Below are 144,179 nucleotides of genomic sequence, written 5' to 3'. Positions count from 1 at the left end.
TGAAGCCAACCTGCTTACACTTGCTTCTGCAGTGCTAAAAACAGTCTATGAGGGTGAAGAGTGGAAAGATGCTCCACGACACCGAGAGGAATTAAAATTTATAAAGAGGAGCCACAGCTAAGCCAAGTCAGTCAGTCATTATCCATCCATCCATTATGCAACCCACTATATCCTAACTACAGGGTCACGGATGTCTGCTGGAACTAATCCCAGCCAACATCGGGCACAAGGCAGGAACAAACCTTGGGCAGGGTGCCAGCCCACTGTAGGGCAAACACACACCCACCAAACACAATTTAGGATCACCAATGCACCTAACCTGCATGTCTTTGGACTGTGGGAAACTGGAGCACTCAGAGGAAACCCACACAGACACAGGGAGAACATGCAAACTCCACGCAGGAGGACCTTGGAAGTGAACCCAGGTCTCCTTACTGCCAGGCAACAGCTCTACCACTGCGCCACCCTGCTAAGCAAAGTACAAATAAATATTAGTATATAAAACATTTACTGAAGCTGTCAAATAAACAAATAAACTGGGAATCAAAAATAGCTTAAATACCTAAGCTGAGGCACAAGACAAACATTGCAAAATATGCATAAACAGGAACAAAAAAAAGAAGAGAAAAAACTCAATATCTTCATCAAAAAGCTAAAAAGACAATAATAAAGCAGTTAGTTAAGCCAGTGGTCGGTGTTTGTTGCTGTACCCATCGCATCATATGCCGTGACATTTTTGGAATTAAAATTGTGGAGGGGCCATAGTAGAATTTTTCTTCATGTGTGTAGACTTCTCTAATGTAAACATTGACTTACTTAACTTAACATATCTGTCATGCAAGTCCAAAAAAAAACAATACACCAAATAGTGGAAACTGACATTATCATCTGCTGGTAAAATACAGCCATATAATTTTAAACTATAAATAAGGTGATTGTCTGACAATCACTTGCTGCTCAGGAAAATCTATTGGCTATAAATTTCCTAAATTAAAACAATAACTTAGGGTTAAAATTGAATTGCTGGTTGGGGCTGTGAATCTTGTTTTGTTTGCTTTTTAATTTGTTTCTCTGTTGTCTTCTCTGTATTCATTTTAAAGTAAACATTTATATCAGTCAGACAGTCATTACCCAACAGGGTCAAGGGGGTCTACTGGAGCCAATACCAGCACAGCACCTAACCTGCATGTCTTTGGACTTTGGGAGGAAACCCACGCAGACACGGGGAGAATATACTCTTGAGTTTTGATTTAAAAATCACCACGGGAGTGATAAATTCTGATCCATTGTAAACTGCGTAATTATTTTTGCAGTATTAGATGTTATCATCATTTTAGTTGAAGACCTGTCCAGGGACCTCATGTATAAACGGTGCATACTCACAAAAATTTTGCATTTGCCTGCTTCCTCGCACACATTGAGATGAATAAAACTTAAACTTGGTGTAAAGTCATGCACATTTTCATGGCAGAACCATACCCTGCATACGCAAGTTTCTACTCAGTTTTGAAAACTGCCAGCACCTGGTGTCAAAGCATTGCTACTGTTTCTGTGTCATTTACCTTTCTTTTTTAAATTCATATCAAATACACCAAAATTAATTGCATATCGTTTACAAATTTAATTCACTTGATTGTAATCAAGTGTGGGAGTTGATTCCGTTGATTCATAAGGCATATTGGTAGTTGTTGACAGCCAGAATAAACAGGCTATACTCGGTTCCAATATCCCATCTGAGATAAGCAAATTCTCGTTGCTCGCTTCACTCACAGTATCATTTTCATGTTTGTTGCCGGTTGCAGCTGTTGCTGCAGTGTGAAGTCCTGGTTGATCCTTCCCTTCACCTGTCTTTTCCAACTCTGCGGCAGGCTGTAACATGAATTTGAGATCAGCTTAGACTTTAATGTACCTGTAGGTACCTTTTCTTTCTCTTTCTGACAGTTTTGATCTGTTGTTCATGCTTTTAATATACTTGTAATTCAGTTTTCCTAGGCTGACTAAACACGGGATATCTTGAATAGATAATAAAAAAGCTAAATAATACCACTGCCTGTGAAGCACCATAATAGACATCCATCTCTCTCAATACACTGCTCTTGGTGGTGAATTTCCAGGAGAGGCTGGTTATGTGTGTACCAGAATGATCAATGAAGTGCTGAATATGACACCACAGATGTCATTAACTTGTGAGGAAGAATTGCAGAAATATTTGTAGTGCACCTGATCACCATGTAAGTCACCCACATACAAGAATACTGTAGTATACTTTCCTCCCCTTCTCTGCTTTTGGTTAGTCACCAAAGTCACCAACTGAGTAGGAGAATATCAGGCTGCCTCAAGGATGAATGCATTTGGGTTGCCGACAGCGCACACACTTTATATTGTGCTCTGTGTTCAGACTTTACATAGTTAAGTACAAATAAGACAGTCTGCCGTGTTATAAGCAGCCATCTTTAAAAGCGACACCCAAGTTACAATTATACTTGAAGAATTGGGTCTTTTGTTTTTGTCAATTTATTTCTGATTAGGAAAATATTGCATAAACCAAAGATCTGAAACATATGGTAGTCCTCCAGGCTTTGTGAGTCTGTAGTTTATTTGTAAGAAATTAAAAATTCGTAGTCCCAGGCATCCAGACTATTGATTTGTCCACCCATGCATTAGTGACCATCTATGAATGAGCACTTGCTTTCAAAAGAATTTATATCCCATCTGCATTCAGCTGTTTTTCCTGTTTCCTGTAATTGGGATTAGCAAAGTATGAATTGTGAGGAAAGAGTACACAAACAAAAAAAAAAAAAAAATGAAATCAATAAGGAGATATTCACAGGATATCTCAGGACACTGTTTACACTTGTAAAGGTTACACATAATTTTACCGTAAGGTCCTTCAATAGGAAAGGGCGCCACTGATGTAGCAAGACTCAGATTTGTTAGCACAGTAGTCCTCCTCTAGTTATTTGTTCAAAAAGGGACAGAAAAGATAACAAACAGTGATTTCTGAGCTAAGAGATTGTTTACTTTTCCCTGTTTCTGAGTGTTAGTTTGGTTTTGCCTTCATTAATAATTACTGAAAGAAAAACAAAGCTAGTGGGCTGTATGGTGTGTGAGTTTATAAAAAGAGATGAGATGAGAGGTCTCATTTCCAGCTGAAGCAGTTTCAAAATGAGGAATATTTTTACATCTTTATTAATCCTGGCATTTTGCACTAGATATTGCACATCTGTTACCAGCCCAGGCAAAGGTAAGCTGCTCTGAGCGTTCTGTAGAATGGTGTTGAGGTCAGAGTTTGACATGCTTTTAGTTTTTTGTTAACAGAAGTACTGAGATTAACTGCTACATCTTAAAAGAAGTAGTTTGGGTTGGATATAATTGATAAATGATGGTGTGTAAAACAAAAGTCAATATGGAAACAGAAAACAAGTAAAACTTTTGCAAATAAACTTGTTCAAAGAAAAGATCTGTGAAAGTAAACTTGTTCAAAGATTATGTGAGCATTTATATGACCTCTGCTGGGGTCCACTTGCTTGTTTCATTTTCATTGTTTATAATGTTTTTTGCAACCTTAAAATAATAGTAATTCAGTCATTTTCTAACTTGCATCATCCTGAACAGGGTCACAGGGATCTGCTGGAGCTTATCCCAGCTAGTACAGGGCACAAGGCAGGGAATAAATCCTGGACAGGGCACCAGTCCATCTCAGGGCACACCCATCCACACACCAAGCACACACCTAACCAATAGGATCTCCAATATTCACAATCAGCTTTTTGGGGGGTTTGCTGTATGCTAAATTATTGATCAGTATTAGAGACTTCTGTGAACAGAATAGTCACCTTTAAATGCCACCTCAATTTAGCTACCATCAAATGTCATGATGGAGTATTCCTCTAAACCAACTTTACTTAGATTAAGTTGTTTAAAAGGGAGGGTGGGAAAGTCCTCAAATCATAATTCCCTCAATGATCAATCAATTGTCGTAAAATATAAAATGCTGTATATATATATTGGAGGCACATTACCTGCATTGTGAGGGTGAGTTAGTTACACCACGACAGCCATGTGGAGCAATTTCCCAAGGGTGATCCAGTTCACAGGATCCTCATTTTAGAGGACCTAGACGATTGCACCACCTGGCTGCAGCAGATATACTCATTCACCCCAATTGTTGCATATAGTATCTGTACTTATTTTTCTTGATTTTGTTAATTTCCTTCCATTGAACTGTATATATTTGCAAGAAATTGCTATACATATTTATTGGCACATCTGGAATTATCCAGAATTCTGTTTTTTCAAACAGTCATCATTGTCTCAGTTTCTCCATCCCCTTGTTGTTTGCTTATGGCTCCAGGTGCCTGTAGTCTGAAATTGTGCAATGGTGCCATTTCATGGGGCACCACAAGGATGTTTTGAGTTAATTGGAAACTGAAGAGGAAGAAGTACTGCTCAAATTAAATTGGTTTAAATTACACAAATAAATAAAAATAAGTGCTTAGGCACGTAAGTGAGTACATATATAAACCCTTGATGCATTTTTTTAGGAAGTCACTATGCACAGAGAAAATTACTGAGGGCTAGCAAATATTATCTCGTTATATAAAAAGGGTGATTGGGCAGATCAAGTAACTAAACTCCAGTAAGACTAATGTACACCACTGGTAAATCATTGGAAGGAATTAGTAAGGAGAAGATTGAGCATCACATGGCAAGTATAGGAGTTCTTATGAACAATCAGCATGGGTTCAGAAGAGGGAGTTCATGTTTTAATAATATGTGGTAATTCTATGAGGAAACAACAAAAGGATATGATCAGAGTGGTATTATTTATCTTGGCTTTCAGAAAGCAAGTCCCAAATAAAAGGTTGGGGATCAGACTGAAAGAATTAGTTCATGGGTATGGTGTGTAGATATTTGCAGAATTGGATAAAACACAGAAAGCAGAGGGTGATTGTGCTAGGAGCTGCTGTTTTTCTTCTTTCGGCTGCTCCCATTAGGGGTCGCCACAGTGGATCATCTTCTTCCATATCTTTCTGTCCTCTGCATCTTGCTCTGTCACACCCATCACCTGCATGTCGTCTCTTACCACATCCATAAACCTTCTCTTAGGCCTTCCTCTTTTCCTCTTCCCTGGCAGCTCTATCCTTAGCATCCTTCCCTCCTAATATACTCAGCATCTCTCCTCTGCTGATGTCCAAACCAAAACAATCTCGACTCTCTGACATTGTCTCCCAACTGTCTAACTTGAGCCGACCCTCTAATGTAACTCATTTCTAATCCTATCCATCTTTGTCAGACCCAGTGCAAATCATAACATCTTTAACTCTGCTACCTCCAGTTCCGTTTCCAACCCATATAACATAGCTGATCTCATTACCGTTCTGTAGACCTTCCCTTTCACTCTTGTTGATACCCGTCTGTCACAAATCACTCCTGACACTCTTCTCCAACCATTCCACCTTGCCTGCACTCTCTTTTTCACCTTTTTTTCACAATCCCCATTATTCTGTACTGTTGATCCCAAGTATTTAAACTCATCCACCTTTGCCAACTCTACTCCTTGCATCCTCATAATTCCACTGACCTCCCTCTCATTTACACACATGTATTCTGTCTTGTTCCTACTGACCTTCATTCCTCTCCTCTCTAGAGCATATCTCTAGCTCTCCAGGGTCTCCTCAACCTGCTCCTTACTATCACTACAGATCACAATGTCATCAGCAAACATCATAGTACAAGGGGACTCCTGTCTAATCTCGTCTGTCAACCTGTCCATCACCATTGCAAATAAGAAAGGGCTCAGAGCGGATCCCTGATGTAATCCCACCTCCACCTTGAATGCATCTGTCACTCCTACCGTAGACCTTATCATTGTCACACTTCATTCATACATAACCTGTTCAATTCTTACGTACTTCTCTGCCACTCCCGACTTCTTCATACAATACCACAGCTCCAGTTTATCCGGACATGGGACCGGCATGAAGAAACACACTGGTTTGTGCATCCCCTGTGCTGTTTTTAATACATATAAATGATCTGGATAGGAATATAAACAACAACAACAACAAGCTGGTTAAGTTTGCAGATGATCTCAAGTTAGGTGATCATACTCAAGAATCTGCTCAATCATTACAGAGAAATTTTGACAGCATACAGGCTTGGGCAGATTTGTGGCTGAAGAAATTTAATGCAAATAAATGTAAAGTATTATACATTGGAAGTAAAAATGTTGGAGTTGAATGAGCAATGGGAGGTCTGAAAACTGAAAGTACACCTTATGAGCAGGATTTAGGAGTGCCAAGTGGACTTGTCCTTGTCACCTTCCAGACAGTGTTCAGAAGCTATTTAGAAGGCTAACAGAATGTTAGGTTATATACCATGATGTGTACAATTCAAGTTCAAAGAGGTTATGCTGAAGCTTTATAATACACTAATGTGGCATTGCCTGGATACTGTGTGCAGTTTGGTCTGTAGGCTACAATAAAGCAGTGGTAAAAAATCCAGAGAAGAGTAACTAGGCTGATTCCAGAGCTACAGGAGATGAATAATGAGGAAAGATTAAAAGAGCTGAGCTAAGCAAAGAAGATTAAAAGGAAACATGATTGAAGTGTTTAAAAATTTGGAAAGGATATAGTAGTGTGGACCCAGGCTGTTCCTTTAAAATTAGTTCAACTTGTTAAGTGTAAATTTTGTACAAATGTTAAGGAGTTTTTCTTCACCCAGAGAACTACAGATACATTGAATAAATGATCAAGTTGTGTGGTAGGCAGTAGAACTTTAGGGACCTTCAGAACTCAACTTGATAGTGAAATTAAGCAGACAGGATTGATAAGTTTGCTTTAGCTGAATGGTCAGTTCTCGTCAAAAATGATGTAATGATATGGTGTGGGAGATTTTTCTGTAGACCACTTTGCAGAGATCTGTTTTCATTTTGTCATTTTTTTCTGTTGTTAAATGTCAAAAAAGCAAATTAAAATCACTGTGCTTGAATGTTGTATAAGAATAAAAAGTGAAAACTTCCAAAGGGTGAATACTTTTTATAGGCACTGCATGTTCAATAGTTCAATATTAGAACATTATAAAGTTACTTGTTGACAAAGTAGCCTTTGTGAAGTTTGCACATTTTACGTGTATCAACATGGGTTTTCTCTGGGTACTTTCCTTTTCCACCCACATTGCCATGACAACTGTGCCAGGTTAATTGGCCTGGTATGAGTGACTGTGCCCTTTAATGGTCTTGCAACTTGTCCTGGGATGGTTGCTGACTCACAACTAACGCTACCAGAATAGCCTCCGACTCCCTGAGCTGTGTAAATGGCTTTGTTAACTGATAGAAATTACAAATACTGATGTTTATATTTATTTACTGACTTGCCCCTGACCAGCGTTAAATCACTGTACATGCTGACCACAGATCATTAGGCCGTGAATCCATTACCACTGTGCTGATTCACAATGTTCTTTCAAACTGATGGAGTAATCTGAACTCCTGTTTAATTTTACAAATGGTTCAAGAGAAGTATCAAAGATGACCTTAGAAACTGAGTTTTTAGTAGATATACTGTTATAATTCCAATTTTTCTTAATTTATTATAGTGCACATTGTTTAAAACATGTACGCATAACAGCAAACATCACTGGGACAATGTTACATCTTAGTGGATTTTTTGAAGACTGGTAACGTGAAGCTGGTGAAAGCTGTTAGGGAAAAAATTTTAAAATTAAGAGAAGTTGTGAGTCATTGTTACAAAAACATCCAAAGATGGACACCCTTTATTATAAAGTACCTGGCAATGTGAACAGCTGAGATCTCTAAGGCAAGACTGATTAGTCTTAGCTGAACAGTTCATTTACATATCATATTTTAAATATATTTGAATTAATACCAATTAGCACACAGATAAATGGTAGGTTGTTTAAACATTACAATGCCATGTATTATGTAAAGGTCCCAAAATACAGTGGTGTGAAAAACTATTTGCCCCCTTCCTGATTTCTTATTCTTTTGCATGTTTGTCACACAAAATGTTTCTGATCATCAAACACATTTAACCATTAGTCAAATATAACACAAGTAAACACAAAATGCAGTTTTTAAATGATGGTTTTTATTATTTAGGGAGAAAAAAAAATCCAAACCTACATGGCCCTGTGTGAAAATGTAATTGCCCCCTGAACCTAATAACTGGTTGGGCCACCCTTAGCAGCAATAACTGCAATCAAGCGTTTGCGATAACTTGCAATGAGTCTTTTACAGCGCTCTGGAGGAATTTTGGCCCACTCATATTTGCAGAATTGTTGTAATTCAGCTTTATTTGAGGGTTTTCTAGCATGAACCGCCTTTTTAAGGTCATGCCATAGCATCTCAATTGGATTCAGGTCAGCACTTTGACTACGCCACTCCAAAGTCTTCATTTTGTTTTTCTTCAACCATTCAGAGGTGGATTTGCTGGTGTGTTTTGGGTCATTGTCCTGTTGCAGCACCCAAGATCGCTTCAGCTTGAGTTGACGAACAGATAGCCGGACATTCTCCTTCAGGAATTTTTGGTAGACAGTAGAATTCATGGTTCCATCTATCAAAGCAAGCCTTTCAGGTCCTGAAGCAGCAAAACAACCCCAGACCATCACACTACCACCACCATATTTTACTGTTGGTATGATGTTCTTTTTCTGAAATGCTGTGTTCCTTTTACGCCAGATTTAACGGGACATTTGCCTTCCAAAAAGTTCAACTTTTGTCTCATCAGTCCACAAGGTATTTTCCCAAAAGTCTTGGTAATCATTGAGATGTTTCTTAGCAAAATTGAGACAAGCCCTAATGTTCTTTTTGCTTAACAGTGGTTTGCGTCTTGAAATCTGCCATGCAGGCCGTTTTTGCCCAGTCTCTTTCTTATGGTGGAGTCGTGAACACTGACCTTAATTGAGGCAAGTGAGGCCTGCAGTTCTTTAGATGTTGTCCTGGGGTCTTTTGTGACCTCTCGGATGAGTCGTCTCTGCGCTCTTGGGGTAATTTTGGTCGGCCGGCCGGTCACTCCTGGGAAGGTTCACCACTGTTCCATGTTTTTGCCATTTGTGGATAATGGCTCTCACTGTGGTTCGCTGGAGTCCCAAAGCTTTAGAAATGGCTTTATAACCTTTACCAGACTGATAGATCTCAATTACTTCTGTTCTCATTTGTTCCTGAATTTCTTTGGATCTTGGCATGATGTCTAGCTTTTGAGGTGCTTTTGGTCTACTTCTCTGTGTCAGGCAGCTCCTATTTAAGTGATTTCTTGATTGAAACAGGTGTGGCAGTAATCAGGGCTGTGGGTGGCTACAGAAATTGAACTCAGGTGTGATACACCACAGTTAGGTTATTTTTGAACAAGGGGGCAATTACTTTTTCACACAGGGCCATGTAGGTTTGGATTTTTTTTCTCCCTAAATAATAAAACCATCATTTAAAAACTGCATTTTGTGTTTACTTGTGTTATATTTCACTAATGGTTAAATGTGTTTGATGATCAGAAACATTTTGTGTGACAAACATGCAAAAGAATAAGAAATCAGGAAGGGGGCAAATAGTTTTTCACACCACTGTAGTTAAGCATTTAAAAGTCTAGGATAAATATCTTGTTCATAACATAAGACACTTTATATATAAATTATCAGAGAACAAAAATATAAAGTTAAAATATTATGGGATTTCAGCTATAATGTTATCTACTAGTACAAATGATGTCAGGATTAAACATGGCAGACAGATTCCAGCACTTTAAAAATTCATACAGTAATTTTTTCCCTCAAAGGGCATGAAAAGAAATTGAAAAGTTTCAGGGCATGATAAGTTTCAGCACAAAAGATATTTACACGTGCATTCAAAATACATTCTAATGGCTGGAAGTGTTAAACAATATAAAAACATACTTTGAATCTATTTTACTTCTGTTTTGGTTATTTCATTATCCTGTGCAGTGCTTTCCATGACACAGTATTTTGAAGTGTGATGTTATTTGTGTGTTTCAAAGTGAATACAATTCTTAGTGTTCTTCTTTGTTAATATGATCTCATTGTTAAGGTGCCAAAAAAAAAGTGAAACGAATGCAAAATACAATTTTATTAATGAAATATTAACTAAAATTAAGAAAAAAAAAAACAAAAGATGAAAATCAGTACAGGGGTGGCAGCACGTACCCAGGTGCCAACTAAGCAAACTCTCTGCTAAGGTCTTTGCAGCTCCTATTCAACCGTTACTGACTGTTTGCAGTGAACTATGACTTTTATTATTTCTGGAAAACCAACAGATTGCACTTCACCTGATATTTCACATGCACAAATACTCCCTAATAAGACAAGATATGCTGAAGAAGAAACTTTATTTTATGCTTGTGAGAAGGGGTATAAAACAAGCAAAGGATTTTGGTGGGGTGAGACACAGTGTACATCTGGAAAGTGGCAACCCAACCCAGAATGCATTGGTAAGTGTACCTATTATATTTGAGGTTTTACTGATTTATAAAGCCTGTGCTACTTGTTGATGTCATTTTTTTTTCAACTGATGAAATGTCCTTGCTACTTTAGTGAGCAGGTTGAATTTTGTCCACAGCATTTCCTTTTTTTTTTTGGTTGCCACTAAAGAGTTTTGCAGCACGTCATACAGCCCATTTTTCTCTTAAAAGTTATTTGCTGATTTTTTAAATGAATATGTGCAGTTGAGTGAATGTGTGAAAAATATAAGCTTATATTTGTTGTATAACTTTAAAGCTTATAATTGCAGAAATTGATCTCTGGCTTTACAACAACAGAAAAACAAAAAACTCCAGGGAAGAGATGCTGGAGTAAAGAATAAAATCTGTAGGGGTTTCAAGTTGAAAACACCACCGAGACCCCACTGGGCATTCACCCTAACATAAATTTCTTAAGTAGATCCTATTTGTTTTTATGCTTCGTCCTAAAAGGTTTTGCTATGTCAGTGAACTTACTAGATTCGAAAAATGAACGGGAGAACAGACAAGTAACAGGAAAAACTAGGTAATCAACGACATTAGTGTTTAAGCCAAAACAAGAGACAGAACCTTTGGTCAAAAATACAGAGCAAAAAAAGTCAGAACCAGGAAAAAATATCCAAAATTATTAGAAAGAGCACTTCAAAAAATGGGTTTGGTATTTGCAACTCGAATAAGGACGCAATTCTCCAGTTGACCTTTAATCCCAATACATAATTACCCAAAGGTTGCAAACTCCAAGGACAGGATTTAGCAACATGTAATGCAGTCCTGATGACAGTAACAAAACATAACAGCAATAGTATGAAACAATTAGTTATCTTTTTATATGGTAGGAATTTCCAAAAACAAACATCACAATCATTATCAGAAACCACAAAAAATCTTGCAAAAAATGTATAAAGAAATAAAAACAAACCAAAACCCTAAGATATTCAATGTAGTGAGTTTTGTCAACAGTTGGGGTATCCAATCTCATTCCAGCATCACAGGTGGCTGCATAGGATTTTGATCAGATGGTGGGGTCTCAAAATAACACCACAGAAAAAATGGAAAAGAAAGCAGAGAAAAGTAGAGATTAATAATGATTTCAAACCCATGAAGAATATGACAGTTCTGTGCAGATATCATTAACTAGCTGTGTAAGCCTGTGCTGTAAAAAGCCTGGGCTCCTAGAAACCATGGATTCGGACACTTCAATCAATCAATCGCATTGGTTGTACATTAGTAGATAGGGTTCTCTTTTCTTGGTGGTTTCGTTTGGCCATCATTCTCGCCTCCATTATTATTAGCGGCTAACGAGTTTCTCTCTTTTCTCAGCGATTTCACTTTGGCGACAGAGTCGCTTTCTTTGAGGTTCATGCTGTAGCCTCACACTTCCGGGCCAGACAGGCAGACACACACACACTTCTAAGCGTAGACGTTTATAGATAGATAGATAGATAGATAGATAGATAGATAGATAGATAGATAGATAGATAGATAGATAGATAGATAGATTATACTTTAAAGGAAAGTAGAATTAAAATGCAACAATGAAAAGGCCAAATTTAAAAAGTGTTTGTTTAGAAGTTTATTTCTTTTTAAATATGCCATTGTGTTAGCCTTGTCTATCTCGATTGGTAAAGTATTCCTGATTTTTCGTGCCTCAAACCAAAAGACCAACTCACCACTTTTTAGTTCTTAGCTCCGGGAATAATAAGCAGACCAGTGATTGTGGATCTACTATTATGAGTTGGAATGCAAGGAGACAGACAATCCAAAATATACAAAGGAGCAAGATTATTTAGAGCTTTATATGCCATTAAATGTTTTTTAAAATAAATTCTAAACAGTAAAGGCACTGTGGTCCCCGGCCGGGACTGGAGCCTGGCCGGGACGCCCAGGAGGACCGGAGGAGGGCTTGTGCCTCCTCCAGACCGCAAGGGGGCGATCGCCCTGGTTGTATTGGGGGCCACGGGTAGAGGGCTGGAAGCCCAGCCCTGTAGGGACCCGTGGCCACTGCCAGGCGGCGCCCCGGTGCCTGAGGAACCCTGGAACCCAGCACTTCCACCACACCAGGAAGTGCTGGGGAGAAGAAGACAGGGTGCTTCCGGGTGCATAGCCGGCACTTCCGCCACACAGGGGTGTGTCCAAGAGGGAGTGCCAGGAAGCAGCTGGAGCCCATCCGGGTTCCCATATAAGGGGCCGCCTCCCTTCAGTCGATAGTGGATGTCGGGTGGAAGAGGACAGAGCTGGAGAGAGGACGGGAGTCGGTCGAGAGAAAGGCACAGTGACTGAGAGTGTGGCCTGGACTTTGGGGAATCGGTGCAAGAGGCACTGGGGTTTGTGAGCATGAATTGTATATAATAGTTGTAAATAAATAGTGTGTGGTGGAACTATGTTGTCCGTCTGCCTGTGTCCGGGTCCCAGTTCACAGCACATTTACATGTAACCAATGTAACATGCTAAAATTAGTCAGATGTGCTCAGATTTTCTTTTACTGGTTAAGATTCTTTCAGCTGCATTTTAAACTAACTGTAACAGATTTATTGTATGTCTTTGTTAATTAATGCTGTCACGAGTGCATTACAGTAATCTAGTCAACTAAATACAAAAACATGAATTAGTGTCTCAGCATCTTGCAATGTTAAAGGAGGATGTGGTGAGCTCTGGGGCGGCTACTGTATATAATACTATATTATTTGTGAAGCAGCCCATTATTTCTCCTAGAAAACACTGAGTTTTGAGTCCAGAAGTGTTGCATTTTTTAATTTAAGCAGGAGATTTGTTGAGAATGTGCTGAGATTGGGTCTTCCTTTATGGTTCTTGTAATGTTACAGTGTTATAATGTGGCTGTGCCTCATGAAGATGATGAACATGATGGTGGAAAAATATGTTCAGAAATGTTTCATATTATAAGAATACAGAAAACATGAATTAAACTGCTTTGTAGTTTTTGCCATTTTTTAATATTTTTTTCTTTCAAACAGATGAAAGAATAGCTTGCCCGCAGCCACCACACGTGGAAAATACAGTCATTACAACTAAGCCTAAACTGTTTGTTAATAAGGACAAAATAGAATATATGTGCATATTCACTGGTGAAATGCTAAGCAATGCATGTGAGAAAGGAATGTGGAAAAATAATCATCAATGTTGTGAGTACAATGATATTTCTTTTTTTAATACTGTAGTTATTTTACTAGCATATCCCTATTTACATTGCAATGTAAATGAGGCAAAATCTGCCCATAAATGATACTTTTATATTGTAAATGAACTTTTTAAATAACTTCCATTACACATGGTCCTCCAAGCGAGTGTTGTTCAGCTCCTCTCCCAACTCACCTGTACTGAAGTAGACCTGCTTTCTTTATGCAGTACCCAGGAGCAACTTCTGGTGTCATAAGATTGTCTGTTGGAAGCACTTCAGAGTTAGACAGCAGTCCCATGAAGTAGGGACCATTAATCTCTTCAGTTCCCCCGGCAGCTCCCACAGATCCCAACAGGGCCATTCCATGATGCTACTGTTCTCAACATGTCCTGTGGGTATCCGTTGAGGTACCGTAACCCAGTTATATTGCCATCTGGTGCTTTAGGGGAATAAATAACTCAAATAAGGTGTCTTCCCCTATCCTTCCATTGTACTGGTCTCCAGGCCTGGTGAGGATCCTTGTACAGTTCTGGTTGAGATGCCAGTCTCTACATGCTATCCATTATGGGCTGTAATTTGTGCTGGAGATTTTTTAAACCAAGTTTGGTGATGAGTTTAGCTTCTTCTTTTCTGTTTTAAATTTAAAGTCATCTTCCCAGCAGGCCACTTTCTGTTATGACAATAGTCACCACACTATGCTTTCATAAATACAGTTATATCAGGTCTGTCTGGACAATTTAAAAACTGTATAGATTGATTGGTAACACTGAATATCTACAACTGCAGAATGCTACCTGGTTTACAAATAAAAGACTGGAAATGCATGTTTAATGTTTAATTTCCCATTTCCTTATAAATATCTACTTGGTTTTTTACCCTGAGATTTTTATCTAAGTGTGCTATAAGCCAAGGATCCTGTGGCCTTGAGCCTGCATGTCACATTCAGGAGCCATGAGAGTGTCAGAGATGTTACAGGAATGATGCACTGCTTGTATGTTGACACGTCCCAACAGTGATAGAACAGATGTCAGTTTACCATCTCATGTGATGGAACTGTTTGATCGGGCTAGGAGGATTGAAGAAAGGATGGATCTGATGGCTGACACCTTGATGGCATGGGAGGATTCTCCTCAAGAGTAAACTGACATAACTTTATCCCGGATTGAAGAATATGTGGACATGCGGGCTGAAGATGTCCTAAAAGAAACTACTTCTTGTTGTAAATGGAGAGAAAAGAAGTGGGAGTCAAAGTTGCAGGAAGTAGTATGTCAAAGTGTCCAATCCTGGTGGTGACCATTAAGCTATTTAACTCCAGCAAGGCCACCCATACTGAGATCTGTTGATTTGCATTATCTATCACCGGCAATGCAAATGGACTTCTCGTACTCAAATGATGATATTCTATGATTTATAGAACAGCGAGGATGCATTTATGGAGGTTGACTCTCTGAGCCTTAGTGAGCTAATGGGGGTCCTGAACATCTCTCTGCTGGGGCCAGTAGGATGTTTGTGGCAGGAAGCAAAAGGGCCTTTTTGGATGACTTTCTCCTATCAAGCTATTTTAAAGAGTTGGAAGGAGGATTATGGGTAATGAAATAGCAACATGGGCAATTCATTCAAGACTTTGCAAAAACATTTCAGGTCTTAGGTTTAAAGTGGAAAGTTGATATAACTGATCAGGAGAGTATTGGGAGTATGCAACTTGAAGCTGGCTGGAACACTGAGAAGTATTGTTAGAACAGTTACTGATGTGGTTATGCTGGTTTCAATGTTTAACCAGGACTGGGCAACCAAGAGAGGTTTTGGGTCTTTTAAGGCAAGCTCTGTTAAAACAAGTTACCCAAACACTGACTCCTAAAGAAAAGAAACGACCAGACTAGAGCTTGACTTGCAACTGTGGTAAGGAAGCCAACCATCTTGGTGGTGTCCACCAAGTTGGCTTGTGTGTGAGATGAAGCTGTCATTGATAAAAGGTACTTTTACAGTGATGCACCTCAGTATGTGGAAAAAAGATTAAAACCCTTAGATGATGAATTAACAGGGGACCCGTCTGTCAAGTTTATATTACTAATGGCACAGGGGGTGATGCTTTAGGTAAGGTTCCCATTATCTACCAGCTGCAGCAAACTGTATGGAGAACTGGGACCTTTATTTTAGATGATGCACATCCTGCCATAGCTTTGCTATTAGGGTTGGATTCCTTTTTGAGTGCACAGATGGCCATTAGACCTCACTGTTGGTATTATACCTTGTCACAAGGAGGTGCAGTGTTTCATTTTGAGAGAAAAAGAACTGAAAATTTTGGCCAGCCAACCTCTCAGTTCTTTATGGCCAGTGCCATGGAACTACATATCATTAACCAGCCAGAGGTGTTACAACCATTATTACTCAGATGACTGTTAGTATAGACGGACAAACTGGGGAACACTCACGTGGTCACTTGCAACACCTGTATAACTGATGTTGTGAATTAAACATCATGCATATTGTACAACACCACAGAAGATAAAACATTTCCTGACAGAGCTGTTCAAGACACTCTGAACTGCCCTTATTGTGCCATTTTAATCTTATCCAGGGGCCTCTCTAGCTGTGATAGTACAAAAGTCTGATGTCTACTTTATGCCTCTAATAGATGATATCCTAGAGCAGCAGCATCAAACTCTGGGCCTGGAGGGCCACAGTGGCTGCAGGCTTTCATTCTAACCCTTTTCCTAATCAGTGACCGGTTTTTGCTGCTAATTAACTTCTTTTTCCCTTCATTTTAATAACCTTGTTTTTAAGGATTGAATACTCTGAATTTATTCATTTCTTCATTAAATGACATCCAAACAGAAATGAGATTTGAAATGAACCAAAAGATGACCAGCTAAATCCATCCATCCATTTTCCAACCCGCTGAATCCAAACACAGGGTCACGGGGGTCTGCTGGAGCCAATCCCAGCCAACATATGGCACAAGGCAGGAACCAATCCTGGGCAGGGTGTGACCAGCTAAATTGTGGCTTAAAACTCCAACTAATTTCACTCCAATCAGTTTCTGAATGAGAAACTGATTCTTGCTGTTAATTAACCTCATTATTTAATCCCTTGGCTTGTTGCTGCTCTCATTCTGCCACAGCAGACGTTTTCAAAACTGTTGATTTTCTGTTTATTTCTAAGAACACCGTCCAAACATTTTGGTGACCTGAGAGATCAACCATACCAAGATCATCACCTTTCTTTACTTTCAGATACTCTGTTATCGGCACAGGTGAGCTGGTCATGTGACGGCTTGTTTTGTGTCTCATTATTGTTTGGCTGCTAATTAAGGAAAAAGAAACACTAAGGCAAAAGAAATTAATTAGCAGCAAAAACTGGTCACTAACAAAGATGGTGTAAAAGGATTAGACTCGATACACTCAGAAACGTTTGCCACCTGTATAATAACCTGACTGCAAAAGGTTTTTAAAGGAACAGAGATGTTCATAAGACTGAGTCCAAAACTGAACTGGTGAGGGTTTGCAAAGATGGCGGCTTTAAGGGATCAGACCAGAAGGGATGTGTAGGAACAAGAAGTGACGTAGGGGAAATGATGTTCTTCTAGGCACGGGAAGTGGAAGTGACATTCTTCTGCATGTCGGAACCAGAAGTGACATCTTGCTGCAGCTCTAAATCAGACAGGTATTTTGGCGGCTGGTCTGTAGAGATAACAGGAGAAGGTTTAGTGCACCCCGCCACCCCCTGGCCTGGCATGGAATTATCTTTGCTTGGTTCATACAACGTCCTCCTACTTGCACGTGTGTGACAATGGTTAAAAAGAAAACCTGCAGCCCTCCAGGAGCGGAATTCGACACCCTTGTCCTAGAGTCTCTCTATGGTACAGAAATGTTTTCTGTTTTGGATCTACACTAAGGATATTGGCAAGTGAGAATGGGGAAAAACAGTGTGAGGAAGACACCAGTAGTGATGGACTGTACAAGTTTTGGGGCATGTCCTTTGGCCTGGTCAACACAGAAGACACATTTCAGCAGCTAATGAAACATGGAACAGACGTTGAAGGGGTTACTCATGAAGATTTGTTTTGTCTATAAAGACATTATTGTCTTTTCTCAAAATATATCTCAACAGCTTCAAGATTTGGAAACAGTGTTTCATCATTTTCATCAAGCTAATCTGACTCTAAATGTGAATAAATGTTGGCTCATGCAATCCTAGTTGACCTCTCTGTATGTATGTCTGTATGGCATGTAGTATTCATCAGAGGTTTGGAGGGGTAAAGGTGGATCCTTAGAAAACAAGCTCTCGACTGGATACCCCACCCCTACCAATGTAGAAGGCCTACATCTCTTTTTGTGAACAGTTGATTGGCTTCATAAATGCATACCAAACTTAGAGGACATTGCAGCTCTTTTGCATCATCTTGATGTGGACATCAAAATGGCAGGATGCATTGGGGTGATAGAATAAGACTTTTCAAGAACCTCCTATCTTGGCACAGCCAAATCTACAGCTCTATTTTCATCTGAATATCGTAGCAAGCAATGTTGGGCTCAGGGCGGTAGCTTGGGCCTTGGCGAAGTGGTGCCATTACTTGGAGGAGGTTATATTCGGCATGTATATTGACATCTTCCAGGTTAATCAGATTGGATCTGAAAACTCTACCAAGAGTCTGCCAAGAATCTTGAAGGTGGCATGGTGGCTTGCTATCATAGAATGTCTTGGTGCCATATTGAGATGTGTAGCATATACCGACATTACAAGACCCTACCTTCAAAACAGCCTAGATTTTATCAGTGATAAACCAGAGGAAATATTAGGTGTGAATTTGATGGGATTGTTTCCAAGGTTGAAAAACAAGAAGACTGTCCTGCCAGTGGTCATAGTGGGTGGAACTGCACACCTTGTCCAGTGCTAAGGCAAGGAGGATTTGCTCCATTCTAAGGGAAGACATCGTTACCTGCCAGTTGTACCAAGATACATGTTATCTGATACAGAGCCCCTGTGATATGATGGAAAATCTTGGTTCTAAATGGGGCATGGGGAAGAAACTGACAACAGCATATCACCCCAAAACCCACATGACAGAGCAGGAAAACAAAACTTTTAAAACTTTTAAATCGAACTGATTTATGTGGTGAGATTAATCTATTATATCCTACGCAGAAAGCACAGCAGTTAATTACTTACAGTATTATAAAAGGTAAAGGTAGATGCTGGATTGAATTGGACATTTAAAACATTTTAGGCCTGAAATAAAGACAACTGTCTAAGTCCCTAATAAGGAATTTTCAGTTTTGATATTGTGTGGGTAGAAATAAGGTGTAGGTTTGATTATAATATACTGTATACATGTGAAGTGTGATAATTTAATTCTTGGGCTGGCCAGGAAGTGTTGTGTGTGGGGGTAAAATCACATGTTTGTTTGATCATAAGGGGATAGGCCATCACAAATTCATTGCACAGCAACAGCCAATCAACAATGCTATTTAGAAGTGCTGAAAAGATTACATGATTCTGTTTGAAAGAAAAGATCTGAACTGTGGTCTGATAAGTGAATAATCCATCTTGACAATGTCCCAAACCGTGATGTATTCAGTGCTCATAACTTATTGGCTACAAAATTGGATCATCCACCCTATTCACCTGACTTTGCAACTTGTGACTTTTGGTTCTTTCCAAAAATAAAAAAAACTGCTATGCAAGAAGAAAGATTTTCGGACACATGACTAAGGAACCCAAGGGTATTCTAAAAAGAGTACCAGGTATGCTTCAGGCATTGGCAATGTCTTCTTACTAAATGCATTGAATAATTTGAATAAAATGAATTGTAACTATTTAGCCTCTGGTAGTTTTTTTTTTTTACTTTACCTGTTCTGTTTTTGGAATTATATATGTAATTACTGAGCATTATTCATATTTGGATTATGTTTTTGTTTGCTATATTTAGGTTTATATTGACTTAGGATAAATACATTTTAATTTTTCAAATATAAACACTTTTTTTTTTCATTATTTGAATCTGTTCATGGATGTCATTCTTTTTCTTTCTTACAATCACCAATTTTGGGACAAGAAACCAAATTAGTACTAAGGTTCTATCCTTTTTCCAAACCTATTATGTACATCCCTAATTAGTTTTTGTGAGTGTTGTGGTTCTATCATTTTAATTAAATTGATATTCTATATATTAATTGCCTCATGAAATGTATAGTGATGGCTGTGGAAAAAATTTGAATCTCAAGTGAGACACCTATGGCGCACGCAGGAAGGTAGCCACGCCCACCAACTCCAAGACCATTGGATACAACGACAACTCACAGAGCCACGCCCACCAACTCGGAAGCGACGACACAGAAAAACCGGCGTCATTTATATTCGTCTGTCGTAGAGGTCACATGCAGCTCTGACCCACGTTGACTGTTAATAGAGGCATGTTTCTCGGAGGTGAATCGCCATATGCGGCGTGTAAAACTGTTTGCGAGGGGTATCCCATGGGATCCTTAAAACGTTCCTTTACAACTGAGGTTAAAACACAATGAAATGAGCAGTCTTACGACGCACGACTGCGTGCACTATAGCAAACTGTTTTACACGCTACATACAGCAATTTGCATCCGCGACAAACATGCGTCTTCTTAGATGCTCCTGCACTTTGTACACACCCCCCTCCCACCTCGCTATCACCGTGGTCGGGTGTCTTAGTGGATTATATATAGAAAGGCAGCCAAAACCACACCGAGCAATGAAAAGTCTGCGTGAGTCACAGGTGCATCTGGACTGTTCAAAGACTCGAGTGACGAGTTGGAGGTGGGCACATGAGCAGGCAGTGTATACTGAACGAGAAACCAGCAGACTAGCATGACGAAGGGAGCGGAGTGGATGTCCTTCTCCTCTCCTCCCGTTCCACCCTGAGCGCCGCACGGACGATTGTGTGTTGGTTCATTCCGTGCATTGGTTAAAACCCAATGAAGGAAGCAGTCTTTAAAAACCAATAAGCCCTGTGCCTCTGTTTCATTACCGTCTCACCTGCTTCACCAATGCAGGCCCCGCAATAGGCGATCCAACCAGGTAACCAAAGTCTTTGGGTTCAGGGGGGAGTATGGTTACAAAGCTGAAACTTAAAGGAATGGACGGAAGGGCACCACCAGGTGTGGAGCCTTTCGCTTCATTTGACTCAACACAGGAAACCTCACCCGGACACGGACAGGATTGACAGATTGATAGCTCTTTCTCGATTCTGTGGGTGGTGGTGCATGGCAGTTCTTAGTTGGTGGAGCGATTTGGCTGGTTATTTCCGAAAACGAACGAGACTCCCGCCTGCTAAATACATGTAGTTACACGACCCAACAGCAGTCGGCGTCCAAATTCTTAGAGGGACAAGTGGCTTTCAGTCACGTGAGATTGAGAATTAACAGGTCTGTGATGCACTTGTATGTCCAGTACTGCACGCGCGCTACACTGAATGGATCAACGTGTGTCTACCCGGCGCGGGAAGGCGTGGGTAAGCCGTTGAACCCCATTCGTGATGGAGACCGCGGCTTCCAATTGTTCCCCACGAACGAGAATTCCCAGCATACGTGCGGGTCATACGCTCGCACTGATTACGTCCCTGCCCTTTGTAAAGCCCCCCATAGTCGGGTGACTTGGTGGATTATATATAAAAAAAAAGCAGCCGGAACCGCAAAGAACAATGAAAAATCAACGTGGAAACCGACTGAGGCGGTGTTTGGAAAATTAACAGTCAACGTGACTCACAGGTGCGTGTGGACTGTACACAGACGAAAGCGACTCAGGTAGGGAGTTGGGGGCGGGCACATAAGCGGGCATTGCGTACTTAACGAGCGTCCTTCGCTTTGGAAGGAGAAAGCGCAACGGCGCTCCTCCGGTTTTCAGTCACGGACAATTGTATGTTGGTTTATAGCATGCATTGTTGCAATGTTACTTTTCTTGGTGGTTTATTAAATTATGGATTTTTCAAATGTTTATTTTTTCCCCTGTGCTTAAAAATCATTTAAAAAGCGGCCTGATTATGCGGCGTATGCTACGCCACGGGTTGACTAGTATAATATAATGTAACATTAATATATATAATGTTTTTCCTCAGCCATCACTTCAAGCTACATACACTGAGTAACATATAAAAAACATTATCTTTGGGTGGAGTATTCCTTTAATATAACACGTTTGCCCATTACTGTACATTTCCTCTGTTTCACATGAAGTACTACATTTGTAATATCTGTCTAACTTTTCTGTATTTCTTAATTATTTTAAGCTGAATTTTGTTCTGTGCCACAAATATTCGATGGATTTCCTCACCATCCATCTAAAAGGTATTTCTATGGTGATAAACTGGAATATGAATGTAATAAGGATTACAGGCGTTCTGATGTTGCCTCAGAATGTACCAGACGAGGGTGGAAGCCCACGCCACAATGTACAAGTAAGTCGTTATATCATATTGACATTTTCTGATTAGGTAAGGCAAATTGAAACTATAAGCTGATACATTTCACCATTTGATGCTTTTCTTTTATTGGCATCTCATTCAGGGTGGACTCATGTCTTAACCCTGATGCTGGCAGGTTAGGCAAAAGCACCAGTTATGTTTTAAATCATGACCCTGCACCAGTGAGACAGATTCTAAAATTATTTAATGGATGGATGACTCTCTTTCAGTATACTGCCAGGCACTGGCCCAGATTCTTTATGTAACTTATGAATCCAAGATTACATTTTTTTTATCCAATTTAGTGTCTCTCAATACTGGTATCTCACTTCTGTACCACTCTTTCCCTGTATTAAGTACAGTACATCCAAATTTTTACTGTACAGTTTTAACAAGGGGTAAAATGATGGTTACCTCTATGTCAGTAAACACACTAAAAAAACACTAAAGCTGGTGCATATTAAATTCATGAACTTGGAAGTATCTTAGTATAAATTCTCAAAAACTGTAACAAACAAACCCTTTAAGATGAAGGATCTGTAAAATTTTGCCATGAAGCAAAAAAGGGGCATACAAACAATCTTTATTAATAAAAATATCTATTTCACAAACATTCTCTAAAACAATGAGGCTCCAAAGAGCTCAAAAGGCCCAGAATGAGTTACCAATCCAAAACTAAGTAGTCCCATAAACACAAATACAGAAAGCGAAGTCAAAGCAGACGTGAGATCATAAGAACAAAAGAAATTCCAGAGAATCATTAATCACAATCATATTCACAAGAAAATTCACCAAAACTAATAACCACAATAAATGAACTGCAATGGCTGTGTGTGCCTTCAGCCTTTAAAGAGTTGAGTGCTGTCCCCTGATTGTGATAGACAGGCATGGATACATAGAAATAAATTTATCAATAAAACTAACAAAGATGTGGAATAATGCAAATAATTAATAAAAGTAAAATCAACTCTATATATATAAAATCCTAAGCCTAAAAGTGCAACATTGACGTTTTTATGTCAAGTTTTTTGCCACACTTTAAATCAGGCTTATTTAAAACCTACATATATATGTTTGCTGTCATCAATTATCCTACCCGCTATATCCTAACTACAGGGTCACGGGGGCCTGCTGGAGCCAATCCCTGGGCGTAAGGCAGGAAACAAACTACAGGCAGGGTGCCAACCCACCGCAGGGCACACACCCACACTAGGGACAATTTAGAATCACCAATGCACCTAACCTGCATGTCTTTGGGAGGAAACCCACGCAGACATGGGGAGAACATGCAAACTCCATGAAGGGAGGACCCGGGAAACAAACCCAGGTCTCCTAACTTCAAGGCAGCAGCGATACCCACTGTGCCACCGTGCCGCCCATTGTTTGCTATCGTTCTTTTCAGAATTTATCTAACTTTAATGTGATGTTGTTAGATTATCAGATTTTAATTCTGTTTATAAATTATAAACTAAAAAATATCAAGAACTCACATCTCGCAAGACGGGACTTTGTGCCAAAAGATTTAACCACCCGGGGCCAGAAATAAAAGACAAAGAGTAGGACAGCTGCTGTACCGGCTTTTAAATGTTCGAAGTGCTGCATGAGTTGCAGATCAGCAGCAGCAGCTGACCGAGCAAAGAGGAGGTAAAAAAAAAAAATTGTATTTGTTTCCCATTGTGTCACCGTTTAAGAGGGGGCTTTGGAGGAGCGACTGCACCTCCTTGGGGAGCCTTCAGCCCCCCTCTTCAAAATGTGAGTGGCAAAGACATGAAGTGGCTGGCAAGCAAAGCCAGCAGGGGGGTTGGTGAGTGAAGCAATCGGGGGGAACCCCCTAGTATTAATATAAACATAGGAATAAAAAATAAACAGAAAAGATATTAACCTGGAATATAAACCCCAGCCGCGGGTTGAAATATATAACAGTCAGCATGATAAAGCCTAAAAACATTTCCTTTGATTTACTGGATTCTTGAAAGGCTGAAGCATTTAAATGAGGACTCACACAAGGATGAGCTTGTGACTTAGACGAATATTCAGGATTTCTGTCAGAGTAGCTCTGCTCACAAAGTAAGAACACATTTGTAGAAGCATCACAGAGTAAACATGAATTTTGGAACATTAAAAAATGCAGTTTATGAGCTTTTTATTCTTTCATTTTCTGACCATTTATGCACAATGGTCATAGTGCTGGAGAGTTATTGTGTGCTCATTAGATATCCATCCATCCATCCATTTTCTAACCCGCTGAATCCGAATACAGGGTCACGGGGGTCTGCTGGAGCCAATCCCAGCCAACACAGGGCACAAGGCAGGAACCAATCCTGGGCAGGGTGCCAACCCACCGCAGGACACACACAAACACATCCACACACCAAGCACACACTAGGGCCAATTTAGAATCGCCAATCCACCTAACCTGCATGTCTTTGGATTGTGGGAGGAAACCAGAGTGCCCGGAGGAAACCCACGCAGACACGGGGAGAACATGCAAACTCCACACAGGGAGGACCCGGAAGCGAACCCGGGTCTCCTAACCGCGAGGCAGCAGCGCTACCACTGCGCCACCGTGCCGCCCTGCTCATTAGATATGCAGGTAAAAATTTCACAGTATATGTGACCAGAAACTTAAAATTGACATTTATTTGCTTAGCAAATACTTTTATCCAAAGCACTTATAGAAGAGGTCAACATGATTGAGTAAACATCAGTCTGGATGACTTCCTTGGAACAAGCATTACAGGACAAGGTTATAAAATTGATCATCACAAGTGAAGAGTGCAGAACAAAATATAAGCAAGTTACAATTATTAGGTTACAAGATCTAACAGTTAGACAGAAATTCACCAAACGAGAATCTTCAAACACTTCTTAAACACATTGAGGAAGTCTGAATTTCAAACAGTAGTGGGCAGCTCATTCCATCAGCTACTGTAGGAACTACACATGAAAAGAGTTGGGATTAAGATTTGATGCCATGAAGAGACGGCATCACCAGATGCCATTCATCAGCACACCTAACTGGACAACAAGGAGTACTGGATCTCACAAGAGTCTCCATATAAAGGTATTGAGTACTCTGTAGAAAAGAATCAAGAATGTGAACTTAATACATGTAACTGCAGGAAGGCTATGTAATGATCTGAATAGGTGGGTGACATGGGTCTGCTTTGTCTGATTTAACATCTTATGAACATCTGATACATTTGCGGCTTTTTTAAAAAAGTTGCACTGTGTTTATTATTTGTGCCTGTCATATAATATAAGTTTGGGTAAGAAACAAGTATGCATTATTAAAATTGTAATCCATACTTATAATTACACCTCAAGAATTAAAAATGTCGAGCTGGTACACTGAAGGAAGAAAAACACCTGAATAAATATAGTAAATGTATATTTTAACAGCAAAAAAAAGCTGTAGTGTAATTAATAATTAAAAATAATTACAAATGTATAAGGGCATGTATATTTACATTTAAGCAGTGTTTAATTGCCAATATCAATTAATGGATTATGTGTGTTTATGTGCATGTATATATATATATATATATATATATATATAAATACTTTTTTGCTAGAGAAATGGTGAAAATTACTTTTTTAATTAGACTATATTTCAGGTATGTACATTACAGAAAAAAATAACAATAATACAGCTTGTAATTATAAGAAGTATTTAATTTATTTGGGCCATTTGTATTAGTGTAGTTATTTTTGTGCATATTTTATTAGTTAAAGTATGTATTTTAAGGAAATTGTATTTATTTTAGTATTTTTATGGTCACTGAACAATAAAGCCTGAAGAATTAAATTTTATCAATGAAAAATTAATAGTTAACACCTGTGGCCTATAAATTAATTATAAAAATACCAAAGTTAATACTTTATATAAAATATAAGGGTTCTATGCATCTGATTAGTGTAAAAAGTGTTTTAAATGGAATCGGTATCAGAATTGGACGACATGAAATCAGTGATCAGTATTGGCCTTAAAAAGTCTGATTGGAGCATCCCTATTACATACATAATTTTGGTTTTCTTTGTCAGTTGTAACTTGTTTATTTTCACATTTGTCACATTTTAATTCCTTTTATTCTTCAAGTTTTAACTTGTGAAGTTCCATACATTACAAGTGGCAGAATCTCCAATCCTGTAAAAGAATACAATGTAAATGAAACCTTACAGTATTTTTGCACTGGCAATTTCAAGCGATCTCGAACTGATCCTGTTTGCACTGTTGAAGGCTGGAAACCAAAGCCAGTCTGTAATGGTAAGTAATTTCTTTTAATATTTCCTTGACACCTTTTATGTTTTTCTGGTCTATTAATTAATTCTGTTATTTTCCAAGTTATCATAATATTGTTTAAGTATGTACTTAATTTAGAATGATATATTCCTCATTTCTAAAACGTCATCCTTTAACCATTGTCTCTGTTTGCACATCCTTAGTGTGGTATTAAAGTATATAAATGCTTTCAGAACACATGGATTAACAATCAGCAGCAATTACAAAGAGATTGATTTTAATTATTTTGCGAATATATCACCTGTATTTCCACTTATTGTATCTGAATAAATAAACAAATGTATAGTAGAATTACAATAAATTGTGTGTGTATCTCAAAAGGGGCAAAACAACAAAACAGTGAATTTCAATTCCAGTTAGCAGTGCATATTTTTACTCCACTTCCCTTGTGTGATACACTGCAACAGTCTCCTCTACCCAATGTTGATTGTTCATCTCTCCTAACTCTAACCTTGAATCTTCTAAGCTGTGTGCTCATATGTATCTATGCTGAGATTATGGCTAGAATGCAATCTGAAGACTTTTGATAAAAGAAAGATATAAATTGTTTGCTAAAACCTCACCTGCAGGCACAGACCTTCTATCTCATAAATCTCTCATATTTAACAAGACTTTAACAAAGGCTTCTTTTAGTTTTAAAGACACTTACAAAACATCATTAAAGTGATTATTCATCTGTGCTATGTGGCCTACTAAAATAACTTCACTCTGGAACTGATAGAAGTGTGTTAAGTGAGATATGTTTCCCTTGATGTTACATACTTCAATATACAACCTGTAAATCCATGATCAAGGGTGTCCCCAGATATCTCATTATGTATGTGTAAATACGCCAAAATTGTTATTGATGCCAGCAAAATAACTACTGATTATTTTTATTTATTTATATGGGCCCTGCATTGTAAAATATTTTCATTTAATATCCTCTGGTCACAGTAAGAAAAGTGCATTGGACATTGTGCATGTCCAAAATTCCAAATGTTCAAAGAAATTATATGTTGTGATTGTTGGGCCTACTCAAGGAGATTTCATTATGCATCATTCTCCTTTTGTAACTTTCAATTTAACAGTACTTACTGCTGCTTCCCAATAAAGTGGGTGAGCTTTGTGTGATTTAATATGAAAACCACAGAGTGAGCAAGAGATCTTCAGGGGTTCAGTCTGTATTACTTGTATAAAAGACTTAGGGTATGTACTCCATGCAACCTTATTCCACATTTTTTGTTATAATTTCTCAATCCTGATTACTTCATCTTGGTGAATGCATACCTTATTCTACTGCTCTGCTTTGATTTTCCAGAATACACTAATATTTCATCCAACCTCTTTCAATTAGAAGCTAATTAGTCTCAATTTGTGCAACATATGCATTCATCGTACAACTTGTATATAATACTTTTATATACTGCATTGCATTATTCAGACTCTTTTAGATCTCCTGCATGGTTGAATTTCTGCTTCACTTCTATCATGTATTATTTTGTGCTGTTATAGTAAACAAAGAAAGATACATTTTTGGGATTGTCAAATTTAACTATAAATTGCGCGGACTATGGGCTATATGATCAGTAACCATTATTAGTAAGAAATTAACTTTTCATTGATTTTTTTACTATGGTTCTGTAAAATTGTGTATTTTAAAAAATATTGCAAAATATGGATTTGAACCATTAAGCTTTCAACATTTATGCGTTTGCCAAGTGCATTTGGTGATTTAACAACCCTTCCTACTGTACTTTAAATTTTGGTGCTAAAGGCAAAAATCTTGGGGCCTGGAACTGCACATTTAAAGTCTGATAATAATAATAATAATAATAATAATAATAATGATAATAATAATAAATTTTATGTATATAGCACCTTTCCCATGACAATTTTGCTTCCTGCAACTATGCCGACTACATTGTGTCCTATTTCTCTTCAAATTTCACCTCCTACAAAATCTTTATTAACACAATCCTATAGATTATATATTACACCTTCACTTTAAAATGTTGTTCATTAGAATCAAAGTACTGCTTCCTGACGTGTTTGCTTTAAACAATTTTTTTACTTATTTGGACCGCAGTGCTTTGCAAAAAATTGTGATATTGTGAGATTGGGTTCAGTCTGCATCCTCATACACTTACTTGATCATTTTTTTACATTATACAGGGTGGTCCAGATCTAATTATGCAGATCCAGATCATCTGGATGACTTTGATTTATGTGGGGACGATTCCAGTTTGGTGCAAAGACAATTCTTCATGTCGTCAGTTCGCACACTTACAGTGCATCCGGAAAGTATTCACAGCGCATCACTTTTTCCACATTTTGTTATGTTACAGCCTTATTCCAAAATGGAATAAATTCATTTTTTTCCTCAGAATTCTACACACAACACCCCATAATGACAACGTGAAAAAAGTTTACTTGAGGTTTTTGTAGTACTAGGTTGTTGTACCGTGTTAGCCATTATGAATGTAGAGAAAAGCCAAGCAAAATGACACCTTTTATTGGATAACTAAAAAGATTACAATATGCAAGCTTTCGAGGCAACTCAGGCCCCTTCTTCAGGCAAGATGTAATCATTACATTTATTGTAATTTTGCTTGGCTTTTCTCTTGAGGTTTTTGCAAATTTATTAAAAATACAAAAACTGAGAAATCACATGTAAATAAGTATTCACACCCCTTGCTCAATACTTTGTCGATGCAGCAATTACAGCCTCAAGTCTTTTTGAATATGATGCCACAAGCTTGGCACACCTATCTTTGGCCAGTTTTGCCCATTCCTCTTTGCAGCACCTCGCAAGCTCCATCAGGTTTGATGGGAAGCATCGCTGCACAGCCATTTTAAGATCTCTCTAGAGATGTTCAATCGGATTCAAGTCTGGGCTCTAGCTGGGCCACTCAAGGACATTCACAGAGTTGTCCTGAAGCCACTCCTTTGATATCTTGGCTGTGTGCTTAGGGTCGTTGTCCTGCTGAAAGATGAACCGTCGCCCCAGTCTGAGGTCAAGAGCGCTCTGGAGCAGGTTTTCATCTAGGATGTCTCTGTACATTACTGCAGTCATCTTTCCCTTTATCCTGACTAGTCTCCCAGTTCCTGCCGCTAAAAAACACCCCCACAGTATGATGCTGCCACCACCATGCTTCACTGTAGGGATGGTATTGGCCTGGTGATGAGCGGTGCCTGGTTTCCTCCAAACGTGACGCCTGCCATTCACATCAAAGAGTTCAATTTTTGTCTCATCAGACCAAAGAATTTTGTTTCTCATGGTCTGAGAGTCCTTCAGGTGCTTTTTGGCAAACTCCAGGCGGGCTGCCATGTGCCTTTTACTAAGGAGTGGCTTCCGTCTGGCCACTCTACCATACAGGCCAGATTGGTGGATTGCTGCAGAGATGGTTGTTCTTCTGGAAGGTTCTCCTCTCTCCACAGGGGATCTCTGGTGCTCTGACACAGTGACCATCGGGTTCTTGGTCACCTCCCTGACTAAGGCCCTTCTCCCCCGATCATTCAGTTTAGATGGCCAGCCAGCTCTAGGAAGAGTCCTGGTGGTTTTGAACTTCTTCCACTGATGGATGATGGAGGCCACTGTGCTCATCGGGACCTTCAAAGCAGCAGAAATTTTTCTGTAACCTTCCCCAGATTTGTGCCTCGAGACAATCCTGTCTCGGAGGTCTACAGACAATTCCTTTGACTTCATGCTTGGTTTGTGCTCTGACATGAACTGTCAGCTGTAAGACCTTATATAGACAGGTGTGTGCCTTTCCAAATCCTGTTCAATCAACTGAATTTACCACAGGTGGACTCCAATTAAGCTGCAGAAACATCTCAAGGATGATCAGGGGAAACAGGATACACCTGAGCTCAATTTGGAGCTTCATGGCAAAGGCTGTGGATACTTATGTACATGTGCTTTCTCAATTTTTTTATTTTTAATAAATTTGCAAAAACCTCAAGTAAACTTTTATTCACATTGTCATTATGGGGTGTTGTGTGTAGAATTCTGAGGAAAAAAATGAATTTAATCAATTTTGGAAAAAGGCTGTAAAAGAACAAAATGTGGAAAAAGTGATGTGTTGTGAATACTTTCCGGATGCACTGTATAGATGGTCCGGGATTTTTCAGGTGATTTTCTATGTAATAAACTTGATAAGTTATAGCGTAATGAAAATTGCATAATTAGATCTGGACCACCTTATACAGAGAGCAGTACACTTTTTTTGAAATGGCTGGTTTTGAAACCACATGCTGCTACACTTGGCATTGATTTATCTCAGCCTGACATGTTTCTGAGATAAAGTGTACTGCTATATAGTTGAAGGTGAAATTTCAGAGATATCACCACAAGTAAAAATTATTCCAGTGAATACAAGTAACAGACAAGTAAAGTTGGAAATGACTGTTACCTTTTCTCATTTTGCTGACATTGTTATATCTTGGATCTCATAGGAAATACCTAAGTGGCTATTACATATGCTTGATGTTTCTTCCATGTAGTTCATGACAGTAACTGCATAACACTTTACTGCATACACGTTTGCTTGTATTCTTGCTCTGTTTTCACTTTATACTGATGGTAACAGTTTAATGGAACCTTTACAACCAGTAGCCAGTGCATGTGGCCAGTTAGTCAACTTTGCTACTTCGTTACAAAAAGAGTGATTGATTGCTTCTAATTTTTTTTTTTTTAAATAGTAATTCTTACATTTGTTTACAATTCATAATTTAACATGATGCTAATATCATATCTTATTTTTAGGTTTGATTTTTCCTCCTTCACTAATCTGTGTAAATTTGTGAATGCAGACTCTCACAAGGATGGATCCATGTAACTTTATCCTTTTCTATCTTTCATTCGGCACTGGCTGTCCTTCCTCTTGTTTCTGAGTTTTCATGTTAGCAGCTCCCCATTCTAAATTATGGTTGACAAATGCTGAAAATGGCATTACCTTTTGTACTAAATTCTGACTTTCTGTGCCTAAAAATATTCAAATTAAATACTACTTTATTCCTGAAAAGTTATAATGTTACAAAGTTTCTTTATGAAGGCTGTTTTTAAAGCAATTAATATTTACAGACATAATTTCTTTAAACAAAGTATTCCCCGACTCTGATATCACTCCGCTAGTTAATTTTGTCCAGGTAAATAGGTTGATAGTCTTGGATTCAATATTTTCCCTGTTACAATCATTTATTTATTGTTACCTTTTGCAATTAAACATATTTAAGCAAGAGAAAATTACAAATATACATAAAGTAAGATTTATTTATAATAATAAAAACAAAATGTATTAAATACTTAATCAATTCATTTACTTTATGTTACCTTTAATAGCATTTTAATGTCAATGTCAGTTTATTTATAGAGCACATTTAATACATCAGTAATGCTGTAGCCAAAGTGCTTTACATTAAAACATGCAGTAAGCATAAAATAAAATGAACAGAATAAAATACAATAAAACAGTGCAACAGAAAATTGAAAGAAATAAATGTCTACAAAGAGGGAGCTATCAGCATCACTGAAGGTCATGGAAAACTAGAGAACAGAAATGTGTCTTCAGTCTAGTTTTAAACAGTTCAATTGAAGGTGACTCCCTAATTTAATGAGGTTAAAGAGTTCCACAGACGAGGTGCAGCAGCCGGGAAGCAGCCCTGAAAACCCCCCTTAATTTTATACTTAAGGTGAGGGACCATAAGAGACAACTGACTGGTAGATCTGGTAGATGGCTGGTGTAAAACACACAATTCAGATAAATAGGTGGGAGCAGACCCAGACTAGCAGAAAAAAATTTAAATCAATTGTAAAGCCAATTGGCAGCCAGTGCAAAGAGGCAAAAATTGGAGATACAGAAGCAGACTTTTTTGTCCAAACTAACAACAAGCAGCAGCATTCTGAACAGGTTACAACCTAAATATCAGGGATTTACTGCTCCTGGAATAAAATGATTTAAAGTAATCAAGCCGGGAAAAGATAAAAAAGGTATAACCTTGGCTAAATGATGAAGCTGGAAAAAGCAACTATTGACCACAAAATATATCAGTTTCTCAAAAGAGAGGCTATTGTCAGAAATAACCCCAAGATTACTAACATTACAAATTGAGTTTGGCAAAAGTTTACAAAATAGCCAAGAAGTAAAAGCCAATTTGAGCTTTGGCTGTAGAACCATCTATCAGTACTTCAGTTTGTTTTTTTTTTTATTTAGATTGAGAAAATTGTCAGCCATCCAAGATCTTCTTAGTTCTTCAGGACAATTTTGCAACCAGTTCATTGCAGAATTGCACATATGCATATAAATATTTTTGTGCCATTAGCATAAGAGTGAAAAGAAACATTAACCTTCCTAAAAATAGCTCCTATAGGATGATGATATAGGGAAAATAAAATAGGACCCAAAATGGATCCCTGAGGAACACCACATTTGACATGAGCAGTGGACAAAAAAGAGGAATTAAAAGTCACTGAAAAGTGTCCACCAGAAAGATATGATCTGAACCCCCACCAGATACTCAAGCTGCAAGAGCAATATCTTATAATCAATAGTACCAAAAGCTAGAGAAAGGTCCTCCTGTGCCAGTAATAACAGAGATGTCATTAAATACTTTCAGGTGGGCAGTCTCATCACCATGAAAATGCCTAAATCGAAATTGGTATATAATTTAAATTACTGGAGTTAAGATGATCAATCAATTGATTATAAATCATTCTTTCTAATATTTTAGCCAAAAATGGCAATTGAGAAATAGGACGAAATTAGCTAACACATCCAGGATCTTATTCTGCCTTTTGAAGACAGGCTCGCACCATCACATGTTTAAAAAATGAGGGCACAAGTCCCTCACTAATAGAACCATTAATAATATCCAACAATACTGGGCGCAGGACATTAAACTCCTCCAGTGAAAGACATGGTGGAACAACATCAAGAGGACCTAAAAGTAGGTCTAAGTATGTCAATGGTACTTTTTAGCTGTAAAAGTGAAACAACACCAAAGGAGTCCAAAACAATGCCATTATTAACAACAGGAAGTACAAAACCAGTTGGAACAAAGCCAGGATGGACAGTATCGATTTTAGTGGACTTTAGAACTAAGACAGAATCGTCAATACAATTGCATTGGCATGGTAGATCCAAACAGGAAAACATGCATTTAAAATGAGATATAATGGAAGAACTTAAAAAGCAAGAATAGCATGGAGAACAGTTTGCAGGAGCAAAGCCAAAAGTAATATTTACATTCATCATCAGTGTAATAGGAATATTAAATACAGTATATTAATATTATTAACTGTAATACCATGAGTAAGAATGACATCAAGGCTGTGACCAAGAGAATGAGCTGGAGCATTAATATACTGGATAAAACCAAATGAGTCAGATAATGATAAAAAGTCATTAACCAGACATTTAGATTGACTACAAACATGTATGTTAAAATCGCCAACAGCAAGTACTTTATCATAGAAGAGTGTAATATCAGCCAAGAGATCTGAGAATTCAGAAACAAATGTATCATTAATTACAGGAGATATTGGGAATGCTCGCAAATATCTTAAACACATTAAAAGACAAACAGCAAACATGAAAAATAAATTCTAACTTTCAGAACCTGGGGTTGAGCTCAGCCTTACAGGTAGGTCCCAGAAGTCCATTCTTTTGTTTGATCTTTTCAACTTCCTGCTAGTTGTTTCTTCTGTTCAACTTGGGAGTGTAAAATGATCTGACGTTTAGCTTAAGAACTTTCTTAATGTGTTAATTTAAATGAATAATGTGTCAAAGTAAGGCTATATCCACACTACTACATTTCCCTTTGAAAACAGCATTTTAAAAAAAAAAAAACAATATCTGTTTACACATCATTTATGAAAGTATCTCTATGTACACTGAAACGAGCAAAAATGCATACGATGTAGACATTGGCCTATACGGACATGTGCGCATCAGTGAAAAAAAACTGGAATGGATGGTAACGATGCCGGCCTCCGGATTTATCAAAAAGCTGTAGAAACTTATAAAATTATTTGCCTTTAGCTCATGTATGCAATATTCACACTTTAGAAATTGCAATTTAGATGTATACAGATAAGCCACTCTTCTGTGTCTGCTATGTGGGAATATAATTTTTTTTCTGTGAAAGATGACAAATCAGAGAATGAAACATTGTATTGAGCAGGATCCAAATGGAGAAGCGTCATATACTAAGCATGAAACAATCACAGCCCAATTAGACTCTGTGCTTTTTCTCCATCCACACTACAATGCTGAGCTGGCATTTTCAGAAGTATTTGGCTCTGGAGAGAGTTTTCCAAAGTCTCCATTTTTAGGGGTTAAAAAGGTCAGACTAGTTTTGAACAAAAGGTGAAAACGGAAACAAAAGTCTGTGTTTTTAAACAAAAATATAGTAGTGTGGACATATGCAGGGCAGCAAGATAGTTAAGTTTACTAATGCTCATATAAATACATTTTTTAAGGAGTATGTTTATTCAGTTTAAATTCTTAACATAAGTTAATTTAACAGTAGCTACTTATTAACAACCCTAGTTTGAAAGGTAAAGTAAAGAGAAGGTTGATGAAATGGCACACCCGCAAATGGCATGATCTACTAAGTGGCTTCAACATTAAAATATCACTTTAGTTTGTAGTCTTTATATTCCACCTTTTCTTGTGTTTTAGTTAGAATTTATTCTGTGTTTCTTCTTTTTGGGCACAGACTTCTTATAATAATGGCTTGATATCAGAGAGAAATCTGAACCTGCTGGTTTCCAGTTGTCAGGACAGATTTTCTCAATTCTGTAAAACAAGTGAATGGTTACTATATAGATGTGGTTTCTGGTACAAGCCTATTAAACAATTCACTCACAGAACATACAGGGCCCTGTTGCACTGTTTCTCTACATAATATTTTAATAAGTCTCAAAGGGAGAAGGGAGGAGAAGAATTGTTTATTCTGTCCTTGATTTCTTACTGGTTTCCACTATTTCCCTGTCTGTAACTGTTTTTTTTTTTTTTTCTTAAGGCAATTCCTTTACATTAATATAGCGCTTTTCTCACTAGTCAAAGCACTTTGCACACTCCACGCAGGAAGGACACGAGACACAAACCCATGACCTCCTTACTGGGAGGCAGCAGCACTACCACTGCGTCACAGGGCACCATGTTGTGTGTATTCAGCATTCAAAGCTGTTTTTCAAGACAATGTTGCCTTTATGGGGAAAAAAAAACACTTTGAACTGAATTTGCCAATTTAGTCTTGAAATAGAATGAGTTAGTCACTACGTTGGACCTTACAAATGCTTTTCAAACTTTGTATTTGGTCATTTCAGCTCTGTTTCTACATTTTTAGATACTTTGCCCACTGGTGTTCACAAATGAGTGTTTAGGGCATGTGTGTTCTTTAGTAACCAAACTTTAAATGAAAAGTGCTCTTGTATCTCACACTCAGTCACATCCTATGGCAGGCTGACTCATTCATGATTATACCCTTTGTTTGGAAACACCAATTTACCTGCATCATTTAAACTCACTTTCAATAGATCTTTGCATTGATTCACTCCTGTGTTATTGAGAAGAAAACCGCGACTAATCCCAACAACTTCAAGAACTAACTTCCCTTTGAAAATAGGAAAGAAAATCTAACAAAAAACAGGAGTTTTCTAAGCACAACCTTTTCTTTTCACAGAGGCAGCAAAATGCACAAATGCAAACAGCTACATTTTTATAGCTCCTAAGAAAAGGCAGCAACTAACTTGCTTTTTTTTCTCAACACTTTGAGAAATATGGTTTATGCTGCAGTTGTGCTGCCTTGCAGTTAGGAGACCTCGGTTTGCTTCCCGGGTCCTCCCTGTGTGAATTTTGCATGTTCTCCCTGTGTCTGCGTGGGTTTCCTCCCACAGTCCAAAGACATGCAGGTTAGGTGCATTGGCGAACCTAAATTGTCCCCTAATGTGTGCTTGGTGGGTGTGTGTGTGTGTGTGTGTCCTGAAGTGGGCTGGCGCCCAGCCCTCCAGCAAACCCAAGTGACCCTGTGTTAGGATATAGCGAGTTGGAAAATGGATGGATGGATTAACAAATGCAAACAACCAACAGATAAGGAAAACATTGTTAATTTAAATCTAATCATTCATTTCTCTAGAATACTTCCTAGAAGTCTCAGTGTCCCCTTTGCAGTTGTCCATAATTTCTTCTGCAGATTACCAGGATGAAACTACAGTTTTTACAAAGCCTGGTGTCCATTAAACATTCTTTGAAGCCTAAACTGTTAAGATTTAGCCAAAGAGTTTGTGTTACAGTATATACCCGCATATTCCTCATACTATCTTCGGCATCTACAGGATTCCACGATCACCCCACTCCTAGAAACTGCTCAAAGGGGCAGCATCTTCATCTTCATTCCTCACTGCCCTTGGCTCATCCCACTTCTGCCAATAAATGTGATAATATGATGGTACCAGGTTCAAAAGGATTATGGCAGCTGTAGCGAACATGGACTGTCTTATCGACAGTATAGATTTCTAGTGAAATTCATTAACCAGTTCACCATTATTGTGCTGATTTAGTGTCGACCACCATAACTTTTAATACAAGTGTCACTATTGACGTCTCATAAATTATTATTATTATTATTCTGTATTACTAAATCTAACAATCACTCTTTTATTACTACTTTCATATTATGATACTTTTTAATATCTCTGATTTACAGAGATGCCATGCTGAATGTCATGCATTCTCATTAGCAGGGCAGACCCTCCTTCTAAGTTCTTTATGGTAAGTGGTGGCAATGAAGATTTTGCTTAATGATCATCCCAACCATCAGACAGCATTTTTTCACCATGCAATGCACACATCTCTGTTATATGCCATTTGGTATGGGATTCACGAAAGCAGTGTTAATGTTTCTGATGCACCATCTGTTGGAATGACAAATGCAATGCATATTATTAATAAAAACATTTGGGACGACAGGGACATAGCAACCAGTTGGACACACAGACAGACACACATTTCTGTTAAGCTGGATAATTTAAACTGCAGTTATAGAATTTAACAGGAACATAACTGGGTTACATATTTTGTAAAAGGCTGTCTGTTAAATACTGAATATTCATTGTTAGTTTTATTAGGTCTTTAAAGCTACATAAAAGTTTTATTAAGGAATGCAAAAAACATTTTTCAGATGGAAGATGTTTTCTGCCTCCTAAAATTGACAATGGAGACATAAAAGAAGATATTAACTCATGGTATAAAGATGGTGCTGAAGTTCCATATCAATGCAAAGAGAACTATGTGATGGAAGGTGACAGTGTTGTCAAATGTTCTGTAGGAGACTGGTCCAAACCACCTCAGTGCATGAGTAAGTATGAAAGTTTAATTTAAAAAAAAATATTACAGTAATGTGCACAGTACCTTTGGTTGTCTCCTCTGAGGATTTTTCATTTTCTTTGAAGGCACTTAAAAATAAATTGAATCAGTTAATCACTGTAATGCTGGCTTTGTCATAATCTTGCATGTAGGGTCAAATTAATTTTTTTCTTTAATTAGAAGTTCTTCTGTCTTCCATGTCAAAAATAAGAACATTGTATGATTTGTTTCCTATTATATTTGGTTATCAACAAGTATTTGAAAATCTCATTTACCAATGTAACATGCTTTATATTATCATCTTCAGAAACCATTTGTGATGGCCTTTGTTGGCTACAGCTGTAATAATTCTTCATACACCAAGATGAGCTGTGCAATTACGACACTAATCGAGCACGAGATGTTGCAAAGTGCTTTGTGGGTATACAACAACAACAACAACATTTATTTATATAGCACATTTTCATACAAAAAGTAGCTCAAAGTGCTTTACATAATGAAGAATAGAAAAATAAAAGACACAGTAAGAAAAGTCAACATTAATTAATATACAGTAGAATAAGAGTAAGGTCCGATGGCCAGGGTGGACAAGAAAAACAAAAAAAACCCCAGACGGCTGAAGAAAAAATAAAATCTCTAGAGATTCCAGACCATGAGACCGCCCAGTCCCCTCTGGGCATTCTACCTAACATAAATGAAACAGTCCTCTTTGGATTTAGGGTTCTCACGGAAAGGCTTGATGATGATGATGGTCACGTAGACTTCTGCCTTTTAATCCGTCCATCATTGTTGCAGCATCATGAAGCTTTGAGTAGGTGGTGGTGGCGCAGGCTGCCACCACAAAGAAACCGGAAAAAGAAACAGAAGAGAGAGTTGGGGTCAGTACGAATTTTAGAGCCACTATGAATAGTTATTATGATGAATTGAACATACAGAGTATCAGGATTAAGTTAAATTACGATTAAAATGAAGTTATAAAAAGGCCATGTTAAAGTAATGTGTTTTCAGCAGTTTTTTAAAGTGCTCTACTGTATCAGCCTGGCGAATTCCTATTGGCAGGCTATTCCAGATTTTAGGTGCATAACAGCAGAAGGCCGCCTCACCACTTCTTTTAAGTTTAGCTTTTGGAATTCTAAGGAGACATTCATTTGAAGATCTAAGGTTACGATTTGGAATATAAGGTGTCAGACACTCCTATATATAAGATGGGGCGAGATTATTTAAGGCTTTATAAACCATAAGCAGTATTTTAAAGTCAATCCTGAATGACACAGGTAACCAGTGTAGTGACAATCAAAACTGGAGAAATGTGTTCGGATTTTCTTTTCCCAGTTAGGATTCTAGCAGCTGCATTCTGCACTCGTTGCAAACGATTTATATCTTTTTTGGGTAGTCCAGAGAGGAGTGCGTTACAGTAATCTAGACGACTGAAAACAAACACGTGAACTAATTTCTCAGCATCTTTCAGTGATATAAGAGGTCTAACTTTACTTATGTTTCTTAAGTGAAAAAATGCTGTCCTAGAGATCTGATTAATATGCGATTTAAAATTCAGAGAACAGTCAACAATTACCCCTAAGCTTTTTACCTTCGTCTTGACTTTTAATCCTAATGTATCCAGTTTATTTCTAATAGCCTCATTGTATCCATTATTGCTAATCACTAAAATTTCAGTTTTCTTTTTATTTACCTTGAGAAAGTTACTATTCATCCATTCTGAGATACAAGTCAGACATTCTGTTAGTGAATCAAGAGAATCGGGGTCATCAGGTGCTATTGATAAGTACAGCTGTGTGTCATCAGCATAGCTGTGGTAGCTCACGTTGTGCCCCGAGATAATCTGACCTAACAGAAGCATGTAGATTGAGAATAACAGCGGACCCAGGATAGAGCCTTGTGGAACACCATATCGGATATCATGTGTCTTTGAGATGTGATTACCACAACTAACAAAGAATTTTCTCCCTGTCAGGTAGGATTCAAACCAATTTAAGACACTGCCAGAGAGGCCCACCCATTGACTAAGGCGATTTCTAAGAATATTACGATCAATGGTGTCAAATGCAGCACTCAGATCTAAGAGGATGAGAACAGATAAATGGCCTCTGTCTGCATTCACTCGCAAGTCATTTACTACTTTAACGAGTGCAGTTTCTGTGCTGCGATTTGTTCTAAAACCCGACTGAAATTTATCAAGAATAGCATGTTTATTGAGGTGGTCATTTAGCTGCATAATGACTGCCTTCTCCAGAACTTTACTTAGGAAAGGCAGGTTAGAGATGGGTCTAAAATTTTCAAGAGCCGAGGGGTCAAGATTATGTTTCTTAAGTAGGGGCTTAACTACAGCAGTCTTAAGACAGTCTGGGAAGACCCCCGTATCTAATGACGAATTTACTATGTCAAGAACATTATCAATTAGCACGCCCGATACTTCTTTGAAATAATTTGTTGGTATGATTATATTGTTAACAACAGTGCCCATCAATTATTAGAGTGCAGTGCAAATGTATTAATAAACAAAAACAGCTGTTCTTCATTGGAGGATAAAATCTATCTTATATATTAAAATCTACGCGTGGAAGTGTGTGTGTCTCTCCGGCTCTGAAGTGAGAGGTGAAGTCGGGGTAAGGGCTGCACCTCTGAGGATACGCAAACGAGGCCAGCAATGTCGGCAAAGCAAAACCTCCGAAAGAAAGAGTCACTCACTTAGCGGCTAATACAGAAGTGAGGTGAGCACATCAGCAAAACGGTATCTCTTTTACTTTTCCTCGTGCCACTAACACAAGCGAGACAAACACACTGGCAAAACGAAACCTCAGAAGAAACTTTCAATTACCTGATATCTCGACATTTCAATGTTTTTCTAGCAATTTTAATAGTTTCTAGAACCCCGTGCTCTAAAAAGCAGCTAGTAATAAATAAGTTAAGAGCTAAGACCTCTTAAGAGTTAAAAGCTTCGACTCCTGCCCTGAGTGGCTCCTTTAGTGTCTGCCAGGATTGTCCGAGTCAAACCTGTATATTCCTCACACTCTCCTCGACATTTACAGGATTCCACAATCACCCCCACTCCTAGAAACCGTTCAAATGGGCAGCTTCTTCATCTTTATTCCTCACTGCCCTTGGCTAAAACCCACTTCTGCCACCAATTGTGATAATATGATGGTACCAGGTTCAAAAGCAGCTGTAGCGAACATGGACTGTCACGACAGTATAGATTTTTAGTGAAATTTATTAACCAGTTCACCATTATTGTGTTGATTTAGTGTCAATCACCATAACTTTTAATACAAGTGTCATTATTGACTTCTCATAAATTATTATTATTATTCCATATTACTAAATCTAACAATCTCTCTTTTATTTTCTCTGCTATTTTCATATTATGATACTTTATAATATCTCTGATTTACAGAGATGCCATGCTGAATGTCATGCATTCTCATTAGCAGGGCAGAACCTCCTTCTAAGTTCTTGATGGTATACTGAGTTGGCAATGAAGAAGATTTTGCTTAATGATCATCCCAAAGATCAGACAGCATTTTTCCCAAAAAGGGCTAAAAGATGTTATAGATTATATGTGTAAACTCTTAACATAAACTTAAAATGCTAAACTCACTGAATACTAGGAAATTCCCAGGGACTAAAAGCTAGCAAATCCTATCACAAAATGCAAATAATTATGGTGCAGAACTTAGTAACTGCATCTTTTAACCATCTAGATCTTTCCTTAAAAAATGAATCACTCCTATTATTCCAATGTATAGGAAGCATAAAAAGAGGGATATGAAACACTCACATAGATGAAAACACAATTGGTACACTAAATAGCAAAAAGCTTAGCTTTCCCAATGGGCAGAATGAGACTCGAATCACCATGCCAGCAATAGATTAAAACTAGTAGAAACTCTTTTTAATGTTTAAATGATCAGGAAGTATCTGTTCTTTTGCAAAACATCCATTTCTTTTTATTTCAGAAACTTCTGATGAATTTCTTATGTGCAGCAAGCCCTTAAATAAAATGGCTATAATAGCATAACTTGTGTGCATTAGGAAATAGCCTGACATTATAGCAAAAAACCTAATGAAAAGACAAGAAGTTTAGAAATCAATGCAGAGTAAACGGGGATTCTCCTGTTGATTTCAGTTGTATTCGGTTGAATTCAGGTTTTACTTTTGTATTGGGCTTTTCACTGAGTGCAGGCACGGAGCAATGTGACAGGTTCTCGGGTAGATACACATACATAGTTCACAAATTACTTATTACATAACAAATACACGTAAACACAAAAAATTGTTTAAAGATGCAGGAAAACAAAGTTGTTTGAAACTAATTCATATAAATGGAGCCCAATGATTGCTATCCATTAATCAAGTGTTTAGTTATGGCTAGTTGGCAATGGAGTAGAGGAAATCAAAAATTCCAGTAAACAGCATCCCTTTTTAGTTATAACAGACAAAGCCAGAGTGCTGGGTCATCCAGTCAGATGACAGAAAGTTTACATCCATAGATTTCAAGGTTCACAGTATCTCTGGTGTCTTTCCGTAGGCAGAGAAAACATCTTGTCAATAGAGCAGTTCAACCAAGTGCCACAGTAAGATACTTAAAAGAGAAACAGAATAGAGAGGGGTTTAGTTACTGACATATTGAAATGCAGTATGCACAGCTAATCATCTGCCCTAGTCAAAGTATACCAGACTCAAGTAGTGAGTCTTCAGCCTCGGTTTCAAAGCTGAGTCAATGGGACCTCTTCTGGATTAGAAAGCAAATCACTCTACAGCTTTAGGTTCCTGTTAATAAAGGCTCAACCTCCATTGTAATTTTAATAATCTTTGGAATCATTAGTAGGCCAACATCTTGAGATCTCAATGTGCACTCTAGTTTGTAAGTGATGTCAGGTTCAGATAAGTAAGCAGGACCTCGGTCATTTAAGGATTTCGAAATCTGCCATAAGTTTAAATGGGAGCCAATGTAAGGACTGTCCAGCTCTTACAGTTTCAAATAATACTTTCTAGTTCTTGTAATGATTTTTGCAGCAGCATTTTAAATTTACTGAAAGATGCATATGTGTAAAATGATTTGAACAGCCTGTAAATAACACATTGCAGTAGTCAACACTACTAGAAGTAAAAACATGAATTAATTTCTTAGTATTCTGCGTATTTTGAAAATATCTTACTTTTTCAACATTTTGAAGATGGAATAAACATTTTTTGGATAATTTTGTAATATGTGTTTTAAAAGACATGCTACTAGTTGTGTGCCGAGTTTACATTTGTAATGATCTCTTTCATTTTTGTTTAAAGGTAAATACTCTCTCATCTCTTATTGCAGTATCTCCGAATATGCAAAAATAAAGCTACGAGATGGATCATAAAAACGGTCCTCTGATGTGTTATCAAAGAATAACATCAAATTAATATTTTTATATAGTTTGTACTTGGATTTTTTTTTTAGTTTTCACTTGATATTTTCAGCATATGTGCTACAGTGTGTAAACAAATAATTTTGAAATAAGTATTAGTATTAGGAAGAAAATCACAAAAATTGAAAATGTATCAAAACAGTCTTAAAGTTAATTCTTTCCTGCCTACCCGTGGTACTGTTTGACTGATCTGGTTTTGTTTTAAAAGTTCTTTTATATTTTTGCTTTTATTCCTTTGACAGAGCCCTGCTTTTTGATGATTCAGAAACAACCAAAGACACTGAAACATAAAGAAGAATTGAAAATTATATGTCCGAATAGGAAACAAACAACATTAATCTGTGAAAATGGAAAACCACTTAATACATGTAGGTATAATTAATGAATTAAAAAATCTGTACAATTTATCTTGTGTCATTTAATTTGTTCTGATACTTTGTTCCCAAAATTTGAAGTTAAACTTTAATAAATAATGTTTTTATTTTTCTGAAGTTGGGTTTTAATATAATATAGTCTATGAAAGAAGAGCATCCTCAAGATCCATCATCAAAAGAGTTTATTTTATAAAATATAGCACAAGTTAAATTTACGTACAAAAGCACCAAAGACATGGATTGATAAACTTATTTTGTCATACAATACGTTTCTCTTAGAATATAATCTATATTTGGCTGTATCTTTTCCTGGCCTCATGCAGAATAAATACACATATACAAGTACATTCACCAAACAAAGTGAAAACAGGATTTTACCAAATTTTGCAAATTTATTAGAAATGAATAAACTGAAACATCAGATTGACACACATATTCAGACCCTTTACTATAACAATTAAAACCTGGCTCAGATACTGTACATCCCATTCTACTGATCATCATTGAGATGTTCCTGCACCTTGTTTGGAGTCCATCTGTGGCCAATTCAAATGACTGGACGCATTAGGAAAAAGTACGCATCTGTCTATAGAAGGTCCCACAGATAACGATGTAAATTAAAGCAAAAACCAAGCTTAGTTTTTGCAAAACTTTCAGATGTTGTGCTTTTGTTTTGTCATTCTGGGGTGTTGAGAGTTGCTTGATGTGGGGAAAAATGATGTGATTTTAGCATAAGGCTGCAGCCTAGAAAAATGTGAAAAAATACTGAATACTATTCTAGATAGTTGCTGGTCACTGAGTGCCTTTAATAGCAGTCTGTCGGAAGAGGTAAGACTAGTGATGTCAGATCAGAAGAGATGTCAGACATTTTCTAGATTTTTCTCATCCACTCTAAGGGCAAAAATGAAACACAGTTGTTACTCTATGTGCTTGGCTAGCAAGGAGTGTTGATAAAGCAATAGCATACACTGACAAATTTGGGCAGAAACAATACATGCAGTGACAAATGAGCAAGTAGTGTCATGAAGGTATCGGCCTTTTTTACCCAAACCTATTAAAATTGTGAGAAATCAGATCACACCAACATTTATTGACCAGAACCCTTTATGAACCTGCTTTACTAGAATTTATTCCGAACAATATTCACACAATTTTATCAACATTTATTGAAACAGTATACTGTACAGTAGCCACAGTCTTTGTTCTGACTAACTGAAAAATTCTTCCTGTGAAACCATTGGGAATATTGAAGTTTTTATTGAGATTCGTATAGTACAGTGGTGCCTTGGTTTACAAGCATAATTCGTTCCAGAAACGTGCTTGTAATCCAAAGCACCCGTATATCAAAATAAATTTCCCCATAAGAAATAATGAAAACTCAGATGATTTGTTCCACAACCCAAAAATATTCATATAAAAATGATTTATACAAAATATAAAGTAAAAATACATAAAACAAATTAACTTGCACTTTTCCTTTGAAAAGAATCATGGCTGGTGTGAAGAAGACGAGAGAGAGGAGAGGAGGATTATTGTGTAGGACTACTTTCACTCTAACTAACAAAAAAATTGCTATCTGTTATTTTATAAGGTTGTCTCTTTTAAATTAAAAAAAAATTCTCTAGCTCTAGTTAAATAGCAAACAAAGGGAAAGAAAATACAGCCCTAAAGCAACAACTAACAATATAAATTAACGCATGTATTTTATTTTTTTTTTTTTGCGACTTTAACAAGAAACCTATCCAATAACAATTGCTTTTGCCTGAAGAATCACTACACTTGGACACAAAATTAAAAAAATGCTTTACGCACTGTAAGGCTTCTAAACTCCTTTGGGATTCCCTCCCCAACAGGACAACACATGGAAGAGCATCCCGAAGCAACCACAGACTCCCAGCGCTGCAGTAGTTCGAATCTGAAAAGATCGTGGTCATGCTATAAGCGCCTATGGTCGATGGGTGATGCAAGGAACATTATAAATGCAAGGGCACAGTATTACTAGGCCATGAATCTGGCCCGACCCTGCCTGATTGCTGTTTCTCTTTGTATAGGAGAGTGGCAGATCCCGCTACAATAAATAACCGTGCTGTTCCTGTTTCAAGCTGAATAAAAGGTGGTTTTGCTAAAGTAAGAGTCAGCTTCGTGTTTTGGATTGCATGACAGGGACTCACATGTTACAGCTCACACACGTGGTTACAATGCTATAGTAAACAGTATACACTTGTGCAGATGGTGACTATATGAGTGAGGCACGCCAACTGAGACCAAACATGGGAGACGATTACCCTCAATCCCGTGGAGAGAGAAGAACCACATGACGCTCGCTAGATAAAGTGTATATGCACTACTCGTATTGCAAGACCTCGCTCGTTTATCAAGTTAAAATTTATTAAAAATTTTATCTCGTCTTGCAAAACACTCACAAACTAAGTTACTCGCAATACAAGGTTTTCCTGTATAGTATAGTAGAAAAAACAAAAGTAAATTAGTCTATTGTCATAAGTTTTAAAGTTATGCAAATTTTAAGCTTAAGCAGCTGCAGTGCACTCACATGTTTTGGCAGGACTATGAGTCTACTATACCAGGATTCAGTCAGTTATGATTCTATAATATAACCAGCTTTGCTCAAACAGTGCTCACTTGCTGGGTCTTTTTGCGGCAACACCAAAATTTGTCTTCACTTTCTATAGGTACAATTAGCTCGCCCACACTTGGCTCTTTTCTTTATTTTTATTTTACTGTTGTAGAGTGGAGTTCCAATGTACTGCAACAAGGATGCCCTTATGTGTTCCCTGTGAAATACACTGCTCTCTATTTAATTACATTCTGACCTACTTGGCATCATGTAACGACCTATCTATACTTACCTGCAGTATGGTAAAACAGTTGTAAAAATAAAAAAATTAAATCAATTTACCCTAAGATACAACTGTGTTCCTGCAATTTCTCCACAATGACTGTCTCAGATGGAAGGAGTAATGTACAGTAGTACCAGCATGCACATGAATGTTTATCTGCATACTTTTGTCCCGCTTTCTTTAGTGATACCACTGGCTTTCACAGAAATGAATCCTAGCTTGATTTGTAGTGTGGCTTGCCCATCAGACAGAGAACATGCTCTGCCACAATGGCCTAATATGAGAGTACTGTCCTCAGTCTTACTTGACCTACTGGGTTCCATTTTCTCAATCAGGAACACATTGCCCCCATCTTTTGTGAAGTAGTCTTGTGGCTTCTTGTTGGCCTACCATGTGTATTTTTCTTTGTATGAAAGTAGAGGGTCTACCACACACATATCCTTAATATGTTGTCTGGCCACTACTGACTCATTCACTCAAAGTCAGTACAGGACTCTCCTGTGAGAATTCTCCAAATTATTTCCACGCTCACCCTGAAAATCTCTTTTTAGTTGTATACCCCATAACAAATCTATTAATCATATTAAGCAGAAAACCTAAAAGTATTTTGCACTTGAACAGTCCTTAATTGAAAGACATGTTTGTTTTGGAAACCTGAGTTCACATTCCTAGTATTCCTCAATAACTCATACTATTGCAACTGAAAACAGTCAAATCTGTAAGTCTACAAAAATTAATTAAAATCATTATTCAATTCATTTAGTTCTTTAGAAAATTTTCAAAAAGAAGTTAATTCTGTAATAAATGTTCAGTATGTTTCGTTTTAACACTGGATCGTTCAGTGCATTTATAGAGTGCTTTTCCATCACCATTTACATACCTATTGGGTGATTGCATCTTCAAGAATTAAACAGTTTTGCCTTTATTCTGAAATTCCAAAATCCAAAATGCTCTAAAATCCTAATCTTTTTGAAGGCCGATATGACACTACCAGTGAAAAATTACACATCTGACTTTACATGCCCATACTTCATTTGCCCATTTTGGGCTTTGACCAATGTTCCCTTTAAATTTCTTTTCTTTTTTTTATTGCTAAGTGAATGTGAATAACACATGAGTTGTAAAACTTACCATTTATTACCGATTTCTTCAATCTCCCTTTGAATACTGAGCAGTGGGGTCCAGTGGAGATTCAGGAGCATTAACAAATGGCACTTTCAAATTGGTGCACAGGAAGGGAAGTTATTGGAGAGACAGGCTCTGATGATCTGTTGCCTCCAGTTTGTTATCAACCAGCAACACTGCCAGACCTATTTGCAGTACTCACTGTGTTTTTATGCTTATATCCTGTATTACAGTAACCTTTTAATCAAAACACAGTCTCATAGATGGAGACTGAATGCTTGAAATGATTTGTTGTTGCTGTTGGTTAACAGTTGATGCTACTGTACACAAACTTTTGTTTTTCATTGTACAGAATTACCTTTAGGCGATGTGTATAAGTTGTACAGTAAATGAAATATAAATATGCTTTGTGTTTAGATTTGGGTCCCATCCCCAAGATATCTAATTTTGTATAAGCAAATTATCCAAAATACAAAAATATCAATCTAAAGTACTCCCAGGTGCATATATGTATGTGTGTATATATATATATATATATATATATATATATATATATATATATATATATATATATATATATATATAGTGGTCAAGTAAGCAGCTGCAAGGTACCACAGAAAAATGATGTGGGTCCAACCTGGTTGTCCCTGTTTAATTCCAGTAAGAAACTTGCTATCGCATCAATACAAAAAAGTCTGTCCAAAATGCGAAACTGTTGGGTCCGATTAGGCTTAGAAAGGAGCTCCATCCTGTAATTCATTTGGTTCAAAAGTGACTGCTGCTCTCCAAAAAAAGTAGGAATATTTGTTTTCTGCAAATTAGTTTCTCATGGATTTCTCATGTTATTCTGATTTCCTCCTAGACATCAAAGTTATGTGTTTTTGGATAACCAATGACTAAAAATTGTTCTGTATGTGCTGCTACTTGTGTAGGTGTACAGTAAATCTTCCCTCAATTAGTTTCAGTATGGATTTAAGAGAGTGCTGAAAAAATTCTTAGGTGGATAACAATATTTATAAATAAAATAAAATGCTTATTCTAAACCATTGATTAATGTCAAAATTAATAAAATGTTTTTCAGGTCCTTCATGAACATTTTCAGTAAAAGGTAAGTATTTTCAGAACTGCTAATTCCAGTTTGCTTTTTAGTGTACTGTAATGTATTAGCCTTTATGTAAGAGAGGAAGAAGAAATGAAAGACAAATAAAAATATCTAGGAATTCAAATTGAAAAGAATCTTTTTAACAAAAACAAAAAATTCAATGTTTTAATGCAAAGAGTGCTAATTAAACCTCCATAAATAGGATCCTCATATACTGTCCGTCTCTAATAGAGTGATCCAGTCTATCATTAGTGCCTGATAAAGTGGCGTCTAGATCTGGGCCTGGAGGGATACTCAGGTTATCTGTCCCTGTTTTTAAGCTATGGGATGGGAGATGTGGAGGCAGTGGTCACGTTAGGGCCCTTATGGTTCCCCCTGCAGTTCCAGACCTCTGGTTTTTCCACCTGGTATTGAGACTTTAACAGGTCTGGTTACCTATCACAGGGCATTGTCTCACAGAATTGTATTTATCATCCCTAACTGTGCTTAGCCTTTTAATAAAATCCATAAAGTGACACACCCAAGACCTGAACCTCTAAGACCAGAGAAATCTAAGAATCTAGGCCAAATGAATATTAAAAGAGTTTAGCGTATTTGTTAAGGTGCAAAAATTTACATACATAGATCGAAGAATAAATGCAATATGTAAGTAATAATAAAATGTATATTCTTATAATAGTCCAGGAATGATGGCACAGATTCGCATCTTCTTCGTCATCCTCAAGATGATCTGAATTTTATAAAATTCATTCTATTTTAATAAAGAAACTCTGTTCCAAGTTGTCTTTCTTACTTAACTTTTTTGTTGCACCATGGACTTTTCCTTCAGATATGGTGTAATTCAGTTTCTTTTTTACATCTAAAAATCCATAATACATAAAATATAAATTTCTTTGCATAGTTAATATGTACTTATTTCTAATTACATGTATCTTAAGTTTCACAGTAACTATTATCTAAACAGAACTACTATGATTAAAATCCATTTATTATTTCAAAGCATAGTACTTACATAATATCCCACACAGGGAACTAAAAAAACTGCTAAGTTCAAGTTATTTAAAACAACAATAAGAGATTACAAAATTGCTTACTTTGGATCCTAATAGGGAAACTTCAGAAAACCTTGCAGTTGGAAAGCTGAGATTTTCAAGCAGAATTGGACCAGAAATACCCTGTTCTTATTCTTGTGTCCAGTTCACTGTTTAATCTTCAACTTCTACAAACCAACAGCCACATTTTCACAAGCCAGTTTCAGTATTTTATTATTGGAGTCTTTCTGATCCATTTCTGTCCTGATTTGGTTTTCAGGCTAAGCCTTCGCTAATGGACCAGGGTGTTCTGCTTTCTTGACAGTGGCTTGACAGCTCCAAATTTAAAAAACCAGGTTACCAGAAAACCACTCAGAATTACTAGAGCTGATGTAGATCACCTAAAAAACAAGCACCACGTGTCAAGACTGAAAAAACTTGGGACTCGTCTCAGTGACCTACTGGTAACCTCCTGACAACAGGAATCAACATGATCCCATAGGAAGAAAACAAATTGACAGTGGAAAAACAGCCCAAAAAGAAAAATGAAAATCTGAATGAGGAATATAGAGAACAAAATAATGATTGTATTAAACTCCTAAGGTAAAAAAAAAACAATAAAAAAGCACAGAAGTGTGTAGAACACGAGACTAAAGCCATCCAAAAAGCCATAATAAAATTAGAAAATCCCTAGCACCCTGATACGACGATTGAATATATATGAGGGTAGTACTAAAAGTAATCCCTGTCAGGTCATAACTCCTTTATTAACAACACGAGTCATGTGTAACCTCATACATGTGTAGAGTAACTCTTTGTCTATGTTGTACAACATTATGCTATTCACAATAGTCTCCACCAGAGTGATGCATTCACCCCCACCTTTAAAACTACTTGTCAGATCCACCTTGGAAAATCTCTTTTGGGTACTCCCTGGACCAGCATCCGATAGATTTTACACTTCCTTTGTCGTGGCGAAAAATTCATCATCAGAAGGCTTTTTACCTAAAAATAAAGGCTATTAGAACTCAAGATAGACAGACAGAATTTTAAGGATTTATTGCAATAAATCAACACAAAAAATAACAAGGATTCAACCCAATACGGCCAAATTAGATTGAGCAAAGATCATTACAGCCATTGGGGTTTTTATAACAATTTCTTAACATTTCAGCTCATTTATTTAATTAATTCTACACCTGGTCTTACTGTCTATTGTTCCTCTTGGTGTCTGTTTGGCTTATTCTGATTGGTCTTAGACTGGGTGGATGGCTTCTTCTTTCCATCTTTGGACTTTCCTGATGTAATTTCCCATCTTTTCTGACCTTGCTCTAATGAACTGGTTTGCTTACCTTCACTGACTCCCTTTTTACTCCCATCCGACCAAATCTCGAGTTTCTATGGAAACCTCTTATGGAATGTGTTATCTTTCTATTCTGTTCCCATTTTCTCTAACTGGCCAAGGCTTCTAATCCATATATGGGTTTTCCTCTCTTAGGCTTTCCAAACTTTTTACTATAGTGACCTGAAGCTTAAGCTTTAATTAAAAAGAAGTATAGTATGTGCTTTCATTTGATCATTGCTTGCCATGCTTGATTTGTCTTAACTTCTACAGTAAAGTTAATTGCTAATATATTCTTATAATATTTTTACTAATGCCTGCATTTGCTAAGATGCGTTACAGTGTGACCTTGTTTGTAGTAAAAGGCCTTTTGTTGATTCATCAATCCAGCTGCTCTTAGAGGCATCTTTTCCATGTTATCTCTTCCTAGCCTTGACTCACAGGTGTCTTCCACTCTTATCCTGTCCAAAACTGATTTCACTGCATCTTTTAGCTATTCTTTTCATTACTTTGGAAAATTTGCTGTAAGCCTATAAAATAATGCAATATAACTGATTTTTTAGTTAACCATTTGCTAGACCTATTGTAATTTGCTTTTATATTCTAATTTATGCTTAATCTAATGTTTTAGAAGCTTTTAATTACTTTCTATGGCTCTATATGCTAATTTGCTATTCTCTTATGCTAATAAAAAATTTGCCTTCTACACCTTCCACTTCGTCTTCTTCAAAAATTTTCAGCCATCTTTGCACATTACTGTCATCAATTGTTGCCTCACTATACACATTTCTGAGCCTTCTATGGATGTCATTAGCAGTACATCCTTCCTTGGTCAAATATTCGATAACTGTTCTTTGTTTCTGCTTCATATCCATGGCTCAGCAGCATTTCAAAGTACAGAAAATATGTCAGTCATGCAGTAAGTTACTCTGTCTGGTGATGTAAAAGCATTAAATTTGGGTTAACAGTTTCAGAGGAAATGGGAAGCAGGCATATATCAAGGATTGCACTGAAAGTAATGCCTGTATATGAGAGATAGATAGATATATATATAGATTATCTATCTATCTATCTATCTATCTATCTATCTATCATTGGAGATGCTAAATTACTATAGGAGAATGAATTAACCCACAGGTTTTGATAGTCTGTACATTAACTTAATGCTGCAGTTCACCAACTGACAGCTCATACACCTTGATGGGTCTTTGCCAACATCTGTTACATTTTTTTCTAAATTTAAGAGAAAAGAACTCCCCGAGAAATCATGTTTACACTCCTGTTATAAATATACATATATTTTTTTGCTGCATGTGTGTGTTCCAAAGCTGATCACATTCTGACTTCATGAAATATTACTGTTTTTTTTCTTAAAATAAAGCCTCAGAGTAGTTGAAAAGGGATGAGAATCCTTTACTGTTTCCTTTGCTTCAGGAGTTGCTGGAGTTGCCTGGTTGTGTTTTACCAATGTCAGTCACCAATGATACAGGACGGTCAGAATCCTAACAACAACACATGCTCATTTTAGAAATAACAGCTGGATTTGTCACTTCTCACTTTAACACAACAATTCACATGCAAAATTTTTAGTGTTCCATTTTTCTGATGAGTCTTTTAAAAAAATCAAATGCTAATTTTCCATAATAATTACCATTTAATCAGTGATAATTATTGTTTTATGTTTAATAGTACACATCACCATAAAGTAAAGCTGTCCCTTCCTATACACAGACCAGATGCTGCTGTGCATTGGGCCTATGAGGGTGGGCCTGTTGGGGTGTCACAAATCTATACGATTCAGGAGGTCTGCTGAACTAACAATTTCAGTGCACATTTTTGTCGCTTGGCTTATTTAACTTGATTCAGATAACTCCTTCCACAACCTCAGCCTTAACTATAGTGTAACAAGGCGAATCCTGTAATATCACTGAAGTATAATGCAAAGTGACAGCCTCCTCTGGAGGTCTGCAGCTTGACTCTTTTGGAGTTATTGCTGTTTCATGAATCATCAAATTAATGCCATCAACAATCACCACTTGTGATAATTTAGGGAGCAGAGAGATGGCTACAAGTCAACACCAGTCAGGAGGACAGAAAAGAAAAAAATTAAATCATGAAGAAACAGCTCATGCTGCACTCTCAGTTATGTTTAGAAATCTAAATTTGTCCAATGCAATATCATTTGCCACTATGATAAAGACAGCAGTTTACTGGAGTGACAGTGGAATCACATTAGGTGTAATAGTTTTGCTATTTAACAGACATTATCTTATGTTAACAAATTTTGCTAGTTCATAAGAGGTGAGTGCCTACTTAATAACTAGCTGGATTGTGGGAAAGCACCATACGGGCAGCTTTGACATGCAAAAAGAGCAACTAGCACAGATTAACTTCAATTGTGGGTTCATTTCATTGGCATCTAACATTACTGATTTACTTATTGCTATCTGCTGTCATTGGAGGGACAAAATGAAGTTTAGATAAATTCAAAAGTGTAGGTGATACATGTTCATTTTTTAACTATCTAAATAGTCATCTTCATGTTGCCCTTATATTTACTGCTTTAAGTATTATTAGTAGTAGTAGCGGTGGTTGTATTTTTTATTATTGTCTTTACAATTAATATTGGTAGTAGTAGTAGTAGTAGTAGTAGTAGTAGTAGTAGTAGTAGTAGTGGTATTAGTACAAAGTAGTATTAAAATTTTTTGTTGTACCACGTGTCGGCTATATCAAATAAGAAAGAATAACAGCTCACTGATATCCTGGACAATTATTATTGTTATTATTAATATTATGAATATTATTATTACTAATTAGGCCATCTTTTATAAAAGACACAAATCAGGACACAAATCGATTGGTATATCATTGTCATTAAATACCATTGAAGTCCAAATTTATGGATTGTTCTCCAGACTGCATCCTGGCCCGCCACCGGGGGGACAAACGGGAATCTGGTCCAGGGCCCTAACGGAAGGGGGCCCCTTCACACTTGATTTTTTTTATGTTGATGTTGTGCGCGTAGTTATATATTCGGACAATTATTCAAGTTACATGTAATAGAACATGTAATAGAAAAGTTAAATCATTTAGCTTACAACAATACAAGTGAGTGTTTTAATAGTCGCACGCTCCATGCAAGTAGATATCGTGCTCGTGTCGTGTGAAGCACGCTTGTCAAAGGGGGCCGGCAGCGGCACGCTTCTCAAAGACAAAGGAGAGCCGATGCTGACGTCCTTGAGCTTGACGTTGAGTAGTATGTTTGTTGTACAGGGAACGTGGATAATGGATTGACTTCGCCGCTGTAATTGAATACTTTCGTTTCACTCACACAGGCGCTGTTCTTTCTCAGACAACAGCGATATTGTTGTGCACTATCGTGGATGTTGATGTGTATGGTGTAGCAGAAGTCCGTCTCCCTAGTTTGTCAATTCATTTGCTTGGGTGTTTATTGTTGCTTTTAAAGTAATGACAAGTGTGCGTTGGTTTTGTGTGAATCACTAAAGATTCTGGATCACCCGGATTTTTTGGAAAGCTTTGAAGTTTGATACCATACTGATTGTACACCATGTAGATAACCCTAACCGTTAGTATATATTAAAATGTTCAGATGTTACTCCTATTCATTGCATTGGTATAATTGTACCATTACATGTTAGATAATACATAGGCCTATCTCATTAATGTATTGTTTCAATTCCGCTACGAGCCTCCGTTAGCACTGGCTTTCCTTCTCGCAGTCAAACTTTGATGTGTGAGAAGGCTTAACTCATTAAGTATGGTATTCATAAATGCAGCATTGTCGTTGTCAGAAAAACTACATTTCGATCATTTTGTATAAGTATTTGACGGTTTTCGCATGTGGGGACCCGGGGGAAGGCAGAGGGGCCCACACGTACACAGCTGTCTGGGGCCCAAATATTTCTGGCGGCGGGCCTGCTGCAGCAACTCTCGCAGTTACCAATTTCTCAAATCCTAAACCTGTCAAGACATAATTGAGGTCATCCATGGCACAAGAACGAATATTCAGCTCAGCTATCATCAGTGTCAGCTGAAACCTCGCACAGAAGCTGTCATCTGCTGACCTCATAGATGACCTTCAGAAAATGTAGACAGCCTTAAAGTGGAGAAGGACAAACAGCTGTCATGTCCATTACTACACGACTTGCACGTAGACTTATCTCGCTCAGCTGATAGAATCCCACCCCACCACTCTTAAGTCAGTGGGTAACTGATGTAGCTTTGGTTTCTGCCTCCTCTCTTTTTCTCTTTGGTGGGGGTCGAACTTTGCTTTGATTTATTAAATTTGACTTGACTGTATGGAATGTTACCTATTTCTAACTGAAAGCAATTAAAATATTTTTAAAATGTAGACGCATACATCAAAGAGACAAAAGAAACCCCTGAACATTCACTTCAAGTTTTGATTATTATAAAAAGTATTTGCATTTGATGTTATAGTTGAGAGTGTGACTTATGTTTCTTTATTTATTTATTATTTATTTATATATTGTTCTCATTAAAGCTGTTATAAGAAATACCAATGTAGTGGATTCAGGGACTTGCAGTGAGGGAACCCCTAGAAGATTCCACTTAATGTCCCAGTTTAGCTAGGGCTGGCACTGCCATAAGGTATCTAAAAATGTAAAGTTCAATTATTCCCTTATATATAAAAAGTAACACAACTTGTCTAATATCTACCGAAGAATACCAGTTGTGTTGCCGGTTGGCCTGTACAGCTACTGCATCATGTAACTAACAACTTTTTTCTTTTATTCTTTAGAGAACACATGGTGGAAAAAATCCATGGTGCTGGAAGATTCATTCATTTATCTGTTTTTATTATGTGATTTTCTACATTACTACTCTATATTACTGAACTGATTGTTTGAAGTGGAACAGTTTTATGTAATCAAAGCACATTGCTGCTAGAAAGTATAGTTATATATAGTGAATGTGAAAAGATCTCTCTCAAAAATGTTTATATTTTTGAACACATTGTAATATAACAGGTTAAAACAGCAAAATACTTTTGTAATGTAAGAGTTGACTAATCAACAATGTGTCTCTTAAAACAGTAAACTATGCTTCCAGTAATTTCAATGACTTCATTGCTTCTCAATTGTTAGATCTTAATAAACGATACAAACCCTGTTAACTACTGAGACCACCTGGGGTACTCCGCCAACTAGCACGCAAATTCTTGAAATACATATTTGATCTTTTTCCAGGTTAGGCAGAGTTGTCTTATCCCACAGGAAAATTTGTTTGCAGCAGGTTATTATAAAACGCAGGGCATTTTTACAGAGATACAAGAATGTAAGTCAAGTTGTTACTGGCCATAAGTTTCTACAAAATAAAAATAATGAACTCTAACAGCACACAATAATAATTCAGAAGGATCCCCTCAACCACTAGAATTTAAAACACCAATAGATCTAGCGATAAAAGAGTTCTTAAATCTGTTGTATTTGTTCCTTGGGAACCTAAAGTGCAGCCTGATGTCAAGAAATTAAATTTAAGAAACAGAGGTGGGCTAAAGTTTGGCACAACTAAGTCGGCCTTCTTTCTAACTTGTTTGTGATACAGCTCAGTTACAGAGGTTTGCTGCAAACCAAATTATTTCACTATTTACTTTGACATTGTTTTTTAGACAATTTGTGTTAATAGTGCTAAGGTTTTCAAATCAACATACAAGAGCAGATGTAACAACAGGTTTGATCAAACATTAAAACAACTGAGTTTCCTTATGAATAAAAGTCATCTCTGTACCTTCTTAAGTATTTTGTCTCTATTGAAAACAAAGATTAGCCTGTTATCAGTGTTTGTCCCTAGATATTTGTATTGCTTCACCATGTCCACACTTTGCCCTTTTACTACAGTTGAGAGAAGAAGGAAGAGGAATACTTAAAATCTACAGCCATATCCTTGGTCTTGGGATATTTAGCTGTGCAATGGAACAATCACATCATTTGACCTGCTCATCTATGATATGTTCATGGTAGTCCTCCATAACTTGTAACAGACTCACAATAATTAAACAATGCCAATCCTTAAGTGAACTGCTGCAGTCATTTATATAATTGAGGTGACCCAGCAGATGAAGTAAGACCATCAGAAAAACATCTTTGTGTTCTGTAAGGTTAAGTCCAGAATCTAGTTCACCAGGTTAGGAAGTAAGCCGAATTTATAAATCAGTTTCTCAGCTAACACATGTGTCTCTATTAAAAGCAAATACAAAAATCAATAAACAGTTACCTTGTGTCAAACTTTGATCCTTCTAAGTGTCAGAAGTGTTGCTGTGTCATCCTCCACCCTGCTCTTTGCTCAGCATGCCAATTGGTCAGAGTCCAGATGAACCTGAATTTGATTTAACAGCTGTCTCTTAAATGGCTTCTCAACAGATTTCATGATGTAAAAAGTTGCAGCCACCAGTTTGAAATCATTTAAGGCTTTTGGATGTTGACATGTTGACTACAGGAATACCATTTGTTTGTCTGCAGAGTTTAATCACCTGTTGTAAGTCAAGAGCAACTGCCAGAGATGACATAGAATGAATCCAAGTTACAGCTCAAGGAAACAGTGTGGAAGAAAATTATGAATACAGACACCCCCCCACTGGAATGCCCTGATTTAAGCAATAAAACACAGGCAGAAGAAAGCGTCAATCGTTATTCTTTATCTAAATCTCCGAAGAGGCAAACAGCATCATATTAGTGTTTATGCAAAGAAAAAAGTGTCCCCTGCACCATATTTATACAATCCATTGATTAGGTCACTATTCTTTAAAAGTAATTCATTACAAATTCAGAAAACTTTTAACATGATTGGTTGCACCTAGTTGCTAACAGGACATGGCAGATGTTGATACCTTAGATGACTACAATTTGATCAATAGTCCTGTTGCTTAGGATGTACATGATATTTTAAACGTATTATGTTTATTCTTATTTTAGGGGATGTGTGAACTTCACAAAAAAAAGAAAAGAACAATGGCCTATATATATATTGTGATCCAGCTGGGTACAAAAACAGGAAACAGTATTATGGAAGAAAGGTTATACCATAAATATAACATTTTTCTCTTAAGGGGTTATATAAAATAACAAGAAATACATTTATTATACTGAATAATAAAATAACAGCATCAGCTTTTAAGAATAAGATCAGAAGAATATGAGACTCAGACACATGCCAGGTGCACATTGGACCAGGGTTCAAATTTAACTCTTACAATAGTCATTCTGTGTGCGTCATGCAGTAAAAACCTAGCCCATGCCAGCATCAGGAATAAAGTATAAACCTGACGTGACGTAACTTACCCTAAGTTAGCCTAACCTCAAGTAACCTAACCTTACAACAGTATAATACATACATCACATCAATGAATAGTAATTACTGAAATGCAGTAAAGTAATGCATTAATAACAATAGTGATAATGACAGCTTACAAAAGCATTTCAATGCTACTTGATTTTTATTATATCTCAGTTGTTAAAGCACAACGTCGTTAGTTTGGACACTGCTAACAGAGTCATTGCTATATGTGTGCGTATATATGTATATATTTGTATATATATATATATATATATATATATATATATATATATATATATATATATATATATATTTGTATATATATATATATATATATATATCCATCCATTATCCAACCCACTATATCCTAACTACAGGGTCACAGGGTCCCAGCCAACACAGGGCAAGGCAGGAAACAAACCCTGGGCAGGCGCCAGCCCACTGTATATATATATATATATATATATATATATATATATATATATATCCATCCATCCATTTTCTAACCCGCTGAATCCGAATACAGGGTCACGGGGGCCTGCTGGAGCCAATCCCAGCCAACACAGGGCACAAGGCAGGAACCAATCCTGGGCAGGCGCCAGCCACTGTATATATATATATATATATATATATATATTGGATAAGGATTGGCTCTAAGGGCTTGGTTGGGTAGGCTGGGGTGCGAAGTGGGGCTGAGCATGGGGGTGTTCCCTGGCAGCGACTATGGATGCGCTCAGGGCCCTTCCTGTGGATTGCCCCAGCTGCGGCACACGTCGGCCTACCTCCTCTCCCCATTGTGGGGGTGGAGGGAGGTCAGGGTAACCACCCACACAATTCAGGTTGAGACTCACACTAAAAATGCAATGAATGTAATTACTCCGGACCTACAGGCTGTCAAATAAATGAACCACACGCCGTGGCACAGCATAAAGGGGCTTCATCTCTGACGCTGACGTCCGAGATTCGATTCCCCGAGAGGGGAGCAGTAGAGTGTGTACGCCTGATGAGCCCAAATGAGGGCGAAACACATGTCGCGTACTCTTTTGCATTATTTGACAGTAAACTATGCAACATATATATATACTTTGTATATATATATATATATATATATATATATATATATATATATATATATATATATATATATATACTGTATATATATATATATATATCCCTGTATACTTGAAAAAAGGTATGCCAAATGGAAAGAGATCTTTACAGACTGACTTCAAAAACGAACTAAAATGAGATGGCAGATTTATAGTAAAAAGACAGGAAGAGGAGGGATTCTTGGGGGACTGGAACCAGAAATTAAGTAACAGGCTGCAACGTCTTGGGAGATGGAAATTATGTCATTAGGAGGTGGGTTCTTCTGATGGTCTACAGAGAGAAAAAAGGAGGCAGCATCAGAGGGCAGTGTCAACCCCTGGCTTAGCTGAGAAACACTTGTATTTGAATGTTTTTTTTAATGATTTGATGTACTGCCTTAACCCCTGAGAGGTAACTGTCTTTTTGCATAAGATTTGGGAGTCAAAGTGCAAGATCAGCCATTGTACAGCACCCCTGCTCAAGAACCCAGTGCAGTAGGATCCCTTCTGGCAGTAACGGGACTTAAACCGGCAACCTTTCAGATACCAGTGCAACTCCTTAGCCTCAAAGCTACCACCATATATATATATGGTTAAGTTTCCAGATGATATTAAAGCAGGTCAAATGGCAGATAATCTAAAATCAACCAAATCATTAAAGAGGAACTTGAACAGAATACCGACTTAGGTGGATTTGTGGCAAAGTTTAACGTAAGTAAATGTAAAGTATTATAGTATTATGGTAGAAATGTTACATTTGAATACATAATGGGGGGTCTGAAACTTGAAAGTACCCCTTACAAGAATGACCAAGGAGTCACAGTAGACTCATTACTTTCTACATCAAAAAAGTGTACAGAAGCTATTTAGTAGGCAAATAGAATGTTAGTTTATATAGTACATTGTGTTGAATACAAGTCCAAGGAGCTTATTTTTCTGCTTTGTGATGTACTGGTGAAGCCTCATCTGAAGTTCTACAAGCAGTTTTGGTAGACATAGCACCACTAGCGAAAGCCCAGAGAAAAGAAACTATACTGATTCCAGCATTGGAAAGGTCTAAGCTACCAGGAAAGACTGATGGAATTGAATGTTTATAGTTTAGGTAGGGTGGCATGGTGGCAGAGTGGGTAGCGCTGCTGCCTCGCAGTTAGGAGACCAGGGTTCACACCTCAGGTCCTCCCTGCATGGAGTTGGCATGATTCTGCCGGGGTTTCCTCCAGGTGCTCCAGTTTCCTCCCACAGTCCAAAGACATGCAGGTTAGATGCATTGGCGATTCTAAATATTGTCCCTAGTGTGTGTTTGTGTGTGCCCTGCCTGGGGTTTGTACCTGCCTTGCGCCCTGTGTTGGCTGGAATTGACTCCAGAAGACCCCCGTGACCCTGTGTTAGGATATAGCGGGTTGAATAATGAATAGATGGATAGTTTAGGGAAATGGAGATTAAGAGGTGACATGATTAAAGTTTTTAAAATAATGAAAGGAATTAGTACAGTGGATTCCACTGCTACTTTAAAATGCTTTTGTCAACAAGAACACTAGGACACATGTAGGAACTTATTAGTAGCAAATTTCACATAAATATTACAAAATTTTTATTCCCACAGAGATGTGTGGATTAAGTTTTCAAGTAGTGTGGTAGACAATTTGACTTGAGGAGCTTTGAAAACTCGACTTAATGTTATTTTGGAAAATTGGATGGCTAGGATTGGTAATTTTTGTTGGACTGAATAACCTGTACTTGTCACAGTAGTTAACATGTTCCAGTATCACTATGTATGGTTTATCATGGGGACAAAGGGTTGACAAGGTTGACAAATGGTGTAAGGTACAATCATTACCAAGGACTCTTTTTCAAATTTCAAAAAAGGTACTTACTCTGGAGGACATTAACACAAAATGCCAGCATGGATAAAAAGCAACCAGGTGCTGATAATACCATAATGGTTTAAAGTGTGTATTATACATAAATACAGCAAACACCACTCCGTTTACAAAAATGTCACAAAGTGTGGCCAATAGCCCAACACAGCTCCCATACAGCATCAGATGGCTCCCACATTTAGCAGGTGAGGTCTCATTGTATGTTATGAATTTCAAAAAACAATGGAAAAAAAACAAGGGGGCCTGGCACTTTAACTGTGTACTGAAGCAGGAATACAGGAATTACTGAGACTGCTGGAGAGACCTCGGGGGAAATGGAATACCAGCCATGGAAGCTGAAGCTCTGAGGCATGTAGCTCATCTTGTCACAATTATTCTGTTGACCCAATGATATATCAAATTTAGAATCAGTAATCTCATTATTCTCATCTTCAGTCAATCAAATATCTCATCTTCACTACCAAGCCCTCAAATCATTTCCATGGTCTAGGGGTTGCCTTAATGTTCCAACAGGTATACCAGGCTAGGACATGCTCTAGTGTGTACTGCCACCCCGGGAGAACAACTAAGCCAAGGGCAGTCGCACAATCCGAATACCGCTAGAGTAATAGCAGTACTTTATAGGCGCAGTTCTTCATTTTCGGGTGAACCCTAAGAAACCTATTTCCTGAGGTACACCTTAAGGAGATGCCACTAGTACATGTGACACCTGCTACAAGTGAACCCCTCTGGTCATGCACCTATGAGCTGTCCTTTACCTTAAAGAGGTTGTGGCTCCAGGGCATTTCCCCTGCTGCTTAATCTCTTAAAAGCATAAGTGGCACCTGTTCAACCTACTATGTGTCTCCCTCTGTTAAGCAAAAAGCTTCTGTCCTTGTTTCTAGTCATCTGTAGCCTTATTTACATTTCATCTCGAGGTTCAGGAATTCATTAAACTACAGGTTCAAGTGTCCTTTTGCTTCTTGGATGAACATACTAAAGACAAGGCCACATCACACACTCTCGCTTCCAGACACCCATGCTTATAGCCTTGTCAGGATGTCTTGCGCAGAAACAGGGCATACTGCACACTTGAAGTCCTCTGCAGCAGCACCGATATAATGATATGTATTGTTCCTACCTATGTACTCTTACTTTTCTCTCCTATAAATGTCAACATGTTTTGTATATTCACTAATAACAACACCTGAACCCCCAGTCAATACCTCCCCAATGCCCACCACATCACATTCCACTTAGTACTTGGTTGAATCATCTTTTGCTCTTATTATAGCAATTACTCTTTTTGGATAAGTCTTTATGAATTTTGCACAGGGATTTCAAGAAACTCAAAGATAGCAATTTTCTTCACTCCAATGTTGCTCCATTGTTGCTCTGGGAACTTGCTCTGGGTCATTGCCCTGCTGAAAGACAAACATCCACCTCACTTTAAGCTTCCTGGCAGAGGGAAGCAGGTTTTCCTGCAGAATCTGTATGTATTGCGCAGCATTTATTTTCCCATCAGACCTGAGCCGATTGCCAGTAAGTGCTGCTGAAAAACATCCCCACAACTTGATGCTGCCAACCCACATTTTATAGTGCTGGGCTGCTGTATGGGCAGTGCTATATTTATGCCACTTGTACAGCTTAGTGTTCATCCCATAAAGTTCCACTTTAGTTTCATCAGACCATAAGACTTTCTGCCACATCTTTGCTGTATCTTCTAAGTGTCGTTTGCAAATTCTTTATTGACATGGATGTGTTTTTATTTTTCCTCCAGCCATGTCTTCTTCTTTACCACTCTCCCATAAAGGCCTCTTTAGTCAAATGCATTGAAGACTGTTAAACTATGAGCATGTTCTCTTTTCGAAGTCACTGACTTATGCAGCTCTTTCAGAATGAGGTGCAACAGTGTGATTGAGATTTTCAACATAGCTAACCGAAATAAGCAATAGTCTGGGTGCAGACTTAAAGTAGCAGACCCCTTGATTTTGTGATGTCATTCAGGGGAATGTAACTGGAGGTGGAAATGATGTAGGTTTGGAACTTTTGCCTTCTAGGTTAAAAGTAGAAGAGACAATGATGTTTAGTGCCCTTTCATTGCTCTATCTTTGGAAGAATGCATGCACATCATTCTTTTTCTTTTCTGAGGTTTGCAGCATTTATCCATTATCTGTGTGTCACCAAAATGTCAATAAAGTAAGGGTTAAAGTGTAACAGCATTTGAATAAACTTATATAGGATGTGCATTAAATTGTGACAAATTCTGAAGGGAATTATCGCAATATACTTAATATAAGAGTAATAGGCGTGTATGCCATTCATTTTTGTTATTAGATTTCATTACAGCATATGCCGATCTTTCGTAGCTCACTTGTTTCAAACATACTGTATTAAGTTGACAAGATTAACAAGGTGTAATAAATATATAAGTTTAATATGTCACTGTGCTTTTTGCAAATATTTTACATCTGCTTTTCCTTTCTAATCACATGTACAGCTAACACAAAGCCAGACTGAGCACATAGGAGTTCACCATGTAAGAACTGCTAGGCAAGCTTTTTAAGACAAGACAAGTTAAGGACAAACTGCAAAATGGGCATTGTACTATTTCTGTGTGTCAGAGTCAACATGACATTGGATCTTAATTTCCTTGTTTGGAATGGCATGATTCACCTATGTAGGGGCCTGCATATGCAGAAACAGTATAAAGCCTTGGAACATTGCCCGGCACACCTTTGAAGCCAACGGACGGATAAGAGATACCGTCATCCAATCCGGAACATCCTTCCAACGCAGTGGCAAAAATGTCAGACTCTACACAAGGTCTTGTCATGGCTTCCTCATCTGTTTTGCCGCATAAACAGTCATTAAAGAAAGCAAAGTTATTTCTCCTATGTGATTTCTTACCACCTTTCACTAAGGGAGGGGTATCACCTTTTAATATCATATCTGTATAGTTTTGGGTTATGTAACATGCCGCAATTACAAAAGAACTTATTCCAACCAGGAAGCTAGTGCCCCCTGCTGGATTCACAAGATTCAAACAATGTATGTCTGTAACAAGCAAGCTATGAAAGTTAAGAAAATGCCGTAAATAAATCTAATAACAAAAACGAATGGCATACATGTGTTTTACTCTTATATTAAACTAGCAAAATACCCGCGCTTTGCAGTGGAGAAGTAGTGTGTTAAAGAAATTATGAAAAAGAAAAGGAAACATTTTAAAAATAACGTAAGAAGTACTTGCTGCTGTCATAATCGGTTTGAGTTTCATGGTTTGTTTCAATTATGACACATACACATATACATATATATATGTGTGTGTATATATGTGTATATATTGTGAACGCTGGCCCCGGCACAGACAGACGGACAACATTTTTGCTCCCAACACACTGTTTATTTACACTATGTACAGTATAAAACGTCTCATGCACTCACACAACCCCAGTACTGCTGGCACTGATTCCCCCAAGTCCAGGGCCCACAGTTTCTGTGCCTTTGCTCTGGCCGCCTCCTGTCCTCTCTCCAGCTCAGTCCTTCTGCCTCCCGACTTCCACCAATGACTGGAGGGAGGCGTCCCCTTAAATAATGCCCCGGATGAGCCCAGGTGCTTCCGGCCTCTTCTCCTTAGCCACGCCCCAGCGTGGCGGAAGTGTCGGCTGCTTTCCTGGTGGCTCTCCGGGCGCCACACAAAGTCTTCCCCCGGCACTTCCTGGTGTGGCGGAAGTGCGGGCTCCCGGGATAATTAGGCACCGGGGCGCCGCCTGGCGGTGGCCACAGGTCCCTACAGGGCTGGGCTTCCAAGCCCTGTACCCGAGGCCCCCTGCCTAACCAGGACGGACGCCCCCACTCAGTCTGGAGGAGGTACACGCCCTCCTCCGGTCTTCCAAGGCGTCCCGGCCGGGCTCCATCCCCGGCCAAAGACCACACAGGGTAAACCGGCATCGGGGCGCCGCCTGGCGGTGTCCACGGGTCCCTACAGGGCTGGGCTTCCAAGCCCTGTACCCGTGGTCCCCTATATAACCAGGACGGACGCCCCCTCGCGGTCTGGAGGAGGCACAAGCCCTCCTCTCCTCCTCCTGGGCGTCCCGACCGAGCTCCAGCCCCGGCCGGGGACCACAATATATATATATATATGCATGTGTGTGCAAGGGAAAAAAATAAAATGTAGTCTATAAGTTATTAAGCAGTAAAACATTAACGTTTTAAGAAGTAAAGATACATTGGGCACTACTGGAGCGGTTTCGGGTAAACTACATTTTAAAGACTGTGTAACACAACAGGTAAGTAGTACTAACAGCAGCTAAAATGTATATGGATCATCTGTCGGTAGTAGATCCCTTTTGAAAGGCGCTACACGACGGCTGTGGTATAAAAATTACATTTTCTATATGAACGTCCAAATTTCTGCATGTGGTAATGTGCCTTACCGGCATTACCAGCAATTAAAGAAAATTAGTTTTGTGTCCTCTGCAGTGTTAAGAGAGAAAGGCTTTGGATTGGGATAAAAGGAAAAAAGGTGTAAAGAAAGGAAACTTGCCTTTTTCTTTTATATAGTGTAGAGAGACGTCTTCGCTGACGATGTGAGCACCTTTTGGGGAGCATCGTGGCGGGTCTCGTGTAGACTGGAGAGATGGCCCTGGCATTAACCGGCCGGGATGGCACTGTCGGTCCTCCACTCCTGTGCGTGTCTTCCGTGACCTCATAATCGTATACGTGCAAAAGAAAGTGCCTTAATATTAGTTTGCCGCGGTCTAGAAAAGGGATCCCGTGTTTGCAGTTGTCTGGGCTATAGCTCAGGGTAAGGAGGAAAAAATTAAAAGTGCTTACTTTCACTTAAGGCAGAAGCGCGGCCAGCATCTCAAAGGCCAACACAGCGACACGCGCACGCCTGCTGCTTGACTTTTATAGTATTTTTGCAGGGCAGGAGACGCCACTTTTTGCAGACATGTTCACGTGATCAAAAGTCTCCACGCTGTTTAGAGGTCTTGCTTGTTCTGTGTGTACTGCGTTCACAGTCAGTTCATGTGAGCCACTCAGAGTACATGCATCGAAGGTTCTCAGCTGTGCTTGTGCTATCTCTTGCGATCTTTCGATGTCCATGGCTTTATTTAATGTTAGCTAAGACTTGGCACTTAAACGTTTCTCTCGCACATTTGCTGAGTTTGTGCCAAACACTAGTCTATCCCTGACCATCTCATCTTCGTTTGTATAAGCACAGCCCTTCACCCACGAATATTTAGCGGCAGCGTGTCTATTGGCTTGCTGCTGACTGACGGCCTTATATGGACAGGCACTCAATTACGTGGGAGGCGTGACGATGAGGGACGCAACTCCGCCTCACACACCGACCGAGCTGCAGGCTATTGCCATATATATGTACATAAGTAGGTTCCAGTTATGACCGTTACGCGTAGAATTTCGAAATGAAACCTGCCTAACTTTTGTAAGTAAGCTGTAAGGAATGAGCCTGCCAAATTTCAGCCTTCTACCTACACGGAAGGTTGGAGAATTAGTGATCAGTCAGTCAGTCAGTCAGTGAGGGCTTTGCCTTTTATTAGTATTAGATATATTGAAATTATTTCCTTCTGACAGTTCCACAATTTATTGCACATACTATGATAGTTCATTCAGACTCTGCTAACATTTTAACACTTACTTTATTAATATTTTGGTTACGCAGGTTCTATTAACGATTGGCAAATGCAGGAACTGAACCTAATAAAAAAGAATGGGCTACACACTTCCTACAAATGATCAAACAGCAAAAACTAGTAATTTAAAAATGAATGGTGCTTAAGGTCACATGTTAATTACTTTTATGTTAAATATACTGAGATCATTTCCGTGAAATTATGCCATAATTTGATATGCATAAGATAATAGTGAAGTCATGTGATATTTCAATTTAAAACTTACCTTATTAAATTAATGAATTAATATTTTATAGGCACATGTTCTAGAAAACACCAGGCAATAAAACCTAATAACAAAGAAGAAATGGTTTTTGAGGGTATTGAACACAAAGGTCACTTCCACTTCAAACAGAAGGCAGATCTTCCAAACTTATGCAACTTCCACCTCCCATTACAGGCCCCTAAATGATGTCACAGGATTAAGAGGTCTGCCGCCAGACAATTGTTTATTTTTGTTTGCTTTGTTAAAAATCTCTACCGTACTGATGCACCTCAGATAGCAATGGGTGGGGGACGTATCCTCATGATTTCATTCAGAACAGGTAATCCACCCATTTCCTACACAAGTGGACACCATCAGCTATTTACAACTGAGAAAAGATAGCCTTATACGTACCATGCTTATGAACAGTTTAGCCATTGTTTCTCATTAACCCTTTAAATGTTCAGTAGTCTTTGCCTTCGAAAACGGTTACAAACATACCCCAACAGTCAGTCCATTGTCAAACTCACTTGGGTCCCTTCATTAATATATAGTAGTAAAAATAATAAGGAATTGGGGTCTGACCAGCAGTATTGATCATAAACGAGCATGGGTAGAGTGCTATAGATTGTGCTACGGATGGTGGAATGAATATAGTGAATATAAATTAACAAGTGTTCGTTTGAGCTACACTCACTTGACAAATTATTAGAAACATCTGTACACCTGCTTATCCATGTAACTATTAATTCAGCCAATCATGTGGTAGAAACACAATGCATAAAGTCATGCAGATGCAGGTCAGGGGCTTCAGATAAAGTATACATCAAACACCAGAAGGAATAAAAATATGATCTCAGTGATTTTGACTATGGCATGATTGTTGGTGCCAAAAGAGCTAGTTTGAGTATTTCTGTAACTCCAGGGATTTTACATACACAACAGTCTCCAGAGTTTACTCAAAATTGTGCAATGAACCAAACACATCCAGTGAGCAGCAGTTCTGTGGATGGAAATGATTTGTTGATGAGAGGGATCACAGGACAATGGCCAGACTGGTCAGAGCTGACAAAAAGGCTATGGTAAATCAGATAACCATTCTGTATAGCTGTGGTGAATAGAAAAGCGTCTCAGAATACACAGCATGTCGAACCTTGAAGTGAATCAGCTACAAAAGCAGAAGACCAGGCCGGGTTCCACTCCTGTCAGACAAAAACAGAAAGCTGAGGCTGCAGGGAACAGAGGCTCACTAAAACTGAACAACTGAAGACTGGAAAAAGCATAGTCTGGTGTGATAAATCTCAAGTTCTGTTTAGGCACATAAAATTTGCCACCAACAACATGAATCCATTCACCCAACCTACCATGTATCAACAGTCCAAGCGGCTGGTAGTGGTGCAATGGTATGATGAATGTTTTTTGGCACACTTTTGGGCCATTAAAACCAATCAATCATTGCCTGAAGGCCACAACCTATATAAGTATTGTTGCTGCACATACAGTATGCATTCCTTCATGGCCACAATTTACCCATCTGCTATTGGCTCTTTCCAGAATGATAACACACCACGCCACAAAACAAACGTCCCAATTGGTTTCATGAACATGAAAATGAGTTCAGTGCTCTTCAGTTCTGTTCAGTTAGCATTAGCCAATAGCACTCCTCTCGAATGCTGTAGAAGGGGAGATTCACAGCATGAATGTGCAGCTGACAAATTTGCAGAAACTGTGACATGCGATCATATCAACTTGGGACAGAATCTCAAAGTATTTTTTTTCCAATCTCTATGCCGTGACGAATTGAGTCTGTTTGGAGATCAAAAGGAGGCACCACTTAGGATTAATAGAGTGCTCCTAATAATTTATCCAGTGAGTGTATATCACAACATAGAGAGCTTCTTGAACTCCTTGGCAGTAGTAATAGTAGATGTAGCCTTCAACCACATTTCAGTCCTCTAAGCTTGGTTCCTAGAAAGTGGGACAAGATGGTCCACATCTGTGATGAATTTAGGGCCACAGTTCTTAAAGTCACTAAAATATCTTCTACATTAAATGGTAGCCAATGTGATGAGCAACTGGGTGTGCCCACTATTTTCTTAGATGATCCCAATCATGTTGTGCTGTAAATTGTTAATTATCCCATTGCAGCACCATCTGCTTTCAGTACAGTTTGTATCCCTCATTTACTCACATGACTCCTTTACATTTCTCAGTTCTCTGTCCTTCAGACAAACATGATAAGGGCAGAGTGACAGAGGTGAAACCCAAAAGAGAGAGATTCAGAGAAGATCTGATAGCAGTGTTTATATTTACAAAGGTTACACATATTTTTACCATAATGTTCTCTAACAGTAAATTGTGTCAGCAGTCTAACCAGAAATCAGACTTGTTAGCGATGTGAACCTCTACTAAAGTGCAATTTGTCTGAAAAGGGGCAGGAAAGACAAACACATCATTTTATAGCCAATAGACTGTTAACCTTTTGCTGGTTCATCTTTTCTGACTGTTAGCCTGGTTCTACTTTTTGTTAATTATTGAAAGGAGAAAATATGAACCGAGTGGGTGGTAGAGTGTCTGCATTTATAAGAAGGGGTTAAATGAAAATAATTATTATTCATTTGAATCAGTCTCAAAATGAGGAACGTTTTCACAGCTCTATTGATCCTGCTAGTTCACACTGGACACTGCACCCTGGTTTCCAGCCCAGTCACAGGTAAGATGTCTTCAGCTTTTACTGAAATGAATTTGAGCTTCTTGTCTAATAATTAACAGACTTTTAGTCTCTTTAGGTAAAAGTACAGAAATGTATTTTTCCTCATAAAAAGTAATTTTAATAGAACACAGGAAACAGGATGAGGAAAAGAGTAGACTTAAGAATTGGAAATGGGTAAAACTCCTGCAAATATTGATAACAATTCTTTACATTTATATGGTGCTTTTCTTGCTACTCGCTTTACACAGTGAGTGTGGAGCCATTTCAACCATCCCTGGAAGCATCCACCTGGAAGTTGAAATAGCAGCCATTATTGCACCAGTATGCTCACCACACATTAGCTGTTAGGTGGTGAAGGGGTGAGAGATAGATAGCCTATCAGAGACAGAGAAAGATTAAGAGGCCAAAATGATCAGGCCGTGGTGGGCAATTTAGTCAAAACATTCGGATCCTTTACGAAGGATGTTCAGGAATCTTTAATGACCACCTAGAGTCAGGGCCTCGATTTAATGTATCATCTGATGGACAGCTCAATATTTTACAGCACAGTGGTGCTGGTCACTGTACTGGATATTGGGATTCAAGTTCAAACCTCAGTGTAAGCACCTCCTGCTGGCCTTGCCAACCCAATCTTTTACTTGTTGGTCTTCGATCCAAGTATTGGCTTAGCTTCCGGCAGATGACCTTTTCTCAAGTGCACGTGGTATGGAATGAAAAGATATGTGAGTCAGTGACTAGTTTTTGTTCTATCTTATATTATAAGGGTTTGATCTATCTCATATTATCAGTTAGTATTGAATAATGTTTGTGGAGGAATAGTCACCTTGTTATTAAGATGAGGTAATGGCAAACTTCACTAAACCAACTTTATTTGGTATTAGGTGTTTCATGGTGAGGGCAGTAGAATTGTCACGTTGTGTCATGTTAATTGGTGACTCTAACGTGGCCCATTATAATAGGATGAGCATTGCTGTGTAGTGGGAAGTTGCCCAAATGGTTCACTGGTCCACTGTCCAGGGTTGATTCTTGGTTTGTGCTTAAGATTTATAAAATCTTCTGGTCAAATAAGGCACTGCAGGTCTCCGCAGCATTATGCAAGGGGTCCCAACAAGGTCGTCCCTGTTTAGTTTACTCACAAAATAATAAAACAAGAGCTCTGCTATGAGCGCCACTATAAAACAACAAAAACTAGTACTGAGGTGAAAGAAAGCCATCTGGCTGTATTAACATCTTCTATAGTGGTTTAGGAAGCTCTGCTCTACGGTGCTGTCGCTTCAGAACTGAACGCCTCCTTCTAGCAGAGATTGGCTTTAAAGGCGAGAGCCTGCTAGGGCACTCGTTCTCTACCCGGGGTGGTAGTACCTGCTTCAGATAAGCCCAGACGGTGATCCACAGACAAGCATGCATAATAGTCTCCATTGCACTAAAATCCAGGAAGAGTAATATGTTGTTTGGCAAGTACACTTGTTACAAAAAACATGAGATGGGCAGTTTTCTCAAAAGATATCAATTACGTCCTAAAGGTTATCATATTAAACAATGAAGCAGAATTATCAATTAGTGAAAAAAGATTAAACTAGTAGGTTGGTTGGACATTTTTCCCTACAAGCAAAAACAGAGTTCCAATAAGGGCAAAGGGGGCAGAGGCTTGAGTCAGTGAATCCTCCTAGCTGTACATTCCGGATGTGTATGCATGTTGTCTGTTTGGAGTTTCATCCAATGATTTTATTATTAATCTAAAATTCCTAACCTCCCGTGATCTGCTTTTTCGTAGCAGAAACAAACAACTTTCTTCTCCAAACAATGTAGTTTTTTTGGGGTGCCTAAAACTGATCAGTGAATTTGATCCCCTCCTGTCTGAACATCTTGCAAAGTACAGGCGCAAAGCCTGTGGAAGGATAAATTACCTGTCCTTCATAACTAGTGACTAGTTTATTCACATCATGTATGTCAAACTTCAGATTTTCATTTTGGATGAAGTTAAAAGTGCCAAGCATTTTTCTACAATTTAGATCTCACTCTCAATGACCCGCTTTCTTTGATCATTTGCTATGGGCAACAGAATATATGGTTCGGAGTGTAACCAGTTAGCATATGCGATGTCAAAAATAAACAAATAATAGCAAAAATAATATATTAAAAAATAATAAGTTGCAGGAACTCCACCTCAACACTCCCTGATTAGTTCATTATTAGATTTAAGGGGCCCAGAAATCCTTCTTGCCTATATCTCAATATGAGGTAAAATCCCGCCCTGACTAGACTTTATTCAGAACAGAATAATCATTTTTACTTTTTAATCACATTTAATCAGATTCTTTTTTTTCCTCATTTCCCATTTCTGTGTGGGGCTGATTTATTTGACCAACGCTGTCCATACAGCCTGCCAATCAAATCCTTTTCTTTCAAGTCTTCTTTAACTTTATCCATCCACCTCCACTTTGGCCTCCCTTGCTTTCTCTTCCCCTGTACTTCCATTCCCATCACTCTTTTGTCCACATATTCATGGACTTTCCTCATAACATATACATATTATCTCTGAAGTGGGCAATGAATAGTATATTCACTTTATCTGTTTTTGCCACCTTACTTCCCTTGAAAATATATGCCCTGGGAATTAAGTAATTGTAGGATGTCACTTTAAGGGGAGAAGGGAATCAAGCTGTGCCTGTAGATCCTTGCATAAACAACCCGTTTCGCAGCGTAAGGGGATAGTCGTTCTTCAAAAAGGAGGGGAAGGAGGAGAGGAGGGATTTCAAGGGGTGCTCTAAAAAGCATGAGAGGCTGAGGGGGTGGATTTGTTTATGTATACATGATTACAAGTGCTGGCTAATAATCGGAGGATGTCTGTGTGTGCAGGACTGCCTTTATTATATATGATTGAAGCTTACATCTTCCGTTTCTTAGTGAGAGAATCTTTAATACACCACCATACTGGCTTTTAGGGCAGGATTCACCTCTAAACCAGTGAGAATACTCCATTATAACTTAACACTAGAATTACCAGAGCCTGTGAGAAAGCTCGTAAATCCGGGCCACCTTAAATCTGTTCGCACCTCTCCCTCAGCGTGTTTTGTCCTGTAAATATGCCGATTACCCCTCCTTGAACCGTCACCTTATCGTGGTGGAGGGGTTTGCGTGTCCCAATGATCCTAGGAGCTATGTTGTCCAGGGCTTTATGCCCCTGGTAGGGCCACCCAAGGCAAACTGGTCCTAGGTGAGGTATGAGACAAAGAGCGGTTCAAAAAAAACCTCTGATGAAGAATAAAAACCTTGGACGACGTTTTCCCTTGCCCGGACGCGGGTCACCGGGGCCCCTCTTGAGCCAGGCCTGGAGGTGGGGCTCGATGGCGGCGCCTGGTGGCGGGCCTGCACCCATGGGGCTCGGCCGGGCACAGCCCGAAGAGGAAACATGGGTCTTCCTCCCCATGGGCTCACCACCTATGGGAGGGGCCAAGGAGGTTGGGTGCAGTGTGAGTTGGGTGGTGGCCAAAGGCGGGGACCTTGGCGGTCTGATCCTCGGCTACAGAAACTGGCTCTTGGGACGTGGAATGTCACCTCTCTGAAGAGGAAGGAGCCTGAGCTAGTGCGCGAGGTCGAGAGGTTCCGGCTAGATATAGGACTCTGGAACCAATCTCCTTGAGAGGGGCTGGACTCTCTACCACTCTGGAGTTGCCCCCGGTGAGAGGCGCCGAGCAGGTGTGGGCATACTTATTGCCCCCCGACTCGGAGCCTGTGCATTGGGGTTTACCCGGTGGGCGAGAGGGTGGCCTCCCTCCGCCTTCGGGTGGGGAAGGGTCCTGACTGTTGTTTGTGCGTATGCACCAACAGCAGTTTGGAGTATCCACCCTTTTGGAGTCTCTGGAGGGGTGCTAGAGGGCATACCTTCTGGGGATTCCCTCGTTTTGCTGGGAGACTTCAATGCTCACGTGGGCAATGACAGTGAGACCTGGAAGGGCGTGATTGGGAGGAATGGCCCCGATCTGAACCCGAGCTGTGTTTTGTTATTGGACTTCTGTGCTTGTCACGGATTGTCCATAACGAACACCATGTTCAAGCATAAGGGTGTTCATATGTGCACTTGGCACCAGGACACCCTAGGCCTCAGGTCGATGATCGACTTTGTGTTCTTGTCGTGGGACTTGCAGCCATATGTCTTGGACACTCGGGTGAAGAGAGGGGCGGAGCTGTCAACTGATCACCACCTGGTGGTGAGTTGGCTTCGATGGTGGGGGAAGATGCCGGTCAGACCTGGTAGGCCCAAACGTGTTGTGAGGGTCTGCTGGGAACGGCTGGCAGAGTCCCCTGTCAGAAGTAGCTTCAACTCCCACCTCCGGCAGAACTTCAACCACGTCCCGAGGGAGGTGGGGACATTGAGTCGAATGGGCCATGTTCCGTGCCTCTATTGTTGAGGCGGCTGACCGGAGCTGTGGCCGCAAGGTGGTGGTGCCTGTCGTGGCGGCAATCCCGAACCCGCTGGTGGACACCGCGGTGAGGGATGCCGTCAAGCTGAAGAAGGAGTCCTATAGGACTTTTTGTCCTGTGGGTCTCTGGAGGCAGCTGATAGGTACCGGCAGGCCAAGCGAACGCGGCTTCGTTGTTGCTGAGGCAAAACTCGGGCATGGGAGGAGTTTGGAGAGCCATGGAGAGCGACTTTGGACGGCTTCGAGGAGATTCTGGTCCACCGTCCGGCGTCTCAGGAGGGAAGCAGTGCAGTGTCAACACCGTATATGGTGGGGATGGTGCGCTGCTGACCTGACTTCGGGCGTGGGTCGGTGGGAGGAGTACTTCAAGACCTCCTCAATCCCACTAACATGCCTTCCAATGAGGAAGCAGAGCCTGGGGACTCTGAGGTGGGCTCTCCCATCTCTGGGACTGAAGTCACCGAGGTGGTCAAAAACTCCTTGGTGGCAGGGCCCCGGGTGGATGAGATACCGAGTTCCTTAAGGCTCTGGATGTTGTAGGACTGTCTTGGTTGACACGCCTCTGCAACATCGCATGGACATCGGGACAGTGCCTCTGGATTGGCAGACCGGGGTGGTGGTCCCCTCTTTAAAAGGGGACCGGAGGGTGTGTTCCAACTATAGAGGGATCACACTCCTCAGCCTCCCTGGAAAAGTCTATTCGGGGTTCTGGAGAGGAGGGTCCGTCGGATAGTGAACCTCGGATTCAGGAGGAACAGTGTGGTTTTCGTCCCTGGTCGCGAACAGTGGACCAGCTCTTCACCCTTAGCAGAGTCCTGGAGGGTGCATGGGAGTTTGCCCGACCGGTCTACATGTGTTTTGTGGACTTGGAAAAGGCATTCGACCGTGTCCCTCGGGAATCCTGTGGGGTGCTCGGGAGTATGGGGTACGGACCCCTGATAAGAGCTGTTCGGTTTCTGTACAACCGGTGTCAGAGCTTGGTCCGCATTGCCGGCAGTAAGTCGAGCCCGTTTCCAGTGAGAGTTGGACTCCGCCAGGGCTGCCCTTTGTCACCAATTCTGTTCATAACTTTTATGGATATAATTTCTAGGCGCAGCCAGGGTGTTGAAGGGGTCCGGTTTGGTGGACTCAGGATTGGGTCACTGCATTTTGCAGATGATGTTGTCCTGTTTGCTTCATCAGGCCGTGATCTTCAGCTCTCTGGATCGGTTCGCAGCTGAGTGTGAAGCGGCTGGGATGAGAATCAGCACCTCCAAATCCGAGAGCATGGTCCTCAGCCGGAAAAGGGTTAAGTGCCCTCTCAGGGTTGGGGAAGAGATCCTGCCCCAAGTGGAGGAGTTCAAGTATCTCGGGGTCTTGTTCACGAGTGAGGGAAGAATGGAGCGTGAGATCGACAGGCGGATCGGTGGGCTCTGCATCGGTCTGTCGTGGTGAAAAAGGAGCTGAGCCGTAAGGCAAAGCTCTCAATTTACCAGTCGATCTACCCTAACCCTAACCCTACCCTCACCTATGGTCATGAGCTATGGGTAGTGACCGAAAGAACGAGATCGCAATACAAGCGGCTGAAATGAGTTTCCTCCGCAGAGTGTCTGGGCTTTCCCTTAAAGATAAGGTGAGAAGCACAGTCATCCAGGAGGGGCTCAGAGTAGAGCCGCTGCTCCTCCGCATCGAGAGGAGTCAGATGAGGTGGCTCGGGCATCTGAATCAGGATGCCTCCTGGACGCCTCCCTGGTGAGGTGTTCCGGCACGCCCAACCGGGAGGAGGCCCGGGAAGACCCAGGACACGCTGGAGGGACTATGTCTCTCGGCTGGCCTGGGAATGCCTAGGGATTCTTCCGGAAGAGCTGGAAGAAGTGGCCGGGGAGAGGGAAGTCTGGGCCTCTCTGCTTAAGCTGCTGCCCCCGCGACCCGACCTCGTATAAGCGGAAGAGGATGGATGGATGGAAATATGCCGATTAAGATAAGCAGCTGGCTATTCCATCCCCCCACCCACCACTGCAGTTCAATTTGCCAAGAAGTTTCTCAGTGCTCAGTGTTTATCTTTGAGTGAAGTGCTGGAGCTTTATTTGGTAAAAAAGTACATCGTCATTTAGAATACATACATTTCATGTGTGTTCAGTGCCGTCAACAATCTCTGTAAAAACTTTGTTAACACAGAAATGTTTTTCATGTATTACTACTAAGTGACAAAATGTAGACGTGAAATATATAATGTGTGAAACCTGAAATACAAATATGAAATAAACACTTTCACAAAAGGTGCAAGTATAACAAAACAAGTGCACTTTTATTCAAGATTTAAACCAAAGTAAAAAGAAAACAGGTTACGGATAGGCAGTTGATATGACAGCTTGTGTGGTGCAATGCTAAGAACTGCTGCCTTTCAATCAAGAGGTCGCAGTTTCGATATCAGCTGCTTCAGTAATTTACCGTTTTGAGTAGTGAGCTACTCTTATTGTTTATATCATACAATAAAAACATACATTTGATTTGTGTCTGTAAATTTATAGTACTTGGGTGGGTGTGAGTGTTGTGCGTGACTGAGAATGTCTGTGGATGTGAATTGTTTTTATTCCGTTTTATTCTTGAGTGTTCCTGCTAACGCTCACTTAGCATGCGCCTTCTGATCCATGATGTCAAATTGCTCTGACAAAAAAGAGAGACTTAAAGATATATATATATATATATATATATATATATATATATATATATATATATATATATATATATATATATATATATATATGACATTTGGAATAATTCATTTTATGACCTGTATTGTACATTTTGGAAAACATTGTTGCACTAATGCAACATTATATTCATTTGCATACCTTCATGCAGTTGTAGTCATGACGTGACTGCATTTGTTTTTTTTTTTTTTCCGATCTTGGCCAGTGTCCACATGTTGCTGCATGTTGGTATCTGTTTTCAACTCCAGGAGATGCAGAGGATAGAATATTACAGACAGGTCAGTTTTGTGCTATATACAATCATCAGATTCAAATGTTAACAGTTCCCACACATACCCAAGGACCGTCCTTCTTACATTTATGACACATGTATAAGGTGTGAAGCCTGAAGTCCAAATATCAAAGAAACACTTTCACAAAAGGTACAAATATAACAGAACAGGTGCACTACTATTAAAGAATATAACTGCAGTAAAACAACCCGCGTTAGGGAGCAACATTGACACACATTTGCCAAAAGAGTTTCAGTGGCACAACGGAATCAGCTGTTGACTGGTAGTCTAAACTTCACGCGTTTGATCCCAGACGAGCCATTTTGAGAAGTGAGCTGCACGTATTTTTACTATTTTAGAATAAAAACATACATTTGATTCCAGTCTGTAAGAGCCGGTGTAATTTATGATACTTGTAAAGGTTACCTTTGTTTTTTTTTTTATTCAGTTTTATTCTCTCAGCCGCATTCAGGATCCCAGCCCCCCAACCTCGTATTTGACACTGCTGTTTTCACATAGATGTGCTATAACAGAGGTAAACTCAAATTATGACTGGCTCTTATATACAAAAAACGGTGCATGTGCCCAAAACATTAACATTCATATGTTACTTACATAAATGCCAGATCGAATCTTATTTACCTTTATTTATTTACTTACTTCCTACAGTGTAAAGTCACAAGTAGAGTGCATAGCATATACAAAGTACAGCGATGGCAGTAGTGCATTCGTCGTCATGATTTGAGTTTACCTCTGTTATAGCGCGTCTATGTGAAAACAGCAGTGTCAAATGCGCCTGCAGGGGGAGGGGGGCTGGGATCGTGAACGCGGCTGAGATAATAATAGCGGAATAAAAAAAAACAAAGCTAACCTTTACAAGTATCATAAATTACACTGGCTGTTACAGACTGGAATCAAATGTATGTTTTTATTTTAAAATAGTAAGAATACGTGCAGCTCACTTGTCAAAACGGACTTGTCCAGGATCAAACTCGTGAAGTTTAGATTACCAGTCAACAGCTGATACCGTTGTGCCACCAAAGCGCTCGTAACAAATGCTTGTCAATGTCGCACCTTAATGCAGGTTGTTTTTCTGCAGTTATATTCTTGAATAGAAGCACACTTGTTCTGTTATATTTGTACCTTTTGTGAAAGTGTTTCTTTGAAATATGGAATGTCTACATTTTTTTCAATTATTACTAAAACATGAAAACGTTTCTGTTTTAACGATGTGTTTACACAGATCATTGTAGACACGAATACACATGAAATGCAAGTGTTCCAAATAACGATATAGTATTTATAAAAGGTGTCATTTTGCTTGACTTCTCACTCTATACAACTCTAAGCAACTGACACGCAGGTAACCAGACTTGAGCTGAGAAAACTGTGCGGGGTGGGGGGATTTGATGGCAGGCTGCTTGCTGTTTGCTGCTTATCGACACATTTACAGGACAAAAGACGCTGACGGAAAGGTGAGAAGCGATTTAAGGTGGGATGGATCTACGAGTTTTTTCATAGGCTCTGGTAATTCTAGTGTTACAAGGAAAGCACACCAATATTCCATTTTACCTCTAATCTGGATTTAACTGTGGAATACCCATGCGAGTTGGATCGTTGAGATAAACATTTGGATAAGGATATTTGTTAAAAAAATGGGACTGGGGATGGTTTATGGTGGGGTATAAGGTAGGTGTGTATATGTTTAACATATATATGTGTATAAATGTATGTGATGATTACATTTATGTTCTGTTTGTAAGTAAGTTCTTCTCCTGTTTTTTGTTTCAGCGCAAGTACAGTTCCATTATAGAGGTGGTTACTCAGTTGTATTCCCATTTAAACCATTATTTGTTTATTTGTTCAGATTACTTCGTGTATGATATTCTAAGAGGAAATTATGTACATAATTACGTTTGGATTTTTGTAATATATGAACTGATTGTTTGATTCAGTTTATTTGGTCTGGATGGTTATTTTCTATCTCTAAAGGTCAACATCATAAAAGGGGATCAAATTAGGGCTAAGGTCCTGTCCATTTCCAAACTTATTAGAATTAAACTCTTACTAAGGGTAGGATGTTCTCGTGTGTGTCGTGTACATCTCACCACAATTAATTAGAGGAACTCACTAAACCTCAGCAGGGCTGTGGAGTCGGAGTCGAGGAATCGGAGACAATTTTGGGTACCTGGAGTCGGAGTCGGCAAAAAGTTAACCGACTCCGACTCCTACTAAATTTAAATGGGAATTAAAAAAGTAAGTTGAAATGTCCCAATTCACAAACAGTCATAATGAACTACTTCTCTGCTGTAAGAATAAAGCCCAATGCATGCAGTGCATAATGTTACCACAAAACAAACATGTCAAGTAACCATGAAGCATGCTTTTCATTGACTGTATGCGTCACTATATGGGATGTAATGCACAGGTAAGGTGCAGCACCGCTTTCCATTGTGTCGTGTTCCACTGTTACAGGGAACTGTGAACCTAGCCTAAAGCCCCCCCATACATTTACAGATGCACTGCCGATTTTTCGGCCGTTCAACGAGTCATCACACGTCAAACGCCTGAAAAATCATCTGGTGTGTTCTCAGCTCCGGCTCCCCTTCGCTATGCGCTAGTGAAGGGGGCCGAAGGAGCCGAGAACACAGATCTCCCTACCTGTCTCCAGCAGAGGCTCGTTCTGTTGATAAGCTGGCTGGTGAGTGACACAATGCACTAAACTTCCGGCTGGCTGACAGAGGAGACAGCCACTGCAGCAGACAGAGGCATCACCTTACTTTGGATGGGGGCGGTGGTCGAGATTTTCGGCAAGCTGGATCTGCCCGTCCATGTGAACACCCGCAATCTGCGGCTGCCAATCAATTGACGCGATTGTACACGCACATCGGTCAGTGGCAAAATCAGGTCGGTTTGCAGGACTAGAGACACTTGTATAAGTGTACTACCAGAAACACCTCCACAGGAGGAACTTCAAAGCACTAGTGGAAACTCAGGATCATCCTCTTCAAATGAAGAGTTAGATTTTGATTCCTTTTTGGACAAAATGGAAGGAAAAGGAAAGCGACGTTGCATAAGCAATAAAGAACCAGTCAATGTCCAAATAAAGAAATTCCGGCAGGAGTTTTTTAAAGAACTAAAGGAAGTTGAAAAGTATGATCACTCATCAAAACTTAGTGCTGAAGAAGCCATCCTTGTGTATCCAGAGATCATTGGTGATGTGGCTAGAATTGTAACGGCAATGCCACCCACCCAAGTCAGTGTTGAAAGATTATTTTCAGCTCTGAAAATAATCAAATCAGATTTAAGAGCCTCTATGAAAGAGAATCTGGCTGAAGCAATTCTGTTTCTTAGAACTCTACACTGATTTTAGATTGCATGTAAAGGGAACCCGAGGTCAGAGGAATATGGAGGCTGCCATATTTATTTCCTTTCCTTTAACTATAACTGTATTCCAAGTTTAATATAGGTTTTCCAGATATTGTTTTTAGTTCATATAGTTAAGCTTTTTTTTTGTTTTAAAAGTTAAAACTACCAAAGAATGTGGTTTGTATTTTTGAACCAATACATTTCCTGTTCCTGATTTTTATGCCTGCTATTACTATCCAGACACTTGTTTAAAAAAAATAAATAAACAAAACCTTGTTTTCATTGTGTTTGTCTTTAATCTGGCATTATAGTAGAGTGTTGGCTTCCTAGCCAGTAGTGGTGAAATGAAATGTATGTTGCCTTCCTTTCCTTCAATGGATGTAGAAAATACATTAGCATAGTATATACATACAGAGGAGTCGGAGTCGGGGAGTCGGAGTCGGAGTCGGAAGATTTAGAAACTGAGGAGTCAGAGTCGGAGCATTTATCTACCGACTCCACAGCCCTGCACCTCAGCCTACTTTCCAGTACTTTCATAGAGGTCTCTACCACTTTTGCAGAACCTCTGATTGTCTCATTTCTTTTCCTGTCCTATATTGTATCTCCACACATCTATCTCAACATTCTCATTTCTGCCATGTTCTTACCACTGTCTTTAAAACCTTACCTTTAACCTTCTCCTTAATTCTTCGATCACACAATATCTCATGATAACTTCTTCCTATTGTCCCATCCTTACTGCACTCTATTGGCTACCTCTACATTTAATTCTCCATCCTGGGCTACCACTGATCCTAAATATTTAAATTAATCCACTCTTTTCAAGTACTCTGACTGCAGGCTAACTTTTGAATCCTGATCATCATTAAACTCCATATATTTTGTCTTCTTCCTATTTATCTTCAACCCTCTATCCTCCAAAGCCTTTCTCCATTCTTCCAACTTCGTCTTTACTGGAGCTACACAGCACAATGTCATCAGCAAAAAACCTGCACCAAGGTGATTGGTCTTTTATCCTATTACTCAACACATCCATAAACCGATTAAACAGGTAAGGACTTAAAGAAGATTCCTGGTGCAGACCTACTTGAACTGGGATTTTGTCTGTTACCCCAGCACTGCTTTTAACCTGAGCACTTACTTCCTAATACATATCCTGGACAATCCTCATATACTCTTCTGGCACTTCTTTCTCTCTCATGCACCCCCAGACTTTCAATCAAGTTAATACTATCAATCAATAATTGATTATTTGCACTGAAATGCTTAAAGTAATTACAACTTCTTTTATTTTTAGTTAAACCAAATGTCTGCACTTTGCCTGAAATTGTCCATGGCTATATATTTAATACAAAGAATGAATATTTCCCAGAAGAAATATTATATTTTGCCTGTAAGACTGGATACAAATCAGACACCAGAAGTTGGTGGGGTGGAACGCACTGTAAATTTGGAGAATGGCAACCCACACCTAAATGTATTGGTAAGTGGATTTAACACTTTCTTTTGACATTAGAAGACATTTATTTCTATAGCACATTTTCATACAAATGATGTAGCTCCAAGTGCTTTACAAGATGAAGAAAAAAAAGTTAATAAAAAAGAAAAATATAAAAATAACATTATGCAATACTGAGTAATAAAGAATAAAGTAAGATAAGATAGGAATGAGGACAGAAAAAACAACAACAACAAAAAAAGTCCAGTGGGTTGGAGGAAAAAAGCAAAATCTGCAGGGGTTCCTAGGCCACGAGACCACTCAGCTCCCACTGGGCATTCTACCTAAAATACTGTAAATGACCTCAATCAGTCCTCATTGTGTTCAGGGTTCACATGGAAGAATTTGATGATGATGGTCATGTGGACATCTGGCCTTCAATCCATCAATGTAGGGACTTGTATGGTTGCCCTGATTAGGTGGTGGTGGTAGTGCAGATCACCAATACAGAAAACCAGAAAAAGAACAGCAGAATAAGTAGGGGTTAGTATGGATTGCGGAGCCATGATAAAAATGATAACTCAATTTGTATACAGAATATCAGGGTTACACTAAAATGAAGCTGTGAAAAAGCTATGTTAAAGTAATGGGTTTTTAGCAGTTTTTTTAAAGTGCTCCAGCATATTAGCCTGACAAATTTCTATTGGTAAACTATTTCAGATTTTAGGTGTTTAACAGCAGAAGACCACCTCACCACTTCTTTTAAGTTTAGCTCTTGGAATTCTAAGCAGACAATCATTTGAATATCTAAGGTTACGATTTAGAGTGTAAAGTGTAAGGCATTCCAAAATATAGGATGGAGTGAGATTATTTAAGGCTTTGTAAACCATAAGCAGTATTTTAAAGTCAATTCTAAATGGCACAGGTAACCAATTAATGACATCAAAACTGGAGAGATGTGCTTGGATTTTCTTTTCCTACTTAAGATTCTTGCAGCTACATTCTGCACTAGTGGCAATCAATTGATATCTTTCTTGGGTGGTCCTGAGAGGAGTGCGTTACAGTAATCTAATCAACTAAAAACAAAAGCATGAACTAATTATTCAGCATCTTGCAAAGTTATAAGAGATCTAAATTTTGCTATATTTCTTAAGTGAAAAAATGTTTCTCTAGTAATCTTATTAATATTTGATTTAAAGGTTTAGGTTAGAATCAATAATTACCCCTAAATTATTTACCTCTGTCTTGATTTTTAAGCCTAATGGATCAAGTTTATTTCTAATACCCTCATTATATCCATTTTTGCCAATCACTAAGATTTCTGCTATCTCCTTGTTTAGTTTAAGAAAGTTACTACTTATCCATTCAAATACATAAGAAAGACACTGTGTCAGTGAACCATCAGTGGTCATCAGCATAGCTGTGGTAGCTCACATTATGCCTTGAGATAATCTGACCTAATGGAAGCATGTTGATCTAAAAGAGCAGCGGACCCAGGATAGAGCCTTGTGGAACACCATATAGAATAGTATGTGTCATCGAAGTATAATTAACACAGCTAACAAAGAATTTTCTACCTTTTAAGTAAGGTTCAAACCAATTTAAGACATTGCCAGAGAAGCCCACCCACTGGCAAGGCAAATTATAAAAATATTGTAATAAATGGTATCAATACGGCACTCAGGTTTAAGAGGATGAGAACAGATAAACGGCCTCTATCTAACCCACAAGTCATTTATTACTTTAACGAGTGCAGTTTCTGTACTATGATTTGTTCTGAAACCCAAATGAAACTTGTCAAGAATAGAATGTTTATTCAAGTGACTATTTAGCTGCGTAATGACTGCCTTTTCTAGGATTTTACTCAATAAAGACCGGTTAGTAATAGGTCTAAAATTGTCAAAAACAGAGGAGTCGAGATTAGTTTTCTTAAGCTGGGTTTTAACAACAGCCGTCTTAAGACAGTCTGGGAAGACCTCCGTATCTAATAATGAATTTACTACTGTATGTCAAGCACACTATCAATTAGCATGCCAGATATTTTTTGGAGGGTCTCAGTTGATAACTTATTCTATATAGATTGGGTAAATCTATTTTGGTGAAAGAATTTAATTAGCTTAAAATGGAATACTGGGATTTAATAGGATCGGTACTGTGGGGACGTACTATACTATTTCTATTATCATTAATTTTGTGATTAAAAAATATAGTAAAAGCCTCACAATTTTCACTGGAAGCATTTTGGAGGCATTCCTTTGAGTGACATGGGTTTAGCAAATTGATCAATAGTCGAAAAGAAAACTCTTGGATTTCCAGCATTGTTATTTATAATTGCAGAGAAGTAGCACTGCCTCTCAAGATGAACTATGTTGTTGTATTCTGTTATTTTAGCCTTTAATAATTCATAGTGGACAATCAATTTAGTTTTTCCCCATTTAGCTCAGCTCTCTGGCATGTTTTCTTTAAATTAGAAACTCTTTGGGTCTTTCATGGTGTAACAATGCTGGAGGATTTTAAAAATTTTCTTTGCAGGAGCAATTATGTCAGTTACATCTTTCACTTTAGCATCAAAATTTACTATTTACATTATTATCAAAAATGTAGTAAGCACTACAAATGGACTAGTTGCTTAAAATTTTAGTAAACTTTGAAGCTGCAATCTTTTAATTTTTTAACAATATGCTTCTCATTAATTTTATCCATCAGTATTTCTATATTAAATAGAAACTGATATCCACAATTTGCCTCACATCAACTTTTAATCCTTTAGTAATCACCAAATCCAACCTATGCCCCCCATTGTGTGCTGGCTGACTAACATGCTGGCTCAGATCAAAAGTGTGCAGGACATTCATGAATACTTTTGCTTTCAGGTCACACTGATTATCAATATGAAAATTAAAATCACCAATTATTAGGAACCTGTCATAGTTAGTTATTATAATTGACACCAAGTCTGAGAATTTGTCAAAGACACATTATATTTAGAAGGTCTATACATGGACAATACTAGAGACTGAGAAAGTCCTTGAATAACAATGACAAAATACTCAAAAGATGTGAAAGTACCAAAGCTGACATCTTTACATTTCAACTGACTTGAATAAATATTTGCTAAACCACAGCCTTTCTTACCTTGCGAAACAGCATGAGGAAAAATGTAATTCAGATGTGCAGATTCAATTAAAACAGCTGCACTATCAGAGCGAAGCCACGTTTCACTTAATGTAAGAAAGTCAATTTTCCTGTCATTAATAAGATTGTTGATAGAAAAGGTCTTGTTGGTTAACACTCTAACATTTAATAAGGCCGTATTTAAGGTCTCGGAAGAGCAGAACTGAACTACCACAGCATTACGGCTGTTTGAAATGGTAATTAAATTATTTGTTTTAATGCTGCTTTGTGCGGATTTTTTATTTAATCTATAGCCTGTTGTTATAGTTTTAATAAAGTGCACATATGAGCTATGTTATATGGGTTGGTTATATGGGTTGGAGGCAGTGGCACTGACCAGAAAGCAGGAGACAGAGCTGGAGGTGGCAGAGTTAAAGATGCTGAGATTTGCACTGGGTGTGACGAGGATGGATAGGATTAGAAATGAGGACATTAGAGGGTCAACTCAAGTTGGATGGTTGGGAGACAAAGTCAGAGAGGCGAGATTGTGTTGTTTTGGCCAGGTGCAGAGGAGAGTTGCTGAGTATATTGGGAGAAGAATGCTAAGGATAGAACTGCCTGGTAAGAGAAGAAGAGGAAGGTTTAAGAGAAGGGTTAGGGATATGGTTAGAGAGGACATGCAGGTGATGGGTGTAACAGAACAAGATACAGAGTACAGAAAGATATGGAAGAAGATCTGCTGTGGCAATCCCTAACGGGAGCAGCCAAAAGGAGAAGAATAGAGATGAAATGGTAATTAAATTATTCATATTTATGCCGCGGCCTCTTCGAGAAGAGATCCCAGTTGTCCACAAAACCAATGTTTTGTTCCTCGCAGAACTGTTTCAACTAGTTGCTTAATGCCAGCAGATGACTGTAGTACTCATCTGATCTTCTAGCCAGAGGTAAGGGACACAAAATGAAGATTCTCACAGCCGGGGTCCTCTGCTTCGTGGCATTAATAAGTGTTGCGAAATCCACCTTAAATTAACATAAAATATCTCTTGCTGCATGCAGTGCGCTGTCACCGCTTGTTAGCCGTCTCTACCGAGTGGCTGCAGGTCTGTTTTCTGAAAAGCACACAAAGCAATGCTTTCATACATAAACCAACATAAAACTTTTGTTGCTGGTTCTGTGGCCACTCTTGCTGAGTTTCCTCCACCTCTGACAGCAGCAGCAGCGGCTCCAAGGGGGAGGCAGTGGTACAGACAGAGTAACACAATCTACTTTGTAACTCTTGTCACTATAAGTGGCAGTCCTCCCAGGCAAACATTGCCATAGGTGCATCAGCTACTTAAATGTGTTCAGCACCACAATCAGCTGGTAACCGATCATCTGCTGCAGGTAAAACACTTTTGTTTTAGATCTCAATCTTCAGATTACTTGTGCCAAAGTTGTAGTCCAACAAGTCAGGATCAAATTCAGAATAATTAAATATGCGCAAAACGACATCCAGAGTATTTTGCTTTGCGCATTTGCTTTGCACTCTCGGTCTGTCAATGCCATTTTTGCTGTTGTTTGCTCATCACTACTCTTGCACACGCAGGGATTAGATACATTACTCCAAGCAAAGACAGTCTATCTTTACTATAAAAGCGATTTTTTTCAGTGTTTACAGCTGATTATTTCCCTCACCCTTCCTGTCAACAAAAGTTAAGGGTGAACATTATATATGAATTTCATTTTTTTCCTGAAAATTTTGTGCTAAATCAGAATGTGCATTATTCACAAGTGTGTATTATATGTAAGATTTTATGATATATCTCTGTTTTAAAGCAAGAGATGAGTTGTGGGGAGCCTTACGTTTATATGGACCAGACTGTGAAGCGAGACAGACATGATAGGACATAAAAGTGCCAAAAATGTTTTATTCATGTGGGAAAATAGGGAAGCCATCCTGTCAGACACTCAGAGCACTGGTCTGGATAGTAGGATCCACTAGGGAAATTACTTTTTTTTTCTTTTTCCTTTTCTTTTTGTAAAATTTGTGTTCTCCATATAATCATCCTTTTTCTTTGTAGGTTTGGCAAATAAGCAACAATAATTAAACACCACGCACTCTAATAACCACACTATCAATAACACTCTGGTTATTTTGAGTTTGGATATAAAACATACAGTAGATACAGAAAGAATTCAGAATCCTCCTGTCTGAAAACATATTTGCAAGAACAACAACAATGCATTTGCTGTATTGCCAAAAATCACCCAAGGGATGCCTAAATGGGCTTTAACAGGCCTTGTTTATTGATAGCCCCCCACCCTTCACTTCCTAAGAAGACAAGGTAAACTCCCCTCTCAAAAAAATCTTGTTGGGGGGAAAAAAATAGAAGAAATCTTGGAAAAGGCAATTCAGAGAGTGACTCCCTTCTATGAAGTTTGGGTATGCAATGGGTGTCAAATAATGGGGTAAATACAAGAGCTAGACAGACATGGCCACCTCAGAAATACAATACAATAATAGAAACTACAAGGCAAAATGCAGGAATAGATTATATCACTCAGTAATTACAGATCTATCACATATGAGGATACAGATTTGTTCAAATACATAAAAAATAATACAAATGAAAAACAACAGTATCTGTCAATCTGCCAATTGTTGAACTACAGTCAGATTGTAGAAAAAAAGTCAGACAAACCAGATACTGTCAGAGTCCTGAAGACCACCCTCTTGCCCCCCATTGGTCATTCTACAGCTGAGTCCGTGCTTGGCTGGCCAATCTGATGAAAGGTCCCTTCTACCTGATGATTCCAGTGTTCCAATCTGAGAGAACTTTTCCATGGCAGGCAAACAACTTGGCAGTAGAGCAGTGGCACCAAGTGCCACATGAGCATACCTAGATTTGTATAGGTACTTATTAAGTATATTACACCCATAAAATATTTCCACAGGTGCACATTAGTGTTATGTGAAGGTGATGTGACTTAATGTATGTCCTGTTTTTATTAATGGAGTATCTTGGAGTTTAAAGACTGTTACTGATAAAACAATTCATGATTTCTGTAAGCAATAAAGCTAATACTATTTGTAATATGGCTTACCAAAAAGTCACCACACATGACCTAAGTCTTGTTTGGTATAAAGTAAGCATTTTGGAGTTGATTCGTGATGTAGCTAAGAGAAGGGGTGAATATTTTCATGCTATGGAGAGCACACATTGTATTAATTGGGTATCCGGGACATTACTGTTAAAGTTCTGGATTAGCATCAATGCTAATAAAAACTTCCTTTTGTATTGTGGCCTATTTTTTTCCCATATACTGTATCCTGTTTTTCTTTTTTTATTTAAATATTTAATTCCTGCGGTGCAACAGCCAAAATACATTCCCAGAAAAGTTTTGAGACTTTACGTAAATGTAACATCATTTCAGAACTGATTTCAGAGTGATCACAAAAAATGTTGAAAAATGATAAAAATTTGAAAGCTACACAGAATAATATGACAATGTACATATAATTTGTTTTTAAACTGTTGTCATTTTCTTAATTCCTCTTTCAAACAGATGAAAGAACAAATTGCCCTGACCCACCACGTGTGGAGAATGCCATAATCACACAATTACCTAAGCTCTTTGTTAATCAAGACACCGTAGAATATGTCTGCATACACACAAATGAAAGGCACAACATTACCTGTATAAATAGGACCTGGACGAGGGCACCTTCTTGTCGTAAGTATTAATTACATTTATTATGTTTTGATCAACTTTTTTTCAAGAACAGCATGGTTTTACAATTGTTCAATGACAGAGATCAAAAGTTCAGGCTCTTTTCTGAGACATTCCTGATTGCCTCACTGTATGCATAATAAAATGTCTGATACGGGAATATTGGAACTATCACTTGGAAGTGGGGTGGCAAAAATAATTCCTCCTGGAGACAAGTCCATTATGCCCCAGACTACAGTTCAGACTAAATTAGCTCAAGGAGAACATAAAATACATTACCCCACCTTCTGGATTTCTGGTGAGATTGTGCCATGTTGTACACTCACATCTCATCTTTTTTGGGTCGGCACAAATGCTGTAAAGGCTTAAATGTACAGGATTACTAGAAGCATCAGGGGAGTAAAACTGCCAGCGACTTTAAAATATGAAGACATGATCACTAAACAAAAAGGTCAATACAGTGATTGTGATTTTTTCCTTCCTAAGATTATTGTAAGACCCATTTATTTTTATTTAGGTTATGTTAGATTGATAGAAGTATTTTCTTAGTTATATTAAAATGTTTGCCTATGTATTAATGCATAGTACATTGGAGATTCTATTTTAACCCCCAAAAACTAAACTGTAATGAAATATTCTAATTGTTTCTTGTCCCTCTGACTACAGATTAGTCCCAGTTTATGATCTGCCTTGCAGTTGCTAAAGTATGGAGGTCAAACAGTTTCAAACCATACCGTATATGCAGAATATACTAAGTGAAGCCTGCATAGGTTTGTCATTGATAAATAACATACACTTTAAATATAGAAAGTAACTGAAATTTAACAAGAAAAAATAAGATTGTAGAAGAAACATTTTTTCCTTTTATTCTGAGTGTATAACTTTTTTGTTTCACAATGTATTAAGCTACTAGCAGCAGTGCTAATAAAATGTGAGCTGAATAATGCCAAAAAAATTACACAAAATGAAGATTTATCAGCATTTTAATATGTCATACATTACAACCACCACCAGCTTCAAATTTTTAGCATTAAAAGCAGAAACACAAATGAATATTCATACATTTCCAATATTTGTTCAATAGAGAGAGGTTGGGAGCATGCAGTGATACAGCACGTTACTGTACCCAACACACAACAAACTACTTCAGGATCCCAAATTAGGACCCAAGTGTAACCGTGCAATGGGTGACACCTCAGCACCACACTAGTTCAATTGGAATGGAACAGTGTGAGGTGTTTTACAATGGCTGGAGTGCTAATTCTGCCACCAAGCTCCAAATTTTCTCTTGCAGGTTGCAGGACCTGCTTGCAGTGCTGGATGCAGGTTAATATCATACCCAGGACATTTTGTTGGTTAAGGGCCTTGCTCAAGGGCCCAATGGAGTGGAATCGCTTTTGGCATTTATGGGATTCAAATCAGAAACCGTCTGATTGCCGGTGCAGATCGCTAGCCTTAGAGCCACCACAAATTCACATTCCCTTTAAACTGTCTGAAGATAAAAAAAATCTATCAATGTTCTCTTACAGGGCTCTAGCATTCAAGCCCCAAATGCAGTACTGAAAAGTTTGGGCTTCACATGCATACACCTAAGCAAAAGTGTACCAAGAACTCGAAGGGCCTGCCTTAGCAACTTGAAAGCAGCCTAGTGGTGCCTGACACAAAGAAATAATCACATATTCTAAAAAGAAATATCTTTTTATATAGAAAATTACATTGAGCATATTATGACAAAATGTAACATAAAATCTTAAAAAATTAATGAATGGGCCTCAAAATGAATAAATGCCAAAGTGTGTTTCAAAAGCATACCTCACCTGATGCAGCCAAGACCCAAATTCAAAAGGCAGCCTTTCAGGCCTGCTTCAAGCCTCAAAAAGAATCCTAGGATTTAAAAGTACAAAAACTTCAAAAATACTTAAAAATGACCAAAGGACTGGGCAACCGTAAACTTCTGGTTTAAACAACAAAAGGCAAAACAAAGTTATTGTATTAATTAATATATTTAAATATTCAAAATAAAAGGAACAAACAGGCAAAGCAGGAAAAACATCAAAATGTTAACAAATTGTAAATAAAATAAGATGTGAGCTACCACATCACTGTGAAAGGCAACACAACAGGTGGTCAATGAGCAGGGACAAGCGCTGAAGAGTAGAGGCAGCACCAGATGAGGAGGTGCACATGCAGCACAGTTTTATATGTTGAAGTTGCTCACAATTGACTCTAAAAATCTGTGCGGACTGCTGATGTGTCAATCATAATCAGTCGATCAGGCCATTTGTAAACATATTCTGTGAAATATGTACATGTTGCTGTAATATTTTAAATCAATATAAACAGAAAATATTAATTTCTATTTCACTTCATATTTTATGTACCGAAATGTTGGAACAATGTTGTTTTGCTTTTCACAAATAAATACTAAAGCAGCACCACAACTTTGGAAAACATTCCTTTCTTTGGGTTTTCTTTCTCCGAGCAGAACAAGACAATGCCAGGTGGGAAGATACACAGGTAATAAAACACAAGAAAACTGTATAAAAGGGAAGACTTGAAGAGCCCTATTTAAGAAAACAGAGATTAAGAAGTGAAAGGTTCCAAAGATTTGAAATTATAAAGGCTGTTTAAATCATAGATTTGAGCTGTGTAGAATTTATTCTTTGACAAGAAAAAAGGGTTGCTGAATAAAGCTGATTAAAGGATAATCACGTACAAATGATTACAGGTATTTCTTCAGATAATCAAAAATGTTGTATTCTTGGCCTCTTTATGCTTTTTTATATTAATGTCTTTCTAAGAATAAAGCTTTGTTTAACGCTGAAGCTTTATAAGATATATAATTTAAATTAAATGTATCTTATCCCTAAACTATTACATGTGAATGGACTAACACTCAACCTGTTGGTCATTATGTTAAAGTCAGATTGAATATTAATAAGATCATTCTTCTAGTACATTGAACTGCTTATGAAACTACTACTAATGAATAACGAGATGCACAACCATCTACAGTATATGAAAATACATCTATAGTATAAGACTGTTATCCCAGCATATCACTATAAGTAGAAGAGGAATGCTTAATCACAGGATGAAAGTGATCTATCAGAACCATTTGTATTGTGTGGAATTTACTTTGAGGACAAACAGAAATAAAAAGAAATAAGGAAACATTTCACCCCATGTCATATTACATCCATCAGATTACATCCAATCCAAACATTCTGCCATGCAGACGTCTTCTTGTATTAGGGGACGCTTCAGTTGATCTACTTGTTAATAATAAGTTGAACAATAATTCAGCTGAACAGAGGAGTTACTTTCTGTGCTACGTAAAGTGCTAATTCTGTTCTTTGCATCTGTGAAAAGATCCAGAGAAATGATTTAGAGTTGCTGCGCTGATCAGGCTCTTCATTTAGAGTGCAGTCAAATAGCCATGATCTTATGAAACATCAGCAAGTTGAACTGTGCCCTTTATAAATAAGAATGGCAATCCTCAAAATTGTCTCAAGGCTCTGACGTTTCAGATAAATACATGGGATGCAGTGCTTTCATGGGCCAACAGAGGGCACCGTTTTCTTAGTAGTCACAAAATGTTTACCGTATACTGAAAGTCAGTCGGAGGATAACTTAGAATCGATTTAGTGTGACTTTTACAATCCTGTTACCATAGTCTAAGCTCAGAAGGAGAGCTTAGGGTGAAGGCTTACTGGAATATGTTTCTGCAAATCAAACATTTTACACAGAATATATAGCTATTTTATACTGCAACTAGATTTTTGAAAATGATGAATCTTTATGTCAAAAATGGCATGATCTACAGTAGAACTGCAGCTGATTGCAGAAACACTAATTGTTAAATATTTTAAACTTGAACTCTAAATGCTTAAAGAATGCCTAAGAATTTATTAAATACATGTTTAGATTTCATAATATGTCAATTACTAGATTCAAATAACACAAGGTAAGTAGAAGTCTTGCAAAGTTGTTTTCATTAGGTTGTGTTTATTTCCTAATTGCAGTGTTTTTTGAGAATGTATGGGTCAATGTGTTGTGGTCAAAATAAAATACTACAGGTTCCCAGAGGAAATGTTGGAGCACCAACCTTGTCGTCCTGGTTTAATGCGGTCTAGTAAATGAAACAAAAAGGACCACTATGCACACCTATATTTTGATCAACAAAAATTGTAAGCCAAGCTTTTCTGGCAATTGTTCAACTAGTTTTTTAGAGGTTCATTCTTTGGCTCAGTCAAGTTAAAACTGACCGCCTCTCTCAGACAGCAGTGGGCTTTAAAGGCGGAAGACAGGAAGGGGATCGTCAGTTGCCTTCAATGGGCATCTTATTGCTGCTGCAGAGGGGAAAGAAGAAGAGAAAGTTAGGGTGACTGACCTCTCTCGGCCTGGGTGGTATTACCTGTTTTGGATGAGTCCAGAGGATGATCCACAGACACACATGCTTGATAGTGTGTATGTCTGTAGTGCAACTAATCATACCTATTGGGTATTTACGGTTAATTTTTATTAGTTTTCACATTATATTAAAAGATTATTTTATCCATGCTATAAATGCTGGACTGGCATTCCAACTGGGATTGAGAGTGAGGCCTTACCTGGCTGAGAGGCCATAATTGATGGACTACCCATGTGGTGGTTTACTCCAATAGGATGGCTGTAGGTTCCTATCCCATATAATATCATATGTAGATGGGAGGAGATTGGTTGTCAGGGACAGTTTATCCCCCCTGGCAAAAGGTACCAGTGCTACTCTGCTATTGTCCCAGTTTGAATTCCCACAGAGTTTCATGGGACATGTAGCTTGGAAGGGCAACCATTTCAGTATCCCTGACTGCAACCAGATGGCGCTACAGGGAGAAGGTCTCTCTACTTTGGAGATCTTCCACATGACCCAGAAGTGCATCTGCCATGTTACATCATGACATTGGAAGGGCTTCTGGGTCTAACATGAAAGGAGCCATCTTGCCTCACTTTGGAGAGTTGAAATTGGAGGAATGGAATGGATGAAACTCACCAAAGGATTAGAAGGAAAGAATTTTTATTCAATTGTAGTTATTAGACTTTGAGCTGTGATTGTCTCTTTAACGAAGGTACTGTGCAAATAATATTTATTTGAACATGTGACTGTATTGGGTGTAATTTTGTCTGGGGTTTGGGGCTCAGTGGTCCCCTTTCTTGTGATCACAATGTAATGACATGAACTCAACAATGATTATAACTGTTTTCTTTCAGCAATCACATGCTCCACATTAATACAGGATAAAACAATTAGATTTACTCCAGAGAGACGTCAAATCAGAAAACTGTGGAATAAGTCATATTCATATTCATTTCCTCATGAAAATGTAATACAATACTCATGCATTGAAGGCTATAAACCAGATACAAGAACAAAAATAACCTGTGGTGTTAAGGGCTGGGAGCCATCACCAAAATGTAGTGGTATGTATATGTTTAATTAGAATAAGGTAGTAACAATATTGTTTTAGTTTGTTTTTTTTTTGTTTTGTTTTTTTTTGTAAGCTGTTGCAGCAAATAAAAAAGAAAAATCTTTTAGCAAATTTTTGCCTATTCCTGCCTCCCATTAATATACAGTTGAGTTATATATATACAGGAATACATATATTCTACCAGTCTACCAATATTCTGTGCCCAATAACCGAGTTTGAAGTCATGGCAGGCCAGAGCCCATAATGACAGGTAACACTGCAAAACTAAAGTGCAAAAGTAAGAAAATTCCTTTTTTAGGATATTTCTGTAGTGCTAGAACAGGAACTTGTATAAGCAATGAATATTTGTTATCAGCAAAATACAACAAGACAGTGTAGTCTCATGATGCAAGGGTATGCAAAATTGGTCGTAGTAGTTGCAGGTTTCTGTTCCAATCTGCTTGCTGAAGTAGAATCCAGTCCTTGCCAATAACAGATCTTCTTGAATTTTATGGTTTATTAGAGTTCTTATTCTGCAGCATTGAGAGACACAGAAAAGTTTGCATTTAGTGTTTATTGATTTGGAAAAAGTTTATGGTAGATTATGGTGGCCCTGTTTTGCCCTTGTGGCTCCCAATTTCATCCGCTTCCGTAATTTGTTTAGGCGTGCAATGTTGCTTTGCCACCAGTTCTGAAAAATTGCATTCACAGACACTGCCAGTTTTTTCCATGTTGTATACCTTCAAAATGGAGGTAACTTTGTGGGTGTCTCCCAAATCTGATGTGAAGTTTGTGCTGCAGTGAGACATTCTTTATGAATATTGTCCAATCTCTGACTAGAATTTTTATACTCTTTGGAGACATTTGGATTTAGATATTAGAAAAAATATGGACACATAATAAATAACACATAATAATTTTTTTGCATTACCTATGTGATTTGTAAATGAGCTACAGAAAGACAATTATGCTTCAAATACAATTCTACTAATGTGTACCTTGCGTCCTTTTTAATTCAAGAGGAATGTGTAGTTAATTGAGAGAGGGTGAGATATTAATTGCCAGTATGCTGCTGTTAACAGGCAGTCAAACAGCCAGCTGAGCAAACTGTGGAGGAAGACAAGGCGAGGCACAAAACGAGACAAGCTGAAATTTAGTTAAACTTGGGAGTGATCTTGTTAAACTCCTCACTGAGCCTGCACTAAGACCCATCCTCTTAGTACCGTACTAGGTAGTCTAGTCTTTACCTTTTGCTAATATGGTACTACATCAGGTAATCTATCCCAAGGCTTCTGTGAGGCTTTATCTCCAAAGTGGGACTTTTGCCAAACCAGAAGGCACAACAGGGGAGTAGCTCAGATTAAAAAAAAAATCCCTAACAGTCCCAAAGTAATATTCAAAGGGAGCAGAGAAAACCGTGAAAACCTCTGTTTAAAAGAAAAAATAAAGTTCTTTGAACATAAAAAGTAATTACAGTACATACTGAAGAAATCAAAAAGGAAGCAGCCAAAGAGATGCCTAAAAATGGCAACCTAGAAGCGAATAAGGCAGGTCGACAATCTAGAAATCAGAAATGAAGAAATAAAACAAGGTAAGGTCAAAGACTTGAAAAATCCAAAAAACAAAGTAATAGCAAGGTTATTCACCACCACTCAATGGCAATCTGGAAGGCCCCTTTTTCTTCTTCTGATATATGGCAGATCCGGTATCACTGTACTGTATGTGATCAAGTACTGGTCGGAAAAAATATTATTAATGTGTTTCCATCTGAAACTAATTTTTACAATAATTTTATAAAAGACTTTAATAGATTCCTGTTTCCAACTATCTTCTTGATCTCTTCATTAATATTTTCAAATTGCAATCCTTTTTGAAAGTTTTTTTTGTAATTCTTTACGTTGTCATCTTTAACCTTCACATATCATTATAAAATGCTGTAGAGTTTCAGTTTCCCCACCACTTTCACATATGCAGATATTTGTTTTGGCCACAGTGTTCTCAATGGATTCGAGTGCTGATTACTTCTTTTTTTCTTGAGCAATTTATACTGAGTAACACCCACCCTAATCTTTGGAATACATTTGTACAAATGTCTACCTTTATCACTAGTACCCCAAACTAATTGACATTTAGTACAGAACTACTAATCTTCTAGACTAATAGTCTAGAGTCTCATTTGCCAGTCTGTCCTCAATTTCATTACCCTGAATTCCTGTATGTCTGGGAATTAAAACAAACTTGACTAATAAATATTCATACAGAGTTCAGTTAATTTATGTATTATTCTGAAATCCAAGTCAATCCAGTTTGACAACATCTCACCCTCTAGAGCCAATAATGATACTTTCAGTGTGTGTACGTGCACACACAAACTGGGATAAGGGGAGTAACCCAGTTAAAGTAGAAACCCGGTTTCTTAAAAACATCTATTTACAAGCAAAATGCTCCAATATCATTAAACTGTACAAATTAGAGTTAAGCATCAGCAGCAGCCATTGTGAATCTAAAAATAAGCATGGAGCCTGTGTCTCCCAAGGAGTGTGGGGAACGTTACATTTAAAAGTAACTTAGTTACATTACTCTTTACTTACAAAATAAAGTAACTATGTTACAGTTAGTAATTATAAAATTTGATGTGTTAGAGTGTGTTACTTTTGCACTACTTTTTCTTCTTTTGTATGTAGCCCATAAATGAACATTCATGCTATCAAACAGAAACACAGTGAAATGTGCATAATTTTCTTGTGTTTTTGAAATATGGTTAGTCCTTTATGTGCTGTGAAGTAAAGAACATCCATCCCCTTTTTACATCCTGAGCTCCCAAAGACTCACAACATGAACACTAGCCACTGCGCTGCCACCTGATCACACCATTTCAACATACGTATCTATAGCATATCTATAGCTGAATTAAAACTATACTGGTTTCTATTACTGGATTGCAAACAGGGCTTTTGTAGTCAGCTGTGTGATTGAGACCTGCAAAGGACCTGCATAATGGTACTTGTGCTTCTTGCTTTATAGCCTGTGCTGCTTGAATGATAACAATGCAGGTATTTTTACTTTAACAAGGGATGTATTGCTTTAAGTTAATTCTTATTTTGAAAAGCATTCAGACTACATAATGTGTTACTTTTAATGCATTACCCTACTGCTTGCGAGATTGTGTTCCTGAGTGTAGCGGTGCGTGTTCCACTCCTTAATATAAATTTAGTGATTTCTGAAATATTGAAGCAGTTTATTTTAGACAGGAAAAGGAATAATGTAGTCGCCTGAGGCCTCATGTATAAACGGTGCGTATGCACAGAATTGTTGCGTAAGTACGCTTCCACGTTCAAATCGCGATGTATAAAACCTAATTTTCCATGGTACCTCATACCCTGTCGTACACAAATTCTCCGCTCAGTTTTGTAGACTGGCAGCACCCAGCATCAAAGCAGTGCTACTGTTCCTGTGTGGTTACCCCTTATTTCTTAGAACCACATTCCTGACACGGCTTTATAAATACACTGAAACTAACCACATATTGTTTATTAGTGTAATGCATCTGATTATAATTAACACGTAACAATATAATGGCCCAGGGAATAGCCATAGTATTCCAAATACCACAACTACTTTAGCGTTGTTACTCTCGTTGCACCTTCTTCTTCTTTCAGCTGCTCCCATTAGGGGTTGCCACAGCAGATCATCTTTTTCCATATTACTCTCACTGCACCACTCGGAGTATTTATATCACTGTATCTGAGTGTGAATCACAGCAGCAGCTGATCGGAAAGAGAATTATCAGTATACAGCATCAAGCACACTCTGCCTCTGCCACGGCAAAACATTTCAAAGCCTTTCCTGTATGGACGTCGCAGTTCAGAAACAGTTTCATCCCAAGAACTATAAACGCACTCAATCAAGTGCTCCTTGTAGAACTGTTTGTATTTATAAGTACAATTACCCCACTGTAAACTTGCACTACAATTATAATATTGCACAATCTCCGGCACTTTATAAAGCGTGTATTTACATATGATGACGATATCACTTTTAAGGTGAAATGAAGCAAAATATGTTGATTATATTATATAGATAAAACTTTAACTTCATTTAAATAATCTGTATTGTTAATAATTAAACATGTGAGGACACAGTGCCACAGCACTAGCAAGTTCATGTATTGTTCCTGCCTTGCGTTGTATGCTTGCTGAGGTTGGCGCGACACTGGTAGGACAGATGGATAGAATAATTAAACACGTACTATGAAGATATTTCAATGTTCCTTAAAAGTTTTGAAAAATCTGCATTCGAAGCTTACAGATGGCGTTACGTCTGTTACAGAGCTGATTGTGTGGCGATTGGGTATTTGGGGAAAGAAAAGTAAGGAAAGGAATTGGAGGTTAGTACGTTTGAAAGAGACAGTACTGCTACAATAAATTATTTCATCGAAGTTCGTGCATGGCGCAGCAGCATCTTGTGTGAGACATGAACAATCACTACGCCATCGTGTTCCCATGTTTAATAACATGCTTTCATTCCAATCATCATGAAAATTATATCACATATATATCTCAGTATTTTAATTATTCAGAGAGCTGTAATAACACAAATGTAATGGATTCTGTAGTAGTGATTCACACACATGGAGCACATTGAAGATCAAATACAAAACAAAGCATTTAACGTGCTACTTTAGTTACGATGGGATTTGAGAAACTAGTAAATTAAATGATTTTAAGATGAAGTTTATGATGTTCTACTTTAATCACAAAATAAACTACGTGATTTAAGTGGAAATTTTGAAATTAAAGTTGACATTGCTGCTTTTTTCCCACTGTGTGCCTATTTTTTTTTTTTTGTCTGTATCCTAATAAGCTCAGACGGTGAGCCACAACTCGTTTTTTCACGGCGACTTTGATATGTGACTTCTTTTTTTTTTTGGCACTGTGCGATTTTATGAACTTGAGCTTTCAAGTTTCCCCGATACGCTATGTCACTCGATCAACTTCCTTTTGTTGATTATACCACTGTTTAAATCAACAAATAGTATGTTTTTCCTTTGCCTCCACTTGGTATTCGCTGAAATTCTTATATTTTCCCCTGTGCTTTTCCCATCGTCTTTTCACAGAACGCTGAGCTTAAGGGCGATTTATATTGATTTGCATATTCAAAGAGGCGTAATTCTGGGAGGAATTGGGGCGGGACAGCAGGCACGTGCGCGTGTGTTACTTTTCACACTGACCGGGATTTATGGAGCGGAAGAACATCAAAGTTGGAGTACGCACAGATTCCAACATCTGGATTTTTCTGTGCGTGAGCACATTTCGGCTTTTGTGCTTACGTCATGTTATAGTGCGAATTCTATGCACGCCATTATGCATGAGGCCCCTGAGCATTTGCCTCAGGAAAATTATTTTTGTTGGCGCTTCCTCCATTTTCTACCCATGGCTGCTGAAAGCCTGTGTGCATGTGCAGACTACGAAATCATTAATTTTAACCTGGTCAAGGGTCTACATGGCCAAATTACCAGGTTACTTGCAGAGAAATCTATGTCTGTTAACTTTGGTTTTTCAGAGACCAATGGTCCAGTTTGTCTAACCAGAACAGGGGAATACACAGCATTTCTGAAAACAAGATTTTTGTGAGTAACCAGGTTATTAAAGCTCACTTAAATGCACTGAACAACTGATATTTTCATCAGTTATCCATTCCAGCGCTAACATTTGTGCCAAATATACTGATAGGTTATTCATCTTGACAGCAAATACCTTCTCTATATTCTTCATGTAAACAGAAAACACTACCTTATTTTTTATCTGATCTTCAACCCATCTGTATTTATCTGGAAAAAATTACCATACATCTAATCAAGATAAATAACTATATGATATCTTCATTTTAATCTCCTTTGTGATTGGAAAATCAATACCAAGGTGGCCAAATCAATAAATGTTTGGTCCCTCTGCACAAGTATGTAATACAGAATCTGAAACCAAATTTAATACTCTTTTCCTGTATGATTCAAAACCACCAAGCAATCAACTAGAATACTTGCTATAGGATGATTCAGTTTGCTTTAAATATGCCCAGTAATTAAGGCCTAGTTTGATCCTTCTAAAACTTAATGGTAGTGTGGTTGGCCTCTTCCATATTTCTTTCTTTTTCCTCATTTTTTCCAACTTCTATGTGGGGTCAATATGCTTAATGAACATTCTCCAAACAGCTTAGTCCTACACCACCTCGCTAGTCAAGCCCTTTTCATTCTGATCGTCTTTTACTTCCACCTCCACTTTGGCCTCCCTTGCTTTTTCTTTTCTTTTCTACTTTCCTTTCCCATCACTCTGTTACCCACATATTTATTTTTTCTCCTCATCAAATGTCCATATAATTCCAACCTGCTTTCTTGTACTTTCTTAGATATCTGCTGCTCTTTTGGTGTATCTCTGCTTGTCTTGTTTCTTATTCTACCCCTTTTTGTGACTTTACACATCCATCTCAACATTCTCATTACTGCCACATCTAACTTTTTCACCTGTGTTATCTGTTCTGCCCATGTCTCAGCTCCATACACCATTGCTGGTCTTACCAATGTCTTAAAAAATGTACCTTTAACCTTCAATTCAACCTTCAATTAACCTTCTAATTCTTCAATCACACAATTCTCTTTGATACCTTCTTCAACTTCCACTTGTTCCATCCACACCGCACTCTTAAGGGTTATCTCTACATCTAGTTTTCCATCTCGGGCTACCATTGATCCTAGATATTTAAATGTATCCACTCTTTTAAATAGGTGTTCCTGCAGGCTAACGTCAGAATCCTGCTCATCATCATTAAAACTCATATATTCTGTCTTCTTCATATTTATCTTCAAACCTCTGTCTTCCATGGCCCTTCTCCGTTTTTCTAACTTCCTCTCCCTGTTCTCTTTCCTGGTGCTACACAACACAATGTCATCAGCAAAGAGCCTGCACCAGGAGCATGAGTCTTTTACCTCATGACTCAACACATCCATAATGAGATGAAAGTGATAAGTACTTAAAGAGGTGCAGACCTACTCTAAGGTCTTCTCTGTTACCTCAACCCTGCTTTTAACTTGAGTCCTCACTTCCTCATACATATCCTGGAAAATTCTCACATACTTCTCTGGTACTCCTTTCTCTCTTACTCTCCGAGAAACCTCTTGAAATGGCACTCTATAATAAGCCTTCTCCAACTCAAAAAATCCATATGCAAACCTTTCTGTTTTCCTCAATGCTTGTCTATCCCATTATCCCCCAATAGTTTCCACAATCTTGAATATGAGCCTTCTCCTTATAAATGGGTTCCTCCACACCTCTTGTATTCTCTCCTGTTCATAGATATTCTGCATTTGATCCCACGGACACATCTACTCCCTCTTCTCCTAAATTCTTCCACATTTCTGCTGGAATTTCATCTGGTCCTGTTACTCTCATATTCTGTCTTAACTTGAGTAGGCAGATGGCAGTCTTCTAGCAGCATGTCATGATGGCCCCATGCCTTGAAACTCTATTTTAAAGCAATGAGGTATATAATTTTTAAATAATAAACAAAACAATATTAAAAAAATAACATACAAAAGGACAAAAAAAAATAATCAATCATGCCATATACTGTACACTATAATATGATTTGAAGTAAAACAAAAAAGACCACAGAAAGTAAAACTACACTTAAGACAAGGTTGAGACCAGTAATGGCACCAGGATTTCAAAAACAGTTGTGCGTAAATTTGTCATAAGTGAGCCTATTGTTATTTTATTACTGTTAAATATATATTCATTTAAAAAAATTAGAAGTCCAGTCATACCAGTGACACACCTAGTTTGAATGTTTTTTATTAACACGAATTTGAATCCACTTACAAATACTGAAGATAAATTGACAACCTACCTTTTAATGATACATTAGACATGCTAGAGCATTGCCAGGCAGAAACTACTGAATAACATCTGTTATAACTTTGGCCAGTATAGCATTATATAATAGCTAACAGTCAGATTTCGGTTTCGCCATCCCTTGCAACTTGTTTATCCATACCTGATATGTGTGTTTCCAGTCTCAGCATACACTAGTGAATCAGTCCTCAAATAGATTACTGCAAAATTGCCAAAAATTACATCTTTCGATATCCTCTATTCCAGTCACACAGAGTTATCTTTTGTATCAAAGAGCTGTACTCCGTATGTAAAAGAAGTTGGAAACTTTAATACCAATTGAGATAGAAGCTCATGGATATGCTGATACTTCAGCATTTGGCAGCTGGGTGGTTGTAGATTTTCCACCACACTCAGTAAGAGTGTCAGTAACCCACCCACTGCTAAAGTGAACACAGCTAGTGGCATGGTTTCCTCTTGCCATCAGGGCATCAGTGACATTCTTAGTGCCAACCTTACACTCTGGCACATTTTACCTTTTTTTTTTGTTTCCTTTCGCTAATCAAACCTAAAACAGCTTTTTATCGACATATCATTCATGTTTCCCTCCAACAAGACAGTAATTAGTGACAGGTGGTTCATGAGCGATTTGTACTTTTTAAAGACTCTTTTAAGTTAATCATACAAATCGATTAAGTGGAGCTCAACAGGACAGCTAAAGTAACTTCAGTAAGTTACTAGTTGATAGTTCCCTGTTAACATCATATATTTTGAGTAGCTGTGATTGGCAACATTTTAAATCAGTCTTACTTTCTAGACCTTGTTATGCAGACGTAGGCCGTATAATCACCATCCATATTTGTGGTTTTCAAATGCTTTTTAAGAGTTAAATTAACTTTTCTAGTATAAAGTTAACATTGGTGATTCTGCTGTGTAAGTTTAAAATCAACTGATATTTTAATCAAGAGAGCTGTGTATTAAAACTCATGTAATGCAGATAGGCTAATTTTCATTTGAAGAAAAAAAAATTAAAAAGCTAAGCTACTGTATGTAGGGTGTGCCAATGAAGAAAGTGGGTGGGCCTGGTTGAGACCCTGGCTAAGACATGACAGTTTATACATATTAAACTAGTAAATGAGTTTATGGGAACAGTATTGGTAATTTCAATGTATTTATGAAATTATTTGATTTTTTTAACTTGTGACCTATGCCTAAATTGTGCATTTAATCCTGTTTATTTCTCTTCAGCTGCTACAGTATATCGCTGCCTTTATGATCATGTTTTTGAAACAAAATATAAGGATAACTGAATGTTATGTTATGCTATGTTATGTTGAAATTTTGATTGATGGTGTTTTGATTAATATTTTTATATTTCATTTAAGAGATAATCTGTGATAAACCAGATATACCCGCTGGATATGTCCAAAGTGGAAAAGCACATTATAAATATAAAGAAAGACTGCTGTATACTTGTCAGAAAAACTTTAAATCTACAGGAGTTAGTTCAACCTGTACAGAACAGGGATGGAGTCCATTACCAGTCTGTGAACGTAAATATATCTTTTTGCATTTTTATTGGGTTTTTTAAGATTCAATAGTGCATCCTCCCAACCTTGAACCCTAATATAACACTTTGGTGTAAGAGTTTTTCATGATTCTGAATGGCATAAACTCTGACGCTTTTCTGAATTAAATAATGCGAGATGCCTCAGGGGTCTGTGCTGGGCCTGAGGGTTTCCATTTATATAAATGGTTCTGAAAATGTTGCAGTTAATAAGTTGGTTAAGAAGACTCTAAACTAAGTGGAATGATACCCTAAAGCAGGGGTGCTGAAGTTATGTGCTAGAGTGCCATAGTGGATGCAGATTTTTGTTTTAACCTAATTTCTTAATTAGTTGTGAAAAGCAACATTTTTCTTCATTATTGTTAACTAGCTTGTTAAGATACTCAAACACTTGCATTCCCTGTCTTTAACTGCTTCTTGTTGCATAAAAAGACACAAACGACAAATGAACCAGCAGCCCCCCAGTCTAACTTGGTCCCATTTACACCTGTATGTGTTCATCATGAGTGATTTGATTAAATAAAACATTTGGAAAGTAATGCAAGACACAAAAGGTGAAGGACCAAAATTAAAGTCAGCCAGATGGCATTCTTGGAAAAAATATGAACGACTTGACAAGGCAGAATGAATAAAATGAAAAATTTTTTGAATTTTTTTGTTTGTTTTATTATCAGTAAGTAAGTGCCAGAATTTGTTGAAACTAAAGTCTGTAGCCACTATTGCACTTTCACATTGAGCTTGAGGAGACCAGCCCCAAAGTCAAGAAAGAATTTCCTGTATCTAGACAGAATTCAGACTGGGGCAAATATAAGACAGATGTAGTCTCATTTAAATATGTTCAAAATGTAAAAAAAAAGACATCAAAAAAGTCACTCTAAATATTCAATATTGCATTGCGGTCTTCCTGCTTGTGGATTTGTTGAGCTAAGATCGTATTCACCTTCCCTCCATGTTTATAATAATGTTATTGTGATTTAAAGTTCCGTTGTTCCATTTCTTTAGTTGTCAAGAGGTTACATTCTGAGAGCAGAACCTCTTGTTTCATAACTTTGAAGAGTATCTTAATATGTGTATGATGCACATTGTACTAAGTCCTTATTTTTCTTAGGAAAGATGGCAATAAATTCTTGGAGAAAAGTCTGAGGTAGAATTTTGTTGTCTCTGGCTTCTATAAATTTTGCTAATAATAGTGGAGCTGACTAATTTGAAAATCTTTAAGGATATATAATATGAATATAATGTATCTTTTCCTTACAGCATTTACATGTGAACGGCCTAACACTGAATATGTTGGTAGTCCCGATAAAAGCAAATACATCATCGATGAGACCATTGATCTAGAATGTCCAAAGGGTTATAAAACTCCAACTAATGAACAACGAGAGACACTTACTTGTACAGATTCAGGCTGGCAGCCAGCAGCGTTATGTGAACGTAAGTACCTTTAGTAGATGGAGTTATGTGTAGATCTGCCAAAATTCACAAAATCACAAAATAAGTAATAGAAATAAAAATAAAATTTGATTAGCAGTTGAGAAAGCAAAATTTTCTTTTTTGTCCTTTTTTTTAACTTTATTGATTTTATTGTAATCATTCCATACAAGTAGATCAATTTTTACAAAAAATAGGATTGAAAACAAAACAACCCCCACCCCTGAGAAAGAGAGCATGGCCAACGAAATAAAACTTAAAGCTAGTAAAAATAAATAAATTGATGAGTTTAATAGGCAGATAAAAATAAATGGAGAAGCAAAAGAAATGGGAAGAGAATCTACTTCCTCAGTGCTTTAAGAGCTTATTCTAAAATATTATTGAGTAGATCTTGCTAGGTTTTGAAAAAGTTCTGCACAGATCCTCTAACTGAGAATCTGATTTTTTCCGATTTCAAATAATATATAACATCAGTTACCCACTGACGTAAAAGAGGAGAGTTAGGATTCTTCCAGTTTAGCAAAATAAGTCTGCGTGCCAAAAGTGTAGTGAATGCAATCACAGTGTGTTTGTCCTTCTCCACTTTAAACCCATGTGGAAGAACCCCAAACACAGCTGTTAATGGGTTAGGAGAGACTGTGACACCAAGGCTGTCTGAAAGGCACTTAAACATTTTGGTCCAGAATGATGTTAATTTGGTGGAGGCCCAAAACAGCGTTTGCAGGTTGGATCTTGCCCTGGAAACATTTTGGGAAACATTTTTGGAAATAAATTTAAGCTATTTTTAGCAAGGGATATTTTATTACTTTAATTTTGGGTTACGTATTGAGCTTTGACAGTTGTTATATCTGCCTTCCTGGTTTTGACGTCAGCCTGTTGCTCTGAGTATTTCTTTTGTTTTTCTGTGCTCCATTTGCTGGTCTAATAATTCCTACATACAAGTTTTTTGGGACAAGCTTTTCCACCTGCTCACATCAGTGAAATACGCAAAAGTCAATTATGAATAACATTTTAACAGTTTTCTCTAAGCTGCAACCAAATACAGCACATACAGAATGTGTGATATGTGATACAGAACATTTTGTCTTCCTTTAGCAACAGGCTAAATAAAACCTTGCCATTGCAAAAAGCTAACAGAATGTTAGGTTATAAAGCACCCTGATATGGAGAGTACAGGTCCAATGTGGTTATGCTGAAGCTTTACTGGTGAGGCCTCATCTTGATGACTGGGTGCAGTTTTGATGTCCAGAGAAGAGCGACTAGGCTAATTCCAGTGCTACAGGAGATGAATTATGAGGAAAGATTAAAACTGCTGAGCCGTTTCCGATTAAACAAAAGGAGATTAAGAGGAGACATGATTGAAGTTTTAAAATGTATGACTGGAATTAGTCCAGTGGATCCAGAGTGTTATTTTAAAATGACTTCAACAAGAACACGGGGAACATGGATGGAAACTTGTTAAGGGTAAATCTTGCGCAAACATTACGAAGTTTTTCTTTACACAGAGAACCATAGACACTTGGAATAAGTTACTTAATAGTGTAGTAGACAGTAGAACTTTAGGGACCTTCAAAACTTGACTTAAATGTTATTTTGGAAGAATTAAGTGGATAGGACTGGCAAGCTTTGTTGGACTGGGTGACCTGCTCTCGTCTAGATTGTTCTAATACTCTAATTTGTTGAAAAACAGCCTATTCAGTAACAGTGAGACATCTTATAAAAAAAAAAACAAAGTTTCACAGTATGTCAGACACATGTGACTTTTATCCACAATTTGTTGTTTTTTTTTTTTTGCTTTTCTCAGCTCCTGACAGATATTACTGTTTGGATTCCATGCTGCCCTATTCTGAGAAATCAGGCTACATGGTTGAGGGGAAAAATACTGTTGTCAGTTTTGATTAAGATAGGTCCTCTCCCTGTTGCATTCTTTAGAAATGTATGTATCCATAACTAGCTTAGCTAAGCAATTCTTCTTCTTTTTTCTACTGCTCCTGTTAGGGGTTACCACAGCAGATCATCTTTTTTTATAGCTTCCTGCCATCTGCATTTTGCTCTGTCACACCCACCACCTGCATGTCCTCTCACCACATCCATAAACCTCTTCGTAGGCCTTCCTCTTGCCTGACAGCTCTATCCTTAGCATCCTTCTCCCAATTTACTCAGCATCTCTCCTCTGCTCATTTCCAAACCAACACAATATCTCCTCTCTGGCTTTGTCTCCAAACTGTCTAACCTGAGCTGACCCTCTAATGTACTCATTTCTAATCCTGTACATCCTTGTCACACCCAATGTAAATCTTAATAACTTTTATTCTGCCACCTCCAGTGCTGTGTCCTGTCTTTTTCTAAGTGCCACCCTCTCCAGCCCATGTAACATAGCTAGTCTCACAAGCGTCTTGTAGACCTTCCCTTTCACTCTTGCTGGTACCCATCTCCTTATCCTGCTCCCTACTCTTGTTACAAATCACAATTTCATCTGGCAATGTCATAGTCCACAGGATCTCCCGTTTAATCTCCACTGTCAACCTTGTCCTCAGCCATTGCAAATATGAAGGGCTCAGAGCCGATCCCTGATGTAATCCCACCTCCAACATAAAAGCATCCGTCACTCCTACCGCAGACCTCACCATTGTCAAAATTCCCTCTTACATACTTCTCTGCCACTCCCAACCTCCTCATACAACAAAACGACTCCTCTCGAGGCACCCTGTCATATGCTTTCTCCATGTCTTCAAAGACACAATGCAACTCCTTCTGGCCTTCTTTCTACTTCTCCAACAGCAGCCTCAGAGCAAACATCGCATCTGTGGTGCTCTTTCCCAGCATGAAACAATACTGCTGCTTGCTAATCATCACTGCCCTTCTTAACCTAGCTTCCACAACTCTTTCCCGTTACTCTGTGCTGTGGCTGATCAGTTTTATCCCCCTATAGTTACTACAGCTCTGCACATTCCCCTAATTCTTAAAAATCAGTACCAGTACACTTCTTCTCTACTCCTTAGGCATCCTCTCATTTTCCAAGATTCAATTAAACAGTCTGGTTAAAAACTCCACTGCCATCTCTCCTAAACACCTCCATGCTTCCACAGGCATGTCACCTGGACCAACCACCTTCCCATTCTTCATCCTCTTCGTAACCATCCTTACTGCCTCCTTGGTATCTCTCCATCATCTAACCTTCTCTCTCTCTCATTCTCTTCATTCATCAGCCTCTCAAAGTACTCTGGTCAACACACTCTCCTCCCTTGTGAGTATTTTTCATCATTATTCTTTATCACCCTGACATGCTGCTCATCTTTCCCAGCTTGGTCCCTCTGTCTAGCCAATCAATACAGGTCCTTTTCTCCCTCCTTAGTGTCCAACCTCTCATACACCTTATCTTTAGCCTTTGCCACCTCATTTTTCACCTTGTACTCATGTCTACTTTTCTGTCACTTTGACTATCCCACTTCTTCTTCACCATCCTCTGCCTCTGTATATGCTACTGTACTTCCCCATTCCACCAACTGGTTTCTTTGTCCTCCCTCTGTCCAGATGTCACGCCAAGCACTCTTCTAACTGTCTTCTTTACTGCTTTTGCTGTAGTTCCCCAGCTATCTGGTAACTCTTTACTTCCACCCAGTGCCTACCTGACCTTCTCCCTGAACTCCACCTCATAGTCTTTCTTTTTCAAATTCCGCCATTTGATCCTTGACTCTTCCCAAACTCTCCTTCTCTTCTTGATCTCTAAGGTCATCCTTCAGACCACCAACCTATCCTGCCTAACTAAGTTTTCCCCTACCACCACTTTACAGTCTCCATTCTCCTTTAGACTGACCCTCCTACATAGGATATAGTCCACCTGTATGCATCTTCCTCCACTCTTGTACGCCACTCTGTTTTCCTCCTTCTTTTCCACAGCTATGTCCATCCTTTTTGCAAAATACACTACTATCTGACCTTCTTCATTTCTCTCCGTGACAACATACCTACCCATCACCTCCTCATCCCTTCTGTTCCCTTCACCAACATGTCTATTGAAATCCACTTTAATCACCACTGTTTCTCCCTTGGGTACACTCTCCACCACTTTATCTAACTCACTCCAGAAATCTTCTTCACATCCATTGCGCACCCAACTTGCAGGGCATGTGCAGTAACAACATTCATCATCACACCTACAATTTCTAGCATCATAATCAACATTCTGTCCGACAATCTTTTCACCTCCAAAATACTCTTGACATACTGCTCCTTCAGGAAACCCCTACCCCATTTCTCCTGTGATCCACACCATGGTAGAACTATTTGAACCCACCTCCGATACACCTGACCTTACTCCCCTTCCATCTGGTCTCTTGCACGCACAATATATCAGCCTTCCTTCTCTCCATCATATCTGCTAACTCTCTCCCTTTACCTGTCATACTATCAACATACAAAGTTCCTACACTCACTTCCATTCTCCCCAACCTTCCACGCCTCCTGCCTCCAGACATGCCTTCCCTCTCTTCTTCTCCTTCAGCCAACAGTAGCCCAATTTCCCCCAGCCCACTGTTGGTAATGGTGGCTGTCGTTAACCTGGGCCTTCACTGATCCAGTATGGAAATCTGTATTGTTGTCCACATATTGATCTGGCAAAATGTTATACCGGACGCTCTTCCTGACGTAACCATCCCCATTTATCTGGGCTTGGGACCAGCAAAAAGAAACACACTGGTTTGCGCATCCCCTGTGGCTGGGTTAGCTTAGCTAAATAATAAATAACGATAAGCCATGTCATCATGAAGTTATCAGCATGTGTAGTATGTGTACAGAAAGGACCAGCACTGAATGTGGGCATTGCAGGTGTTTAGTAAATACATTTTGAGACAGAAATGAGACTGAGTAAAGACTACTATTTAAGAATTGTTAAATAACTTTTTCAAAAAGTGTCTTCATCATTACAATCCTGTGTATGTTTTTGTGGTCACATTTACATTTTTTGGCAAATTTATAATGTCAACTAGACACTCAAGCTCTACATAAAAGTAAAACCTAGGTATGATTTTTTAAAAGTTAGGGGGTTGTTCTTATTCCATTTAAACATTTGAAATTAGAACCTGGAAAGCATAAATACAGAAAAAAAAAACTACATCCAAAATGAGACAATGGGCTTACTTAATCTTGTAAGGTTTAGAATGTATATAATTTATATATAATTGAGTTTAAAGAAACTGCCAATTCAAAAACATAAACTATGTGCAGTAAGTTCATTTATTGCAACTTTCACAAACTAAGCAGACGTCTTGTGAACTCTTTTTCATTAGATTGTGTTTATTTCATATTTATGGTGTTTTTCAAGAGTCTACTGGCTGCTCCTCTCCTTTTTCCTTTATCTGAACTGGTGTCCTGCACAGAGATATTTCTGATTTTTTGCCATTTGCGGCTGGCATAATTAGCCATGTTGTAACTGGTCTGAGAACGTGTGGCTGTATGCCTGTCTGTACAGTATGTATGTATGTATGCATGTAATTATGTGTATCTAATCTCACCCACTGGGTATTTTTAGTTATTTTCTGTTAGCTTTTACATCCTGTTAACTGATTCTTCCTTTTTATGTAATGACAGCAGTTTAATAATGCTTTTAATTCTTTTCTTTCAGCAATCATGTGCTCTACAATTGAACAAGATAAAAGGATTGTGTTTACTCCAAGTAGACGTCCAGTTAGACAAGGGTGGTCATTTTCACATTTATATTCATTTCCATATGAAGAAGTAATACAGTACTCATGCACTGATGGATTCAAACCAGAGACAAAAACACAGATAACCTGTCGTCTCAAGGGCTGGGATCCTTCTCCAAAATGCAGCGGTGTGTATATTTTTTATGAGAATTTGGTGAAAAAAATAATTAACAATATTGTCTTGCATATTATTCCAATTGTTAGTGTAAAATTGTTAAAATGACAGACTTGCAGCAAATAAACTTAAAAAAGTAACATTTTGCTATCTAATAGAAACTTATTTTGGTCTTGTATGGTCTGCTTCAGCCCCCCATCCTTTAATATACAGTTGAGTCAAGAAGCTAAAATCATATAGTTGAAGGGACAAAGCACAAAGTTCAGGCAATACATGATACACATGATCTGTGCCCACTTTCCCAATTCAAGGTCATTGCAGGCCAGATCAGGAATTTAATTAAAAAGGTAAAAAACCTCCACCTGTGTTATATTACAGCCAGGGTTCGACTATCTTTGCTGGGGTTCAAACATCCCTTTCATGTCTGTTATGTTAATTTTTGATAACATTGTTGTTAATTTAATTTGTTTATGCCACAGTATCTTCCTTTAATGTTCTTTGTGTTTTGTGGGTGGTCCCCCAAGAGGTAGGGCCCTATAAAGGCTGAGGAAAACCACAGTCTCTTGCAGTTCATGGAATGAAGTGGAGAGTTGTCTTGGATTTGAATTTATTCTTGTGCTTTTGTGATTTCTGTATTTTTGAGCATTCTTGGCTTTGCATTCTTGGGATTGCCTATTATGTGCCTTTGTGCTGCTCTGAGTTTATTTTTGTGAACAGAGCTTTTGTAAAAATAAATCTATTGTTCTATAAAAAATCTTCATTGCTCTTATGTTACTATCTGGGTTTTGATGGTGTTATCCCCTCCAGTGAGCATTTTGAGTTGGGACTTGCTGTGCTTTGGGATTCTCTAGTTCATAACAAGCTGGGGGCAATTCCATAGTGCTCAAAGTAAAACTTATGTAAGCCAAAGACATACTCAGCCCCTGGCGAGCCATGTTTTCTTTGTGAAGTAATGTTGGCAGCATTCTGTTGTTTGTTTTAGCTTGTAGTCACTGCCATTTTGTATGTTTTTTTATGTGGTTGTGGCCATATTGTTGTCAGAAACAGTGCCTCGTTCTAGTCACCCTTATTTAAGATAGTGGAGCACAGCTCGAAATATCCTATCTTTGGGATTTGATGAAATTAAGGACTGATCACACTTGCTTTCTTTTTTTGTAAGTATCAATCTTTAGCAATGGTTATGAGTTTCAAAATCCTTTTACGGTTTGGGTTTGGTAGCTCATGCTTGGTATTATTTTTGGCTTCGAACCCTTGCTTTGTCTTTCTATCTTTCTCTGTTGTGTCCCTTAAACCTGCTGATATTTTCATCTCCTGATCCAAAACTGCTCTTCTTTGTGGTCTTTGATTGGCCATGATATATTGGCGTGATAGACTCTTTCTTTCCTAAATGGTAGCTTTTAAGTAAAAAATGACAGTCAAAAGTTAATGTAGTTCAAATGGAAAATGACCTGAGATGGACACTGATACTTTGCACCAGCACTTCTACGTGTAGCTGCTTGGAGTACTGCGAGTTTTTCCATTCCATCATGAGAGTTTGAAGTCAGCCAGTTCCCATCAGTATGCAGTACCTGCACTTCTCACAGTCTTCTGCTGCTATAACTGTTTCAGGTAGATGATGTCTTCTGAGAATTTTAGTGAGGGGGGAACCTTCCCCTCCTATCTAGGTCTTTAAGCATAAAATCTATCCATCTTGAAATGTATTTGTGGATGAGATATTGCATATTAGATGTTAGCTGAAGAATCTGAAACATATGGACTACCACCTCTCAAACACTGGAGAGCACCATCCCAAGGGTCTTCACAAATACCAAATTATGCTTAGACATTTTTTTTTCTTATAGCAGGAGCACAGGCAGATGAAGTGACTTATTCAGGATTACACAATAAACCAGAAATTAGAAACTAGCTGCCTATTATCTAAAACTCCACTGCTTTACCCAATAAGCCTCAAGTGTCTACAACAACATTTATTTATATAGTACATTTTCATACAAATAATGTAGCTCAAAGTGCTTTACATGATGAAGAAAGGGAAATAAAAGACAAAGTAAGATAAGATAACATTAATTAACATAGAAAAGGAGTAAGGTCCGATGGGCAGAAAAAACAAAATAAAAACTCCAGACGGCTGGAGAGAAAAAATCAAATCTGCAGGGGTTCCAGACCAAGAGACCGCCCAGTCCCTTCTGGGCAATCTACCTAACATAAATGAAACAGTCCTCTTTGTATTTAGGGTTCTCATGGAAGGACTTGATGATGATGGTCACGTAGACTTCTGGCTTTCAGTCCATCAATGTTGGTGCCTCATGATGCTTTGAATAGGTGGTGGTGGCGCAGGCCGCCACCACAAAGAAACCGGAAAAAGAAACAAAAGAGAGAGTTGGGGTCAGTACGGATTTTAGAGCCACTATGAATAGTTATTATGATGAATTGAACATACAGAGTATCAGGATTAAGTTAAAGTGAAGTTATGAGAAGGCCATGTTAAAGTAATGTGTTTTCAGCAGTGTTTTAAACTGCTCCACCGTATTAGCCTGGCGAATTCCTGTTGGCAGGTTATTCCAGATTTTAGGTGCATAGCAGCAGAAGGCCACCTCACCACTTCTTTTAAGTTTAGCTTTTGGAATTCTAAGGAGACACTCATTTGAGGATCTGAGGTTACGATTTGGAATATAAGGTGTCAGACATTCCGATATATAAGATGGAGCGAGATTATTTAAGGCTTTATAAACCATAAACAGAATTTTAAAGTCAATCCTGAATGACACAGGTAACCAGTGTAGTGACATCAAAACTGGAGAAATGTGCTCGGATTTTCTTTTCCTAGTTAGGATTCTAGCAGCTGCATTCTGCACTCGTTGCAAATGATTTATGTTTTTTTTGGGTAGTCCTGAGAGGAGTGCGTTACAGTAATCTAGTCAACTAAAAACAAAACTAATTTCTCGGCATCTTTCAATGATATAAGAGGTCTAATTTTTGCTATGTTTCTTAAATGAAAAAATGCTGTCCTAGTGGTCTGATTAATATGCGATTTAAAATTTAGGTTACAGTCAACAATTACTCCTAAGTTCTTTACCCCCGTCTTGACTTTTAATCCTACAGAGTCTACAGAGTAGCTTAATGGTGTAGTCAAATAATTGGCACAGCAATGGAAAATAAGAAGTTACAAGATGGAACTTCTGCTTACATGTGTAGCTCAAGGGAGGAATGGACTCGTGACATAACTGACTGACCTCATAACTACTGACCTCCATTCAACGCGGTATTGCACAAATCTTACAGATGGTACCTTATATGTAATAGTGTAAGTAAAGCAGGCCAAAGAAATTAATAAAATAACAATAATAATAAAATATGATCCTTAGGGATTAATAAAGTTGAGGATAATGCAACTAGGGACTAAATGATGGGACCTGGACTTGTGCTTTAGTGCTTCTGGCTCAGACGCTCTTGACCAATGCCTGCCAGGTACAGAAAGGTGAAAGATGACGGCTAAGCAAATAAAAGCAGATTGTGGAAAGGGAGTTTTCATTGTTTGTATTCAGAGTCTCCAGGCAGAAAGCATGGAATGTTTGTAATCCGAAAGACAGGAATATCTACTGGATGGTCAAGTTCACCCATTGCAAAGGAGTTTTTTTTTAGAGTTTATTGGCATCTTACTGGCTTCTGCTGTTTCTAACACAGGCTAGAGCATAAGAAATTAGACAAACGAGAGGAGACCATTCAGTCCATCGAGCTTGTTGGTTTAGTTAAGAGCTAAGCTGGCCCAATACCTCATCCAAATATTTCTTAAAGGCTGTCAAGGTTTGTTCTTCAACTACATGTCTTGGTAGTTTGTTCCAGATTTCCACCACTCTTTACATAGAGAAGTATTTTCTGGCTTCAGTCCTAAAATGCACTTCCCCTTAATTTCCTCAGATGTCCTCAAGTAGGTGATTCATTGTTAAGTTAAAAGAATTCTGCTGGATCAACTTTAACGCTTTGGAGAATTTTGAAGACATGAATGAGGTCCCCACGCAGTCTCCTCTGCTCAAGAGTAAATAATTTAAATTTTCTGAATATGTCAGAGTAGGTAGGACATGTCCTCAAGTCCCATGATGCACTTGGTTGCTCTCCTCTGCACAGCTTCAAGAGCTGCTATGTCTTTCTTGTACCATGGTGACCAGAACTGCATACAATACTCCGGATGTGGTCTTACCAATACATTATATAGTTTTAGTATAATATCCCTTGATTAACATTCAACAATTTTTATGATATAACCTAGTATTTTATTTGCCTTTTTAATCACTTCTGCACATTGCTTAGATGATTAAAATGTTGTATTAACATAAATCCTTACATTTATTGTATAAGCTGCTTCCTGTATGACAACATCTCCTGACTTGTATTTACAACTCATGTTCCTTTTGCTCACGTGTAGCTCCTTATACTTCTCTACCTTAAACTGCATTTTCCAAGTGTTCACCCACTTCTGAAGCTTTTCAGTCTTTTTTTGAATTTGTTTTACTGCTTCCTCAGTGTCTGCCATTTTAATGTCAAATTTCTAGTTTACTAACTATACAGTCATTAGCACTAACACTACTTTAACATGTAAAAAAATAAACCTAGTGATTACTGTTAACTTATTAAACGTCCTGGATAAGTCAGGGCTCTGAACAAATTAATTTCTTTAGATCTTAAGAAATGTTGTCAACTGAATCTCTTTTAACTCTGAACATTATGAGTAATACTAACTGAGGTCCCCATCTATGAATAGTTTGTATCATGTTTTCACCTTGCAATGCACACATCTCTGTTATATGCCATGTGGTATGGGATTCATAAAAGTCGTGTTAATGTTTCTGATGCACCATCTGTTGGAATGACAAATGCAATGCATTTTATTAATAAAAACATTTGGGACGACAGGGACATAGCAACCAACTGGACACACAGACACTCCTATTAAGGTGGATAATTTAAACTGCAGTTCTACAATTTAGCAGGACCATAACTGGGTTACATATTTTGTAAAAGGCTGTCTGTTAAATACTGAATATAAATTGTTAGTTTTATTAGGTCTTTAAAGCTAAATAAAAGTTTTTTAAGGAATGCAAAAAAAATTTTTCAGATGGAAGATGTTTTCTGCCTCCTAAAATTGACAATGGAGACATACAAGATGATATTAAGTCATGGTATAAAGATGGTGCAGAAGTACCATATCAGTGCAAAGTGAACTATGTGATGGAAGGTGACAGTGTTGTCCGATGTTCCATGGGAGTCTGGTCCAAAGCACCTCAGTGCATGAGTGAGTATGAATGTTTCACATTTTAATTTCAGAAAAACGATATTACAGTCCTGTACTTCTCACTCTGGTTGTCTCTTCCGGGGATTTCTCATTTTCTTTGGGAGCTCTTTAAAGATATATTTGGATCGCTGAATCACAGCGACACTGGTTTTTGTTGTAATTTTGCACTCACCATCAAAATTAATAGTAGAAGTCCCACTCTCTGTCATGTCACAGCTAAGAAAATTGTGTGTTTTATTTCCTATCATACAGTATTTTATTATGTGTTTGAAAATCCGCTTTAGCAATGTAGTATGCTGTATATTGTTATCAATTTCAGAAAGCATTTTAGGAAATTCATTAACTAGTTCATCATTTTCTACCTTCATCTCCAGAGTAGTTTTGATTTAGTGTCCACCATCATAGCTTCTGTTAACACTGTTGTCATCATTGATACATAGATAGAACTTTAAATTTCCTCATGGAGAAAGTTGGCTTTTCATAGATGCTACTTATATAAATAAATACATAAATAAATATATATACACACACACCAGAATGACTGAAAAGGAAGAACATTTTAAAAAGAAAGAAAATAAAACTTCTGATTTGGCAGTACCATTCACAGTGAGGCATTAGGCAGATGTATTGCTGTTGGTATAATGGAGGCCCCGTAGTATTTATTGACACATTACTGCTGAACAATTCATTGGCTGAAAGTCCTCAGTGTTAGTGTGTCAGAAAGAGGATGTGCAGCATTGTTCAAAATGGCACTCAGTTTTGATTTATCTTCTCTTTTACTATGATCTCCAGGGGCTCTCCCTTAACTGAGCCTTACCTTTTAATTAGCTTGTTCAATTCATCTCTCTTTCCAGCCCAGTACACCACAGTGTAGAAAATCCCACTGGCCATAACTGAGTTGTAGAAGATGTGAAGGATGTCACTCCCTACTCTCTTTCAGGGCAGATGTCGACTTTTATCGAAATTCAGGGGTAGAGGACAGTAATCAGCCGTAAATGGCAAAAAAAACTCACCGTTATGTTTTAGTTTGACTCTCTTTGCTAGAAAGAAAGTTAGCTTCATTGATTTCACCTCGATTACCTGCGCATGCATGCGTAGCAAAGAGAAAACAGCCTCGAAAATGGCATTGACATCTGGTGAGAGACGAAAGTTAATGCATAAAGCAAAATACTCTATTGACGATATTTTGCATATTATCGCCAAATCGGACTCTGATTTTGATGCAAGTGATCTGAAAACGAAATTGAGGTATCGGCTTCAGCTGATCAGTGGTGCTGAATACGCTTATGTAGCTGATGCGCCTACAACAATGTTCGCCTGGGAGGACCGTCACTGACAATGACAAGAAGTACAAACCAGATTGTGTCGCACTGCCACGCGAAGACAGGCCAGGCAGCCGGCCTGCCATGCATTCCTACCGGCCATCGAGCTGCCCCCTACACAGCCACCAGAGACCCTGAACAGGAATCGACAGCAGTCACAGCAACAGACGTTTTACGTTGATTTACATGTGAAACCTTTGCTTTGTGTGCTTTTCAGAAAACTGAGTTGCCTGCAAAAAATATTCAGCCCTCAAATAGTCAAAAGAAAACAGTCTTCTAAGGAAAAAGAGTCCACTCTGCCCACTCTTATAGAGTTCCTCTGTGTTCTGAGACCAGTCCAGCCTGTCATTGATGTGGACAATGAAGTACTTGTAGGAGTGGACCACCTCTACATCCTCTTCACGAATAGTGACCAGATATAGAGGCTCTTTGGTGCAGCAATTGATTGATGGCTAAGGAATTAATAATTATGGTTTTAAAAAACCTAATATTTAATCTTTTCTTTTCTGAGCTGCTTTCTGATTACCATACTTAATAAAATCTCGGATTCACCGAGATATCATACTGAATGAAGTGCTTTTTTATTAGCAGAGCAGACCCTGCTTTTGTGTTTTTGATAGTACACTCTGGTGTGGTGTAATGGTAACGGCGTTGGACTTCAAGTCCTGAGATGGTGGGTTCAAATCCTACTTACTGACACTGTGTGACTCTGAGCAGGTCACTTCACCTGCATGTGCTCCAGTTTGAAAAACAAAAGAAATGTAATCAATTGTATCCTCAAACGTTGTAAGGCACATGATAATAAAGAAGATTTATGTTAATATTCATATCCAGGACAACAACAACAACAACAACATTTATTTATATAGCACATTTTCATACAAACAGTAGCTCAAAGTGCTTTACATATTAAAGAATAGAAAAATGAAAGACACAATTCTAAAACAAAATAAATCAACATTAATTAACATCGAATAAGAGTAAGGTTCAATGGCCAGGGGACAGAAAAACAAAAACTCCAGACGGCTGGAGAAAAAATAAAATCTGTAGGGATTCCAGACCATGATACCGCCCAGTCCCCTCTGGGCATTCTACCTAACATAAATGAAACAGTCCTCTTTGGATTTAGGGTTCTCACGGAAGGGCTTGATGATGATGATGGTCATGTAGACTTCTGCCTTTTAATCCGTCCATCATTGTTGGAGCATCATGAAGCTTTGAGTAGGTGGTGGTGGCGCAGGCCACCACCACAAAAACGGAAAAAGAAACAGAAAAGAGAGTAGGGGTCAGTACCGATTTTAGAGCCACCATGAATAGTTATTTTGAGGAAATTGAACATACAGAGTATCAGGATTAAGTTAAATTAAGATTAAAATGAAGTTATAAAAGGCCATGTTAAAGTAATGTGTTTTCAGCAGTGTTTTAAAGTGCTCTACTGTATCAGCCTGGTGAATTCCTATTGGCAGGCTATTCCAGATTTTAGGTGCATAACAGCAGAAGGCCGCCTCACCACTTCTTTTAAGTTTTGTTCTTGGAATTCTAAGGAGACACTCATTTGAGGATCTGAGGTTACGATTTGGAATATAAGGTGTCAGACATTCCGATATATAAGATGGGGCGAGATTATTTAAGGCTTTATAAACCATAAGCAGAATTTTAAAGTCAATCCTGAATGACACAGGTAACCAGTGTAGTGACATCAAAACTGGAGTAATGTGTTCGGATTTTCTTTTCCTAGTTAGGATTCTAGCAGCTGCATTCTGCACTAGTTGCAAACGATTTATGTCTTTTTTGGGTAGTCCTGAGAGGAGTGCGTTACAGTAATCTAGTCGACTGAAAACAAGCGCGTGAACTAATTTCTCAGCATCTTTCAGTGATATAAGAGGTCTAACTTTACTTATGTTTCTTAAGTGAAAAATGCTGTCCTAATGATCTGATTAATATGTGATTTAAAATTCAGATTACAGTCAACAATCACCCCTAAGCTTTTTACCTCCGTCTTGACTTTTAATCCTAATGTATCCAGTTTATTTCTAATAGCCTCATTGTATCCATTATTGCTAATCACTAAGATTTCAGTTTTCTCTTTATTTAACTTGAGAAAATTACTATTCATCCATTCTGAGATACAAGTCAGACATTGTGTTAGTGAATCAATAGAATCGGGGTCATCAGGTGCTATTGATAAGTACAGCTGTGTGTCATCAGCATAGCTGTGGTAGCTCACGTTGTGCCCTGAGATAATCTGACCTAACGGAAGCATGTAGATTGAGAAGAGCAGCGGACCCAGGATAGAGCCTTGTGGAACACCATATCGGATATCATGTGTCTTGAGTTGTAATTCCCACAACTAACAAAAAATTTTCTCTTGTCAGGTAGGATTCAAACCAATTTAAGACTGTGCCAGAGAGGCCCACCCATTGACTAAGGCGATTTCTAAGAATGTTGTGATCAATGGTGTCAAATGCAGCACTCAGATCTAAGAGGATGAGAACAGATAAATGGCCTCTGTCTGCATTTACCCATAAGTCATTTACTACTTTAACAGTGCAGTTTCTGTGCTGTGATTTGTTCTAAAACCCAACTGAAATTTTTTTAAGAATAGCATGTTTATTGAGGTGGTCATTAAACTGCATAATGACTGCCTTCTCCAGAACTTTACTTAGGAAAGGCAGGTTAGAGATGGGTCTAAACTTTTCAAGAGCTGAGGGGTCGAGATTATGTTTCTTAAGAGGGGTTTAACTACAGCAGTCTTAAGACAGTCTGGGAAGACCCCCGTATCTAATGACGAATTTACTATGTCAAGAACATTATCAATTAGCACGCCTGATACTTCTTTGAAAAACCTTGTTGGTATCGGGTCAAGGATGCAGGTGGAGGATTTTAATTGAGAGATTATTTTCTTTAAATCAGGTAAATCTATCCTAGTGAAAGAGTTTAATTTGTTTATAACAGGATGCTGGGGTTTAGGAGGATCCTTAGTGTTGGAGGGATATACTATGTTATTTCTAATATCATTAATTTTTTAATTGAAAAATACAGCGACAGCCTCACAGGTTTCACTGGAAGCACTTAGACATTATACTATAAATATAAACTCTAAACATATATATTGCTAAAATTATAATAGTGGGAAATTCCTGAACACTGAAATGCACTCACAAAATTCTAAAGTTCATAAAAAACCAAATACCAAAGGGTAAGAAACAGTTACGTAGATAAAAACACCGTTTGGTACACTAGACTGCAAAAACTCAGCAATGGAGGAATGAAACTCGATATCTCTATGATAGCAAAAGGTTAAAATGTAAACTTCTCTTTAATGTTGAAATGCTCAGGAAGTAGTTTTTTCTTTCACAAAACATACTTTCGTTTATTTTTAAGAAGTTCAAACAAGCTTCTGCAGTTCATCCTTAAATAAAATGGCTACAATAACATGAGACGTGTGCATTAGGAAGTGGCCTGATGTTGCAGCAACCCTAATAAAGAAGGCAGTTGGTGTTTTTATCAATAAACAAAAAAACAACAAAATAATGTAAAGAAAATAACAAATTCTAAAGTAGAAATTCGTGGAAATCAATGCTGAAAAAACAAGGGTTCATCTGTTGACAGCTCTGACAATTTTGTGTAAAATACGTTTTAGTAAAACGTTCTGTCATCTCTTAATGCAGGATCCCTGAATGTATAAAAACAAGGCCACCATAAAGACAGTCATCTGCCGGATATGTTATCAAAGAATGACATCACGTCCATTTTTTATTTACTCTTTACTTGGATTGTCTCTTGTAATTTTTTTCAGTTTCAGTTTTTCTGCATATGTTACCCTTTGTAAAGAAATGATTTTTAAATAAGTATGATTGCTAAGAACAGAAACCAAAATTACAAAGTGATTTTTTGTAATCTGAAAATGAATCCTTTTCCACCTACCCTGTTTGCACTCACCTGGTTTTCTTTTAAAAGCTCTTTTATGTGTTTGCTTTATTCCATTAACAGAGCCCTGCTATTTGATAATTCAGGAAAAACAAATTATACTGAAGCATGGGAATGAATTGAAACTACTCTGTCCATCTGGGAATCCAACAACAATAAGGTGTGAAAATGGACAAATACTTAATACATGTAAGTATTATACATTTATTTTAAAAAACCATTCAATTTTGCCTCTTTAAATTTGTTCTAAAACTTTACAAAAAGTACAAACTTCAACTTTTTTCTGATGTTTGATGTTAATGTACTACAATCTGAGAAAGGAGATCTATCTATAAAGGAATTTATCTTAAAAGAAGTTTACATGCAAAATTACCAATGGCACAGCTCAATCAACAAACCATAGCATCTCTTTGTTCCCAGTTGGCAGACCACATCCACAAAGACAAGACAAGAGCACAAAGTGACAAAAGGGGACAACACGTGAAGTGGCAGTAATGATGTTGGGTCAGCTTTTATCTGTAGCTTATGAGAAATTAACCAGAATGCACCTAACCTGACTTAAATAATGAATTTACAGACCAGAATCCTTTCTAAACTGACTCATTTAGAATTTATACAGAACAATAGTCAAAAATCTAATATAATCAAAGTTATTCAAACAACATATCCAGATTTCTTGTATTATACAGACTAAGTGAAAGATTCTTCCTTTTAAAGCAACTGGAAAAGTCTGTTACAATGTTCACCTTTAGATTCTTAAAACAGAAGAAAGAATTTAGTCTGTCATCACCATTCTTAGCTTTCAAGTTATACCAGTTTTTAGTCCCTTAATAAATAAAACAAGATGAATTTTGCATTCTCTTGTTTTGCATTGCCTTCAGTAGTCTAAACAGCCTCAGCGGACTTCATGTGTTTTTGGCGTCACTGTGGGGAAGTAAGATTCAGACTGCAGTACCAGGATTCAGTCATTTATGTCATTCATTCATGAAATCATTCATTTTTCACCAAATATCTAAGACCAGGTTCGAGGGCAACAGTCTTAGCCCAAATATCTCTTTTCCCAGCCACACCTGCTATTCTGTGGACTCCTGAGGCATTCCCAGGTTACCTGGGATATAATCCTTCCAGAATGCCCTGGATTTATTCCCGGGGTCTCCTCCCAGCTGGGCATGCCAATAAAACCTCCACAGGAATACATCCAGAAGACATTCGTATCAGATGCCTGAACCACCAAAGTTGGCTCCTCTCAATGTGGAGGGTCAGCCGCTCTACTCTGAGCTTCTAACCCTGTCTCACCAAAGCCCTCTCTTCCTTGTAACAGACAATCTGTCCCTTGATCGCTAAACACTGTCCTCTTCCTCCTGACATTTAGTAATAGGGTAAGGTTACTTTAAAGTTCTTCTTCAGTAGTTTCCTAGATCAGACCCTAACAAGTTTTGAAGTGACTTTTCTTGCGTTACATTGACATCAAGCTAGAGCTCTTCCTAGTAGACTCTATTAGCACCTCAGTCCTAAGTCATAGGACTCTGGGCCATCTTAACGTATGGGCACTAGCTGGGGGCCCCAGGATTATAGGGACCCACGATGTTTCTGATGCCTTATGTGTGTTTCTGTTTTACTGTCAAAACAGGGACCCCAGTGCACTGCTTTGCCCGGGGCTTATGAGGTTGTTAAGATGGCCCTGTGAACTATGATCTGTGTGATCCTTAATGTATTGGTCCTCCATGGCAGCTCCCTATTTACCATTCCCATGATGAGTTACACAGAGGACATCTGCTCCCACCTAAAGGCCTAGAATGAGAGTACTGTTCTTACTCTTGAAAAAGCTTTTAGGTCCTAACTTCTCAACCAGGAACACTTTGCACCCATCTGCCTGTGAAGTTGTCTGGTGGCTTCTTACATTTTCTGCATACCCTTAACCTTAATATGTTCCTTCCTACCCTAATATTGTGGGTGCCACTCTGTCTTTCTAGTCCTTGCTTCCCTGTATCTTTCATGTATCAACCCAATACATGATGAGCTCTAGTGACCCCTGTCTTCTGCCAGTGGAAGAACAGTCTCATTCACTCACACCCAGTGTAGGACTCTCTCTAGGGAGTTTCCCTCTCAGAATTTTCTCTTCCTTTTTCACATTGAATGGCAATCCCTTCTCAGTTGTGTAACCCATCAGAAGTCTATTAACTATATTAAACAGAACAAAAATTATTTTGCACTTACCTAGAACTAAATAAGTATAAAATACTATAATTGAATGAAAGACAAAAATATTATTACTAGCTCTGAGTCCGGACCTCAGGGAGACATGCTCCTCAGGTGACAATGGAGTGTCTGATGGGCCAAGAATACCTGGAGAACTTAGCTATAAAGCACCATGATATAATGCTAAAGATAAGGAGGGCGTGGACAGAGCACTTAGAAGAGCACTTTGATTGGATTGGTGTCTCCTGGCTGCTGACGCCCTTCAGCTTGGAGGTGTCGCCAGTGGCAAGGTTCAGATTTGATCTGGGACTTGGGTTGGCTTGCAGATAGCCAAGGGAACAGTGTGACAAATGGATTGCCTTTGACCCCAAGTGAGCCAGAGCTGGACAGTGTGCATAAAGGGACAAGCAGCTGGGAGCACATGGGTGGAATGGTGGATGGAAACAGCACTGAAGATGCCAACAGTCCATTTTTGGGGCCACCCGCCAGGCATCGGCATTAATAGGCTACTTCCATGCCTCTGTCTCTTGCATCCCTGAAACCGTTACAATATTTTTGGAAAAACAAGTTCACATTCTTTGTATTCCACAATATGTTATACTATTGCAACTGAAAATATTTTAATTTCTAAGCATACAGAAATCTATTAAACTCTTTAATCCATTCATAGAGTAAAATTAATTTGTAAAACTAAAGAGTCAAAATCTCTAATAAATGTATATTTTTTTAACACTAGATATTTAGATTCCCCTCTAAAGAGCTTTATAATCATCTTTACATATTGTGAAAATTGTGTTATTGCATCAAATATATATAAAAAAAGTGAAAAAAAAAATATTTAAAAAGAATGTTCTTCTTTGCAGAAAAACAATGAAGGTTTGTTTTCGGGAATTTCGTTTCAGTTTTCCTTCATTTTTTGTTCCCTTAACCTGCCTTTGTGTAATTTTGTAAGTTATTCTGATTTCCTCCCAGACACCAAAGTTGCCTGTTTTAGGATAACTGATGACTGTAAGTTGTGCTGTTAGTTGTGTGTGTGTGTGTTAGTCCTCTGTGAATCAGACCCTAACTCTCCAACACCCAGTACTGCTTTAGGAGAGAGCTGAGAAAATCAGTAGATGGGTAGATAACAGAATGTATTAATAAATTCAATACCATTCACCAATTAATAATATTATAAAATGTTTTGCAGGTACTTAAATCAAAATGGATAACTGCAATTGAAGGTGAGTGTACTCGGAATGACTAATTCTGCTTTTGTCTTTTAGATCGAGTATACTGTATTGTATTTATCTTTGTGTGAGAGAGGACATCCAAACAAAGGCCGAGGAAAAATATCTAGAAATTATTTTTATGTCATAGGTGGATTAGAAAAGCCATCTCATTGCATTTAGTCTGGAAGTTATGCAATTATCCAGGATAACTGAAAAGAAATGTAATGTTTTTTAAAACAAATATCTAGAAATTCAAGTTGCTAACAATCTAAAATTGGAATGTTAAACAGGACAAAGTCTCTTTTAAATTGTAACAGTATTAATTTCCCCTCCGTGAACTCAAATTGTTTCAGGTTGATGGTGACCTCAAGCTGTCCTTCTATTTTAGAGTAATTCAATCCGTTATAAGTGCCTGGTTAAGTGGTCTGATAAATCCAAATTAAAGAAGCTCCAGCAGGTGACCAGATAGGCAGGCTGATGTAGATGGCCTAAAAAGCAAGTACCACGATGCGAGACTGAAAAAACTGGGACTCATCTCAGGGGAGGACAACCTCTCTTACCTGCAGCATTAAATCAGAGAGGACAGTCACCTTACAGACTCACGCAGAATGAACCAGCAGCTCTTTCCTCCACAGTGTATACAGCTTTTTAACAAAATGCATAACTGGTGGGATACGCATTTAGGATCACAGACAGTGTCACATGTGTGTGCTTATATAAACATGACAAAAAAAAAAGGTTTAAATATTTGTCTTATTTTGCACAGAAGATTATCACACTACATGTATTATACCTGAAAGAGGAGTAACATACACTGTTCTTGACAGCAAGGACTTCAGGGGAAATGTTGGAGTGTCAACTGGGCCGCCCTGTTTACTCCTTTGATACAAGAACAAAATAACAAGAGTGCGATGGCACAAACATAGAACAGAAATCAATAAAGCTGTTGGTTATTATAACGTTTCTTAGTTAGGTTTGCCAGGCTTGCTGTTGGTCTTTCCATTGATGGGTTGTCTTCCCGAGTAAGCCGCCACCTCCCAGGTGCGTCCTCTTTTTATTGGTGCTCGGCTAGAAGGGGCGGGGTTAGTTGCCCTCACTAGGAAGTGGGTGTAAATGGAGACAAGGTGGTTAGCGATTGCACCCCCTGGTGTCCCTGGGTGGTGGAGCTTACCTTTGAGGTGCCAGGAAGGTGGCGCACATGCCTGACAACACACATCCTATAACCAACACCATTTTACAAATGAAAATTGTTGCTTCATATTTTGATATAAAAATAAGTAACCTCCTAGATAATCACAGAATGGAGAACGAAGCTACAGTTTATACAGAAAACATGAAGTAAACTGACAATTTGGTAGTAAAAAATCATTTAAGGGACATTGCTGTCGTGGATTCACTGCCTTGTTTAAAATGGTTACTTATTATTAAAAACAGGTTCACTTCCCAGGTCCTCCCTGCATGGAGTTTGCAGGTTCTCCCCATGTCTGCATGGGTTTCCTCCTGGTGCTCCGGTTTCCTCCCACAGTCCAAAGACATGCAAGTTAGATGCAGTGGAGATCCTAAATTGGTCCTTGTGTGTGTGCTTGGTGTGTGTGTGTCCTGCGGATTTGTTCCTGCCTTGCACCCTGTGTTGGCTGGGATTGGCTCCAGCAGACCCCCCAAGACCCTGTGTTAGGATGTAGCGGATTGGACAATGACTGACTGACTGACTGACTGACTGACTGTATTGGTTTCTTTATAATTGTACAAATAGGTGCAGTGTTGAAAATGTATAATATAAATATTTGTACTGTATACATAAATACGTATGTGTATATATGTGTATACTTTGATTTATATTAAACTATATTTTGGATTAAATAGATTGGTTTTACTGTATGCTTAGATAACCCTTTTAGATATATACAGTAAATTGTTTTGAAATGCCCATTTGAATGCATTAATATCTTCATAAATACAGTATAGACTACGTTGTAGTTTGAATAAATCATTTTGGATTTACAGATGGACACTGCGTCAGCCACATACAATTATCATCTCAGTTTTGTTTCATTACTGTTTAAACGTCATTGTCATTACTGTGCAGTTTTTTATGGCAGAGTTCCACACCAGTCAAGCATGTTTTATTTTGAATGTCAGGCTGCTTGGACTCCTTGTTTATAAAACATTTTCTTTTACTTTCATTATTTTACAAATTACTCAGATCCACGCTCCTCATCTCCCACTGGCTTTTTCCATCTTGCTTCTCTCCACTCTGTACCTTCTCGGAAGCCACTTTATTATTCACACTCAAATGTTAATATTTCAATGTAGATTTCTTGATATGTCACAAGCTGTTTAATGCAGCATGATTACATTCTTGTCTCACTTGATGAAAAGTTATCTTTGTAACTCTGTACACAAACAGGAGCTAGAGATGTTAAACTACAACAGTAAAATGGTACACCTTAAAAGCTGTTGAATTTAAGTAAAGTGACATTATGCTCATACTACATACTGCACTAGTAAGACCACATCTGGAGTATCATGTGCAGTTCTGGTCACCGCGGTTCAATAAAGACATAGCAGCACTTGAAGCCATGTACTGGAGAGCAACCAAGTGCATCCAAGAACTTAAGGACATGTCCTACTGTCACGGACTCGTAGTCTCCAGCAGAGGAGACTGAGTGGGGACCTAATCCAGATTTTTAAAATCCTCAGTGCCATCGATAAAGTAGATCAGTCTTTCAGCTTACCAACTCAAGGACATCAGTGGATTTTAATTGAAAGTGTTTTAAATATGAAGCCAGGAAGCACTTTTTTACAAAAAGAGTTCTGGGACTCTTGTGAGACAAGGCATTGAAGCAGAAACTTTGACAACCTTTAAGAAGATTCTGGATGAGATTTTGGGACAGCTTAGCTATTAGATAAACAAACGGGCTTGATGGACGGAATGGTCTCCTCTCGTTTGTCAAATTAATTTTGTTCTTATGTTCTAAAAAACAGCAGGCTTCTTGTGATAGTCTGTACATTAAACTAATGCAGAAGTTCACCAAGTGCCAGCATATATACTTTGATTGCATTTTGGCATTATTGTAATCTAAATATTAAGATCTCACAAAGAAATCATGTTTACACACCTCTTCTAAATATCTGGCTTTTTGCTGTATGTGTACGTGTCACTTTCTCGCCTCATTACATATTAGTGTTTTATTGTTAATCTAATGCCTCATAAGCGGTGAGAGTTCTTCACTGCCTCTCATGCTGCAGGACACACTGGAGCTGCCTGGCTGTGTTTGACTGATTTCCATCATCAATGATAAAGAATGGTCACAAGACTAACAATTGAGCAATGGATGCTCATTTCATTTCAGAAATAACAGATTTATTTCTCTTTACATTACATTATGCCAATCCTACACTCTCACGTTTACACAACAATTCAAATGCGATAGATAGATAGATAGATAGATAGATAGATAGATAGATAGATAGATAGATAGATAGATAGATAGATAGATAGATAGATAGATAGATAGATAGATAGATAGATAGATAGATAGATAGATACTTTATTAATCCCAAGGGGAAATTCACATGCTTAAAGAGCAGTATGTGCGGTGTGGGGTTCTGTTTTACTGACACGTCTTTTAACAAATCAAATGTTAATTTTCCACAATGATTACTCTTTAGTCAATGACAATCATTTGGGGTTAAGGGTAGGGTTATAATTATAAGGTGATTAAAATTAAAGTTATAGTTACTCCTTTATATTTTAAAAATAACGCAGCTTGTCTAATCTCTACAGAGAAATTCCAGCTGTGTAGCCCATTGATGTGTACAGCTACTGCATCATATTATATTATCATCATATATTATATAATAATTTTTTTCTTTTATTCCTTAGGGCACAAATGCCGGAGATAATCCATGGTCTTGGAAAATACATTCAGTTATCTTAGGCTTTTGTGTTATTCAATGTTGTGAACATTAACCATCTGAGAAGTCTGTTATATTTTATTCATTGGATTAATTGTTCTGCGGTGGGCTGGCGCCCTGCCCGGGGTTTGTTACTTGCCTTGCTCCCTGTGTTGGCTGGGATTGGCTCCAGCAGACCCCCGTGACCCTGTTTTATGATCTAGCGGGTTGGATAATGGATGGATTTATTGATTGTTTTAACTGGAGTAGTTTTATGTGTCTCAGTTTTAAAATAATTTGTACTTAAAGTATATTGCTACTAGGAAGTATAGTTAAAAACAGTATAATGATTGTGAAAAAATCTCTCTCAAAAATGCATCAATATATTTGACCACACTGTAATGTAATGAACTTAAAAACAACAAAACACCTCTGCAATGTAAGAGTTGGCTAATCAATGGTGTATATCTCAAAATAAAAATGATGCTCCCAGTAGTTACAGTGGCTTTTTTGTTTCCCAATAAATGAAAGCTGTTAGGTCTAAATGTTCAATTCAGTTTTTATTTTTATGTTATTCATTTCTCCTTGTATGTAAAGTGTATAGATGGTCTGGATTAGAATATGAATAACAAGGTGGTTACATTTGCAGACCAAACCAAGTGAGGTAGAATGCAATATGATCTGGAATCCATTGAATCATTACAGAGGGTCTTGGACAGCATACAGGCTTGGGCAGGTGTGTTGCAGATGAAATTTAATGTCAGTAAATGTAAAGTATTACACGTAGGAAGTAAAAACGTTACATTTGAATCTCTAGTGTGAGGTCTGAAAATGGAAATTACACCTTATGTAAAAGATTTAGGAGTCGTAGTGGGCTTGACCCTATAAACTGCCAGACAGCATACAGAAGCAATCAAGAAAGCCAATAAGATGTTAGGTTATGTATCACGATGAGTGGAGTACAAGTAAAGGGACGTCATGCTTAAGCTATATCAAACACTAGTCTGGCCTCACCTAGTGTACTGTTTGCTGTTTTGGTCTCCATATTATTAAAAAAAAACATAGCAGCACCAGAGAAAGTCCAGAGAAGAGCAATTAGGGTGATTCTGGGCCTAAGAGGTATGAGCTATGAGGAGAGATTGGAGGATGAGATGCTTTTCAGTTTTAGGTAAGCAGAAATTAAAGAAGGGACCTGAATGTTTAAAAATATAAAAGTAATTAGCAGAGTTGATTCCTTGAAATAAATCCTTCAACAAGAACACAGGTTGAAACTTGTTAACGTCAGATTTTGCACATTTTAGAAAGTTTATCTTCATACAGATAACCGTAAGCAGCTACTGTAGGGCACAGTCCCAATAAAGGACTTCTCATCATATTTCAAAAAAGGTGCTCACATCGGACGGCAGCCCCACCAAGTGCCAGAGTGGGTAAGTAGCTACCAGGTTCCAATAATGCCATAACGGTTTAAAGAGAGGCAATGTGGTATGGCCAAGAGCCCAGCACAGTTTCCCTTCTCTATCAGATGACAACACAGGTCTCCCACATTGAACAGATGGCGTCTGTCATGATCTGATTTGGAAATTATTTTTTTGTCTGATTCTGGGACTTTTCATTTTCACTGTTACTCATGTTACTCATGTTTTGAAGACCAAGGAATTCATTTTTGACATTTCCTTTTCAATTAGGGTTATTTTTGAATAATTTTTCATGATATTAAAAGTGAATCATGTTTCTCCTCAATGCTCTCAAACTCGGGCCTGTTTGTTCAAGATTGTGGTTTCACAACAAACATTTGTCTTTCCTTTCTTTATTGTGTTTGAATGAATTATGACTCCATTCTGCTTACATGTTATTTCAGCCCCACTGACTATGATTATTGTCACAGGTATTAACAACAACTTTTTATTTCTATAGCATGTTTTCATACAGATCATGTAAGCATAAAGTGCTTTACAGGATGAAGAAAGAAAAAAATCTAAAAATAAAATTAGGCAATACTAATTAACATAAAATAAAAGTAAGGTCCAATGGCCAGGGAGGACAGGAAAAAAAAAACTCCAGACAGCTGGAGAAAAAAACAAAATCTGCAGGGGTACTGAGGCCACGAGACCACCCAGCCCCAACTAGCCATTCTACCTAACATAAATGATCTCAATCAGTCCTCATGGTTTTCTGGCTCCATGTGGAAGAACTAGATGATGATGGTCATGTGGACCTCTGGCCTTCAAGCTATCAATGTAGGGACAGCACAGTGCTTTGATCAGGTGGGGGTGGTGCAGATCACCATGACAGAAAAATGGGGGGATTACATTTTAGTTTCTTGATCTTTTTTTGATTTCAATACAACTCCTGATTCCAATTTCCAATTTGACTGCTGCCACCCACCCTGAGTAGTCAATACAAAGTCTTACCAGAAATACCTGAGGCTGCCAGAAAGACCTCTGGGGGGTGGAACACCAGCCCCGGAAAGGGGAGAGTTGTCTGCGTGAACCACTGACTTTGTGAATAGTGGGCAAGCGGGTGAGCCCCTCAACGTGACAAAAAACAGCCATGAACCTTTGTAATCAAATACAAAACCTCTGTGTGTCTAAATGTTTGCATCAATGTTAGTCAAAGGAGTAAGTTCATTGCTTGGCAGTGTCAAAGTACCTCAAAACACTCCCCAAAACCAAATTCCCAATTCCATCTCTTGCTCGTTATCTAAGCCAAGCATCACTCCTTTGCACAAACTTGCTGTATCCTCATTTAACATACCGATTGTAGAATAAACTATCACATATCAGTATCACCACCAAGCCCTCAAATCATTTTTGTGTGTCTGGAGCTGCTCTAATTAAGCAACAAGGACACCAAGCTAGCACATTCGCTAGTGAACCTTGATGGTTTGGCACCCTTGAGCATTCCATTACATTAAAAAGGATCCAGGACAGCTCTCCTACTGCTTGATCTCTTAACACGTTAAAGATGCCTCTGCTCTTCCCCTATGTGCTTCCCTCCATTAGCCCAGAAAGCTCCCATCCTTGTTTCTAGTCCTCTGTAGCCTCATTCACATGTTATCTTGAGGGTCAAGAATTCTTGGCAACTGCTGAGTCTAGTGTCCTTTAGCTTCTTGAACGAATATCACTACTGCCAAAGGCACATCATACCCTCTAGCTTTCAGGTGCTCATGTGTATAGCCTTGCCAGGATGTCTGGTGCTTACTAAGCCCTTGCAAGTGCTCTTCAGCTGCATTGAAATGATGATGTGCATCATCCCTACCTGTGAATGCTTGTTCCTCTCTCTAAAAGTCGTGTTAGGCCCTATCCCTGCTCACAACTACTAGGCCGATTATCACTACACCTATATATGTATGTAGTGCCTTGAAGCAATATTCAGCCCCAACCCTATTTGATGTAAATGGCTGTCACAACCTTAAATTTTTATTTGTAAATCAGCCACTCTTTTTAAAGTTATAAACCACTATAAAATGAAAACTTCTAAAAGTGAAATGTCAGTCATTTGTAATTATTTAAGCCCCTTAGCATTCAAGCCAATAGATTCAACTTTAGTCTCATCAGATAACCTTTGCAAATTGTTTACAACTAGAGACATTTCGTGTTTCCTGTCATGTCTTCTTCCATACCACTGTTCTACAAACAGTGCAAAGCATGGGACATTGTTTAGCTGTGAACATCCTCTTCACTTCAAGCCACTTATTTTTGTGCACGTTCAGTGTGACAATTTTCATCACAGTAGCCTCTGTAACAAAGTGCTCTTCTTGATGGTGGCCTGACCTCGGCAGTTTGGCTATAGTTTCATATATTTGTGGTTTGGATTTGACAGACTGCACTGAGTTCCGAAGTATCATGATTTAGAGTTCCAAATATGGCAAGTGGTTGTGAGGCCTCCAAATGCTCCAGAAAAGGTTTCCCTGAGCAGACCAGTCCTTCATTGCCTGTAGGAAAAGGCCTCACCCCAATGGGCTTAATCCCAGCTGCAGTAGTCTGTCTTAGGCCTCACAGACACAAAAGGGATTTCCACCTCAAAACTGAAATTAGATGATTCAAAATCAGGCCAAAAAGTTCTACAAGGAGAAGAATGACTGTAAACATGTGGCTTGTATGAATAAGGCATAATAGGGTATAAAAGGTGATTCTAAGCAAACAAATCCAAACCAATATCTAATAAACTAAATCTTTAAGACAGACAGTAATCCAATAATACATAGCGTATTCATTTACTCCAAAGCATAGAAAAATTCTCAACTGTTGAATCCTGCTTCTGGCTCAAACATAATAAATATCACAACACCGGGGCAAGCAGACACTAGAACAATATATTATGTTTTAAACAATCGATGCAATTATGTGAAACAATTGAGAAATATAATTTATTTTTGCAATCTAATTTGCAAAGGCAATGTAACAAAAATAAAGAAAAGATATATATTGTAACAAAAGGCGCTATATTGGCGCCTGACCCAACGCAGACTCACACGGGAGGCACGTATAAAAACAAATAAACTTTTATTTCTCTTCACCTGTGGGGCACATCTTCCCCGTGACTCACAGGCACAACACAGTCCCAAGCACCAAAACACCACACTCTTCTTCTTTAACCACCACTCCTCCCGGTAAGCGTTGTCCTTCTCCTCCTGACTCAGGCTCCTGGAGTGATGGCCCCTTTTATAGTCCACCCGGAAGTGCTCCAGGTGCTTGATTGCCGAGTTCCGGATGCACTTCCGAGTGTGGTGAAAACACTGCCCACAAGGGCTCAAAAGTCCCAGCTGTAGCACCTAGCCATCTAGTGTCCAGGGGGAGGTATTGCAAAGGTCATGATTGCTCCCCCTGAACATTTACAGAAGGGGCGTCCTGGCCAGGCATGGACCCCGGCCATCCGCCACAATATAATGATAAAAAATGAAAAATAATACAAATTACATTCCAAAGAAAATGATCATTCGAGTATCCAATTATTACAGAAGATCCATGTGAACATAAAATACGTGAGACACAAATGAAGCTAATCAGTCCACAGTAATAGAAAATAATATCATCAAGTTTACAATCATGTCTTTATATTTAATATACTACCATGGCTGTCCATTTGTCTGTCCAGGATTTTAAATCACCGGTAGCTCGCAAACCATTTGTCCTATTGACCTGAAATTTGGTACACATATACTACGTGACGTCTACTATCTGCTTTCGGGGTGATGATTGACCTCCAAGGTTATTCCTCTTTTTATTTTTGTTTTATTTTATTGTAGAATCAACTCTCAGCAGCAGCCAGCCGCATAGCCGCCATTCTCATCCCTACCACCTTCGCCGACACTTCCCCTACCTCTTCATATCTTAAATTATTCTTGAGGCAGATTGAAAACTTAAGCGCCAGCTTAAGTGAAAAATTAAAGAAAATGTACTAAGTAATTGCAACACAAACGCTGACTTAATCAGCTGTAACGCGAAAAGATGCCGATGAAATAAGAGAAGAACCAGCTGCTAGGGTGAAGAAAAGAAGAGCTGCTCATATCAACCTCTGAGCAAATGAATGCTAAACAGAGACAGAGAAAGAGGATGAAAACTATGAATGCTCAAGTCAAGTGTATTCACTGCACGTTATCATGCATGTACTGTTACTGGTAACATATAATTGAATTCCTGAGATTCAAAGGTGTGTGTAGATTTGCCGATGCATTTTGAGGATTCACCTCTTCTTCAGGACACAGCAATCAAGAAAGATAATATAATCAAACACTAAACAAATAAAATGTACATCTAACCATGCAACTCAAAGATAATGCACTACCTATTATACAAGATCAGGCGTTCATAAAAGTAGAGCCACCATAATTTAGTTCCCCAGAAAAACTTTATAAAGATAAAAATAAGAATACAAATAAAAATAAAAAGGTCAACAAATATTAGAACGATAACTTAAATAGTAGAGATACTTCCTAATGGGAAATGCAGCTTACCTAAGCCATATGTGAAAATTATGTGTTAAGCGACTCTTGATTAAAGAAGCTGAAATAATATCAAAGACAGAGATGTAGACGCCGTCATGTGTAACTAAGAGGAACGAGTATGAACCAAGAATAAGTTTTTAAAAAACGGTATTACCTCACCCACTACATGTGCCATAGAGCTCATAACAAGGGACAAATAACACCTTTTGAACTACAATTTCAGATTAATATCACCCTGTCAAATAGTGACAAGGTTACCTTTTAGAACATTCCCACAACAACTACAGTTCAAACAGAGAAACTGTCCAGGAGAGATACACTTTAGCAACTTTTTGGGGAATGTAAAAATAGCAGTTCATAAATAATTCACTACATAACTTCTAAGGTTATGACCACACAAAAAAGCAAAAAGAGGTAGATCAGAAAGACTTGGATGTAAATTCAATATATGCCAATATTTCAATATTATATGCTTAATATGATTAGCATAATAAGAGTAAGTAAGGTTGCACACTATCGTATTGGTCTGCTTGGATTCCTGCTTAGGTTTATTTAAGTAATAATTCCTTGCTGATATAAAATGTCACTTAAATGCCATCTTAACGCAGACTATCGAATACCCTCTGTAAAAAAAACGGGATTTCAAATCCTTAGCATGACTAATTAAATCATCCCATTCCAAACAGATACAGAAAAAACTGTGAAACGGGTAAATTGCTGATCAAGGATCAAGGATGAAAACTGAGGCCTGTAGTAAAATATGATCAGTAGGTTTACAATATAAAGAGAATTGAAGTGAGTTATTAAGCACATATATGTTAATGTCCAAAAATGAAATGGATTTATTACTGTAATTAAGTGTAATTAATCTGGTGTTTAAAACATGCAAACTTCGCCTTGGTTATTATTTTTCATGATCCCTGTAAAAATTGACTAGTCTTCCTCATTGACGATCATGCCAAAGATACCATAGCAGTCGGCCCATTTTTAAAATCACCATGTTTTCTACATTAGATAGATAGATAGATAGATAGATAGATAGATAGATAGATAGATAGATAGATAGATAGATAGATAGATAGATAGATAGATATGAAAGGCACTATATCAGATAGATAGATAGATAGATAGATAGATAGATAGATAGATAGATAGATAGATAGATAGATAGATAGATAGATAGATAGACTTTTATTTGTTCCCAAGGGGCAATTTTTCTTTTTACATGAGCTAAATCTATTAAATAATAAAATGCTAAGGTTAGCATGTGTCCAGTCCCTCAGAGTAACCTGATTGGCCCTTTTGACACAATCAAAGAAGAGGACATATGAATGTAAGACACACAAGGAGGAGTAAAAGCACACTAAGACTCAGCTTCAAAGATGGTAAGTATAAAAGTGGAAAGGCTTTATGGGAATGTGCTTAAAAGAGGGAGCGCTGGTCAAGATAATTTCAGACACATGAAGATACAGAGAAAAGGTGCTGAATGTACACATAGGGCAAGAGATATTTTTTAATTACCTGACTAATAAATTAGTAAATAAATAAAAAAAAACATTAAACAAAAGCTATGGGATTTTTAGTTAGTTATATGATATACGTAGATGAAGTTGTAACAATGAATTATTAAAACATAAGGAAAAGGACTGAAGGTAACTCATGGGTTAACTCAGCATAGCTTAAAGTGTGAACATGTGAAGTCAGCCTCATGCTAGAGAAACCAGCATTTTGAATTATCAAGGTTAGAATGAGGTAAATGAGTAACAAACACCCCTCTAGAAAGTGTGGATAAACTAATGGGAACGCCTAAACAGCCCTCTCTTGAAGTGGTGCTAAGATCAATAGGAGAATCTGCAAAACACCCCTATTAACTAGGCGGTGTTTAGATAATTGGGAGAGTCGAAAGGAGTCAGAAAACACTGGTAAGCACTAGCTGATTGGATGGAATAATAAAGTTCAGCATATTATGGATATTAAGAGTTAGATGACGTGTATTAGATGAGGTAATGGTAATAGAAACGTATAAAAGAAAATTAATTGTTTAATTGCTCACTAAATTCATGGAATGACACATTTATGTATAATCTGTGCAAATAAAAAAAGTTATGCATTCTGATCTGGGCTCCATGACTGATTTTTCCACAACAATCCCCACCTCCCCCAAATACCAACCAGAATTAACAAAAGGAAAACTGACTTGGATAAAGATTAAAACAGCGGACCCAGAAACAGAAAGGTATTCTAAAGTATTGTTTCTGTTGGCATAAAGTTTCCTCAGTAGTGTTTCTTGACACATTTCTGATGAATAATTCGTTGGTTGAAAGTCCTCAGTGTTAGTGTGTCAGTGAGAGTATGTGCAGCATTGTTCATGATAGCACTATTTTGTGTCCATCTTTCTCTCAACCCTTTCTATTTCCAGTGGCTTGAGGGTGGATCCCCTAACTGAGCCTGCCTTTGAAATCATGGACAGAAAATCTCAATGGGCACCACAAGATAATAGAACCTATGAAAGATGTCACTGCCCACGCGCTGTCTCCTGAGAAAAAAAAAGTCTGCTCAATAATGTGTTACAGACAAAATAATGATGAACGGGGTCTGTCCAGTAGTATGCTATAAATTGAACAAGAGTACACTTGACTTATATCTCAACATAGACATCCTGTTGAAGTTCTTCATAGTAATCCAGATTGCAATAACCTTCACAAATTTAATTCCTGTAAACTTTGCTCCTAGATAGTGGAACAAGATGCTGCACATTTCTGAAAGATTTGGGGCTAAGAAGAGAGGAATAAACAGAAGCCAAATGGAAGGTTTATTGGAGTATTAACTACAAAATCAAATTCTTGGTGTAGGAATATCTAGCAATTGTATTTTTCCAAAACATACTTTTGAAGTCACTAAGGTCTCTTTGGAAATGCAAGTTTGGTCAAAACAATGAACAACAGGGTCTGCCCAGCCTTAAGCCTGATGGGTTGTTAATTGCGAACTATCTCAAATAACATCTGTGCAGAGGAAACTACTTTCAACAGAATTTGTATGCCTCATTTACTCAAACGTTTTCTTTAGTTACTCAGTTACTTTTACTCCCAAATGTATAAATTGTAAGAAAAGAGCAGTGGAGATGAACTCCTAAAAGTTATATTCAGGCAGTACCTGATAACAGTGTTTGCATTTAAAAAGGTTACATATTCTTTTACCATAACCTCCTCTAACGGGAAAGGGTATAAGCAGTGTTACGAGAAATTAGATTTGTTAGCATTATGTTCCGTTTCTCAATGGCAGTTTGTCAAAAATGGGGCAGAAGCATGAAACACATCTTTTTAGAGCCAAGAGACTATTTGCTTTTGGCTTTTTCAGCTTTTCTGACCATCAGATTGGTTCTTCTTATTAATTATTGACAGAAAATAAACTGAGTGGGTGGTACAATGTCTGATTTTATAAAGAAATAGAATGACAATGCTTATTTACCAAGTGAATCAGAGTCACAATGAGGACATTTTTCAGAACTTTATTGATCCTGGTATTGCACGCTACGTACTGCACGTTGGATTCCATCAGAGACAAAGGTAAGATGTTTTGAGCTTTCACTGAGGTGAGCTTGACCTTCTTGTCTTTTAAATTCTACTAGCACAATGTGTAGAAATTCCTTATTTCCTCTTAAAAAGAAATTTAGAAAGAACACAAAAAACTGACAAAGGGTAAAACACCTGCAGATAAAAACACTGAATGGAAGGACCTGTGTTTGTCAATGACTTGTGTTTCACCATTTTTTTGGTTTTATTATGAACTCCATACAATCTTACAATCTCAGCTAGGTGTCCACTTGCCTGTCTTCATAATCCATTTATGCAACCTTTAAAAAAATAGATAAAATAGACCCCATTTTTATGGAAAGGGTTTGTTTTATGCTACCTTGTACTTTACTACTGGATGAGGTTTTTGGAGAAATAGTCACCTTTACTACTCATTGGAGATTAAAACTCCTCAATTTACCTAGTGTCAAACAAGGTAGTGGTTTAACCTACTAAGCTAAATTAATTTTAGTATTAGGTGTTTCATAGTGAGGGCAGCACAGTGACAGGGGGGTCAGAGTTTTTCTCCAGGTATTCAGGTTTTCATTACACATCCCAAATATCTGTAAGTCAGGCTATCTGGAGATTCTAACTTGGCCATGTATAACAGAGAGAATGTTGGTCTATGCAGGAGTAACTCCCATGATGGATTGATTAGCTCTATTCTTGGTTTGTGCACAATAAAATCTCTATTACAACCAACCTTGGTGGAGTCACGGCCCAGTTTTTGATATGCCATTGTATCTGTGACCTGTGGGGGTGGGCCCCCTCTTTGAATTAGTGCAACACGCCCTGAATTTAGAATGATTGTCAAAGTGGGGTGAAGTAGGCCTGCACAATCATTTATGGCTTTTCGCCCTTGATGACTCCGGCATGATCATTAGAGTAGGAGTTAGTTACGGTGTCCAGTATCAGGCACAATGCAGCTGCTGCAGCTGTAAATCGAGTATGATCATCAGAGCGGTGGTGGGGGCCTGGGGTCAACTGCAGCTCACCCGCCATACCACCACGTTCCAAAGGTTGGGAAATTTTGCTCTAATACATAAACATTCGATGATATACACAGAAAGAGAAAAACGGGATGTTTATTACAAAAAGAGTAAAAGGCATTTTTGAAGTGCTTGTCCTTATTACTTGCTGGAGCCTGGAGGACCACCATGGCTGCAGGTTTTCATTCTGACCCTTTTTTTAATGAGTGGCCTGTTTGTGCTGCTAATTAAGTTCTTGTGAATTCATTTTAATTGCATTGCTTTTTTAAGACTTGTTCCTCTGAATTGCTTCATTTCTTTCCTTAAATGGCACCCAAACAGAAATGAAATGTGAAGTGAAGGAGCCAACAGAAGACCAACTAAGTGAGGGCCTCAAACTCCAACCAATTTCATACTAACCAGCTGTTTAATGAGGTGCCAATTAACTCATTCTTTAATTCCATGGCTTGTTGCTGCTCTCATTGTGCAATAGCAGACATTTCCGAAATTGTTGATTTTCTCTTTCTAAGAGCGCTGGTAAAATGTTTTGGGGACCTGAGAAGATCGACATTCTAGAGACCTTCAACTTTCCTAATTTTCAGATATTGTATGATGGACACCAGTTGTTTTGGTTCATTTTCTATCTCATTACTGTTTGGCTACTAATTAAGGAAAATAAAACAATTAAGGGGTCAGAGTCTTCAAGAGCAAGTCAATTAAAATTAATTCAAAAGAAGTTAATTAGTAGCAAAAACAGGTCACTCATTAAGAAAGGGGTTAGAATAATAATAAATAATAATAATAATTCTTTGCATTTATATAGTGCTTTTCTCACTACTCAAAGTGCTCATGAAAACCTGCAGCCACAGTGTCCTCCAGGACCGGAGTTGGTGACCCCTGCTCTAATGGAAATTGTTTGAAGTGCTTTGGAACACTTTAGTGCTGGGAACTCCTAGCTCTCGACAACAACGATTCAAAGAAGAACCACAATGGCTGAAAATAAGAAAAATTAAAGTTTTCAGCTGAACTAGCAGAGTCCAGACCTAAAGCCAATAGAGATGTTGTGGCAGGACCTGAAACATGCAGTTGATGATCAGAAACTTAGCAATGTTCCTGCAAAAGAAGACTGGACTGAAATTCTTCCACATCAACATGCATGGTTGATATTCAATTAGAGGAAGAGGCTGGTTGCAGTCATTGTAACTAAAAGTGACACAAACAGTCTTTACGTATAAGGTGGAATTGCACTGTTCAAGTTGATATTGGATAGCCATCCATCCATTATCCAACCTGCTTTATCCTAACTACAGGGTCACGGGGGTCTGCTGGAGCCAATCCCAGCCAACACAGGGCGCAAAGCAGGAAACAAACCCCGGGCAGTGCGCCAGCTCACACACACACACACACCAAGCACACACTAGGGACAATTTAGAATCACCAATGCACCTAACCTGCATGTCTTTGGACCGTGTGAGGAAACTGGAGCACCAGGAGGAAACCCACGCAGACACGGGGAGAATATTGGACAGCCTTATTTATTAATGAATAATGTAACTAAAAAAGGAGCTGCCTGCTTAATGAGGTGTTTTTTCATCAAATATTCCTTTCTGGATGAAGTCCAGGAAACATTCAGTGTTTATAATTTGCAATAGTAGCAGAAATCAGGAGACATTTTCATAACACTGTATTCAGGTAGCAACAAAAAAAAAATTACATTTTTTGTGAAAATCTTAAGAAAGACACCCATTTTATAATTTTATCTGAAAGTCATTTTATATTTATTCTTATCAAGTCTGGTGCTAGTAGTTTATATTCAGTTAAACATACATTATACTATTTGCTACTTTTCAGATGACCTGGAAGTCTGCATTTTGTCCAGTGTTACTAATGGATCTGTTCCTAATGCCAAGGATAAATATTTATCAGGAGAAATAGTATTGTATTCTTGTGAAGCAGATTATATTTCAGTCACAGGACTTCAGTGGGGGGCCTCACATTGCAAATCTGGACAGTGGCATCCTGTCCCACAATGTAACAGTAAGTAGACCTAGAAGGAAGTTAATTATTTGAAACTTCACTTTTCAATTTATCCCATTCAGAATTTTGATTTTTGAGTGCCAGGTATGTCTATTTGCAAAGAGGATTGTAGTAATTTCACTTTGGCAGGAACAAGTGTGTTTTCTTGAAAAAGACCATGCTGCTTAAAAAATGCTTGTATTTTTTGGTTATTTTTAAACACATGATTAATAGTTGTTTAATTTAATAAAGCTTAATATATCATTTGTCAGATTTCACTAAAACAAGAAATACATTTTAAATACTGTCTGAAAAATGTTTGAAGTTGGAATTGTAGGTACCAATTGGACTATCACCTCAGGAGTAAAGTTGCATTAGTACGATGAGCTATAAAATGCGTTCAGTGTAGCCATGAAAGGTTGTACAGAATTTTACAGGGCTGGATATCTTAGCTTATTTAGCACTTTAAATTAGATATACTTGATGACTTCATCCATTAGCAGAAATTGGTCCCAGGGCAGCATGTAGAAACATTCAAAAGCAAAGTCCAAACTTTATTGATATACTTTGTTAATATTTTGTTAATCCCTGAGAGGAAACTGTCTTTTCACATGACCTTTGAGGGTCAGAGCACAGGGTCCAGTATTGTACTTGGCCCCTGGTGCAATTTTCAGGTTAAGAGCCCAACAGAGTAGGATCCCTTCTACCAGTAATGGGATTTGAACCAGCAAACTTCTAGATACCAGTGCAGAAACGTATGGGCAGGATGCCGTCTAAGGTGGAGAAGAGGCCTGCCTAAATATTGCTCTGGCATGAATATGGTATGTTTTTGTTCTAGTGTATACAGTTGTAAAATTATTCTTTTCACATTTTAAGAGAAAACATGTAAGCTGCTAAGTATTCCTAACGGTTGGACCAAAAATGCTAAGTTTGCCTATGACATTGGGACTACGCTGGAGTATGAATGTTATGAAAATTTCATCCCTGCTAAAGAGAAGTCAGTTTGTACCACCGATGGCTGGAGTTCACAACCCCTGTGCCAAGGTAATCATTAAAAGTGTGACAAAGGGTGTTATGAAGCTAACAGAAATAAAAGAAACTTTGCAGTCTGTATATATCAGCATTTACAGTTTGAACACCTTGAAAGAAGTTGTAAGGAAACATTTCAAAGTTTGTGAATCGGAGTAAACCTGAATTCTTTGTATTAGAAATATCCATGTTGCTGTTTACTGAATGCATTCATTTTCCAGTTGAAATTTTCTAAAGGTTGAAATGGCATTATGGCTCTTTCCAATTACTGATAAATGCCTTCAGCTCAGGTTCTGAATATAATAAAAAAAATATATTCCACAGATATACTTTTGAAGACATAGAATTAGACTTTATTCAAACCTGAATAGTCATTTTTCTTTTCAATAAAGTTAAGCCTGCCTGCCAAGCATTAACTGTTTCAGGTAACGACAATTCTTCTCCTTTTAGTTAAACCAAAGGTCTGCACTTTGCCTGATGTTGCCCATGCATATTTATTTAATAAAAGAAATGAATACTTTCCTGAAGAAATATTATATTTCACTTGTAAGACTGGCTATAAATCAAACACTGGAAGATGGTGGGGTGGGGTGCAATGTAAATCTGAAGAATGGCAACCCACACCTGAATGTATTGGTAAGTAGACATGCTGTTGATTTTACTAATAAGCCTAATGTTAAAGTGTGACCACCATAGCCATTTGTAAATATGTAGGCAACTGGTAGATTAACCAGTGGAAGATCAAGAGTTAATGAAAGTCGCAAAGTATAAATCCTGGAACTTGCATTTTACAAGATCTGTGCATAAAATGAGAAAATTACCAAAGGAAATAAGAACATAAGAAATCTGACAAACTACAGAAGAAAATTCAGTCCATCAAGCTCATTTATTTAGTGTAAGTGCCGGAGAGGCAGGAGAGCATCCCAGCCAGGATGGAGATGATGTCTTGCCCAGACATAGCAGAAAGACAGTGGGAGTTGAGACTCAATTTGGCCAGAATGGCTTATATTCTTTATCCTGGCACAGAGAGTAGGATAATAAATGGATTGGGAAAACATGAGGGCTGGGAGCAGGTCATTCCCTCACAAAGCAGGTGGCAGTGTTCGTCCAGAATGAATCCTGCAGGGCAGCATGGGACTTCAGGTTCTGCAGTACAACCATGATGGGCTCTTTAGGTGCCAGCAGAGGGTGCTGCCAGGGAAGGACTACCCCGGTTTCTGCATGACCAGGAAACACTCCAGATGAACAATGCCAGGATACTGGAAGTAGTCAGTGGGTGACACTATATTCTGTTGCTTTAATAGTCAGCCACAAATAAGTTCATAACTGCATATGGAAATCTCATGAAAATTAACTCATTTTAGGTCATGCGAAGGGTATAGTGTTACTATAGAATGTGTTTTAAATTCCTCTTTCTAACAGATGAAAAAACAGTTTGCCCAGACCCACCACGTGTGGACAACGCCATAATCGCAGAACTTCCTAAGCTCTTTGTTAATCAAGACATGGTAGAATACATCTGCATACACACAAATAAAAGCCAAAGAATCACCTGTAGGAATGGGAAATGGACAACAGTACCTTCCTGTCGTAAGTATTAATATAATTTATTATCATTTTCACAATTCATTTTATGAAGAGTTAGGTGACTGAAGGCACAAGTACAGGCTATGGTTTGAGTTTTATACCACTGTCCTTTTTGTTTCTCTACATACATAATACAATGTTTGACACAGACACAGAGATATTAAAATCTAAAGGGTCCTTTCATTAAATTGGCTG

General features: G+C 38.2%; 3 protein-coding genes across 5 annotated transcripts; all 3 read left to right on the top strand.

The window, feature by feature from the left end:
• Positions 1 to 3,108: 3,108 nt before the first annotated feature.
• On the top strand, positions 3,109 to 56,743 carry LOC120514554 (coagulation factor XIII B chain-like). 2 transcript variants are annotated; one of them, XM_039734987.1, is made up of 9 exons: positions 3,109 to 3,244; positions 10,275 to 10,460; positions 13,460 to 13,627; positions 21,881 to 22,048; positions 26,154 to 26,321; positions 37,524 to 37,700; positions 43,374 to 43,499; positions 48,570 to 48,596; positions 55,747 to 56,743. In XM_039734987.1, the coding sequence occupies exons 1-8, from the start codon at positions 3,166 to 3,168 to the stop codon at positions 48,578 to 48,580; spliced, it is 1,083 nt and encodes a 360-aa protein (XP_039590921.1). In that variant the 5' UTR covers positions 3,109 to 3,165; the 3' UTR covers positions 48,581 to 48,596; positions 55,747 to 56,743. The 2 variants fall into 2 exon arrangements, with proteins under 2 accessions (XP_039590921.1, XP_039590922.1); XM_039734988.1 differs by having other exon boundaries at positions 3,110 to 3,244; positions 10,287 to 10,460.
• Positions 56,744 to 69,573: 12,830 nt separating this feature from the next.
• On the top strand, positions 69,574 to 129,360 carry LOC120514737 (complement factor H-like). Of its 2 annotated transcripts, XM_039735250.1 has the most exons (11): positions 69,575 to 69,844; positions 81,900 to 82,085; positions 88,701 to 88,868; positions 94,116 to 94,325; positions 103,584 to 103,751; positions 105,023 to 105,199; positions 110,820 to 111,029; positions 116,130 to 116,306; positions 121,622 to 121,747; positions 124,947 to 124,980; positions 128,855 to 129,360. In XM_039735250.1, exons 1-10 carry the CDS (start codon positions 69,766 to 69,768, stop codon positions 124,952 to 124,954), a joined length of 1,509 nt encoding a protein of 502 aa, XP_039591184.1. In that variant the 5' UTR covers positions 69,575 to 69,765; the 3' UTR covers positions 124,955 to 124,980; positions 128,855 to 129,360. The 2 variants fall into 2 exon arrangements, with proteins under 2 accessions (XP_039591186.1, XP_039591184.1); XM_039735252.1 differs by lacking the exon at positions 94,116 to 94,325 and having other exon boundaries at positions 69,574 to 69,844.
• An 8,915-nt stretch (positions 129,361 to 138,275) lies between these two features.
• LOC120514344 (coagulation factor XIII B chain-like) lies at positions 138,276 to 143,041 on the top strand. Its single transcript, XM_039734663.1, has 4 exons — positions 138,276 to 138,378; positions 141,204 to 141,389; positions 142,245 to 142,412; positions 142,848 to 143,041. The coding sequence occupies exons 1-4, from the start codon at positions 138,300 to 138,302 to the stop codon at positions 143,039 to 143,041; spliced, it is 627 nt and encodes a 208-aa protein (XP_039590597.1). The 5' UTR covers positions 138,276 to 138,299.
• The last annotated feature ends 1,138 nt before the right edge of the window (positions 143,042 to 144,179 follow it).

The sequence above is a fragment of the Polypterus senegalus genome, chromosome 14 (genome assembly GCF_016835505.1).
Source record: "Polypterus senegalus isolate Bchr_013 chromosome 14, ASM1683550v1, whole genome shotgun sequence".
In the NCBI taxonomy this organism is placed as follows: Eukaryota; Metazoa; Chordata; class Cladistia; order Polypteriformes; family Polypteridae; genus Polypterus; species Polypterus senegalus.
This window is presented reverse-complemented; position numbering and strand designations above follow the sequence as displayed.

Bases quoted from the DNA above. Each gene is read 5' to 3' on its own strand.
- LOC120514737 (XM_039735250.1), top strand. From the start codon at position 69,766: ATGAGGAACGTTTTCACAGCTCTATTGATCCTGCTAGTTCACACTGGA. The intron at 69,845-81,899 runs GTAAGATGTCTT...TTTTATTTTTAG, and splicing joins GGTTTCCAGCCCAGTCACAG to TTAAACCAAATGTCTGCACT. The intron at 111,030-116,129 runs GTGTGTATATTT...AAAATTTTTCAG, and splicing joins TCCTTCTCCAAAATGCAGCG to ATGGAAGATGTTTTCTGCCT.
- LOC120514344 (XM_039734663.1), top strand. From the start codon at position 138,300: ATGAGGACATTTTTCAGAACTTTATTGATCCTGGTATTGCACGCTACG. The intron at 141,390-142,244 runs GTAAGTAGACCT...TCACATTTTAAG, and splicing joins TCCTGTCCCACAATGTAACA to AGAAAACATGTAAGCTGCTA. The intron at 142,413-142,847 runs GTAATCATTAAA...TTCTCCTTTTAG, and splicing joins TTCACAACCCCTGTGCCAAG to TTAAACCAAAGGTCTGCACT.
- LOC120514554 (XM_039734987.1), top strand. From the start codon at position 3,166: ATGAGGAATATTTTTACATCTTTATTAATCCTGGCATTTTGCACTAGA. The intron at 3,245-10,274 runs GTAAGCTGCTCT...TTATTATTTCTG, and splicing joins TGTTACCAGCCCAGGCAAAG to GAAAACCAACAGATTGCACT. The intron at 26,322-37,523 runs GTAAGTAATTTC...AACATTTTTCAG, and splicing joins ACCAAAGCCAGTCTGTAATG to ATGGAAGATGTTTTCTGCCT.